The sequence below is a fragment of the Microtus oregoni genome, unplaced genomic scaffold (genome assembly GCF_018167655.1).
Source record: "Microtus oregoni isolate MIOR12 unplaced genomic scaffold, Mior012 000022F_ref0000154, whole genome shotgun sequence".
Taxonomy (NCBI): domain Eukaryota; kingdom Metazoa; phylum Chordata; class Mammalia; order Rodentia; family Cricetidae; genus Microtus; species Microtus oregoni.
This window is the reverse complement of record NW_024543081.1, coordinates 17,353,112-17,474,414: the sequence shown is the minus strand read 5'-3', so window position 1 is coordinate 17,474,414 and position 121,303 is coordinate 17,353,112. Positions and strand designations below refer to the sequence as shown.

Sequence of the window (121,303 nt, the reverse complement as noted above, 5' to 3'; positions counted from 1 at the left end):
TATAGAGAGAGACCCTGTCTCAGAAGAAGAAGAGGAAGAGGAAAAGAAAGAATAAAGTTTTCTTAATATATTATGATGTAGAGTTATGCTAAATAATATGAAACAGTCACAAAAGGGCAAGCAAATGACCCACCCCACTTGCATGAACTATCTAGAACAGACAAACATTTTGTGGGACAGGACTTCATGTAGCCTTTGATGCCCTCCAACTCACTGTGTGTAGCTGAAGATGTCCTTAAACGTCTTATCCTCCTGCCTCCACTTCCCAAACAATTTAGTATGCATGTGCCACCACGCCAAATTTTATAGAATGCTAGGGATTGAGCCCAGGGCTTTGTGTATGCTAGACAAGTGCTCAACCAATTAAACTACATCCCAGCCAAAAAGCAGGCAAAAAAAAATTGAGAAAGTAGATTAAATCTGTTACCTTGTTATGCTGAATAGATTTCTGTCAGCCTGACCCTGAACACAGCTAAAATCATCTGAAAGGAGGGGATGTCAATTAAGACAGTGCCCCCTTAAGATCAGGTTGTAGGCAAACCTATAAGGCATTTTCTTAATTAGTAATTGATGGCGGGAGGGCCCAGCCCATTGTGGGTGATGCCATCCTTGGACTGGTGGCCTTAAATTCTATTAGAAAGCCTGCTGAGGGCAGCAATAGGATATCCTGGAGGAACCCTAGTGAAGGCCTAGCATCAATATGGTAGTAGAAACCTGAGACCTCCAACCAAACCAATGACTTTTTGTTTGCTTGTTTGTTTGTTTGTCTGTTTGTTTGTTTTTTGAGACAGGGTTTCTCTGTGTCACAGCCCTGACTGTCCTAGAACTCAAATTCACAGAAATCTGCCTGCCTCTGACTCCTGAATGCTGGGATTAACAGTGTGTGCCTCCACCATCCAGCCCCCAATGACTCTTTGCAATGAACGCTTGCAAGTAAAGATAAATGGACAAAGGGGTTCACGGAATGACCCACTGTGTCCCACTGCAGCTTCCATGACAAGATTTTAAGTTTTTCCCTTTTTAAATTTTTTCTAATTTTATTTGGGCAGGGTGCAGAGGTGCAGGGAGGGTGCGAAGGCATGGGGAAATGAATGGGATTAAGATACATGATGTAAAAGACACATAAAATCATTGTTTTTTAAGTAGAGCCTGCTGAGCAAGCAGGTAAGCAGCACTTCTCCATGGTCTGTGCATCAGTTCCTGCACTATTTGAGTTCCTGTCCTGACTTCCTTTAATGATAGACTGTGATGTGGAAGTATAAACCAAATAAACCCTTTCCTCCCCAACTTGCTTTGGGTCATGGTGTTTTGTCACAGCAATAGGAACCCTAACTAGGATGAGTGGTGTGGTGGTTTGAATGAGAATTCCTCCATGGGCTCATTGATTTGAATAGTTGGTCCCTAGTTGGTAGAACTGTTAGGGAAGGATTCAGGGGTGTGATCTTGGAAGAGGTGTGCCACTAGGGCCAGCTTTGAAGTTTCAAAAGACTCAGGATTCCCAGTGTTCACTCAGCCTCATTGTAGATCAAGGTGTAAGCTCTTAGCTGTCCTTCGCAATCATGGATGCTACCCCTCCGAAACCATAAGCCAAATTAAATGTGTTCTATTATAAATCACCATTGAAGGGGTTCTAGCCAGTCCAAGCACGGCAAACATGGTTCTGGCAGGCCTTGCCCTTCTCCCACATTCCCACTGCCTTACTAAAAAGCATTAGATTACATTCCTAAAGCTAACCAACCACCAAGGACTTGTCCCTTATTTGGTCACTTCCTCCTCCGGAAACTGACTACCAAGGTCACACTTCTAATGAAGCACCTACTCACATATGCAAGGACATCAAAGTATTGAAGTCCAGAAATCAAAAGCCCCGTTTGTTTCACCTAATGAACATGCCCAATTAAAATTCAACACCTCATCCTAACACGAGGTTTTTACTTTTATAAACCACCATTTGCCTGTGAGCCACGCCTATCTCCTTTTTATCCAGGGGCAATCCTTTGCCCCCCCCCCAGGACAAATATCCCTTACCCCTCTCCTTTGTCCCTTCCCCTTCTCCCTTGCCCTCTGAACCCTGTATTTGTCTCTTATTCCCTGCCCTCTGTCCCTCTGGGGCAAATAAATCCCCTTTTGTTGTGCCCAGACCCTCTACCCCCAGAGAGGCCACCAGAATCCGAGGGTTGGATGCAAGAGCAAGGTTTATTCCAAAGTGTGATGCCAGACAGGCACAGAACTCATCCCGCACTCTCAACACAGTGAGGATGGGAGGACTCCCCTCTTAGGGTTGCAGGGACTTTTATAGGCAAAACTCAGAGGACAGCTGGTTTTAACCTAATTTGCATACTCAGACCTAATTGAGAACAGCAAGCAGTTACAAAAAGGAGTTACGAAGAGGCATGAACAAAAAAGAGTTACAAAAAAGCGCAAAATTAAAAAAGACTGATGTCATTATGCAAATGAAGTATGAATATGAGCATGACTTTGATTGGCTGGTTCCAGTCTGTCCTTGGGGCATGTAAATGAAGCATAATATGAACACATTTCTGAATGGCCAATTTCTGGCTATTCTTGTGGCAGCAATATCCCAGCTGCTATCAGTCTCTGCCAGATGGCCCTTGTCATGTACTCTCTGTTTTTCTCCTTGAAGTGTTTTTCATCTTAGCCTAAGTAATATGGTCAATTTAAGCCAAAGCAATAGGTCATTTTGACCTCTTTGTTTTTATTTCTCTCATTTTGTGCTGAGGAGTTGATCTTGGGGGTCCTGAACTGATACCTGTCCCTTTGGCCTTGACCATGGTGTTTTATCATACTAGAAAAGTAAGGCAAGTAGCATCTGTCTTTAATCCAGCGCTCTGGAGGCAGAGGCAGACAGACCTCTGTGAGGTCTGGGCCAGCATAGCCTATGTAGAGAATTCCAGGCTAATCAGGACTACAGAGTGAAAGGGTCTCATAAAAAGAAAGAAAAAGAAGAAAGAAAAAGATCAGACAGGCTACTGCTTTGGGGTCGGGAGAGGACAACGGATTTCTTAAAAGAATACAAAGTTTCTGTTCAGAAGGATAAAATGTTTTGGAGACACTGGTGATGGTTACACAACATTCTGAGATAATTTCCCAGAATTGTATCGATTTGGAAGCAGCTAAAACTGCAACTTTTCCCTTACATAATAGTTTGCTACAATTTAACAAAAAACCTTGGGCTTGGTGGCTCAAGACTAGGATTTCAGGACTCAGGAAGTGAAGACCAGAGAATCTTAGCTACAGAGGGAGAGAGAAAGAGAGAGAGACAGACAGACAAAGACAGGCAACCTTGGCAGTTACACTCAGACACAAGAAACAAAACAAAACAAAAAAACCCCACTCCCTCCCCCTCAAAAAATATCTTTGGAAAAGTGGAAGAGAAGACCCTTGCTCTGATAATGCAAAGGGAAGCGGTTTCTACACAGAAAGAATGTCAGCATAGAGAAAAGGCAGAAATGTCCAGCCAACTGGTTTGTTGTGAAACAGTTGGGGGGGGGGTTGTTTGTTCACTGAATTTTGAATTTTGTCTGCATAGGTGTTTGTCCTACATTTATGTATTTGCATCACATGCACGTGTGATGCTCAGTGAGGTCAGAGGAGTGTTGGGGCCTCTGGGAGTGAGTTGCAGGCAATTGCAGGCTGCCATGTGGGCGCTAGAAATTGAGCACTGGTCCTCTAGGAAAGCAGCTGGTGCTCTTAACCGCTGGCCATCTCTGCTGCCCAAGATAGTGGTTTTTAAAGGCCCCGGCTGTGAGAAACTCCTGCCGTTACATATTCAGAGGCTAATACTCCAGGCAGGTAAAATAGTCACACTCTTCTCATATAGCCTTCTTCCCAAATTCCCATCCTATGGGTTCAGGATGCAAAGCCTTTTTCTAATGAATATTCTGTAGCTCGAGATTTCTCCCTTTTCTAATTATAGGCTCGGCCACATAGCAGACTGCTTGCAACTGTCCAACTCTCAGAGTTCTGAGATAAGCGGGTACCTGTCACCAGTGGGGAGCAGAGGGGGCATCCTGCCCATCTGTGATGAGTCATAAGCTCACCTCATAGATTTCCTTGTTACCCGGCTACCACAGACCTGCACAATAATAGAGGAGATTTCTTCAGGCTGACTACAAGAATTTGGTTCTGCAGCAATAAAAACTGCAGGGAGTGGGAAATGTTCTAGTTAAACATAAACATTGTTGGAGGAGCTGGAGAGATGGCTCAGAGGTAAAGAACATTGACTGCTCTTCCAGAGGTCCTGAGTTCAATTCCCAGCAACCACATGGTGACTCACAACCATCTACTATGAAATCTAGTGCCCTTTTCTGGTGTTCAGGCAAAACACACAGACAGAATACCGTATATATAATAAATAATTAAAAAAACATAAACATTGTTTTCTCCAAAGCAATTAAATAAATGTTGGAAATCTCCACTCTGATCTCACTCCCCCATCTAAACCCCAGCCTTTCTAGAAAGCTGACCAAGCAGCAGCTCTTCCCCCAAAATTGCTCATGATGGGGCCAAAATTGCTCATTTATGTTCCCTAGAACTGCCAGGACCTAGAGCTGCCTATTCCCTAGAACTGTCTATTCCCTAAAACTGCCTATAACCTAGAACTGCCTATGACCTAGAGCTGCCAATTCCCTAGAACTGTTTATTCCCTAGACTGTTTATTCCCTAGAACTGCCATGTGATTTCTCCACCCTGCTCCCCTCCCCCACCCCCCGTGCTTTGCTCATTAAACCTGAACTTTTTATTCCGTCTGATCTGGCTTATTGTATCGGTGGAGAAACCCATTACCAGGGGTTCAAAATACTTAACAATATCTTCAACAAAATAACTAAAAATGTATAGAGGGCAAGCAAGATGACTCAGCGGGTACAGTGCTTACCGTCAAGCCTGATGACCTCAGTTCAGCCCCTAGAATTCGCCTGGTAGAAGGAGAAACTGATTCCATAAAGATGTCCTCTGGCTTCCAGGCACATGCCATAGCATGGGCATGCACTCTCACATGCAAATAAACGTTCCTATAAATATTCATATGCGTAAAATGGCCACAGTGCCAAAGATTCACACTACTCGTGCTTCTAATGAAGCATCTGCTCACATAGGCAAGGACACAACCATTGCCTGGGCCCCACTCATAGGAGCTCCCACGGCACCTCCAGGCAATGATAGGTACTTCGAGGACCTCTGTGATCCTGGTAGAGACAGCATGCAAGACTGAAAAGGCCTGAATTTCCCTATCAGAAGGACAAACAGAGGCTAGAGTGTCTAAACAGGAGGATTATGCACATGGAGGCTTCAGGAAGCAAGGTGGGAAGCCATGTCCAAACAGAACATCTCTATGGAGAGGCTGAGTCTATCAGAACCATCTTTCATCCTGTTTGCTTCTGAACCCAGGCCTGTCTCTGTACCTGCAAGACTTCCTCACTGCCACACTCTCGGCTGAACTTTAGAATGTTTCTGGTTCTTTCCAGTATATGCAGCCAGATGTACACAAGGGAGTGGCTTATGTGCCAGAACTGGTGACTATGGATTGGCCCTGCCCACACCTCAACAGTTAAGAGATGTAGGCCTTGGCAAAACTTAGATATGGGGGAGAAATACCCAAAATGTGTGAAATAGAATGTCCATTAGCAGTTAGTCTTGTTTTTGTTTGTTTTTCAAGACCTAGTTTCTCTGTGTGACAGCCCTAATTGTCCTGGAACTAGCTCTGTAGACCAGGCTGGACTCAAAGAGATCTGCCTGCCTCTGCTGGGATTAAAGGTGTGTGCCACCACCACCTGGCAAGCAGCCTTTTCTTCTTTAAGTTTTTTTTTTCCTGGACCTTTAGTTACAGGTGTTTATGAGTTGCCGTACGGGTGCTAGGAATCGAACATGGATCCTCTGCATGAGCAATAAGTGCTCTTAACCTCTGAGCTGGCTTTGCAGAGCTCTCTGGGCAGTCTTTTTAAATTTATTTTCTTTTTTTCTTTTAGGATTTTTTTGAGACAGGGTTTCTCTTGTGTAGCCCTGGCTATCCTGGAACTCACTTAGTAGACCAGGCCAGCCTCGAACTCATAGAGATCTGCCCGCCTCTGTCTCCCGAGGCCTAGCACTAGGATTAAAAGTAGTGGGCCACCATTGCTGGGTCTAAGAAGGCTACTCTTTATAAACCACCAACAGCCCAACTATAGAAGCACCTGCGATGGCTAATCTCGGTTGGCAACTTGACTGCCACGAGAATCAACTAAAACGCAAGCAGCTGGGCACTGTTGTCAGAGTCGGGGATCAGATCATTGAGCAGGTAGATTCACCCTAAGCTTAGGTGGCAGCCCGGATGAAAGGAAGCAGAAGAAAGAGATGGCCTTTTGCCTCCTCTCCCTCACTCTCCCTGGCAAGATCATCTATCCTGTTGCCGCAGCACCCTTCACTGATGCTAGAACGAATTTCTGTGAACTTCCAAAGTAGACTGACTGAGAGCAACAGCAGTCCAGCAATCTTCCAAGCCTTCGTGATCAGTTCTGTCCCTTTAGAGAATACTGACTGGTACAGCATCTGCTCTTGAACTTCAACCCGTGGAGTGTGAGGAATCCTTAAGTCCCTAGAACCCCTTTCGCTGACTGACACCTGTTTAATGGTGACCATCTGCCATATGTGTGAAGCCACAGCTTGCCTTCTGAGCACAGAACTGGGAAATAGAGATGAACCGCCTCTGCTGAGCCCTGCCCAAATTACTAACTCACAGAATTAGAGGCAAATTTTGGATGTGGTTGGTTGGTTGGTTGGTTGGTTGGTTGGTTGATTTTCAATTCCCAGCACCCACATAGCTGCTCATAATCCTCTGCAAATCCAGTCCCAGTGATCTGATGCCCTCTTCCAGCCTCCATGGGCACTGCATGGCAAAAACACCCATATGCATAAAAATAAAGGTCAAAAAATTAATTTAAAGGGCTGGAGAGATGGCTCAGTGGTTAAGAGCATTGCCTGCTCTTCCAAAGGTCCTGAGTTCAATTCCTGGCAACCACATGGTGGCTCATAACCATCTGTAATGAGGTCTGGTGCCCTCTTCTGGCCTGCAGACATACATTCAGACAGATTATTGTATACATAATAAATAAATAAATATTAAATTTAAAAAATTAATTTAAAAATGTTTTCAAATTGGCCAACCCTGTGCTCAGCAAGCTCACCACCACTGAGCGGCATCCCTGGGCCTAACAAGTTCAACCGTCACGACATTCCTATCAGGCACAGAGCTGGAGCCAATGCCTGAAGCCAGCACTTCAATTAGAATGCAGGCCAGGTCTAGCAGTAGGGGAGCACGCCTTTAGTCCCAGCACTCAGGAGTCAGAGGCAGGAGGATCTATGTGAGTCTGAGGCCAGCCTGATCTACAGAGAGTTCCAGGATAGCCAGGAGACAGAAAAACCCTGTCTTGAAAAACTAGGGCGCTGGGTGGGGAGATGGGGGAGAGAGGGTGTGTCTAATACCTCCTCCATGGACTCAGCCTGCATTCAGGTTGGGAAGTTTTCCATTCCACTTCCAGGGTGTGGTTCTTCCTCAGCTCCCCTTCCTGGCCAAGCATGCCTGGCTGCAGTGGAAAAGGTCCTATATACCTCCTGTAGAGAGGAGAGCCGGAAGTGACTGAAAGAAGCCTCTACTACTGCCAAGCTTCTTAGACCCACAGAGCCACTCCTGACCTCAGGTTTGCTTGTTTTGTTATGCATTCCCTCCTTTCAGATTAGGTAAAACTAGACCCAGGAAGGCTTCAGCCCCGTGTGTCTGAGACAATGACTTTCTCAGGAGCCCGGCAAGAGATGGCTGGCTCTACGCGTACCTGTGCTTTGCAGGCCCAGCCCATGATGTGGATTTTTGCAGTTGAAGTAATTCAGACAAGATGGCTTGTGCAGTATAGCAGGGCCACCTCTAGCAACTGCTGTGTCAAGTCACACCCTGGGCTTCCAGTCACCTTGGGTCCAAACAACCTATACACATTCTCCTTTTCTCTCAAAAAAACAAACAAAACAAACAAACAAACAAAAAACAAAAAAAAAAACTTCTTGCCAAGCTGGGCAGAGGTAGCTCAAGTCTTTTTTTAAATTTATTTATTATATGTACAGTATTCTGTCTGCATGTATATCTGCGGGCCAGAAGAGGGCACCAGATCTCATTACAGATGGTTGTGAGCCACCATGTCGTTGCTGGGAATAGAACTCAGGACCTTTGGAAGAACGGGCAGTGCGCTTAAACCACTTAACTGCTGAGCCATCTCTCCAGCCCTGGTAGCTCAAGTCTTTATCCCAGCATTCTGGAGGCAGAGGCAGGTGGATGTGAGTTCAAGGCCAGCCTGGTGTGCATAGTGAGTTTCAGAATAGCCAGGACTACACAGAGAAACCCAATCTCTAAAAACAAAAAGCAAACAAACAACAACAAAATAAACTTCTTACCAAACAGACACCTTTCCTCTTTGGAGAATTTGTGATTTAGGTTGAATTTGACACCCCTGACCATGTGACGGAGCATTCCACCCAGCTCCTGGGGAACATGTGGATGGTGTGAATTTGTCAGTGTTTTCTGAGGGCAGAGACAGGTGGTATAGCTCCCCAGTGTCACCCTTAGCTACCTGAAGAGTTCCCTTGGACTTTTAGGGACCTCAACTTAGCCCAAATGGGGATTTGTACTGTTGATGCATTAAAGAATTTCAGGACTAGCCAATATGTAGCAGAGTTGGGGTATAATAAACTTTTCTTTTCCTCTGAGACAGGGTTTCTCTGTGTAACAGCTCTAGCTGTCCAGGACCTCACTCTGTAAACCAGGCTGGTCTCAAACTCACAGAGATCCACCTGTCTCTGTCTCCCGAGTGCTGGGATTAAAGGCGTGCACCACCACCGCGTGGCATAAATATTTTTTTAAAAAAAATATTTTTTAATATAGGCTTAAGTACCAGAATTAACAGAAAGAGGGGTGCTCAAGGAGAGCATGCTTGTGAGGGTCTGAAGGAAGAATCAGTCAAAGACACACTGCAGCATGGGCGCGGGCCCTCAAGGGCTAGCTGTACTTGACTGTTTTACAATAATCATATTGGATTTCAGTGGGATTTGAAATTTTCTTCAAAAAGTTGCTAAGAAGCAGGGTGGTGGTGGTGCACGCCTTTAATCCCAGCACTTGGGAGGCAGAGGCAGGCGGATCTGTGAATTCAAGGCCAGCCTGGTCTACAGAGTAAATTCCAGGACAGTCAGGACAACAACAACAACAAAAAAAAAAAAAGTTGCTAAGAAACCTAAATAAGGTCATCAGGTGGTTCTTTGTGCCCACAGATCACTAAGCAAACCAGAAATGTTAAACACACAGGGGCCTCTTCTCAAAGGAGAAGGTTAAATACCTGTTTTCCCACCTAGAAGGCTGGGACTGGGTTTTGTTAATGACCTGGTGACCTTTTCGCTCTCTGAAGGGACAGACTTCACCCACCTTTTGCTGTAGAAGCAGACCTCGCTCAAATTCCTCAGAAAAGCTTTCCCAGACTCTTCCCTCCCTAGACCATTCGCCATCCTTAAGGAGAAGTCACACGTTCTCTACGGCCTCTGACCTCCATGCTATTGGCCAAGTTTAAGGTGTGGAGTCACACCTTAAACTTTATTGGGTATCTAGAATTGGACTGATTGCTGCCTGGAAATCTCTTCCCAAACTGTACCGTTTTGAGGATTTGTTTATTATGTATACAGAACACAGTATACATAATTCTGCCTGCCTGTCAGAAGAGGGCACATATCCAATTTTAGATGGTTGTGAGCCACCATGTGGTTGCTGGGAATTGAACTCAGAACCTCTGGAAGAGCAGCCAGTGCTCTTAACCTCTGAGCCATCTCTCCAGACTCCTGTACTGTGTTTTAAATATGCTGACAATGAACTCCCTGGCATTAGACTCCCCAAAGTCTTATCCAGGCTGACGAAATCAATCTGCATAGGGTTTTCATTCTCATTTCTTCTAGCGGTTAACTCTCCTTTTCTGATTCCTGCAGTGTGGCCCTCAACAACTAACACCGAAAGGATAGAGGCCCTGACCAAAGTCATACAGACACAGGCCTTACACCCGGCAGTGCTGCTGTAACATAAAGTATCTATGTATGAGAATGTTATCTCTAGGTCAGCAGCCTTTACCGCAAATGTTCATTGTGCTAGATCTTGCTTCTTAGCTGGTGAGAGGTTTCAGTCCAACTCCAGATAAGGGGGTCCTTTCCCTTCCCATGTCCCCATAATGTTCTGCCTCAGCTTCCACCTGCTGAGTCCCAGGCCTCATAGATTATCAGTTGCTGAAAAACAAGTCCTACTCCCAAAGCAGTGTCTGGCAGAAAGACCTAGGAGAAAGTCTGGGGTGGGGGGTGGAGACACAGGGCATTATGTCCTTTCAACCCATCCCGTTGGCACTGGGACCTGATCCTTGCAAAAGGAAGTAAGACGAGAAGGATGTGCCAGGAACGGGCACCTACAGATGGGCCCCGGGTTACATGAGGGAGCAAGAACCCCCTTCAACCTCACTGCCTGACTCGAGGAGGCAAGCAGCTGGACACTTTCCCTGCTTCCTTCCCTCAGCACCCTGGGTCCTTATGCAGTCTTTCTCAACCCATCTGAAGCGACACCCTTGCCGCGTCCTCTCTGCATTGGCCTATCCCACTGCTCCCATTGGCTCTGTCTGCTCAGCTTCCTTCAGTCACACAGTACTGCCTAGGGACCCAGCTAAGGGCAGGAGGAGAAGCCAAGGTGATGCCTCCCTTCCTCAGGGCCTCCAGGAGGCTAAACCAAGAGCCTGGGAACGAGGTAGAATCCCCTCCCCCACCTCCTCCCTCACATTCCTAGGTCCCCAGGTTGATGCGCCTTGACCATGCTCCTCACTCCCCACCCCAATGCTGACCACCAGACTAGTCCTGTGGACCTCTTGTCGTGTGTTCCACAACCTGCCCCTGCTCTGCGACCAGGGTCGTTGGTCCCTGAGGTCCACTGCTATTGGCCCAGTGCCCATCCTGACAGACTGCAGCTGTGGAATAAGCTTCCTTTTCTTTGCACAACCCCATATGGACTCGCCTCACCTAAATGACCCTCTCCTACTCTCCTTAGAGTCCTGATCCAAGGCTCCTAGGCCCCAGTCACACTTCAACCCCAAAGGCTTGCCTGGCTCTGAAATAAAAAATCCTAACCAGCTCTGGCCCAGGGAAGCCACGGTCAACCCGCATTACCTCCTCAACCTCATTACCTAATCAGAAGGAGGAAGTCTGTCAAGGAGTTGCAGCAATGTGTTTCAGACTCCTTGACCCTCAAGAGGAACTCGGGGCCCTCAGCCTGTTTGATCCTCCCTGTGGATAGCACCTACCTGGCTCCATGTTTCAGATAGTCCTGTCTCCCCAAACACTGATCTTCTAAAAAAAGTAAACCAGGGACCAGCAAGGTGGTTCAGTGAACAAAGGCCTCCATTCCCAAGCCTGAGGACGTGACTTTGATCCCCATGGCCGACTCTGGAAGGTTGTCCTCTAGTCTCAACAAACTCCCTGTAGTTCATGTGTGCAGGCATGCACATGCATGAACACAAAATGCATCAAGTGGGATACAATTTGTTGTTGTTGCTGCTGCTGTTATTGAGTCAGGGCTTCTTTGTAGCATTGGAGCTTGTCCTGGATCTCATTTTGTACACCAGGCTGGCCTCGAACTCACTGAGATCCACTGTCTCTGCCTTTTGAGTGCTAGGATTAAAGGTGAGTGCCACCATTGCACAGCTTTTAATACAATTTTTTTAAACTAAATATTAAAACAAAAGTAAAGCAACCAGGCAGTGGTGGCACATGCCTTTAATCCCAGCACTCAGAAGGCAGAGGTAAGTGGATCTCTGTGAGCTCGAGGCCAGGCTGGTCTACAGAGCAAGTTCTAGGACAGGCTCCAAAGCTACACAGAGAAATCATGTCAAAAAAAGAAAGAAAGAAAGAAAAAAAGAAAGAAAGAAAAGCACAGTTCATCACATCCTGCTGAAAATCCACAAGATAAAGACTGCTTTGCACTCAAAAAATTACTTCCAGCTGGGTGTGGTGGCTCACTTATTTAATCCTAGTACTCAGGCAATAGAGGCAGGAGGATCTAGTTTGAGGCCAACCTGATCTACATAGTGAGTCTAGGACAGCCAGGACTACACAAAAAGACCCTGTCTCAAAGAGCACAGAGACCACTTCCCACTGTCCCTGAGCTAGAGCTGGCCCTCCAAGAGAAGATGGAAATAGGGAGCAAGGCTGGGCAGGGCTCATGAGGGCTGGGGTTGCTTGGAAGAGGACCAGGGAGAGACTGAAGACCTGGCAGGTCAGATGAAGTCCCTTCCTGCAGTGGGCAGCCCTGGCCTGACACAAGTCCCACTGATACACTCAAATACATGCACTATGCAACTGTGTACCCATAAACACAAATGCATCTATACTTACAGATGTACACGTGTGCACATGCTCATATGGAAGCATGAACACATAAACTAACACATAAACCACATGAGCAAGTGAACATGTACATGCTCATATAACACACACAGATATAAGCGCATATACATACAACATACACAGACTGCTTGAGTTTGCTTCCTGTTGCTGAATAAAGCACTCCAACCAAGGGAAGGAAAGGGTTTCTTTTTTTATTGATATATATTAAGCTCTACTCTTTTCTCTGCCCCCCTTCCTGTGTCTCCCCTCCCCCTTCAATCCTCCCCCAAGGTCCCCATGCTCCCAATTTACTCGGGAGATCTTGACTTTTTATACTTTCTACTTCCCATGTAGATTAGATCTATGTAAGTCTCTCAACTGTCCGCATTGTTGTCTTAGTTCTCTGGGATTGTGGTTTGTAGGCTGGCTTTCTCTTTGCTTTATGTTTAAAACCACCTGTGAGTGAGTACATGTGATAATTGTCTTTCTGGGTCTGGGTTACCTCACTCAAAATAATCTTTTCTAGCTCCATCCATTTTCCTGCAAAATTCAGGCTGTTATTTTTTTCTGCTGTGTAGTACTCCATTGTGTAAATGTACCACATTTTTCTTATCTATTCCTCTATTGAGGGACATTTAGGTTGTTTCCAGATTCTGGCTATGACAAACAAAGCTGCTATGAACATAGTCGATCACATGTCCTTGTGGCACGATTGGACATCCTTTGGATATATACCCAAAAGCGGTATTATTGGGTCTTGAAGAAGGTTGTTTTCTAATTTTCTGAGAAATTTCCACACTAACACCCAAAGGGGTTGTACCAGCTAGCATTCCCACAAGCAGTACAGAAGTGTTCCCTTTTCCCCACAACCTCTCCAGCATAAGTTGTCATCAGTGTTTTTGATTTTGACCATTCTTACAGGTGTAAGATGGAATCTCAGAGTTGTTTGATTTGCATTTCTCTGATGACTAAGGATGTTGAACATTTTCTTAACTGTCTTTCAACCATTTTAGATTCCTCGGTTGAGAGTTCTCAGTTTAGGTCTGTACTCCTTTTTTTTTTTATTGGATTATGTGATCTTTTGGTGTCCAATTTCTTGAGTTCTCTGTATATTTTGGAGATCAGCCCTCTGTCTGATGTGGTGAGTGAAGATCTTTTCCCATTCTGTGGACTGTCGTTTTGTCTTGTTGTCATGTACTTTGCTTTACAGAAGCTTTTCACTTTCAGGAAGTCCCATATATTAATTGTTTCTCTCAGCGTCTGTGCTACTGAAATTATATTTAGCAAGTGGTTCCCTGTGCCAAGGTGTTCAAGTGTACTTCCCACTTTCTTTTCTATAAGGTTCAGTGTGGCTGGCTTCTTTGATCCATTTGGACTTGAGTTTTGTGCATGGTGATAGATATAGGTCTATTTTCATTTTTCTACATGTTGATATCCAGTTGTATCAGCACCACTTGTTAAATATGCTTTCTTTTTTCCATTTGATATTTTTGCTTCTTTTTCAAAGATCAGGTGTTCGAAAATGTGTGGATTTATATCCGGGTCTTCTTTCGGTTCCATTGGTCCTCCTGTCTGTTCTCTGCCAGTACCAGGCTGTTTTCAATACTGTAGTTCTGTAGTAGATTTTGAAGTCAGGGATTGTGATTGCGTAGGATTGTTTTGGCTAGCCTGAGTTTTTTGCTTTTCCATATGAAGTTTAGGACCGTTCTTTTGAGGTCTTTGGAGAATTTTGCTGGTATTTTGATGGGCAGGAAAGGCTTCTTTGGCTGCTATTTGACAGTTCATCTTGTGGGAAGTCAGCACAGGAACTCAAGAAGGAACCTGTAGCATATACCATGGAGGAACGCTGCTTGCTGGCTTGTTCCCTGGCTCACTCCCTGGCCCATATTCCCACAGCTTTCTTATACAGTCCAAGCACACCTATGGATGCCTAGGGATGATACCACCCACAGAGGGCTGGGCCTTCCCACATCAGTCATCACTGAATGAGAGGCAGGTGGATCTCAGTGAGTTCAGAGCCAGTCTGGTCTATAGAGTGAGTCAGGCCAGTGGGAGCTATATAATGAGACCCTATATCAAGAAAAAAAAAACATGTTATTATTGCTCATCTCCGCCCCTGCCAGATAAACCTCCAAAACCATTAGGAGTTACTCTCCTTTCCCCCATCCCTTAGACCTAACAGTCACTCACAGGTTTGCTCATTCTGTGGGTTTTATCCAAAATAACTTACACAATAATGTGTGGGGTTTTTGTGTGTTTGTTTGGCTTGGTTTTGGTCTGGTTTCATTTGAAAGGTATTCACTCCTCCCAGTTATACTGGCACCCAATGTGGAAAGGTGGGGGTGATGGAGTTTAGCCAGAAAACACTTCCTTGCCGAGTGTGTGCAAAGGGCCCATCTGGACGAGATACTCTACAGAATTACTACTTTTCTTATCTCTGTGTGAGTTAATGGACATTCAAGTTATTTAAGGGTTATCTGTTTGACACTTTAAAACGCTTCCCTGGGGACTGGAAAGATGATTCAGTGGTTAAGAGCACTTGCAGCTCTTTTAGGGCACTGGGGCTCAGTGCCCAGCACCCACATACGGTGCACGTGCATCCAGTCAGAGAAAACACACACATAAAATAAAAATGTTAAAATCTAAAGCAAAGATTTGAAAAGCTCCCATGAACATTGGTGTATACATATCTGTTCAACCTCTTGTTTGCTCTTCGGGCAAATGCTTCGACTACTGACAACCACAGCCAAAGACTGCAGCCTGTTGTGCCCAGATTGCGACCCCCAGAGAGAGACCACCAGAGAGGCCCAGACTGTAATAAGCAAGGTTTAATCAGCATAATACAAACATGTTTGGAAGTCATCTCCATCCCTGTTACAAGAAGGTAGAATGGAGTTGTATCTCCTCTGTGGCGTAAGCTTTTAAAGGCATAACTACAAAGAGAATCTTTGAAGATGCTTTGGCAGGGATACAAGGACTTTTGCTCCCTCCCATTCTGTTAAGTTAGCTTTTTCATTGTTCTTGAGTTAGACCATCTTTACCAGCCTGTACCAGGTGGCTAACTGGGCTGAGCTAAGTGACCTTGTGCTGAAATATCCTGGGTGGGAGAGGGTAAGGTCACTATCTTCCTGGGAAAGCATTCTGCTAGGAAATTTCTTCTTGCCCCTTTGAGAATAAGGGGTGAGGGTCTCACACAGCTTTCTTCACTAACGTCTTGGTTTTGATGTGCACCTAAGAGTCTAATCACTATGTCACCTGGTAACTAAGCATACACCTGTTTGAAAAACCTGCCAATGTATTCCAAACCAGCCCCGCTGCCCTTTGCACACCAAAGCCCCAGCTTAGTTTTACCGCGTGATCACTACTAGTTACTTAGGTGGAAAGCCAGCCCAGTGGCCTTGATGCTATCCATGCTTGATTTGCATTTACCTGATAAATACTGAAGCTCCGGGGCAATCTGTGCGGTTGCGGACCTCTATAGACCTGTTCAAATTTTTTACAAAGGCACAGATGTTTAACAAAGAAAAAGTGCTGCGTGGTTTTAGGTGCCAGGACCAGAAGAAACCAAAGCTCCCAGTTACTGAGAAAGGAGGCTTTTCCCGCACCCCGGGTGGGCTCCCGGGCTGAGGAGGAGGCTGGGCCAGACTGCTGTTCCGCAGTTCAAGGAGAGAGAGTACCTGCTGAGTTGGGGCTGTGGCTTCACAGTTTCACTTTTGCCTCTGGGCGCCTCTTAGCTGGAGTTCGCCTGGGTTCCCAAGCTGAGCGGGCCCGAGACCCCTCCCTGATCCCCAGCGCGTCCTCGCTGCCCTTGGTGGGACCAGACACTTCAGTGGAGGTGAAGATCTGAAGATCAGAGGTGAGCCACCCTGCTACTCACCTTCCTAGAGTTCGGCTGCCCCTTCTCTGCTTGGTCGGCTCTATGTCCTCGAAGTCTGTTTGTTGGGTCAGGGATGAAGCCCTTCCCAGAAGCCCCACAATACCAGGCAGCCTGAGCGCACCCTCCCCTCCAGGGCCTAGCCTCTATGAAAGCCACCCACCAGCCTGGTTTGGGCTTGAAGCTGGCAAAAACTCTCCAGGCTTCTGGAACTTATGCTGATCCCCTGGCCAACAAGACCGTCCCTGCACCCTAAAGTGCCTTCTTGGCTCACTCTCCACCATCAGCAGGCCCTGGGAACCCAGTTTTCTAGGGTACTACTGACCCTCCACACTGCACAGATTGTCTGTCTGTCCGGGCCTGTTTTGACCTCTGACCAGGAAGGTTCCTCCAGGACAGTTGGCTCATGAAGTTGTGCATAAAAGAGAGGAAGCCACTGAGCTCCGGAACACTGACTTTGCTCTGGACTCCTGTGCCCCAAGTATTCCAGAAGTGTAGGCTTGTGTTCTCTTGCCAGCCTTGGTCCTCAGTCAAGGAGGGCAACAAGGTGCCCTAGACATTAACAGGTAGCTGAGGGCTACACACAGGAATTGATAGTGTGGATACTACAGGGCCTGCTGTAGGCTGCCTCCTCTTCTCTCCCTTGCTCCTGGCTCCAGGGAGAGACAGACAAGTGGGCCACAAACTGAATGCTGTGTCTGTGTTGGTATAGTGGTGAGCCAGAACGACCCAGGACCAGTAAGGCAAGGCCACTTTGAAGGGATGGTGTTCCCAAGTGCTAGAGGCAGCTAAGTATGGACCCATCTCTCTGCCCTCAGGATCATGCCATCGGTCTTTGTGGAAGTGGTTAGGAGCGTGCTCAAAGAGGTGTACCACAGAGGAGAGCTCATCCCAGTGGACAGCCTTGGCAACTCTACCAGCTTCAGGCCCTACTGCCTCTTGACCAAGAAACTCTCAAGCTCGTGGTTCTGGAAATCCCGTTATAGATGTGTCAACCTGTCAATCAAGGACATCCTAGAACCCAATGCTCCAGAACCAGGTATCTCTCTCCCTGCCCCCTTCTTCACCATCCTGAGCTTCCAGGTTGAATAGAGGAGAGTGGGATAAACCCAGCCTACCCTCTTACTGGGATCTATAATTCTGCTCCTCTGGCCATGTTTGCAGAGGAGGGAGTCCTTTAAAGGACCCACTCCTGCAGAGGAAAGGCAAGGCAGAGGCTAATGTGATCTAACCTTGTAGCCGGTCTTCCTTCAGAACCAGAATGCTGTGATCACTTCAGGATCACTGTTGTCGTTGATGGGAACATCCAGGGCCGGATGGCACTGGCCGGCAAAGGATACGGAGAGCTTTCTGGTGCAGCTGCAGTGTCTAACAGTTGCAATGTCTCCATGAACGTGCAAATACGGCGTGTGGCTCAGAACACCTGGGAGGTCCTGCAGAATGAGAGGTGAGCCCCTTGAAGTACTGGGGGCTCTCTGACCTTGAGCACCACCAGGCTGTTCGGCCAGTCTGTTGGCTACTGGACATCAGGAGAGTTCTGTTCTGAAGCAGTATCTCTCAGCACTGAGCACAGGAAGTCCCAGATGGGAGCACTAGAAACAATGGCAGGTTGTGGAGGAGGTCACTTGAGCCAGTAAGCTTCAGTTGCCAGGACTGTACCCTGAGGATCATGATATCCTGGCAGGGCCCAAACCCTTGGAATCAGGCTGAGCTGCTATGGGAGAAAAGTGAACTTGGATTTATGAATTGGAAAGAACAGAGTCTCTCCACAGGCACATGGGTCCCCGGACCCCTGTTTGACTTTGTCATATTCCCACAACCTTCTAGACACTGTTGGGAACATCCTGGGAAAGTCTAGTATCCACAGACCCCTGGACTCCACAGCCTTTCCATCGCACCTGTCATCGGGGTGGTAGGAAGGATGCTAGTCTATGGTGGGCAAGCCCCAGCAATCTCTCTGTAGGTGCTTGCGGCAGCCTGAACACAGAATCCTGCAACAGCTTCGGAGCCGTGGAGACGATGTATTTGTGGTGACAGAGGTGCTGCAGACAAAGGAGGAGGTGCAGGTCACCCAGACCAACAGCAGAAAGGGCATAGGCCAGTTTGCAGTGCCTGGAGCTTTCTTGAAGGTGTGTGCTAGGCTTAGCCCTTTCCTGGCCTCACTTGAGCACATAGAAATGGCAGGAATCTAAGAACCAGGGAGCAGGATCCCATGCAGAAGCTGATCTAGGCTCTACTAAGACCATTCTAGAAGCAACCCATAGCCTCACTTGCCCAGTGAGCTACAACAGCTAAAGCCTGGAGTGGCCACCACCAGTGGCGATCTGTCACCAGCATTCGGCCACAGTCATTGATTTACTCTACATCCCTGAGCCTATGTCCATCCTTCAGGGTGAAGGCAGGGGCCAGCTAAGCCAGAGGAAGATGGTGACCATTCCTGCAGGCAGCGTCCTTGCATTCCGGGTCACCAAGTTGCTCATTGACCCGACATGGGGTGAGTGTTGAGGCTGGGCTCTAGAAACCAAACTGTTTATCAGAGAAGCAGGAAATCTGGGAGGCTTCAGCCAGCCAGGGGATGCTGTGTCATCCGGCTGCATGATCTCCCAGATAGGGTGGTCAAGCGTGCCAGGCACTGATATGTGGGTGATAGGGACAGTCCCCCTCAAGGTCCGAGGAGCCCTGTGGATGAGGAATTGGTGATGTGTTTGTTCTTTTGCTGCCAGACATCCTTCTCTTCCCTGATGAAAAGAAGAGGACCTTTGAGCTGCCCCCATCAAGTGAGGCCCCAGACGCGCTGGCCCCACATAACCCTTAGCTACGAGGTGTTCTGTGCTCAGTGCATGAGGTGCTTAGTCTCCTATGGAGATGACAGTCCCCCATTCTCCCCGACTAACATACACAATGGGTAATATGGCTGGACCTGTTTTGCCTTTCATCTGCCCTGGGCTGCAAATAGTAGGAAAAGGATAAAGTTGGGAGAGCCCAGGAAAAATCTCTGCCTTCTAGCATTTGTCAGTGATCACTGGGACCCAACATAAAAGAGTGCTTCCCCTTTCTCCCATCCTCATGCCTTACAGAGTATGACCAGAGGCAGCATTCCTTTAGCCTGCTTGCTATACTACAACCTAAGCTCTTGGAACTTAGGGCCCAAGAAGGTCAGTATCCACTTGTCGACCCTAAGGCTTCACAGGTTGCGAATCTGATCTCTGGAACTGACCCGCCTACCCAGTGGCCTGCAAGACAATATAAGATTCGGAGGGCACAGCGCTCTATCCCTCCAGATAGAATCCATGGGGAACAGGTGGCCAGAAAAGACTTCCAAGGCCTGCGTGCAGAGGTGAAGGCCGGATGCACACAACTGGGATACTTAGAAATGGAGTTAAGACAACAGCTGCTAATGGACATTGGGAGGATTTTACATGACCAGCCCAGCATGGAAGCCCTGGAGGCCTCAGTGAGTGACAGGGCTGGAGGTAGACAGGGCCTGCCCAAGCCTGCACAGCTTCACTTACCTCACCTGTGCCTCAGCTGGAACAGGCCCTGTGCAGTGGTGGACAGGTAGAACCTCTGGATGGCCCAGCAGGTAGCATCCTCGAGTGTCTGAAGCTTTCCTCTGAAAAACTGGTGTTGGAATTCACTGCCGCCATCTTCTACCTGTTAGGAGCACTGACTGGTGAGCAGTCAACTGGGGGACAGGAAGGTATGATGGGTGCCATATTGGGCATTCCAGAGCCCTCTCAGCAGCCCCCATCTGTCCCCAGTGCTGAGTGAAACCCAGCAACAGCTGCTGGCTAATGCTCTGGAGACAACGGTGCTGTCCAAGCAGCTGGAGTTGGTGAGAGGACATGGCATGGGGGATGCCATGGGGCCCTGGGGACATCCTGAAAGGTTGACAGGATCCAGTCCTGCATCCCAGGGGCTCAGGCTGCAGTTCCTCCATCTACAACCTCTTTCCTTCACCTGCCGATAGGTGGAGCATATCCTGGAATGGAGCTCCCCATGGCAGAAGCAGAACTCTGTGGCCCTACCCCCCAGACTCCTTGGGAACAGCTGGCATGAGGAGGCTCCCATCTGGATCTTGCTAGAAGAATGTGGCCTAACGCTGCAGGTGGACACCCCCCAGGTGCACTGGGAACCAACATCTCAGGGCCCCACCTGTGCGCTCTATGCCTCCCTGGCCCTATTGTCCAGTCTCAGCCTGGGACCTTAGTAGTCTGCATGCCTCCTTTCCCCCAGCACCTCATGTCCTGCCCTCCAGCCAGGGCAGAATTCAACCACAGGGCTACATTGCAAGGAGGCAGGACTAGGAGTTGAGAAAACTCAATAAATATACAAAGAAAAGAATAAGCGGCCTAGTTTGGTTTTTACTGTTGTCTTGTTGGTTTGCTTTGGTTTTTCAAGACAGGGTTTCTCTGTTACACTCTGGCTGTCCTGGAATTTTTTCTGTAGACCAGACTGGCCTCAAACTTACAGATCTGCCTGCCTCTGCCTCACAACTGCTGGGCTAAAAGACATGTGCCACCACTGCCCTAATGTGACTGAGTTATTGAGGGGTCCCTGATCATTGGCATGATGGGTAGGGGTGGTTGTACCCACACAGAAGCAAGATGCATGTGAGTGCCTTCCCCTCACTCCTGCCAACCTGTGAGGCTGAAGTGAGCCTGCCCTGTAGTGAGACAGACTTTTCCCAGGAAGACGTGGGTAAATGTCTACTTACCCAGCTAGAGAATCAACAACAGACCAAACAGGAATGCAATCAAATCCAACCTGGAGAACCAATTAATTTTATTGGGATCACTCACAGGAATAGAGGTAAGAGATTATTTACAGGAGGAAAACTCACTCTAAGACCTATGCAGTACCAAAAGGCTCCACCAGCATGGGTGACAGCTCATAAAAGCTGGAAAGCTAGAGCCCACTGCACAGCAAGGCAGGGAGGGACCTTTCTAGGTGGTTCCATTGGGGCGTTTTCCAGGCAGCTCAACTTCCTTTCTTCCAGAAGTTTCTGCTTCTGCTGGGCAACTGGGCTTGTCTGGGAGTGGCTGTTTACAGTCTTAATTGTTCCTATTCTCTTGGGAAAGGAGGGACCCAGTGAATCTGGCTTACTTCCTGTCTTAAGGAACTCCCTCTAGGATGGAAACTGCTACAGAGCCACTCTGTGTGACGTGTTCCATACCCCAACTTGCCCACACACACTTCCCTAGAGAAGATGCACAGAGCATTTTAGGAGAAAGTCTGTACTTGGGTCAGGATGACCCTCTGCTTCAGGGGACTTGGGGTACACTGTAAATGGAGGTTTCTCTCTTGCTTCTTAGTTCCTGAATAACCACTCAGAGACTTAGATTAATTATAAATGTTTAGACCATGGCTCAGGCTTATTCCTAGCTAGTTCTTACATTTAAATTAACTCTAGTAATTTATGTATTGCCACATGGCCATAGTGTTACCTTATGTTCTTTCTTTTTTTGTTGTTTTTATTTAGCTTTTTCTTATCTCTGCTCCCCTCCTTTTCTCTCCTCTCTACTTCTGTTCTCTTCCATGGTCCCCACGCTTTACTCAGAATATCTTGTCTTTTTCTACTTCCCATGTAGATTAGATCCATGTGTGTCTCTCTTAGGGTCCTCTTTGTTGTCCAGGTTCTTTGGGTTTTGGGAAGGGCCTGTTTGTCTGTCCCTGCCGCCTGGCTAGTTTAGCCCTGAAATAATCACACAGAAACTGTATTAATTAAATCACTGCTTGGCCCATTAACTCTAACTTCTTATTGGCTAACTCTTATATCTTAGTTTAACCCATTTCTAGCAATCTGTACATCACCACGAGTTTGTGGCCTACCAGAAAGTTTCAGCGCTTCTGTCTCTGTTGGTGGAGACTCCATGATGTCTCTCTGATGCCACCCTGATGCTATATATAGGATTGTGAATTGTAGGCTGGTTTTTCTTTGATTTATGTCTAAAAACCACTTATGAATGAGTACCTATGATATTTGTCTTTCTGGATCTGGGTTACCTCACTCAATATGATGTTTTCCAGATCCATACTTTTGACCTCAAATTTCAGGATGTCATTAATTTTTCCACTTTGTAGTACTTCATTGTGCAAATGTACTACATTCTCATTATCCATTCTTCAATCAAGGGACTTTTATGTTGTTTCCAGGTTCTGACTATGACAAACAACGCTGCTATGAACATAGATGAGGACATGTTTTTCTGGTATGATAGACCATCCTTTGGGTATGTACCCAAGAGTGGTATTGCTGGGTCTTGAGGTAGGTTTTTTCCTAATTTTCTGAGAAATCACCATGCTGATATCCAAAGGATACACACCAAAATCACTCATAAACTTTAATGCAAATGTACTCAATAAAATATTGACAAATGGAATCCAAGAACACATCAGAAAAATCATCCACCATGATCAAGTAGGTTTTAACTCAGAGATGCAGGGATGGTTCAACATATGAAAATCTGTCAATGTAATCTGTTGAAATAGGAGCGGCGGGGCTGCGTCCCCGGCACCCGGCCGCCCCCATGGCTAGCTTTACCCGAAATAATTACACGGAAACTGTATTCTTTTAAACACCGCTTGGCCCATTTCTATCTAGCCTCTTCTAGGCTAGCTCTTGCACCTGGATTAGCCCATTTCTAATAATCTGCTGTAGCCCACAAGCTGGCTTACCAGGAATGATCTTAACCTGCATCTGCCTGGAGTGGGCGAACCATGGCAACTCCTTCACTCAGCTTCTTTCTCCCAGCATTCTGTTCTGTTTACTCCTCCCACCTATGTTTTAACCTATCAGGGCCAAAGCAGTTTCTTTATTGCTTAACCAATGAAATCAACAGATTGATATATGACACTCCCACATCACTTCCCCTTTTTCTGTTTAAACAAAAAAAGGAAGGCTTTAACTTTAACATAGCAAAATTACATATAGCAAAACAGTTATCAAGCAATAATTACAGTTACAATATTTATATCTATTTTATCTTTTATCATAACTAAGGAAAACTATAACTATCTATTCATTCTTCAACTCCATCAAAGACTCCAGAAGGATATAATACTACCTAAGCAAACAAGAAATAAGAAAACTCTAGAAATGACAGAGACATCTCACTGCCTGGACAGTCACCCAAAGTTCTTTTGTACCGTTGGGGCATCCATCTTCAGCCTTCAGGCCCATAGTATCCAGCAGACATTTTCATCAAGCAGGAAATTCCAAAGACAGTTCAGTCACTTTCTGCTGTGTCCTGCAGAATGTCTCGCAGACTCTTTCATGAGTCAGGAACCCCGAAAGACCATCTCACCTTTAGGCAAGTTTAGCAGTCCTCTCTCTGCGGGTTCTTTGTGTCCAGTTTATGCAACAGTCCGGGCAAGAGTAGTTTCTTGCCCAAATGGCTATCAAACTCCGTAAGGATCCTCTTCGATGCCCATCTTCCTCTCGAAGTAGATTGGTGCCGCCAGGAGCAGATATGTCTCATTGTCATGAAAAGTCCTAAGTTATTAAAATATTTTAAATGCCATATTCTGCAGCCTTTGAGAGATATGAAGAATGCCTATCTGAAATATATCTCTATATATCTTGAAAATCTAAGTAACATGACTACAAACTTGACTATTATTTATGATTATCCATCAACAACCTATATTTCCCAATTATACATTACATTTTAAAAATGAACTACACAATCACAATACCTTAATCAATATCAGAAATACATATACATATAACAAAATTGACCTTAAAATCCATATCAATGCAAATTGTTTATACCTATATCATTTCCCCCTTTAAATGTAAAAGAACATTTATAAACAATATTTTGGGAACATGGGCGCAGCTTTTTCTCTCCAAACTGCTTCCTGCTGAATGGGGGCGCTGTTAATCAAATCGTTTAGGGTGTAACCTGTGTGCCAGGTTCATCTCAGTCGGCAGTTGAATGAAGTAATTTTTTGAGGGTGTTCACAGGAACTTTTCAGGAGGTCGTGGTCTATCATACTGTATCGGGATAGATGCAATCCACAGGGTCTGGTCCTCTGTGTAAACAAAAGAAGACCCTTTCCAAAGCATCATATCCTTAGACCCAAATTCTGAAGTCATACCCTCATGATATCCGTTTTGGTTCTACTTGGCAGCCCATATAATGAAATGTCTCTCTGTACTTAGCTCCTTCACAGTCAAAAATTTTAAAGAAAACACAATGTACATAATCCAGACTCTCTGTGAATTTTCCATTTTTATGTGGCTTATTTTTCTTTATTTCTTTTAATCTCTCAACTATCTGTACTCTGTCTCTTTAAAGACTTTACCTTTTTTTTAACAATTAACTTTATTCTCTATATTCTTTTTCTTCTCTCTCTCAAGCCTACGTACATTCATCCAACAGTGTGGTCTTTTATGTTTGAATCTGTTTTATTGTGAATCTGTAACATTTTTTTACTATCCAGGAGCATTTCTTAAAATGTTAAGCACTTTTTTTTTTTTTTTTTTTGGTTTTTCGAGACAGGGTTTCTCTGTGGTTTTGGAGCCTGTCCTGGAACTAGCTCTTGTAGACCAGGCTGGTCTCAAACTCACAGAGATCCACCTGCCTCTGCCTCCCGAGTGCTGGGATTAAAGGCGTGCGCCACCACCGTAAATTGCACCATGTAGGGGTAATACAGTAGTGCCTGTTTACTGCCAAATCTAAACCTTAACTGCTCTATTATTATGGTAATTATGGCAGTTCCTGCCTGAGGTCAGCACAGTTCAGCATGGAGCAGCTGCTCCTGCCTCAGATCCATTTGGTGCCCCTGAGCTGAGCACAGTTCCAGGCACACAGCAAATCCACATTGGAGCCACACTCAGCAGTTTAATTTTGAGACTGAGCATGCAGCACAGAAACTCTTTTTATCCAAGTTACAACCAAATCTGACACGCAGAGCACTGTGCAGTCTGAAAACATCTCTCTATATGTCGGCAGGAATCCGCCATGTTCTTCCGCCTGCCTAAGCCTGATTCTGCCTTCTGCCCAGGTGCAGGCAGGGAGCGCTGAGAGCCATCAGCACGGTCTCAGAGCACTCTCCTTCCGATCCCAAGCGGGAACAGAAACATCCAGTCCCATAAAATCCATTGAAATGCTTTAAAGCCAGAGTTCACGCTGGCAGCACAGCCCCAAGAAGCTGCACTTTAAAATGACGCAGCTTTTTTCTGCTGCTGTTGCCAAATCAGGAAATCTCTCTACAGCATGCCACCAACAAACAGCAAAAATCTGTGTTAAACTCGCTCTCCCTTATTTTTAAGCCTTCTCAGGTTTTTAAGTGGATTTAGCCCCACGTTGGGCGCCATCTGTTGAAATAGGAGCGGCGGGGCTGCGTCCCCGGCACTCGGCCGCCCCCATGGCTAGCTTTACCCGAAATAATTACATGGAAACTGTATTCTTTTAAGCACCGCTTGGCCCATTTTTATCTAGCCTCTTCTAAGCTAGCTCTCGCACCTGGATTAGCCCATTTCTAATAATCTGCTGTAGCCCACAAGCTGGCTTACCAGGAATGATCTTAACCTGCATCTGCCTGGAGTGGGCGAACCATGGCAACTCCTTCACTCAGCTTCTTTCTCCCAGCATTCTGTTCTGTTTACTCCTCCCACCTATGTTTTAACCTATCAGGGCCAAAGCAGTTTCTTTATTGCTTAACCAATGAAATCAACAGATTGATATATGACACTCCCACATCAGTAATCCACCATATATACAAACTGAAAAAAACACCCACATGATCATCTCAGTAGATGTGGAAAAAGCCTTTGAGAATATACATAATCCCTTGATGATAAAGGTCTTGGAGACAGCAGGGATACAAGGAACATACCTAAACATAATGAACGCAATATACAGCAAGCCAACAGCCATCATCAAACTAAATGGAGAGAAAGTCAAAGCAATCCCACTGAAATCAGGAACAAGACAAGGTTGTCCACTATATTGATATTTATTCAACAGAGTTCTTGAGGTCCTAGCTAAAGCAATAAGACGACAAAAGGAGATAAAGAAGATACAAATCAGAAAAGAAGTCAAACATTTACTATTTGCTGATGATATGATAGTTTATATAAGCGACTTCAAAAATTCTACCAAGGAACTTCTACCATTCATAAATATCTTCAGTAATGTAGCAGGATACAAGATTAACTCAAAAAAATCAATAGTCCTCCTGTACATACATGATAAATGGGCTGAGAAAGAAACCAGAGAAGCACCACCCTTTACAAAAGCCACAAATAATACAAGATATCCCAGAGTAACTCTTACCAAACAAGTGGAAGACCTGTATGACAAGAACTTTAAATCTTTGAAGAAAGAAATTGAAGAAGGTAACAGAAAGTGGAGGGATCTCCCATGCTCTTGGGTAGGTAGAATTAACATAGTAAAAAAGGCAATCTTACCAAAAGCAAACTACAGATTCAATGCAATGCCCATCAAAATCCCAACAAAATTCTTCACAGACATCAAAAGAACAATACTCAACTTCATATAGAAAAAAAAAACCGCCGGGCGGTGGTGGCGCATGCCTTTAATCCCAGCACTTGGGAGGCAGAGGCAGGCGGATCTCTGTGAGTTCGAGACCAGCCTGGTCTACAAGAGCTATTTCCAGGACAGGCTCCAAAACCACAGAGAAACCCTGTCTCGAAAAACCCAAAAAAATAAATAAATAAATAAAAATAAAGAAAGAAAAAAAGAAAAAAAAAACCAACTCAGAATAGCCAAAACAATCCTGTACAATAAAGCAACTTTTGGAGGCATCACAATCCCTGACTTCAAACTCTACTACTACAGAGCTACAGTAATGAAAACAGCCTGGTATTAGCATAAAAACGGACAGAAGGACCAATGGAACTGAATCGAAGGGCTGGATATCAATCCACACGTCAATGAATTCTTGATTTTTGACAAAAATTTAAAAAATCTGTAAAATGGAAAAAGAAAGCATATTCAACAAATGGTACTGACATAGCTAGATATCAACACGTAGAGGAATGAAAATAGACCCATATCTATCACCATGTACAAAAATCAAGACCAAATGAATAAAAGACCTCAACATGAAGCCAACCTCACTGAACTTCACAGAAGAAAAAGTGGGAAGTACACTTGAATGCATTGGCACAGGAGACTACTTCCTAAATATAACCCCAGTAGCACAGACACTGAGAGAAACGATTAATATACGGGAACTCCTGAAATTGAGAAGCTTCTGTAAAGCAAAGGACACGGTCAACAAGACAAAATACAGCCTAAAGAATGGGAAAAGATCTTCACCAACCCCATATCAGACAGAGGGTTGATCTCCAAAATATACAAAGAACTCAAGAAATCAATCATCAAAGGAACAAATAATTCAATTTTAAAAAACAAGATACTGACCTAAACAGAGAACTCTCAAAAGAGAATCTAATATTACTGAAAGACACTTAAGGAAATGCTCAACATCCTTAGTCATCAAAGAAATGCAAATTAAAACAACTCTGAGATTCCATCTTACACCCATAAGAATGGCTAAGTACTAAAACACTGATGACAACTTATGCTGGAGAGGATGTGTGGTAAAGGGAACACTCCTCCACTCCTGGTGGGAGTGCACACAGAAACATCTCCTTTGGATATCAGTGTGTTGATTTCTCAGAAAATCCTCAAGACCCAGTAATACTCCAATTGGGAACATATCCGAAAGATGCTCAATCGTACCACAAAAACATGTCCTCATCTATGTTCATAGCAGCATTGTTTGTCATAGTCAGAACCTGGAAACAACATAAAAGCCCCTCGACTGAAGAATAGATAATGAGAATGTAGTACATTTGCACAATGAAGTACGACAAAGTGGAAAAAATAATAACATCCTGAAATTTGAGGTCAAATGTATGGATCTGGAAAACATCATATTGAGTGAGGTAACCCAGACCCAGAAAGACAAATATCATATGTACTCACTCATAAGTGGCTTTTAGACATAAATCAAAGGAAAACAAGCCTAAAATTGACAATCCAATATATAGTACAGGGTGGCATCAGAGAGACGTCATGGAGTCACCACCACCAGAGACAGACTCGCTGAAACTTTGCTGGTAGGCCACAAACTCGTGGTGATGTACAGATTACTAGAAATGGGTTAAACTAAGATATGAGTTAGCCAATAAGAAGTTAGAGTTAATGGGCCAAGCAGTGATTTAATTAATACAGTTTCTGTGTGATTATTTCAGGGCTAAACTAGCCAGGCAGGTGCAACAAACAAACAGGCCCTTCCCAAAACCCAAAGAACCTGGACAACAAAGAGGACCCAAAGAGAGACATACATGGATCTAATCTACATGGGAAGTAGAAAAAGACAAGATCTTCTGAATAAAGCCTGAAGACCATGGAAGAGAACAGAAGTAGGGAGGAGAGGAGGAGGGGAGCAGAGAAAAAGAAAAAGCTAAATAAAAACAACAAAAAAAAGAAAGAAAATGATGTAACATTATGGCTACATGGCAATACATAAATTACTAGAGTTAATTTTTTTTTTTTTGGTTTTTCGAGACAGGGTTTCTCTGTGGCTTTGGAGCCTGTCCTGGAACTAGCTCTGTAGACCAGGCTAGTCTCGAACTCACAGAGATCCGCCTGCCTCTGCCTCCCGAGTGCTGGGATTAAAGGCGTGCGCCACCATTGCCCAGCTTTAGAGTTAATTTAAATCTAAGAACTAGCTAGGAATAAGCCTGAGCCATCGTCTAAACATTTATTATTAATCTAAGTCTCTGAGTGGTTATTCAGGAACTGAGAAGCAAGAGAGAATCCTCCATTTACAGTGTACCCCAAGTCCCCTGAAGCAGAGGGTCATCCTGACCCAAGTACAGACTTTCTCCTAAAATGTTCTGTGCATCTTCTCTAGGGAAGTGTGTGTGGGCATGCTGGGGTATGAACACGTCCACACATAGTGGCTGTGTAGCAGTTTCCATCCTTCGAGGAAGTTCCTTAAGAAAGGAAGTAAGCCAGATTCACTGGGTCCCTCCTTCCCCAAGAGAATAGGAACAATTAAGACTGCAAACAGCCACTCCCAGACAAGCCCAGTTGCCCAGCAGAAGCAGAGACCAAGGAAACTGCCTGGAAGAAAGGAAGTTGAGCTGCCTGGAAAACGCCCCAATGGAACCACCTAGAAAGGTCCCTCCCTGACCTGCTGAGCTGCCTGCTGGCTGTGCAGTGGGCTCTAGCTTTCTAGCTTTTATGAGCTGTCACCCATACTGGTGGAGCCTTTTGGTATTTCAGCTGTCTTGGAGTGAGTTCTCCTCCTGCAGATAATCTCTTACCAATATTCTTGTGAGTGATCCCAATAAAATTAATTGGTTTCACCAGGTTGGACTTTAATCGTATTCCTGTTTGGTCTGTTGTTGATTCTCTAACTGGATGAGTAGACATTTGCTCACGTCTTCCTGGGAAAAGTCTGTCTCACTACAGGGCAGGCTCACTTCAGCCTCACAGGTTGGCAGGAGTGAGGGGAAGGCACTCACATGCATCTTGCTTCTGTGTGGGCACAACCACCTCTACCCAACATACCAATGATCAGGGACCCCTCAATAACTCAGTCACATTCGGGCAGTGGTGGCACATGTCTTTTAGCCCAGCACTTGTGAGGCAGAGGCAGGCAGATCTGTGAGTTTGAGGCCAGCCTGGTCTACAGAAAAAAATTCCAGGATAGCCACAGTGTCACAGAGAAATCCTGTCTTGAAAAACCAAAGCAAGCCGGGCAGTGGTGGCACACGCCTTTAATCCCAGCACTAGGGAGTCAGAGGCAGGCAGATCTCTGGGAGTACGAGGCCAGCCTGGTCTACAAGAGCTAGTTCCGGGACACCCACCAAAGCTACAGAGAAACCCTGTCTCGGAAAAAAAAAAAAAAAAAAAAAAAAAAAAAACCAAAGCAAACCAACGAGACAACATGAAAAACCAAACTCAGCCGCTTATTCTTTACTTTGTATATTTATTGAGTTATCCCAACTTCTAGTCCTGCCTCCTTGCATTGTAGCCCTGTGGTTGAATTCTGCCCTGGGTTTAAGCAGGACATGAGAATGCTGCGGGAAGGGAGGCTTGCAGACTACTAAGGTCCCTGGCTAATACTCGACAATAGGGCCAGGGAGGCATAGAGCGCACAGGTGGGGCCCTGAGATGTTGGTTCCCAGTGCACCTGGGGGGTGTCCACCTGCAGCGTTAGGCCACATTCTTCTAGCAAGATCCAGATGGGAGCCTCCTCATGCCAGCTGTTCCCAAGGAGTCTGGGGGGTAGGGCCACAGAGTTCTGCTTCTGCCATGGGGAGCTCCATTCCAGGATATGCTCCACCTATCGGCAGGTGAAGGAAAGAGGTTGTAGATGGAGGAACTGCAGCCTGAGCCCCTGGGATGCAGGACTGGATCCTGTCAACCTTTCAGGATGTCCCCAGGGCCCCATGGCATCCCCCATGCCATGTCCTCTCACCAACTCCAGCTGCTTGGACAGCACCGTTGTCTCCAGAGCATTAGCCAGCAGCTGTTGCTGGGTTTCACTCAGCACTGGGGACAGATGGGGACCGCTGAGAGGGCTCTGGAATGCCCAATATGGCACCCATCATCCCTTCCTGTCCCCCAGTTGACTGCTCACCAGTCAGTGCTCCTAACAGGTAGAAGATTGGGGCAGCAAGTTCCAGAACCAGTTCTCCAGAGGAAAGCATCAGACACTCGAGGATGCTACCTGCTGGGCCATCCAGAGGTTCTACCTGTCCACCACGGCACAGGACCTGTCCCAGCTGAGGCACAGGTGAGGTAAGTGAGGCTGTGCAGGCTTGGGCAGACCCTGCCCACCTCCAACCCTGTCACTCACTGAGGCCTCCAGGGCTTCCATGCTGGGCTGGTCATGTAAAATCCTCCCAATGTCCATTAGCAGCTGTTGTCTTAACTCCATTTCTAAGTACCCCAGTTGTGTGCATCCAGCCTTCACCTCTGCATGCAGGCCTTGGAAATCTTTTCTGACCACCTGTTCCCCATGGATTCCATCTGGAGGGACAGAAGGCAGCACCATCCAATGCCTATGAGGTCTTGTGGAACATGGGTAGGAGGGTCATATCCAGGGAGCAAAGGCAGAACCCGTGGAGTCTCAGGGTAGACAAGTGGATACTGACCTTCAAGGAACTTGTGTTGCTCACCAATAGATCGTAGTGTGGCAAGCAGGCTAAAAGATTGCCGTCTCTGGTCATTCTCTGCAAAGCATGAGGATGGTAGAAGGGAGAAGGGCTGTGTGGTGTAGGGTCCCATTGACAAATGCTAAAAGGCAGAGATTTTTCCTGGACCCTCCCAATTCTATCCTTTCCCTACTGTTGAATGCCCAGAGCAGATGAAAGGCTAAACACGCCCAGCAACATTACCCATTGTGTATGTGAGTTGGGGGGAATTGGAGACTGTCCATCTCCATAGGAGACTGAGCACCTCATAGCTAACGGAAATGTGGGGCCAAAGCGTCTGGGGCCTCACTTGATGGGGGCAGCTCAAAGGTCCTCTTCTTTTCATCAGGGAAGAGAAGGATGTCTGGAAGCAGGAAAAAAACAAACACATCACCAACTCCCTCATCCACAGGCCTGGCATACTTGACCACCCTGTCTGGGAGATCATGCAGCTCGATGACACAGCATCCCCTGGCTGGCTGAAGCCTCCCAGATTTCCTGCCTCGCTGATACACAGTCTGGGTTCTGGAGACAGGCCTCAACACTCACCCCATGTCGGGTCAATGAGCAACTTGGTGACCCGGAATGCAAGGACGCTGCCTGCAGGAATGGTCACCATCTTCTTCCGGCTTAGCTGGCCCCCGCCTTCACCCTGAAGGATGGACATAGGCTCAGGGATGTAGAGTAAATCAATGACTGTGGCCGAATGCTGGTGACAGATCGCCACTGGTGGTGGCCACTCCAGGCTTTAACTGTTGTAGCTCACTGGGCAAGTGAGGCTATGGGTTGCTTCTAGAATGGTCTTAGAAGAGCCTAGACCAGCTTCTGCATGGGATCCTGCTCCCTGGTTCTTAGATTCCTGCCATTTCTATGTGCTCAAGTGAGGCCAGGAAAGGGCTAAACCTAGCACACACCTTCAAGAAAGCTCCAGGCACTGCAAACTTGCCTAAGCCCTTTCTGCTGTTGGTCTGGGTGACCTGCACCTCCTCCTCTGTCTGCAGCACCTCTGTCACCACAAATACATCGTCTCCACGGCTCCGAAGCTGTTGCAGGATTCTGTGTTCAGGCTGCCGCAGGCACCTACAGAGAGATTGCTGGGGCTTGCCCACCATAGATAGCATCCTTCCTACCACCCCGATGACAGGTGCGATGGAAAGGCTGTGGAGTCCAGGGGTCTGTGGATACTAGATTTTCCCAGGATGTTCCCACCAGTGTCTAGAAGGTTACGGGAGTATGACAAAGTCAAACGGGACAAGGGACCCATGTTCCTGTGGAGAGACTCTGTTCTTTCCAATTCATAAATCCAAGTTACTTTTCTTCCATAGCAGCTCAGCCTGATTCCAAGGGTTTGGGCCCTGCCTGGATATCATGATCCTCAGGGTACAGTCCTGGCAACTGAAGCTTACTGGCTCAAGTGACCTCCTTTTCAACGTCTTTGTTTATATTGCTCCCATCGTGGGACTTTCCTTGCTCAGTGCCAAGAGATACGGCTTCAGAACAGAACCTTCCTGATGCCCGGTACCCAACAGACTGGGCAAGAATATGCTGCTCAAGGTCAGAGAGCCCCCATTACTTCAAGGGGCTCACCTCTCATTCTGCAGGACCTCCCAGGTGTTCTGAGCCACACGCAGTATTCGCACGTTCATGGAGACATTGCAACTGTTAGATACTGCAGCTGCACCAGAAATCTCCCCGTGTCCTGTGTCTGTCAGTGTGACCTGGCCCTGGATGTTCCCATCAACGTTAACAGAGATCCCGAAGCAGTCACAGCATTCTGGTTCTGAAGGAAGACCGGCTACAAGGTTAGATCACACTAGCCTCTGTCTTGCCTCCTCTGCAGCAGTTGGTCCTCTCAGCCTGTGACGGTGGCAGTAGCAATGCAGGTCTTTCCCCTGTTGCTGTGGGGACCAAGGCCAAGCACACAACCCCAGCCTGAGGTGGTGGTTGTTGGAAGCCCACTGCAGTTTGCTGCCAAATCATAGACGGTGGCAAAGGAAGTGGGAACAAAACCACTGGTGGGTTGGCTGTCTTCTTCGGAGCAGGAATGGGTAACTAGCATGCTGATTTGGCCGGTGTTCTGCTAACTGGTATGAACCCCTTCTCTCTGTACCTAAATGTGGATCCAGGCTATCTTGTTCAGTATACAGATGAGTTCATTTTGCCAACTGGCGCTAACAAAACCCGAGGCAGACTTGAGCTAGCTTTCTTTAACACTGGAGGATGTTGCATGTCAGGGACTGCATTTGGGGCAATGAACGGTCATCAGCTAGGATTGAAGGAAACCCAGAGCATGTCCTGGTCCAGCCAAGAAATGTACAACTTTTGAATATGGTGACTAGGCAAGGGGCACTTTGGGCTAATACTCTAGGTGCCCTGGCTTTGCTCTGTGGTGCATTTGGTGTTATCATTGAGAAAATACGGGGTGCACAAGATGACCTCAACACAATAGCAGCCAGAACCATGATGGGAATGTTGTATACATGTACAGGAGGTCTTCCAGGAATGGCACCAAGTGGCCTTGCAGGAAAGACCAGTCTCTATGTGCTGTAGCACAACTGGGAGCACATGAAAGGCTCCCTGCTCCCACAACCTCTCTGAAGGCCACCTCAGGATGGGGGACATTTCACAGTCATCCAGACAGACTAATAAGGCAGTCTGGAGTAGCGTTCTCTCCTGTACTACAATTACTTGAAACAACTGGAGACTCTGGTTTGCTCTGACAAAGACCATGGATGGTTAGCCTGGATTGCACTGTGTGCCCTTAGTGAGTGGAAGCCAAACCCTTGGGTGGCTCACAGAGTTTGTGTTCTCTTCTGCTTTGGAGATGGTCTTACACCTGTTTCTCTCCTGCCCCCAAACTGGAAAGTCACATACTCTCCAAATACAGGCCGTACTTATTCTGAGTGCTTTTATCACAATGTTTGTCAGTTAAAAATCTAAAGCGAATGTTGCCCTGTATTCTAAATAAAGGATGAAAATAGAACCAAAGTCATAATTTTAGCATAAAACCAAGTATCTCTATGTAATCACACACAAAAAATAAATAAATAAATAAAAAGAACTCCATCCTCTGGAAACAGGGCCAGAAGAGCAGAATGATAGATCCCAGTAAGAAAGCAGGCTGAGCTTAGCCCTCTCCCTTCTAAGGCTCAGGATGGGGAAGAAGGGAGCAGGGAGAGAGATACCTGGTTCTGGAGCATTGGGTTCCAGGATGTCCTTGATTGACAGGTTGACACATCTATAATGGGATTTCCAGAACCACGAGCTTGAGAGTTTCTTGGTCAAGAGGCAGTAGGGCCTGAAGCTGGTAGAGTTGCCAAGGCTGTCCACTGGGATGAGCTCTCCTCTGTGGTACACCTCTTTGAGCACGCTCCTAACCACTTCCACAAAGACCGATGGCATGATCCTGAGGGCAGAGAGATGGGTCCATACTTAGCTGCCTCTAGCACTTGGGAACACCATCCCTTCAAAGTGGCCTTGCCTTACTGGTCCTGGGTCGTTCTGGCTCACCACTATACCAACACAGACACAGCATTCAGTTTGTGGCCCACTTGTCTGTCTCTCCCTGGAGCCAGGAGCAAGGGAGAGAAGAGGAGGCAGCCTACAGCAGGCCCTGTAGTATCCACACTATCAATTCCTGTGTGTAGCCCTCAGCTACCTGTTAATGTCTAGGGCACCTTGTTGCCCTCCTTGACTGAGGACCAAGGCTGTGGCGAGAGAACACAAGCCTACACTTCTGGAATACTTGGGGCACAGGAGCCCACAGCAAATCAGTGTTCCGGAGCTCAGTGGCTTCCTCTCTTTTATGCACAACTTCATGAGCCAACTGTCCTGGAGGAACCTTCCTGGTCAGAGGTCAAAACAGGCCCAGATAGACAGACAACCTGTGCAGTGTGGAGGGTCAGTAGTACTCTAGAAAACAGAGTTTCCGGGGCCTGCTGATGGTGGAGAGGGAGCCAAGAAGGCACTTTAGGGGGCAGGGAGGGTCTTGTTGGCCAGGGGATCAGCATGAGTCCCAGAAGCCTGGAGAGTTTTTGCCAGCTTCAAGCCCAAACCAGGCTGGTGGGTGGCTTTCATAGAGGCTAGGCCCTGGAGGGGAGGGTGCGCTCAGGCTGCCTGGTATTGTGGGGCTTCTGGGAAGGGCTTCATCCCTGACCCAACAAACAGACTTCGAGGACATAGAGCCGACCAAGCAGAGAAGGGGCAGCCGAACTCTAGGAAGGTGAGTAGCAGGGTGGCTCACCTCTGATCTTCAGATCTTCACCTCCACTGAAGTGTCTGGTCCCACCAAGGGCAGCGAGGACGCGCTGGGGATCAGGGAGGGGTCTCGGGCCCGCTCAGCTTGGGAACCCAGGCGAACTCCAGCTAAGAGGCGCCCAGAGGCAAAAGTGAAACTGTGAAGCCACAGCCCCAACTCAGCAGGAACTCTCCCTCCCTGAACTGCGGAACAGCAGTCTGGCCCAGCCTCCTCCTCAGCCCGGGAGCCCACCCGGGGTGCGGGAAAAGCCTTCATTCTCAGTAACTGGGAGCTTTGGTTTCATCTGGTCCTGGCAACTAAAACCGTCCAACACTTTTTCTTTGTTAAATGTCTGTGTCTTCGTAAAAGATCCGAACAGATGTAGAGGAACGCAACAGCACAGATCGCCCGGGTCGCTCTTCATTAGTTATCAGGGAAATGCAAATCAAGCCTAGCTAGCATCGAGGCCACTGGGCTGGCTTTCGTCCTAAGTAACTAGTAGTAAGAATGTAGTAAAACCAAGCTGGGGCTCTGGCAGGCAGAGGGTGCAAACGGCAGCGGGGCTGGTTTAAAATACATTGGCAGGTTTTTCAAACAGGTGTATGCTTAGTTACAGGTGACCTAGCGATTAGACTTTTAGGTGCACATCAAAACTAAGACGTTAGTGAAGAGGGCTGCAGTCTTTAGCTGTGGTTGTCAGTAGCTGAAGCATTTGCTTGAAGAGCAAACAAGAGATTGAACAGATATGTATACACCAATGTTCATGGGAGCTTTTCAAATCTTTGCTTTAGATTTTAACATTTTTATTTTATGTGTGTGTTTTGTCTGACTGTATGCATGTGCACGATATGTGGGTGCTGGGAACTGAGCCCCAGTGCCCTACAAGAGCAGCAAGTGCTCTTAACCACTGAATCATCTTTCCAGTCCCCAGGGAAGCGTTTTAAAGGGTCAAACAGTTAACCCTTAAATAATCTGACTGTCCAGCAACTCACACAGAGATAAGAAAAGTAGTAATTCTGTAAAGTGTCTTCTCCAGTTGGGCCCTGCACACACTCGGCAAGGAAGTGGTTTCTGGCTAAATTCCATCACCCCACCTTCCCACATTGGGTGCCATGGTAACTGGGAGGAGTGAATACCTTTCAAATGAAACCAGACCAAAACCAAGCCAAACAAACACACAAAAACCCCCGTACATTATTGTGCGAGTTATTTTGTAGGAAACCCACAGAATGAGCAAACCTGTGAGTGATTGTTAGATCTAAGGGATGGGGGAAAGGAGAGTAACTCCTAATGGTTTTGGAGGTTTATCTGGCAGGGGTGGAGATGAACAATAATAACATGCTTTTTTTTTCTTGATATAGGGTCTCATTATATAGTTCCCACTGGCCTGAAACTCACTCTATAGACCAGACTGGCTCTGAACTCACTGAGATCCACCTGCCTCTCCTTCAATGATGACTGATCTGGGAAGGCCCAGCCTCCTGTGGGTGGTTTCACTCCTAGGCATCCATAGGTGTGCTTGAGCTGTATAAGAAAACTGTGGGAGTCTGGACTAGGGAGTGAGAGAGGGAAAAAGCCAGCAAGCAGCGTTCCTCCATGGTATTTGCTACAGGTTCCTTCCTGAGTTCCTGTGCTGACTTCCCACAAGATGAACTGTCAAATAGCAGCCAAAGAAAGCCTTTCCTGCCCATCAAAATACCAGCAAAATTATTCAAAGACCTCAAAAGAACGATTCTAAACTTAATATGGAAAAGCGAAAAACTCAGGCTAGCCAAAACAATCCTGTGCAATAAATGAATTTCTGGAGGCATCACAATCCCTGACTTCAAAATCTTCTACAGAGCTACAGTACTGAAAACAGCCTGGTACTGGCATAAAAACAGACAGGAGGACCAATGGAACCGAAAGAAGACCCGGATATAAATCCACACATTTCCAAACACCTGATCTTTGAAAAAGAAGCAAAAAATATCAAATAGAAATAAAAAATATATTTAACAAGTGGTGCTGGTACAACTGGATATCAACATGTAGAAAAATGAAAATAGACCCATATCTATCACCATGCACAAAACTCAAGTCCAAATGGATCAAAGAAGCCAGCCACACTGAACCTTATAGAAAAGAAAGTGGGAAGTACACTTGAACGCATTAGCACAGGGAACCACTTGCTAAATATAATTCCAGTAGCACAGACGCTGAGAGAAACAATTAATATATGGGACTTCCTGAAACTGAAAAGCTTCTGTAAAGCAAAGTACATGACAACAAGAACAAACGACAGTCCACAGAATGGGAAAAGATCTTCACTCACCACATCAGACAGAGGGCTGATCTCCAAAATATACAGAGAACTCAAGAAATTGGACACCAAAAGATCACATAATCCAATAAAATGGAGTACAGACCTAAACTGAGAACTCTCAACCGAGGAATCTAAAATGGTTGAAAGACAGTTAAGAAAATGTTCAACATCCTTAGTCATCAGAGAAATGCAAATCAAAACAACTCTGAGATTCCATCTTACACCTGTAAGAATGGTCAAAATCAAAAACACTGATGACAACTTATGCTGGAGAGGTTGTGGGGAAAAGGGAACACTTCTGCACTGCTAGTGGGAATGCAACCCCTTTGGATGTCAGTGTGGCGATTTCTCAGAAAATTAGAAAAAACCCTCCTCAAGACCCAATAATAACACTTTTGGATATATAGCCAAAGGATGCCCAATCGTGCCACAAGGACATGTGTTCAACTATGTTCATAGTAGCATTGTTTGTCATAGCTGGAATCTGGAAACAACCTAAATGCCCCTTGATCGAGGGATAAGAAAAATGTGGTATACTTACACAATGGAGTACTACACAGCAGAAAAAAATAATGACATCTTGAATTTTGCAGGAAAATGGATGGAGCTAGAAAAGATTATTTTGAGTGAGGTAACATAGACCCAGAAATACAATTATCACATGTACTCACTCAAAGGTGGTTTTTAAACATAAAGCAAAGAAAGCCAGCCTACAAACACAATCCCAAGAACTTAAGACAACAATGCTGACAGTTGAGAGACTTACATAGATCTAATCTACATGGGAAGTAGAAAGTATAAAAAGTCAAGATCTCCTGAGTAAATTGGGAGCATGGGGACCTTGGGGGAGGGTTGAAGAGGAAGGGGAGACACAGGAAGAGGAGCAGAGAAAGGAGTAGAGCTCAATATATATCAATAAAAATAAGAAACCCTTTCCTTCCCTTGAAGTGCTTTATTCAGCAACAGGAAGCAAACTCAAGCAGTCTGTGTATGTTGTATGTATATGCGCTTATATCTGTGTGTGTTATATGAGCATGTACATGTTCACTTGCTCATGTGGTTTATGTGTTAGTTTATGTGTTCATGTTTCCATATGAGCATGTGCACACGTGTACATCTGTAAGTATAGATGCATTTGTGTTTATGGTACACAGTTGCACAGCACATGTGTTTGAATGTATCAGTGGGACTTGTGTCAGGCCAGGGCTGCCCACTGCAGGAAGGGACTTCATCTGACCTGCCAGGTCTTCAGTCTCTCCCTGGTCCTCTTCCAAGCAACCCCAGCCCTCATGAGCCCTGCCCAGCCTTGCTCCCTATTTCCATCTTCTCCAGGAGGGCCAGCTCTAGCTCAGGGACAGTGAGAAGCAGTCTCTGTTTGTTTGTGCTCTTTGAGACAGGGTCTTTTTGTGTAGTCCTGGCTGTCCTAGAAATCACTATGTAGCTATGTAGATCAGGTTGGCCTCAAACTAGATCCTCCTGCCTCTATTGCCTGAGTACTGGGATTAAATAAGTGAGCCACCACAGCCAGCTGGAGGTGATCTTTTGAGTGCAAAGCAGTCTTTATTTTGTGGGTTTTCAGCAGGATGTGGTGAACTTTGGTTTCTTTTTATTTTTTACCCCTAAGACTTGATTTCTCTGTGTAGCTTTGGAGCATCTCCTGGAACATACTCTGTACACAAGGCTGGCCTCAAACACAGAGAGACCTGACTGCCTCTGCCTTCTGAGTGCTGGGATTAAAGGTATGTGCCACCACCACCTGGCTGGACTATTATGAAGAAGAAAGGAACCAGTAGGAGGGTGCAGAATGGAAGTGGAGCTGGAGAACAACTGGAAACAATGTGTAATGATACACATGCATGAAGATGACATGATGAAACCCATGACCCTGTGTGCTAACCTGAGAAATTACAAAGTTTTCAAAGGAGAACGGTGGTCTAGAGAGAGGTTGAACCTCTTTACCATATGTTCACGCTAATGGGAGAGGCTTTTCTGCAACATGGACCTCAGATATTTGAGGTTACTCTGTTTCTCTATAATCAATATTTATTTTGCTCTTGGTTTTCTTGATGGTTGTGGTGGTTTGAATAGACTGGTCTCATAGGCTCATATATTTAAAGCTTAGTTGACAGGCAGTGACACTGTTTGAAAGGATTAAAAGGATTAGGAGGTGTGGCCTTGCTGGACTAGGTTTGGCTTCATTAGAGGAAGTATGTCAGTGGGGGGTGGGCTTTGAGGTTTCAAAAGTCCAAGCCAGACCCAGTGTCCTCCTACCCTCTCTCTGCCTGTGGACCAAGATTGAGCTCTTAGCTACTTCTCCAGCAGCATGCCTGCCTATCTGCGGCCATACTCCATGCCATGATAATGGGCTGAGTTTCTGAAACTATAAGCAACACTCAGTTAAATGCTTGATGTCATAAGCATTGTTGTGGCCATAGTGTCTCCTCCCAGTAACAGAACAGTGCTCACGACCGCGGTGCAATGCTCCGGACACAGTGGGATATTCAGTCCCTTCTGGTGAGTAAATCTGAAAGCTGCATGTCTGGAAATGCCAGGAGGAAGGGGCGCTCTTGCTTTTTCCACTTCTCAGCAAGCTAAGGCTATGTAGATGCTGTGGCCTCCACCAAGTACAACACACTTCTCCAGGCTGTACATGTTTCCAGGGGTGACCGTAACACCTTGGCAACATCACGTAGGAACATCTCTCCCTAGAGAGAGCATTGATTGGCTATGGAACCTTGTGAGGAATGGACTCCTGCGTGCCATGAGATCTGCTGAATTCCCAGGATCTGCCTGTCTGCAGGTCACATTTGTATGCCTGTGGCACTGTTGCAAAGCATGGCTCTGCTACTTTACCCCTGTGCTGCTGTGGGATGGTCTTTCTGCACGCTTTGAATGTGTCTTTCTCATTGGTTGATAAATAAAAGCTGCTTTGGCTACAGCAGGACTGGATAGAGCCAGGCCAGAAATTCAAGAAGAGATACAGGAGAAGAAGGGAGGAATCTGGGAAACAGACATCAACCGTTGAGGAAGCAAGACATGTAGAAAATGAGGTAATGCGAGTACAGGCTCCAAAAACTACAGAGAAACCCTGTCTTATAAAAGAAAGAAAAACAGCAGGAAGGAAGGAAGGAAGGAAGGAAGAAAGAAAGAAAGAAAAACTTTGTGAGTCTCACTCTGAGATTCATGGATGCAGGATTGCCATTTTGGACTGAGGTGGAGGATCAGGCCTGAGCCAGAGACCTCTGTGGGACCAAGCACGAGACAGGGACCACAAAAGCAAGCCTAAGCAGCGGAATACAAGAGATGTAAGAGAGAATCTCAAGCGCTGAAGATACAATAGAGGAAATAGACTCATTGGTCAAAGAAAACATTAAATCTAACAAAAGCTTGACACAAAAAAATCCAGGAAATCTGGGACACTATGAAAAGATGAAACCTAAGAATAATAGGGATAGAAGAAGGAGAAGTCCAACTTAAAGGCACAGAAAATATATTCAACAAAATCATAGGAGAAAACTTTCCCAATGTAAAGAAAGATATGCACATGAAGATATATGAAGCTCACAGAACACCAAATAGACTGGATCAAATAAAAAGTCCCCTTGCCACATAATAAACAAAACACTAAACATACTGGATAAAGAATATTAAGAGCTGCAAAAGAAAAAAGACAAGTAACATATAAAGGCAGACCTATCAGAATTACACCCGACTTCTCAATGGAAACAATGAAAGCCAGAAGGTCCTGGTCAAGCGCTATGCAGACATTAAGAGACCACGGATGCCAGCCCAGACTACTATACCCAGCAAAACTTTCAATCACCATAGACGAACAAAACAAGATATTCCATGAAAGAACCAGATTTAGCCAATACCTAACCACAAACCCAACCCAACACAAAGTACTAGAAGTAAAAACTCCAACCCAAGGAAGTTGGCTACATCCACAAAAACACAGACAACAGATGATCCCACAGCAGAAAATCCCCTAAATGGGAAAAACACACATAATAACATCACCAACAACGAAAACTAAAATAACAGGAGCTAGCAATCACTGGTCATTAATACCCCTTAATATAAATGATCTCAACTCACTTATAAAAAGACACAGGCTAACAGACTGGATATGAAAACAGAATCCATCTTTCTACTGCATGCAAGAAATACTCCTCAACCTCAAAGACAGATACCGCCTCAGAGTAAAGGGTTGAAAAATATTTTCCAGTCAAATGGACCTAAGAAACAAGTGGATGGGCTGGGCGATGGTGGCGCACGCCTTTAATCCCAGCACTCGGGAGGCAGAGGCAGGCGGATCTCTGTGAGTTCGAGACCAGCCTGGTCTACAGAGCTAGTTCCAGGACAGGCTCCAAAAAGCCACAGAGAAACCCTGTCTCGAAAAAAAAAACAAAAAAACCAAGAAACAAGTGGATGTATTCGGGGTCCCTCTGTAGACCCTGCCAAAGTATTGAACCAACGGCCTGAGACTGGCCCTGGCTGATCCTGGAGACAATCAGATATAGCAGGGAGTCGAGTCAAGCAGGAACTCATTTATTCCCTTATAACATGCAACTTTTAACGCAAACCCTCACGAATCCCAGAAGAAGAGGAAGAGAAATTAACCAATCACGTCAGAAGTCACCTCTCAGGCTGGAGAGATGGCTCAGAGGTTAAGAGCATTGCCTGCTCTTCCAAAGGTCCTGAGTTCAATTCCCAGCAACCACATGGTGGCTCACAACCATCTGTAATGGGGTCTGGTGCCCTCTTCTGGCCTGCAGGCATACACACAGACAGAATATTGTATACACACTAAATAAATAAATAAATAAATAAATATTTAAAAAGAAAAGAAGTCACCTCTCCATGAGCCTCAGCTCTTTTAGCCCCTAATGGGGATCACAAGGGCATCAGGGACTTTATGTCATCTTACCCCATCGCTAACTCGAATCATCTTCTTGTGGTTAAGTCAGATCTCCTTCCTCTTTCTCCCCTTCAGTTCCATCTTGGCTGGGAGCAGTCTTCAGGGGCTTTGCCATGTCACCTCTTTTGAATTTTGCACCTTTTTCTAACTATCAAGCTTTTGGCATAGCTCTTATGCCCTTGGCGAGCCAACTGCGCCTTTTTCTAACGGTCACTTCTTTGGCGTGAACTTGGCCACTCCAGCCTCCACTATGCTCATGCTGGATTCAGCCCACAGCTGTAGCTATCCTGATATCTAACAAAATAGATTTCAAACGAAAATCAATCAAAAGAGACAAAGAAGGACATTTCATATTAGTCACAGGAAAAATCCATCAAGAGGAAATCTCAATACTGAACATCTATGCCCCAAATACAAGGGCACCCTCAAATGTAGAAGAAACATTCCTAAAGCTTAAATCACATTTAACCCCACACACTAGTAGTGGGAGACTTCAACACTCCACTCTCACCACTGGACAGGTCTGTCAGACAGAAAATTAATAGAGAAATAAGGGAACTAACAGATGTTATGACTCAAATGGACTTCACAGACATCTATAGAACATTCCATCCAAACAGAATAGAATATACCTTCTTCTCAGCACCTCAAGAAACCTTCTCAAAAACTGACCACATACTCGGTAACAAAACAAACCTCAACAGACACACAAAAAAATTTGGAATAATCCCATTTATCTTTTTTTATTTTATTGATATTTATTAAGCTCTACATTTTTCTCTGCTCTCCTCCCTACCTCTCCCCTCCTCCCTTCAATTCTTCCCCAAGGTCCCCATGCTCCCAATTTACTCAGGAGATTGTGTCTTTTTCTACTTTCTGCTTCCCATGTAGAATAGTTCTATGTAAGTTTCTCTTAGTATCCACATTGTTGTCTAAGTTCTCTGGAATTGTGGTTTGTAGGCTGGCTTTCTTTGCTTTATGTGTAAAAACCACCTATGAGTGAGTACATGTGATAGTTGTTTTTCTGGGTCTGGATTACCTCACTCAAAATAAGAAGCTCCATCCATTTTCCTACAAAATTCAAGCTGTCGTTATTTTTTTCTGTTGTGTAGTACTCCATTGTGTAAATGTACCACATTTTTCCTATCCATTCTTCGATTGAGGGGCATTTAGGTTGTTTCCAGATTCTGGTTATGACAAACAAAGCTGCTATGAACATACTTGAGCACATGTTCTTGTGGTACAATTGAGCATCCTTTGGATATATACCCAAAAGTGGTGTTACTGGGTCTTGAGGAAGGTTGTTTCCTAATTTTCTGAGAAATCATCCCACTGACATCCAAAGGGGTTGTACCAGTTTGCATTCCCAACAGCAATGCAGAAGTGTTTCCTTTTCCCCACAACCTCTCCAGCATAAGTTGTCATCAGTGTTTTTGGTCTTGGCCATTCTTACAGGTGTTAGATGGAATCTCAGAGTTGTTTTGATTTGCATTTCTCTGATGACTAAGGATGTTGAACATTTCCATAAGTGTCTTTCAGCCATTTTAGATTTCTCTGTTGAGAGTTCTCTGTTTAGGTCTGTACTCCAATTTTTTTTTATTGGATAATGTGATCTTTTGGTATCCAATTTCTTAAGTTTTTTGTATATTTTGGAGATCAGCCCTCTGTCTGTAGTGGGGTTAGTGAAGATCTATTCTCATTCTGTAGGCTGTCGTTTTGCCTTGTTGACTGTGACCTTTGCTTTACAGAAGCTTTTTAGTTTCAGGAGGTCCCATTTATTAATTGTTTCTCTCAGTGTCTGTGCTGCTGGTAACCCCATGTATCTTCTCAGATCACCATGGCTTATAATTAGAATTCAACAGCAACACTAACTCCAGGAAGTCCACAAAAACATGGAAATTAAACAAGGCTCACCTGAATCATCAATGGGTCAAGGAAGAAATAAAGGGAGAAATTAAAGACTTCCTAAAATGCAGTGAAGATGACCACACAACATACCCAAATTTATGGGACACAATGAGAGCAGTGTTAAGAGGAAAGTTCGTAGCACTAAATGCCCATATAAAGAATCTGGAGGCCGGGCGGTGGTAGCGCACGCCTTTAATCCCAGCACTTGGGAGGCAGAGGCAGGTGGATCTCTGTGAGTTCGAGACCAGCCTGGTCTACAAGAGCTAGTTCCAGGACAGGCTCCAAAACCACAGAGAAACCCTGTCTCGAAAAACCAAAAAAAAAAAAAAAAAAAGAATCTGGAAAAATCCCACACTAGTAAGCTAACAGAACATTTGAAAACTCTAGAACAAAAAGAAGTAACACCCAGGAGGACTAGATGTCAGGGAATAATCAAATTAGGAGCTGAAATCAACAAAATAGAAACAAAGAAGACAATACAAAGAATCAATGAGACAAAGAGTTGGTTCTTCGAGAAAATCAACAAAATAGATAAACTTTAATCCAAACTAACCAAAAGTCAGAGAGAGAATTTCAACTTAACAAAATCAGAAAAAGAAAATAGGGACATAACAACAGACATGGAGAAAATCCAGAGGATCATTGGGTCATATTTTGAAAACCTCTATTCCAAAAAATTGGAAAACTTAAAGGAAAAGGACAATATTTTGGATAAATATCACTTACCAAAACCAAATCAAGACCAGATAAACAAATTAAATAGATCTATAACTTCTGAAGAAATAGAAACCAGTCGTCAAAAGTCTCCCAACCAAAAAAGGCCAGGACCAGATGGTTTCAGTGCAGAATTCTACATGATTTTCAAAGAACTAATGGCAATACTCCTCAAATTTTTCCACGCAATAGAAACAGAAGGAACATTGCCAAACTATTTTTATGAGGCTATAATTACCTTGATACCAAAACCACATAAAGACATTACTAAGAAAGAGAATTACACACCAATCTCACTCATAAACTTTGATGCAAAAGAACTCAATAAAATGCTGACAAACCAAATCCAAGAACACATCAGAAAAGTCATCCACCATGATCAAGTAGGTTTCATCCCAGAGATGCAGGGATGCTTCAACATACGAAAACATGTCAACATTATCCGCCATATAAACAAACTGAAAAAAAAAAAACCCAAATGATCATCTCATTAGATGCCGAAAAGCCTTCAGGAAAATAAAACATCCCTTGATGTTAAAGGTCTTGCAGAGAGCAGGGATACAAGGAACACACCTAAACATAATTAAGGCAACACACAGAAAGCCAATAAGCAACATCAAACTAAATGAAGAGAAAGTCAAAGCAATCCCACTGATATCAGGAACAAGACAAGGTTGTTTATTCTATTCATATTTATTCAATATAGTTCTTGAGGTCATAGCTAAAGCAATAAGACAACAAAAGGAGATCAAGATGATACAAATCAGAAAAGAAGTCAAACTCTTACTATTTGCTGATGATATGATAGTTTATATAAGCGACTCCAAAAATTCTACCAAGGAACTTCTACCATTCATAAATATCTTCAGTATTGTAGCAGGATACAAGATTAACTCAAAAAAATCAGTAGCCCCCTGTACATACATGATAAATGGGCGAGAAAGAAATCAGAGAAACATCATCCTTCACAATAGCCACAAATGATACAAAATATCTCGGAGTAACTTCCACCAAACAAGTGGAAGACCTGTATGACAAGAACTTTAAATCTTTGAAGAAAGAAATTGAAGAAGATTCCAGAACGTGGAAATATCTCCCATGCTCTTAGGTAGGCAGAATTAACATAGTAAAAATGGCAATCTTACCAAAAGCAAACTACAGATTCAATGCAATGCCCATCAAAATCCCAACAAAATTCTTCACAGACCTCAAAAGAACAATACTCAACTTCATATGGAAAAATAAAAAAAACTCAGAATAGCCAAAAATCAATAAATTGTACAAATAAAGCAGCTTCTGGGGGCAACACAATCCCTGACTTCAAAATCTACTACTACAGAGCTACAGTACTAAAAAGAGCCTGGTATTGCATAAAAACAGACAGAAGGACCAATGAAACTTAATTGAAGACCTGGATATCAATCCAGGACAGACTCCAAAGCTACAGAGAAACACTGTCTCGAAAAACCAAATAATAATAATAATAAATCCTCACTTCTGCTTTCGATTCTCCCAGTGGTTCTCAACCTTTGGGTCACAGGTCATCTAAGAAAACACTGATACTTACACTGTGATTCATAACAGTAGCAAAATGACAGATGGGAAGTAGCAACATGAGGAACTGTATTGAAGGGCTGCAGTGTTAGGACGGTTGAGAACCACTGTCCTATCCTGTTTCACACCTCCTTCAGATCCCCTTCCTCCCTTCTCATGGTCTCCTTTCTAGCTGTCTCCCACTACCGGTACTCACAAACTCACACACCACACACACACACACACACTCATGTGACACACACACACTCATGCGACACACACACATGCTGGAGAGATCGCTCAGTGCTTAAGAGTACTTCTTTTGGGCGATGGTGGGGCACCCCTTTAATCCCAGCACTCGGGAGGCAGAAGCAGACAGATCTCTCTGAGTTCAAGACCAGCCTGGTCTACTGGTCTACAAGAGCTAGTTCCAGGACAAGCCCCAAAACTACAGAGAAACCCTGTCTCAAAAAACCAAAAAAAAAAAAAGTACTTCTTTTAAGAGTATCCATGTTTGATTCCCAGCACCCATATTGTAGCTTAGAACTATTTTCAACTCCAGTTCCAGGGAACTGACATCCTCCTCTGACTTCTACCAGCATCATTCATGCATAAACATGCATGTAAATAAAACATTCATATACTGGTTGGGCGGTGGTGGTGCACTCAGGAGGCAGAGGCCGGTGGATCTTTTTGAATTCGAGGCCAGCCTGGTCTACAGAGTGAGTTCCAAGATAGCCAGACATACACAGGGAAACCCTGTCTCCAAAAAAAAAACCAAAAAATGAAACAAACAAACAAAAATTTAAAAAAACCCACACTCATACATAGAAAAGAAAAAGAAAAAGCTTGTGACTCACTTCTTTAATCCTAGAATTTAGGAGGCAGACAGGCAGATCTCTGTGAGTTTGAGGCCAGCCTTGTATTGAGTTACAAGTCAACAGGGGCGACATCATATGACTTTGTCTCTAAACAGACATTATTCTGCTTATGAGAGAAATATCTATTGGTCTTTTGAGTCTGGCTTATCTGGCTTATCTCACTTAACATAATGCTTTCCAATTGCATCTTTCCAGCAAGTGCCATGAGTTCATTGTTCTGTATGGCCGAATAAAATTCCATTGTGTATATCTGCCCCCCCATCTATCTATCTCTCCCTCTTTTAATTCATTCTTTCTTTCTTTTGTTGCTATTGCTTTGTTTGTTTTTTGCTTTTTGAGATAGGGTTTCAGCTCTGGCTGTCCTGGAACTAGCTCTGTAAACCAGGCTAGCCTTGAATACAGAGATCTGCTTGCCTCTGCCTCCCAAGAGCTGAAATGATAGTCATACACCACCACCTCCCGGCCATATTTTCTTTATTCATCTGTTGATGGGCATCCAGGTAGAGTCCACTCCCTGGCCATTGAACAGTGCAGTGGTAAACATGTACGTGCAAGTATGTCTGTATGATCTATAGTATTTCAGTATTTACTTGAGTGATTTAGTGGAATTGTACAGTAGTTTTGTTTCAGTATTTTTTAATAATTTAGTTTTATTTAATGTGCATTGGTGTTTTGCCCACATATGTGTCTGTATGAGGCTGTCAGATCCCCTGGAACTGGAGTTACAGACAGTTGTGAGCTGGCGTGGATGCTGAGAACGGAACTGGGTCCTCTGGAAGAGCAGTCAGCAATCTGAAGCACTGAGCCGTCTCTCTGGGACATCATTTGCTTCTTGGATGATTGTCATTCTGACTGGGAAAAGAAAGACTCTCAAAGAAGTTTTAATTTGTCTTTCTCTGCTACCTAAGAACGCCGAACACTTTGTTGTTGTTGTTGTTGTTTGGTTTTTGTTTTTCCAGACAGGGTTTCTCTGTGTAACAGTTCTAGCTATCCTGGAACTCCCTTTGTAGACCAGACTGGCCTCAAACTTACAGAGGTCTGCCTGCTTCTGCCTCTTGAATGCTGTGATTAAAGGCGTGTGCCACCACTGCCCAGCTTGTTGAACACTTTTTTTTTTTTTTTTGGTTTTTCAAGACAGGGTTTTTCTATAGCTTTGGAGCCTGTCTTGGAGCTAGCTCTTATAGCCCAGGCTAGGCTCGAACTCACAGAGATCAGCCTGCCTCTGTCTCCCGAGAGCTGGGATTAAAGGCGTGCACCACCACCGCTCGGCTATGTTGAACATTTCTTTAAAGCACTTATTTGCCATTTGTATTATTTTGTTTGAGAACTATCTGGTTAATTATATTTTATTTATGTGTATGCCATGTGTGCACTTGCCAAAAGGGGGTGTTGGACCTCCTGTAGTTAGAGTTAGAGACAATCATGAGCTCCCTGATATGGGTGCTGGGAGCTGAATTCTAATCCTCTGGAAGAGCATATGAAGAGCTCTTAATCTCTGAGCCATCTCTCCAGCCTCAGGAGCTCATTTATTGACTAGATGATTTGATATTTTGTATCTTAAAGTTTGCAGTTCTTTCTATGTGCTGGCTATTAATCTGTTGTTGGATGTGTCCTTGGCAAGTAAGTTTCCCATTGTGTAGACTGTCTTTTCTCTCTCCTGATTGTTTCTTTTTTGCTGTCTTGGATTTGTCTCCTGTACTGTGGGAGAACTGTTCAGAACATCTTTGTCTGTGCCTGCATCTTGAAATGTCTCCATCTCAGGCTTTCAAAGATTCAGGCCTTACAATGTGATTTTTGAGCCAATTATAATTGTTTCTTTTTTAGAATGAGAGTCATTTTCCTTCTTTTTCTTTGCTTGTTTTGTTTTTCAAAACAGTTTCTCTGTGTAGCCCTGGCTGTCCTGAAACTCACTCTGTAGACTGGGCTGGCTTTAAACTCACAGAGATTCACCCGCCTCTGCCTCCCGAGTGCTGGAATTAAAGATGTGCACCACCATGCAAGGCTTAATTTTCTTCTTTAACGTGGAGAAGTCAAGGTTGTTCAGAATCATTTGTTAAAGGGGCTGTCTTTTTTCCCCAATATATGTTTTTGAAAGTTGTATCAAAATTTAGGTGTCTGGCCGGGCGGTGGTGGCGCACGCCTTTAATCCCAGCACTTGGGAGGCAGAGGCAGGCGGATCTCTGTGAGTTCGAGACCAGCCTGGTCTACAAGAGCTAGTTCCAGGACAGGCTCCAAAACCACAGAGAAACCCTGTCTCGAAAAAAAAAAAATTTAGGTGTCTGTAACTGTGTGTTTACTGCTGGGCCCTCCATTCTACTCCATTGGTCTATGAGTCTGTTTGTTTCAGAGACTCTGTAGGAAAATTTAGGATCCAGTCCTGCGATACCTCCAGTGCTGCTAAGGATTCCTCCAGCTATTTGGGCTCTTTTGTGCTTCCATATGAACTCTGGAATTACTGTTTTTAGGAGAATGTCACAGCATATTGCTGGGGACTGTGTTGAATCTATAGATTAGATTGCTTTTGGTATTGTAGTCATTTCCACCATGTTAATTCTGCCCACCAATGAGCATGGGAGATCTTTCCAGCTTCTAGAGTCTTCTTCACCAAGATATTTTTTGGTTTTGGAGCTAAAGGAAATGGGATTTTTCACTGATTTTTGTCTGTTTTATTTTATTTATGTATTTGAGATTGGATTTTTTATTTTAAAATTCCATGAGGGGGCTGGAGAGATGGCTGGGGGCTGAAGAGATGGCTTTGGGGACTAGAGAAATGGTTCAGAGGTTAAGAGCACTGGCTGTTCTTCCAGAGGTCCTGAGTTCAATTTCCAGTAACCGCATGGTGGCTCACAACCATCTGTAATGAGGTCTGGTGTCCTCTTCTGGCCTGCAGGCATACATGCAGACAGATCCTATAAACAAATAAATCTTCTTTAAAAATTACATATGCTGGGTGGTGCTAGCACAAGCCTTTAATTCCAGCACTTGGGAGGCAGAGACAGGTGGATCTCTGTGAGTTCAAGGCCAGCCTAGTCTACAAAGCAAGTTCCAGGACAGCTAGGACAGTTACACTGAGAAACCCTGTCTTGAAAAATTTAAAAAAAAATACATACACTATTTATATATATATTTATTTATTTATTGTAACTGCATCCCAAAGATTCTGATAACTTGCACTTTTATTTTCACTTAGTTTTAGAAACGTTCCAATTTCTTCCCTGATTTGACCCACTGGCCACTTAAAGGTGCTATTCAGTCTCCATGTATTTGTGCAGTTTCTGTAGTTTTTCCTATTACTAATTGTTAATTAATTTCACTATACTCTGTAAGATACAAGAGGCTATTTGATCCTTTTGTGTCTGGAAGTTTCCCTGGTGCACCGAGGCAAGTGTATGCTCTGTTTCTGTTGGGTGGACTAGTCTGTCATTCTGGGAAACATTTGTGCAGTCCATTTGCTCTGTGCTAGAGCCCAACACTGAGGCTTCCTTGATAATCACTGTGCGAGGTTTCTTATCAGTTTGTGAGGTTTCTTTGATTATCAGTTTGGATGCCCTTTCTAGAGATTCGAGTGGGATGATGGAACCACCTACTATTAAGAAATATATCTGGCCCTATCTGACCTGATATGCCCACTAGTGTTTGTCCTATGGAACCCAACATTTGTTTCATTCATATTTACAATATCTTCTTGACGGCTGTTTCCCCTTACTAATATCCAGTAGCCTTTCATGTAATTTTGTTTGGAAGCTTCTGTTATGGGATTAGCCACACCAGCTTGTGCTCAGGTTCATTTGATGGTTTGCCTCCCCAACTTGACTATCATCCTTGGGCATCTTGAACAATATGTGTGCTTCTTAAAGAAAATACATGGCCGGAGCTAGTTCTTTAGTCCAATTGGCTAGTCGCTTTCCTTACTGGTAATCTTTACCTGTGTACATTTAAGGTTGCTTTTGAGACATGTGTGCCAACCCCTCTAATTTGATCCTTTGTGATCAAAATTATTGTTTTGTGATCGGCTGGATTGTTGTTCTTTTCTTCCCTATTGATATCAGGGTATTGCTGCCTTGCTGGACTGGATTGGTGGGGTCCTTTGTTCTACCGTGAAATGCATTCTCCCTTGTGCTCTTGTAATCGGGGCTTGCTCTCTTCCTTCTCCGTGTATAGTGTTCCCTTAAGTGTGGGGGTAGCTCTGTTTTTAACTCCAGATCCTCAAGATGGCTGCATTCAGAGTCAGTAGCACAACAAAAGATTTCATCCAGCAGCAGACCATCCGCCAGGGAAATCAGTTCTGTCACCAAACACCGCAAGCAGATTGGAGGCTCCCAAGCACGGTGGCCTTGTCCTAGTGGTTGGCCTGCCACGCTTTTATCTGCTTTATGTTTAGGAAGTAGTTTCTTAGTACCCTCCTCCCCCAGCCAGGACCCCAGCAGCTGCCACCATGTCACTCCCTTTGCGGGTTTCCGAAGCTTTTTCTCTATTTCTGCCAATCTTTTTTTTTTTTCTCTCCTTATTCTGACTCTTCTTCATCAGCTCTCAGAGGCAGTTCCCATCTGCCATTGTCTTAATTAGGGTTTCTATTGATAAGATAAAACACCATGACCAAAGCAACTTGGGGAGGACAGGGTTTATTTAGATCACACTTCCAGGTGACAGTCTTTAGTCAGGGCTGGCAGCAACTCAAACAGGGCAGGAAGCTGGAGGCAGGAGCTGATGCAGAGACCATGGAGGGGTGCTGCTTACTGACTCATTCATCACAGCTTGCCTAGTCTGCTTTCTCATAGAACCCAGGACCACACGCACAGGGATGGCCCCACCCACAATGGGCTGGGCCCTTCCCCATCAATTGCTAACTAAGAAAATGCCCTTCAGCTGGATCTGATGGAGGCATTTTCTCAATTGAAGTTCCCTCCTTTCAAATGACTCTAGCTTATATCAAGTTGACATAAAACTAGGCAGAATAGCCATCTTACCCAGAAGTCCTTGAAAAACTCCTGGAAGGCAAGCCCGGGTGAATAAATAGTACGGAAGCAACCCAGACCCTAGAAAGCCTTGCACGACTGCAAGGCTTCCGGCACCCTTAGGTCCTGGAGGGCAGAGCATAGGTAGATCTTGCCAACCACACCAAAGCCCAGGTGGGAGACCCAGTGAGATCACCAGTGAAAGGATCCACAGGAGAGCATCTGAAACAGGAGATCGACTGGGCCTGCAATGAGGCCCCTGTGGAAAGGGAGGGCACCAAAACAAAGAATAGTGTTGTACACCTTTAACCCCAGCACTAGAAAAGGCAGCGGCAGGTGGATCTCTATGAGTTTGAGGCTAGCCTGGTCTACCTAGCAAGTTCCAGGCCAGCCAGGGCAACACAGAGAAACCTTATCTCAAAAACAACAAAATAAAACAAGAAAAGAAAGGGAGGGAGAGCATAGGTCAGACTCTAGCCCCTCGCTGCCAGACTTGCAGTGGGAGGGTTTTCTGCAGGAGAAGTTGGTAGTCCTGGGGCTGGAACTATAGCATCCAAAGTGCCCTTTACCGCTGAGTCAGCTCCCCGGCCCCTGCTTCATACTGCCTTGCTCACCTCGAGCCAAGCTGGATCCTGTGCAGGGTCCAGCGCTTCCCGCCACTTTCTAAGAAAGTTGGCCAACCCCTGCCAGCCACTCATGTTTATTCTGAACACTTTCCATGTAGATGCTAAGTAAAGAGGGTCCCAAAGGGACTCCAGGGTGGGGAAAGAGCTCCCCGCTCATTATCACCCTGTGCATATCCTGTGTTTGTGAGGAGGCCTTCCTGCAGCCTGAGGACATTCAAGGGTAGGCATTCTAAGAGGAGGAAGCTGCCTATGCCAAGCGCCTGGAGGGGTGAGGTCACAACTATGGCTGGCTCTTCCTGTCTATCCAGCTATGCCTTCCCACCCATTTGAGTCCTGTACAGGAGGACATTGGGTAATGACATACCCATTCACAGTCTGGTGGGTGCAGAGTGCCTGCTTGCCATGTTTCAACCCACGGGTGCAATCCCAGCTTGGGCTCTCCAGCACAAAGGGATGTTAGAAATACCTTCTAGAGAACACCATTGTCCAGGTGGGTAGGAAATGGATTGGTTATCCAAAGGAGTAGGGACAGCAGGTATGGACAAGAGAACAGGTCAATGCCCCTGGACAACATAACCTCAAGGACATAAGGGACATAAGCCAGGTCAGTTGTAAGGAATAGAGAGTGGAAGAAGAGACAGACGTGACAGGCTAGAGCCATGACAGGCACGATTAGGCATACTGAACCCTAGGAAGGGGGCAGGACAGTCTATGGTGGCGTCAACTTCAGTGCCTCCATCATACCCTTTCTTGGGAAGCAGATGCTATCCAGGACAGGTGCCAAGTCCAAGTTAGAGCAGAGGGCACACTCCAGGGAACTGACAGAACTGGCCTGGCAGAGAATAAATAGATGGACCAAGACTACAGAGGGGACTTGAGATGGAACGTGCCATCGGCGACACAGTTGTCTCACAGTGGGCCTATAGAAAGTAGTTACAGGGCAGTGAGCACCAGTGTCCAGCACCAGGCCCAGGGTGACGCTTGAATAGATTTCTGCGGATCTGCTGGAGCAGGGATTGGTGACAACATGGATAGTGTGTGACCGTGCATCTGGATACCAGGCCCGGTTCACCGAGGTTCAGGGCAGTTCCACTGGCTTGCACGGCTCCGGCGTAGGAATGGACTATCGTCATAGAGTGGATGGGGCCTTGCCGGGTATGAGTGCTGGCGGATGAAGCGGAAGAGGCTGGGGCGATGTGGTCGGACCTGCGCCCGAGCAAGCAACGCCACCTGCTGGGCAGACACGTGCGCTGCCGCAGAAACCGCAGACTCCGGGTCGCCCTGCAGCTGTCCTAGGTCTGTATAAAGGGGCGCTTAGGATGCCTGCGAGAGGAGCCTGGGGCCGGCCCGCACCCATTTTATCTTGTCCGCTCCTCTCCAGCACCCTCCATCTCTCCAGCACTCTCCCCCATGGCACATCCGGTCCTCACCCTGGAACAGAGAGTCCAACAGGTCCTGACTGACTCCGCTGGGACTAGCGTGATAGACGAGGAAGCCTGTACCAAAGTAAACCAGTGAGGTCTGGCCCAACCCTAGAAGAGGCTGGCTCAGCTCTGGGAGCCCTAGCAACGTGGGTAAGACCGCCTCACCTATGAGCACAGTGGCGGCCCGGCGCAAGGGGTCCTGTGGGCTACGCAGGTAACCCTGGGTCTGACTCAGGAAGTGCTTGACATGGCTTGGATATCGCTGAACCTAGGAACACAAATGCTCATGACAGCACAGAAGGATCAGTCCTTCCTGGGAAAGAGGCTGGAGCAGGCACATGAACAAAAGCTACGGAATGACAGGCCTCAGGAGCCCGGTGGTCATGTTTAGCTCAGGTGGAGATTGTTTTGAGGGGGAGTGGCCTATAGAATCCTGAGAGAGCAGAAGCAGACCGTACCCTCTCCCCATCATGGTGCTTCCTCTACTAACCAGGCGGTGGCAGACACGGCTTAGAGCCTCAGGGCTGTCATAGTGAGCCACAGTGACCATCTCCTCTAGCAGGCCCCATCGAAGCGCCTGGTCACAGCGAGCTAACGTCCACTCTGAGCTCTAGAATGGAGGAAACAAGCAGGGTTAGCGGTCCAGAAGATGGAAAGTGGCGGAAGAAAAGGAACTGTGGCCAGAAAAGGGTGGCAAAGTCCAGGGTGAGGCGCTTAGTATAGCAGCCCACGGGAAAAAAGACAAGGACCTCAAGGACTTTTAGGTCCAGGGCTTTATTTCTTTAAAACCTTCAGAGAGGCCACAGATTGGAGCGGAAGTCCTGGATGAGACAGAACACTGACCTCAGCAGCATCCTGGCTGGAGTCATGTAGGCGCAGCAACAGCGGTACCAGACTCTGCAGCACCAATTTCCTCAGGGGTCCCCGAAGCCCCAACCGGAGCCCTCTCTGACCCCGCCGCACCAGCGTTCCAAGGAGTCCCACTGCCGAAGCACGGACGGAATCTCGAGCCTTCATGGGGAAATACAGTCAGAACTCAAGACAGAAAGCGTGGGAGAGCAGGTTAGTGCAGAGTAAGGAGGGGCCAGGGGCCGGATCAGAGGGCTTCAGATTAAACTTCGATCTGATGGCAGGACCACAGGCAACTGGGTGGGCACCCTAGGGGGAGCCTGTGGTTGGGACTGCGCAACTATAGACAGTTCCAAGCGGGACACGGTAGGACCACAGGGCAGGATTTTGCTCACGTCGTCCAGTAGCGGCGGGAGGCGTGGTCGCAGCTCAGAGCTGAGGAGCCTCACGGGTGCTCCTGGCTGCAGCAGCAGTCTCCGCAGCGCGCCCAGTGCAGCACCCACGAGCCGCGCGTCGCCTTCGCCCAGCGCTCTAAGGAGTACCGGCAGCAGCGTGTTCACGTGCCTTATCTGTAAAGACAGGACTTGTGGCAGGACCCTTCCAGACACAGCCTAGGACCCGCCTGGCCCGGCACTACCAAAATGGCACCTTCCCACGATTCATTGCAAGGTGGCCAAGACCAAGTAGGCCTAGCCAGCGCACGGTGGGCTCTGGGTCGCACTGCCAAGTTCGAAGCCGCTCCAGGATGACATCCTCCCGTAAGAGCCGTGCAGTGGGCCGGCTCTGCAACAGCTAGGCAAGAGGCATAGAGTCAGTGCATCTGTGCGTCTGGGCAGGCAGTCACCCCTCACTACACTCCAGGGAAGCAGGCTCACCCCAGTAAAGAAGGCCATAGCTGTGAGGCGATGTGGTTCGTTGGTGCTTCGGAGCCGAGGAAGCAAGTCTGCAAAAAGGCCTCGGAGATGGTGATCAGCATGCGCCACCATGGCACTGGAGAAGGGTAAAAGGGAGCTCTTCCTTCGCTTGGAAGGGCTCATCCCCACCACCTCATCTATGCCACCACCGCACCTTGCCAGCCGGGAGCCTCCTCCTGTTGTGTTGTCCTGGGGTGTCTCCTCACCTGGCCAGCAGCAGGACACCCTCCAGGTGCGTGTGGGCTCCTACCAGTCTCCTCCAGCCTCCTGCTTGCTCCATACACGTGACCACCATTCGGCCACCATCCCCTGTGAGCAGGGCCTTCAAGGCCTCCACTGTGCAGCTGGAGGTGGGAACAGTAGAGCGGTGGGCAGTGAGGGCAAGAAGGGCCTGTCCCATCCCCCACTCACCCAAGTGTACCTTCTCACCTGGCGTGGCTGTGAGGTGGCCCTCGGTGAGAAGCCTCCCAAACTTTAGGGCTCTCAGGGGAATGAACACCTTGAGCCAGCTCGTGCAGCTGTGTGACCAGTGCTAACAGCAGGTGAGGGTAAAAGCCTCGAGTGGCTCCCACGCAGCCAGAGACTGCCAACATCTCCCCAAGAGCGCGTGTGGCCTGCAGATCGAGTGAGCCCACCCTTGGAACTCTGCCAAATGTGAATGTGTGCAGGGCATCCCCCACAAGTGTGACTTGAGTCCCACCATCACAAAGTGACTCTTTGGTTGCTTGTGGCTGGGCCACGCCCCCTATGGCATCTCCTGGAGCCACTTACTGCCAGTGCCCCAGGCTCAGGACCCGCCGCGCCCTTCAGTGCCCACAGCAGTTGCACCAGCACCTGCCCGTTTACACGCTGGTTCCGACTCAGGCTTCGCCACAGCTCAGCGGCTGCCCTGGGGGTGAAGGGCCTCGGAGTGAGGAGGAGCTGTGTGGAATTCTCGGGGAAGCCTACCACTCGGACTCTAGGAAAAACCTCCAGAAATAAACCATCTTCCCACTGGCCCACATCCCAGAAAAAACGAATGCAGACTACAACAGAACCAGTCCCAGAGGCCAGTAGCCAGCCATCTGGACCACACTGAGCCCTGTTAGGTCAGGGACAGGGAAACAGACCTGCCGACTACTCCTATTTTAATTATTGTAGAGAATAAATCTAAGATAACTTCTGGGGTAAATGACACAAAGAATCAGAGATTTCCAGGAGCTCAAGCCATCCTGATTTCTTATCCCACCCACATCTGCAGGAAAAAGCAGGAAGGGGGGGTGCGCGCGCGCGTTAAGCTAAACCCGGGTATGGGTTAGGGCGGCAGCAACGATCAAGGGAGGGGATTCTGAGGCCCTGCTCCCTTACAGCCCAGTGCTTCAGGGGCCAGATTCTACGATCAAGCAATCAAGCGGGAAGGGGGAAGGAAGCCGCGTGGGGCCGCACTGCTGGGAGGGCGGGGCAGGTTACCGGTCTGGGGGTAGTGAACTGGGTAGCAGAGCACAAACCACATCCTGCGCATGCTCCAGAGCCAGTGCGCTCAACACCCGGAGGGCTGCCCGCCGGGGTCTCCCCTCTGCCAGGCTAGGTACCTGTGCCAGCAGCCCACGCACCAGACTGTGGACCTGGGTAAAAGGGACCAAATGTCAGTGGTCAGGGTCCCTTTAACCCAAAAGGAAACTCTTGCCTGCACGGCACCACTTAGTCAGAGCAGCCTTTAGGGGGAGTGTGCTTGAGGCTGCATTCTCCTCCTACCCAGAAGGGAGGCTTGTAGGATTCTCTAGGTTGATTCTCTAGGGGATGCTAACCTGGTCCTCCAGTCGTTGTCCCTGGGCTTCCAGGGCTGAGGACAGAGTGAGCGCAGTTGCCTGGGTCCCGGCATAACCAGCTTCCTCCAAACAGGCAGCTGTATACAAGGCAAGGTCTGCCAAGGCTCCTTCCTCCCAGGAATACTGGGAGGCCTAGGGAAGGGGGTATGGAACATGGAGTTTATGAAGTCCCCAAGCCTAGCTCAGCTTTCTTCCTTAGCCCTCCAGTCTCCTCATCCTTCAGATGGCTACACACCCTCTTCCTCTATGGTCTTTCCATCCTGCTTCTACCCTCAGTAATTTCCCCAGCTCCAGTACCACTTGTCTTTCCAGTGCCTAAGCGAACGGCAGCCAAACCTTGCATCACCCAGTACTCACCTGGTAGGGTCTCTCAGGGCCTGGCTCCTGGACATCCTGTGGGGAACAGTTCTCACTGCCCGCTGTATGGGGTTGCACTTCATTCCCAGGCTGGGCCTCAGAGGCAGGGGTGAGTGTTTGAATGTAGGTCTCAGTCTCGGGTACCACCTCCAGGGGCTCAGCCTGAGGGCCTGTAGAAGAAGGTCCCACAGGCTGCCCCTGGTTAGCCCGGATTCCTTCAGCTAGAGCTGTCAGAGTTAGGGACCCCACAGGGCCATCTCGGCCCCGGCCCCACACACCCCCAGCCATGGTGTTCCTACCAGCAGCACCTGCTACCACTCTTCCCGTGAAGTTGTGCCTAGATCTGACCTAGAATCAGGCCCCGGGCGGGCCCACAGGCGGGCCTACAGACAGGCGTGGTAGCGTGGGCATAGACGTGCATGCGTGTCTGAGCAAGTGCCAGTGGTTGGCTGGGGAAATCACAGAGGTATTCTAGCATGGGCTTGTGAGGGGTTTCTGCTCAGGCTGCAGGAGTTACGTGGAATGGCAAAAAGACTGGCTCTGCCCACCAGTGCCCATGTAGATGTGGACTGTAGAGAGGAGGAAGGTCTTTAGCCAACTCCCTGCCCCTCTTATCTGGGGGAGGGCTCCGGAGCAGTTTGAGATCATTCTGAGGAGGCTCTAGCAGGGTCAGGGGCCGATCTAGGCCCCTGTATTGTCACACAGCCAGACATCTGGGAATGGGTGTGGTCGGATACTGTCATCATCTCTGAACTTAAGGTACTTGGGGTGTGGAGCAAATGGGGTGAGGGCAGGCAAAGCCTCCTAAGGATGTTTGCAAGGGCCCACTGTTGTTGGTGTGGGCCATTCTGTATCCTTGCCAGTTCTGAGGTGGTACGTCTTACGCTCTGTATGTCCTCCACTCCTCGGCTGAGACTGTTTCCCCATGGCTGCTAAGGCAGTGTGTATGTATACTGTGGGCCTAGGTGGATCCCTTTCCAAGTTCATGCTCCCAGAGCTGACCCAACCTCTGTCCTAAATCCCCACTATCCACCCAAGCACACTGTAGGCACTGCCCAGAACTAAGCCAGGGGAGCTGGATGAACTGGTCTGACAATCTGCTTGGAGAGGCGGAAACGCGTGTGGAAGTATTCCATGGAATGGGCATTCACCCTCTTCAGAACCATGTACCTCAGGCTACCCAAGCCCCATCTCTGCTTCCTGCCAAGCCATGGATCTCCAGTGGAGATATGAGTAGGAACGGCTCCCATAGGCTCACACATTTGCACGCTTAGTGACCAGGGAGTGGCACATTTGAAAGAATTAGGATTAGTGGGTGTGACCTTGTTAGAGGAAGTGCATCCTTGGGGGTGGCCTTTGACATTTCAACAGCCCGTGCCAAGCCCAGTGTCTCTTTCTATATACAACTCTCAGCTACTTCTCCAGCACCACACTCCTCAGCGTGATGACAATGGATTGACCTCTGAAACTGTAAGCAATCCCCCAGTGAAGTGCTTTCTTATACAAGAGCTGTCAGTGTTCATGGTGTCTCTTCACAGAAACAGGACGGTGACTAAGACACCCCTCCGAGGCAGTTCCTCCAGCCTTGCCTCGCTTGCTGTGCCCGAGTACGCCAGCCAGCTCTCAGAGAGTCAGCTCCTCAGCACCTCAGCTTTTTCCATCTTCTCCTCCTTCCTTGGTTATTGGGTCAAAAGCTGACACCCCCAAAGCCAGGGCCTGATTGACATATCATAGGTGATCATGCAGGGCTGGTGTGGGAAGTTTGAGATGGGGGGATATACGGATGGGGGACATTGCCCTTAGTAGATGTGGGAGCCTAAGGCTATGCGACTCTGACACCTCATCTCAACCTTCTAGTAGGTGAGGGCCTTCACAGAAACATCCTCAAAACAGAGGTAAACATAAACCTTCTGCATCGTAGGGTCCTGCTGTCCACTCAGACCTGGTCTCCACAGTCCAGCCCCATGGCTGCCTTCCCACATGCTGGGTGGACCTGTGCCTCCTCATATGCCTGACTCCCTGCCCAGTTAGCTCTGATCCCGAGCCAGCATCTCTCCCTTCCCTTTTCCCTCCCCTGCAGCTGTGTGAGCCACTTCCATCTCCGGATGAGTCTAGAACCTTCACCCAGCAGTTCCTGAGCCACCTCAACACAATTCCAGCCCAGCTCTGGAAGGCTCTAGAAGTCAAGAGAGTAGCAGACATTCGTGAACTAATGACACACGACAAGTTGTGGGGACAGCGAGTCATGTTATTTCTGGCCGTTCGCCACCCCTGTGGTTTTTACAAGGGACCTCCAGCACCAAGACTGTCCACTAGAGCCTGAAGCTTCTCTGACAGTGCAACCTGCAGAGAGAAATAGAGGGATCTGAGCCACTGGGGCTGGGGGTGGGGCAGGGAGCACACGGGACACAGGGAGGCCACCTATAGGCCTACCGGATACACTCGGGGGCTCTGCAGCTGCTTATGAGCTGGGTTGAGGAGGCTCAGGGACTGCTGGGCGAAGGTTCTGGACTCGTCCAGAGATGGAAGCGGCTCACACAGCTGCAGGGGAGGGGAAAGGGAAGGTTAGAGATGCTGGCTCGGGATCAGAGCTCAGCTGAAGTGAAGGCGCAGATGAGGGGCAGTCACCTGTCCCTGCTGCAGGCAGAGTCGCAGCAGTGGTTCCACCTGGGCTGGCTTTACAGTACAGGGCTCCTGAGCCCCTCGGGGCCAAACCCTGAGTTCCTGCCCAGCCTTGGGTGGGGGCTCTTCTGCCAACTGCAGTAGGTCCATTAGGAAAAACCCTGAGCAAAAGCAAGAAAAATGTCAAATAGGAGCTGGAGACTTGAAAAGGGGCAAAAGGGAAGTAGAGGAAGTCACCATCAGAGTCTAGGAGGCGGAAGGCAGCCTTGCTCCCTGGCAGTGTTTGCTTCTCGCGGTCCTCTGTCAGCTTCATTCGAGGTTGGCCTCCCACAGACACCAGCTGCAATGGCAGGGTGTTCAGATAGCTGGACCCCTGTCCCCTGCCATCCATGTTCTTCCAGACTTGCCCTACCTGGGGCCAAACACTCTCTTTACCTTGTAGACACAGCCCATAGAAGGCTGTTTGGGACAGGTGACCACACTGGTGCCAATGCCAATGACGTTCACCTCACTGCCCTGTGGGGAGAGGAGGTGACAGTGGGCCCAGCTGCCACCTGCAGAGTGCCAGAGCCCTCTAGACTACCCTCCACCTGTCCCTCTTCCACTCTACCTTTTGGGCCAGCCGTGCTAGCTCCTTCTCATCAATGTTGTTGCTGACTGCAATGGGAACGGATTCCAGCCAGGGCACCTGGAACCTGTACGTGATGGGTTCACAGGCAGCACCCCCTTAGGTGCTCCTGATTCACCCTGGCCTCTTTCCTTGATCCCTCCCTCCCCATCAGCCATGCCTATATTCACCCTTTTCTTAGGAACCCCTGGTGGTCCTACCCTACTCCTCCCTCCCAGAGCTTTTCCAGTTGCCCCCGAAATAGGACCATGGTCTTGGTATAGGAGAGACAATCCCTCTTGTCCAAATCCCATCTCCTTGGGACTCCCACAAGGAGTTTCTAGGAGGCACACGGCACCCCTCATGGGGAACTCACTCGGCACCAACAGTTCGAAAGATCCCACGGATCTCCTGAGCCTGCTGAAGCAGATCACCGCTGTCGAGCCTCACGCCCACTGCCCTGTAACCCAGCTCCCCCAATGCCAGGGCTACTGCCAGGAAGTTGGGAAGACCACTCCTGCATGTAAAAAAACAGGATCAGGAGCTCAGTCGCTTTACCGAGGTCAACCTGAGAGAATGCTCATACCTCACCTGCGCACACTGTAGGAATCTAGCAGGCCCTGGAAAGCCCGGGGAAAAGCCAGAGCATAGGCCACAAATGCTGCCCGTTCCCCTGGATGCGGCTCCTGCACCTCCAGTCCCAGGTAGGTGCACACACGCTTCAGCCACAAATTTACACTGGCGGCCAGGTCCACTGTGGGGCCCTCACTAGAAGCTGGAGCCAACATCTGCAGAAAGAGATTAGATAAAAGATGGTTCTAGAGTACAGTGTAAAACCTGGGAGTGGCTAATATATCGTGACCTGAGGACAAAGGTGATGCGATGTAATGCCAGCTTTCTAGTACAGCCTTATGCCAATCCACCAGCGTATACAGCAGGGGCCAGCCCACCCTAGCCGGAGTAAGAATTGGTTTGGAGATCTTGTCTTCTAGAGTAAGCTGGCTTGAGAAAGGTACTGACTGATTGGGCCCAGCATGGATACACACTGTACACACTGAGACAGAGGTAGGAGGATCAAGATTTCAAGACCAATCTGGGCTGCACGGAACCCTGACACAACATAAAACAGTACTAACCGGGTCAGGGGGCACCTCACTACCCGAAAATGAAGTGACAAAGGAATGGGCCAGGGTCCCTGCCACCGGCACACCTCTCAGTTGTCCAGCAATTGTGTTGCTGCTGCTGTTGAATCCTGGGTAAAAAGGCAGGCGGGCTTAGGGGACTCAAGGAATGTTGATACCTTCCCTTCCCCAACCTACGCCTTTTCCCGGCCTCACCGCCAAGGTAGCTGTAAATGGAGGCTGTGAAACCCCCATCTGGACCCTGAGCTCGCCGCAAGCCCATCTCTAGCAGTCTCTTATCAGGCCCTGCAATTAGGCGAAGTCGAGCAGCATTGGTGGCTACGAGGCTGTGGAGAGTGACAGGCCAGGAGAGCCCAGGTGAGAGTTGCAGAGTCACCTCAGTGTACCGACTTAGCCCCGCCAAGCTTCCGACTGCCTGCACCTCTCAGGAACTCCGCTTACCTAGCGTAACTAACCAGACACAGCAGGGGAGTCTCCAGCAGCTGTACCAGAAGGAGGGGCCCGGACACCTGCAGCAGTGGCACCTGCGGGACGAGTGATTAGTTCCAGAGCAGGACCTCCTGGATCACCCCCCACCTTTTATCTACCCACCCAGATCACAGGACACTTACACCAGGAAAGGCGAGAGAACCCTCTGGCAGGGCTCGCACCGTCACCCCAGAGCAGTCAAGATTCCGAAGATGCTCAAAGAATGCAGGGTCAGTGTCTGGGGGTAGCACTGAAGCCAGGAATTGCACGTCTGGGGGAAGAGAGAATACATGTGATCTGGGGGAGGACTTGGCCAGGCAAGTGCAGGTCCCCTCAGACAGAGGTCAGGGGCACAGGAGCGGGATTCTCTCCCAGCCGGAGGAGCACCAGTGCGGGTTGCGGAGCTACCTGCGTCCCGCAGACGGAAGGCACGCAGGAAACACAGACAGTCCCGCAGACCGGCGGCCAGGGCAAAGGAGCCTCCAAACGGACAGTGGCGGAAGAAGAGCTCGAACTCTGCTGCCTCGCATGCCCGGCCTGCACGCCAATAGCCCAGCGCCATGGTGGCCTGGTAGAGGTCGGTGAGCAGTGGCCGCACCACATCGCGCCCCTCGCAGTCCTTCTCCATCGCAATTCAGTACTGTAAATGCAGCGTGACAAGCCAGGCTAATGGCGCCCTACTCCGCCCCCCAGGGCACTCATCCAGGGAACTAACCGACCCAGAGGCGGGCCTTTCCCGGCAGCAGTGGGCGGGGCAAGCCACCTAAACACTGCTAGTGCAGGGACTCTAACCAGCAAGGTAGGCGACCCGCCTACCTCTACCCCAGCCTCCTAGACTCTGCTGTTTGCCCTTGAGAATGGTTCTTTCAGGATAGTGGACTTAACTAGCAGGGACAAAGGCAAAACAGCAACGCCAAACTTAACAGGGTTGGAGTACTTGATAAGATTGTACTTTAGCCTAGCCTTTTGCCCCAGAGCAGGGCTGGGCAAATAGGCTTACCTACAGAACTGCGAGCATCTCCCTGGAAAACCAGTAGCCCCTCGAGGTCAGAGCTACCTTTCAGGTGTGTTGGGAACCCAAGTACCAGTCAGGGGCATGTTTGTTCCACCCAGCTACCAGGCTCATAGTGAGTCAAAGTCCTAAGATAGTTTATGTTCAGAGTGGTAGCGAATGTCTTTAATCCCAGCCCTGGGGAAGCAGACACGAGGCAATCTAACAATTCCCAGGTCAGCCAAGCTATATAGCAAAACTTATTCTCAAAAAGAAAGAAAGGAAAAAAGTGTGGGTGCTTCTGTACTACAGGCAGACTTAAAGCTCAGAGGCCAGAAGAGGGCACCAGATTGCCTGGAGCTGAAGTTCATTACACCTGGTTGTGAGCTGGGAATTGAAACCCCATCCTTCCTCAGGTTACAGCTTTTGTTGGACCCAAGATCCCAGGCTCCACTGGAAAGCTTTTGAGGGGGAGGGAACACATTGCTTCCTCGTGGCTAAGGATCATGAACAGCACTGGCAGGGACCAGCCACACTTGGCACCTCTCACCAGATGTCCACACTATTTCATCCAAAACCCAAGCACTGACCACAGTGGAATGGGCAGGGAAAATTCCACACAGTACATCTGGCTGTCCATATTCTAACCGTCCCAGAACATGAAAGATATGGCCCCTTATTGGGGGCTGCAGAATCCTGGCCCCTTGACTTTCTTTGCCTGCTGGAGTGAAACAACTTGTTTTCCTGTGTCTGCAGCTGCTCTGAGCATGAGACCCTCATGAGTTCCTGAAGGCAGAGGAGTGAATTCTGGTGGGTTTTACAGCTGGAAATCCCAGGGGCTGGGGCATGGTTATATGTTAAGGATCCCTATATAAGCTTCCCTGGAGCACAATAAAGTTGGAATTCTTGTTTCAAGGATGACCCTTGTCCCTGTGTCTCTGTCTGTGTGTGTATGTGTTTAAATCTCCAGCCTAGTTCCCGGCTCCCATACCGTCCCATAGTGCAGGCGCTACAACCCCCCTCCAGTTAACTGCACTGCCCCTCCAGAGGTAAGGAGGGAGGAGTGATGTTAGATCAGGCCTAGGTTGACTCCACACAGTCACAACAGCAGGGACAAGAGGCACAGGGTGGACAAATGTGGGCCCAATGGATTTTGTTTCTGGCTCAAACAGCTTGAAGAGGCAAAAGGTGGGCTGGGCTGGGCTGGGCAAGAATGGCTAGAGCCTGGCACATTTGGCACACTGATATTGCACATCAAGTAACACCACAGAGCCAGTGTGCGGGGTCTCAGTCTTTAATCTCAGCAGGTCCTCACACACATGAATCACACACTCTCCGATTTTCAGATCTTGTTGAAAGCTGCGATGTCGACACTCTGCACCTGTGGACGGAGACAAAGACTGTTGCTGCGGACTGCCTAGAGGCCTACCTGCTCAGGCTCCACAGTGGGGTTTGACTGGGACCTGATCCTATGGAGCCAATGTCCCAGAACCACTTGGTCTTCCCACCCTGCACTCATGCCCACTCACATGCTCCTCAAACTTGGTGATCTCCTCTTCTAGCAAGTCGGTGCCCACTTTGTCATCTTCCACCACACACTGGATCTGCAACTTCCGGATTCCATAGCCAACAGGCACGAGCTTGGAGCCCCCCCAGACCAACCCGTCCAACTGGACGGAACGCACACAAGCCTCCAGCTGGGCCATGTCTGTCTCATCATCCCACTGTGAGAACGGGGAGGGGGAGGGCTGAGTGAGCATCTCAGAAACCTCTAGAATACCACAGGGAATGCCCATAATGCCCCCCCACTGCCACCACCAAACTATACAAGATAGTTTTGCTTAAAAACAGTCCCCAAATTACATGTGCCCCACTCCACATTTCTGTTCTTATGTTAAGGTCTTTAAACTTCCATCAAGACCTAGGAGGCTGTGATCAGGCCACACAACATGCCAGCCTCCAGCTCCAGTTATAAGGTTCTGTTTCTGGTCCTCCCAGAGGCCCACCACCACTCACAGGTTTGACATCCAAGAGGATGGAGGATTTGGCCACCAGTGAGGGCTTCTTGGCTTTCTTCTCTGCGTACTGCCGAAGCCTCTCCTCCCGTAGTCGGGCCGCCTCCTTGTCTTCTTCCTCCTCATCACTGCCGAACAGGTCAATGTCATTGTCCTCATCGTCCTCTGCTGGTGTGGCGGCCTTCTTGGTTGGGGGCTCCACTTGACGCATAGGAGACACATGCTGCCACAGAGGAAGGGAGGAAGGCGAGACTCATTTAGCCCTCTGGAAGACGAAGCCAGCCTGCCCTGAGGTTCAATCTTGCCTGGGTTAGTGGGCAGGTGGAGGCAGAAGCCAGGAGCACAACTCCAAGGTTCCTTCCCAAGTCAGCAAGGGTACTCACCTGGGTCTGGGGGGCTGTGGCTCTGTGAGTAGGTAAACTCTTCTCCAGAGTGCTCAGCCGGGCCTCCAACTTGGAAACGGCCTGCTGCAAATCTTGCACCACTGTGGGCACAAGGGAGACACCAGTCAGATAGCAGAGGCTGGAACTGGAGCCCCACCTGTCAGGCCCAAGCCCTCACCGCCTCGAAGGTTCTGGTTCTCCACTTCCAGACTGGCAATCCGTACAATGAGCTCACTATGATCTCCAGCAGGTCCACTGGAGGCCCCAGGGCCCGAGCTCTGCAAGGGAGGGGAACACTGGTCTTAGTATTTTAGCCTGCTTCTAGATTCCCTTACAGGCACTCAGAAGCAGAGCCCAGACCAAGCTGAAGGTCTGGCAAAGGCTGTTTTACAGGATCCCCTACAGTAATTGGTCAAGGAACTGCTGGAGAAGCGACACAGGAAGGCCTAGGGAGATAAGGGACCACAAAACAGACTTTCTGCTTAGGGAGAGCAGGGAAGACCTGTGGTCTTCAGGGAATGGCTGTACAGCCCACTGTGACTCTCAGCCAAGCAGAGGATAGGACAAGGGAGCCAAACAGAGAAAGTAGCAGGACTTACAGTCCCAGGGGTGGCTTGGCCCAGGGCCTCAGGGGGTTTGGGCAGCATCACCTTGAGCTAGAAATAGGAGGGGAAAGCAATTGAGAGGCCAGACAGAAGGAGCATGGAGGTGGTGCCGGCACCTGTGATCATGCTCCTGAGGTGGCCCCAGCAGGGCACAGGGCAGGCTCCCCGTGCAGGAAACCCATGTGTCTAGCTTCATGCTCTCATGTTAGTTCCATTCACAGTGGGAGTTACTGGCTGCGAAGAAATAGTTGCATGCAAGTCCTAGCCCAAACGGATCTGAGCAGGCCCTAGTAGGACGTCCTCTTAGGGAGGGTGGTGAGCATTCTTAGTATCTGCTAGGCAGAATCTGCTCCACACGAGAGCAACAGACACACAGGTCTTGCCAAACACATGGCATAGCAGCAGTTGGGCTAACAAATGTGACTTTCTTTCTTTTTAAAAACTTGCATGTGGCAGCAGAGCCCTATGGTCGGATTCTTGGCACAGCTAGCATGGAAGGGAAGATTCCTTCAGTCACCTGTAAGCAAGGCCAGGCAGTTCCGAAGACTAGAACATGTGACTGTATGCTAGGCTGGGATGCCGGGACTGTTTCCACAACACCTGAGGGCTCTCCCACACCAGACAGCAGGCCTGGTACCAAGGAAAGGACCTGGCAAGGGGCAGCCCAGAGCCAGGGCAGTAAATGGCTGCTGAGAACGACTCAGTTTTCTGGGCTGAAGCTCAATGTGTCGGACCAAGCACAAAATCCCCCTCCCTAACTCCATGTTCACCGAGACTGAGCTTCACTGGGTGTGCATGGGATCGTGAGTTTGGTTGAGGATGACAGGATGTGAACTAACAGGAGTCAGGCAGGACCAGGAAGAGCTCAGGGGTGTGCAACCTTCTGAAAGGCTGTGCACTGCTGACCATCTGGTAGACTAGTGCCCTAGGAATGGCTGTACTTGAATCTCCACGTTAGTTTACACAGCAAAGCAGATTTAACAGATGGAACTATGGGCCTGGATCAGTGGTTCTCAACCTCTGGGTCGTGACCCTTTCATAGGCGTCACCTAAGACCGTCAGAAAACAGATATTTAAGTTATGAAGTAGCAATTAGACAATTTTACAGCCAAGGGCACCACAGCACAAGGAGCTGTGGTAAAGGGCTGCAGCATTAGGAGGGCTGAGAACCACTGCTCTATGCATGGCAGCGGGGACGAGAGAAATAGAGGCAGGGATGACCAGACAGAGGGGATTTTCTCCAGACTTCTGAAGGACCCCATGGACACCTTGGTTCTGCTCCACAAGATGCCTCTAAAGCTGCTGTAGAGATGGCAGTGGGCACAGGCCTGAAGGCACAGTAGGGAGGTTAGGCCCTCTGTATCCAGGACTTCTAAGCGAGAAAACTTCATCTGCAGCTGGAGGTTTGAGGTTATTTTTGTTTTGTTTTTCAAAGACCTTGTTCTACAGTGCAGATCTCAAAGTTGTGGTGATCCTCCTGCCTCAGCTTTCCCAAGTGCTGTCACTGTACATCTAGCCAGGAAGACCCATTCCAGCCAAGATTTGGGTTTTTTTTTGGGGGGGGGGGGGGAGAGTGAGACAGGGTTTCTCTGGAATCTGTCCTGGAACTCACTCTGTAAACCAGGCTGGCCTCAGTTTCTTTTCTCCCATAAGTAGTAAAAGGAAAGCAGAGCAGAAAAAAAGCTAGGGCCAGATGGCTGGGGAAATTTTTTGCCCCTCTAGAGAGCAAAGGAAAACAAATATACTGTCAAGAGAGCAAAATGCTGAGGGCAGCAGTGGCTGCCTTGGGAAGAGTGGAAGTGTAAGGACCTGAAAGGTCAGAGGCCAGCACGTGACTTGTGAATTCCCACAGCCATATGCTAAGATATGTGATGGGATCAAAACTACCAAGAGGAGGGCTGGAGAGATGGCTCAGTGGTTAAGAGCACTGGCTGCTCTTCCAGAGGTCCTGAGTTCAATTCCCAGCAACCACATAGTGGCTCACAACCATTTGTAATGAGATCTGGTGCCCTCTTCTGGCCTGCAGATGTACATGCAGGCAGAACACTGTATACATAATAATAATAATAAAAAAAAAATACCAAGAGGAACACCTGCAAAGTTCTTGAAAATTTACTAGCAATACCACCACTAATTTAGACCAAATAGGGGATCAGGGCGAAATATTAAAAACAAAAACATTTTTTAAAGGCTGAAGATCTCTACCTTCCACAGGTAGAAAGGCTGTTTAAATTTCAGCTTCAACAGTGCTGTTGTGAGCACTGTATCCCAGGGCCACATGAGCCACAAAGGACAACTCAGGAAGCCTGGCAGGAGTCTGAGATTGTTTGGGACCAGTGGCCCTTTCTACATTTCCCTGTTTCGAATGGGAATGCCTGTTGACTACAAATCTGTTGCTTTACACAGCATGCTTTCAAAAATGGCAAACAAGATTCAGGGCTTAAAGACAAAACAAGAATCTGAGCTACCTGTGTAGGTTCACAAGTCTCCTGTGACGATGGGGTGCAGGAGGGCCACAGAGAGAGTGGAGGCTGACAGGACAAGAAACCAAAGAACAAACATTGCCCCAAGGAGGGGGGCAAGTAGGAAAGGACGCTCAGAACATCAGAAGGAACCCAACTCCATTGCCTCTGGCCCTATTTCAACCTCCAGCCTTCAGAGCCATCTGATGACAAATTCACATTGTCTTAAGAAGTATGGCTGTGGTAACCCACTAAAGAGCCATCAGAAAACCTGTTCCAGGACATAAGCCCATACAGAGATAGCCTGAGGGCCTGACTTCTCTGGAGTGAGAAAACAGGGCAAGTCTGCCTGCCATCAAAAGGGTACACCTTTCTCAGCTGGTCCAGTATGCTAGAGCTAGATGGGGTACACCCAGCCTTGGTCTGAGACCCCAGGAGCCATGCAGAGTGCCCCCTTCCAGGCGTTAGTTCAAGATGATGCTGACTAGCATACCTCACTAAATAATTATCCCCTTTCCAGGAAGGGCCCCACCAAATCAGGAGGAACAAGAGTAGTCTAATGGATCGGGATGTGTGCTTCTTCAGCAAGGGAGCAAGCAGGAAGGAAGAGTCTTGCAAGGCATGTACCTACAATTCACACCCTACAAAAATGACACCCCTTAAGCCCAGGCAGCCCATGGCAGGCACCACAGGAATAGCTACAGTAACTCCAGTATGCACGAGAGAGAGACATGGAAAAGTCTAGAGAGCAAGACCATTTTCCATGGCAGTGTGGTTACGGAGGCCTCAGCACTCACACACTACAAGAGCACAGCACCTCACCCTGTGCCCTAACTTGCTCCAAGGCCAAAATAGTCAGCAGTGCCGAAGGGCTGAAAAAAACCACATCTCAGACATGCTGTTTGGCCGAGCACGAGCCCATGGGTACATGGGTCGCAGGTACTCACTCCGGCCAGGGATTTCTGGATGTTCTCTCTGGCTCTTGCAATGTCACGGAGGATCACGCTGGCACCATTCTCCTGCAGACAGTGCAGAAAGAACTAGTCTTTTTTGCTTTGGTTTAAAAAAAAATTTTTTTTTTTAACACACACACACAAACCCCACACACAAAAACAAAATCCCTAAGAACCCTCACTCAAAAAGCAAGAATGCATTACAAGGAGATGAATGCATTACACAGAATGAAAGCTCCCAGGACAGTGAAAAGCAGAAAGTGATTGAGGCCAGGACCATAAAGTCTGCAGGCAGCTGTACAGCTGAGGCCTGGCCACACACCACCCCAGACACCTGTCTGCTTGCTGGCCCCAGCTGCCTGGGAGCAGCAAGAATGAGTCCCATGTTAGGATCAGAGGCCAAGGGCAGAAGCACCCCAGGGTTCAGCCAGGCCCTTCTGAAGATCCCTTCAACAGGGCCCCTTGGTCCTAACAAGTGTCTCTGGCCCACCCGGTTCTGCCAGCCCTAAGCACAGTGCTCACCTGGCGGGAGCCAGCAGCCACAGGCCCATTCATCTGCTCATAGAATTTCCTCTCCGCATCGTCATATTTGAACTTGTCAAACCAGATCTTCTCGTGCACTAGAAAGTTTGTGGCCATTTTTCTGCTGAGATGGGAAAAAGTGGCCAGGTAAGTGGCTAGAAAAAGTTGCAGTCAACCTCTGGCTTCCCCTTCCCCACAGGCACCAGGTCTATCCTGCCTGAGTACCTTGGACCAGGCAGAGTTAACAAACAGGAGTGCCGTGAAGGCTTTGGCATGCTGGGCTAGCTCACAGTCCTGCTTGGCTCACAAAATACCTCTCTGTGGCTAAGACCAGTGTTCAACACCAAGCCCTGTCCACAGACAGTCAACAGTCCTCCCATCCTCCAAGTGGGTTTCCCCTACCAGGACCTGGATGAGGAGTATCCCTAGGCCAGTCCTCCAGACCACCAGGCACGCAGGCCCTGACTTCTAACCACACAATCCAACCATAGCCCAAACCAGCAGCAAGACCACAAAAGCAACCGTAAGATCAGCAGCCAGCCGCCTACCCACCGTTCAGCCAAATGGGTTTGTAACAATGAGACAAGTTCACTGTCACCTAAAGCATGCAACATGTTTGTCTTTTTCAGTATGTAAGTACTCTTAGTACATGAGTTTTGATTAAGAGGGAAAAAACCGTCAAGAGTACAATGAAAGCCCTGTTCTAGACCAGGGTCTGGCTCACTAAGCCTATGCAAGTCATGTCCCACCATGGAGGTCCTAAACCTGGAGCAGTATGGGAGCTAGGGGCTGCAAAGTTTCCACAGAGCCCACCGTTCACTAGCCCATCCTTCCTACCAGCTATGACAGACCAACCAATCTCCCTGCCAATTTTCTGTGTAGCAAGCATCATGCCATCATTAAACAAGTGCCTTCTAACAAGAATAGAGCCCTGACACAGGGGCAGGTAGGTGGCAGACCACTGGGCTCCATTCCCATTCTCCCCTTGCTTGTGTCTCTTCCATGTCTATCCATCAGACCTATCTGCCTAGGGGCCACCTCCAATGGTCACACATTACGACCCCAAAGCCTTTCCTGGCCTTCAGATTCCACTGTTAGGACTCCATCCACTTGTACTGGAGAAAGACCCCTTGGGGGCTCTGGGCTAAAGGCAGGTTTCTCTCCTCACTGGAGGTAAAAGACAAGCACCCTTCAGTCTGTCCATCACGTGCAGCTCTCAGGTTTAAGGCCCACCTGGCCTCCAAGAGCACACACTATAGCCTGGGCTGTGGGTGTCAACACCTGTCAGGTGCCAGAGACCCAGCTACAAGGTTTCCCACCCACCCTGCCAACAATCTGTCTTCTGGGCTCCGTGATAGGGGGCTTTGCCTCATGTAGACCCCTTCCCCAACCAACACCAGCAAGTCAGAACTCTGTAACCCTCAAGGGCAGAGCACTATAGGTGCCCACCCCACCCTACATTCAAGCTGGTCAGGTCCACAGGGGGCACGAGGGACACCAGCCTAGAGACAGCTGTCCCTAGTATGCTCATAGCCCAGGTCAGTCCCAACACCTGCAGCCATATTTCTCCTACTTGGGTTTCAGGCTGGACATGGATGGGCCAGAACGGGGCGTGGGTCGGTGAGCCAGGGAGGCAGCTTCTAGGCGCCAGGCTATGCGCAAGGCCTCAGCAGCATGGTGGCGGCACTCAGCACTGTCGTAGGTAGGCTTGCTGAGCCAGGGGGCCTCTGCGTCCTTGTGTAGGAAGTACCAGTAGGGCAGAGAGGAGGGGGCCTCCCCATCAGCCCGTTTCGACCCAGCTCGCTTGTTTCCTACTGCATTGCGACTCCGACGGTCTCTGCGGCCCCTCCGGGCACCCTCTGCCTGACTGGCTCGCTCTTGCAGGCGTACTTTCCCTGGTGGGTGGCCATCAAATAGGGCCTCATAGAAGCCCCTTTCAGCTGCATCATACCGGGGCTTCTCTAGCCACACCTCCCGCACCAGTGCTTGCAGGCTGCCCAGAGGCGGCTGGCCATTAGCTGGTGGGCAAGGCTGGCAGGCCAGAGCCAGGTCCGGAGAAGCAGCCTGCTGGCCTGTGTCAGGAGTCCCCTGCCTGCGGCTCCCCTCTACCGCCAGCAGCAAGGCCTGAGACCACTCCACAAAAGCCCGCTCAGCCTGATCAAAGCAAGACTTGTTGACCCAGATCCCCCAGATCACGTGGTGGCAGGCCACATGGCTTCCATGCGTACAGGGGGCTCTAGGGACCAGAGCAGGTGGCTGGGCTGCCTGAGCGGCCACATCTGCCAGCCTCTGGCGGTAGGAGCTTTCTGCCTGGTCGAAGAGGGGCTTGTCCAGCCATACGTGGTCAGCTGAGAGGCCCACGAGGGCCAGGTCTGACTGGCCAAGCCAACTCTTGGGGGAGCGCTTCCTCTTTTTCTGTAGGGGCTTCTTGCACTCGTGGCTCTTCCTAGGATCACTCCTGCTGTCGGTGGAGGGGGCCTCTGCCTCGTCGGGGTCCTCTGTGTCCTCCTGGCTGGGCCCGTTCACAGCTGGCACCTTGGCCAGGAGCTGCTGGACCGAGGCGGCGGCTCGCGTGGCCTCATGCTCATGGAAGCGCCGTTCTGCATCCTCATACTTGTGCTTGTCCTCCCAGACGGTCTCCAGCGCACAAGAGGCCTTCCCACTCCTCATCTTCGGGCGCAGCGTTAAAAAGCAAGCACAAGAAGGGCAGTTGCAACACGGCAGAGGCACCTGCCTCCCTGACCCTCCGCAGTCTGGTAGGTAAGGGTGGGCAGGGAGGCCTGGGCAAATGAGAGGGCAAGCCACCGAAAGGGGCTTGACCAGATGACATGCAAGGGCACAGACGTCAAATCCATACCAGGAGCATTGGTAAATACAAAATAGCATACATATATAGGCATACACCCACGTCTTATTGCATTTGTTGCCTTTGCTAACCCATAAGCCCACAGCTTGAGAAAAGGATCTAAACAACACCTCCAAACTCGGCAGAACCTTTTCTCAAGGGGTCCCCAGATAGGGTGCCAAACAAAACAAACAGCTGTACTCATTTACAGTAGGCTTTAATAAAAACAATCAGTAGGCTCTCTCTTTTTTTAAGTGTAAACACATCCCATGAGATGTATAGTAAATTACTCATGGCTTACAGAAATCAAGCTTAAGACTGGCTGTGCTTTTGTATATGCTGAGCCTGACACCTAGTGGTGGCTGATGTTTCCAGTTCACTGACAGGGACTTGTCAAGGTGGATGGAGCCCAGCAAGTAGCCCATCACTGAAAGACACCTAAACCTACCCTGGCCACACAATAACCCTGTCCAGACTCATGGGCCTTTCCGGAGCAGGGGCAAGAATCTTGGGAAAGGGAGAGTGTCTCTGTGAGCCTGACTGACCTCACAGGGATGGGTCAGGGATTGACTGCCCACCAACAGGGATCCTTAATCATCTGAACCAAAGGGTCATCATGGGGCCTTCAGAGTCTCAGGATACCATATCCCACTGGCTACTGTAATCAGTAGACAGGACTCTTGTCTCAGGGGCCTCAGCAGGGTTTGGTTCTGAAGCGCACGAAGCACACAGCAACAGCCATAGGGAGGACTTGCCTCCACTACTCCTGAAGCTGAATGTGGCACTATGGAAAAGACAGGCTCCAGGCTCTACCAGCCAGCCCAGAAGGCCACAGGTAAATAAATACTCCTAGTGCTGCTTTGCCCTAGAAGGGTAGCCATTCTAAGACTTTGTAGTCTGGACTCAACTAACAAAATTCGCGGACTGGGGTACAGATGCCGCTAACATGCTGCTGTGGGTCCGTATGACACCCTGATTGTCTGGCAGGCTCTCGAGCAGTGGAAGGGAACCCTTCGGCTGGACAGCAAACCTTCCTATCATCGGCTAGGTCCTTTTCCTAACACACCCGACAAAACACTTGACTGGAAGAGTGTTAAGCTATCCAAATCTCACCCATGCTCAGAACCTCAGAAGAATCAAATTGTCACGTTCTGGAGCCTACCTCTAAGTCAGAGCTATCGTTCTTTAATACAGTCCACCCAAGCTCTCTCCACTGTGAGGAGCCAGGACCAGGAGCCACAGGGACCCAGTGCAGAGAGGTCTCTAGACCACCCCCTCACTTACCAAGGCCAAGTGGCAGGGGCAGGGGCAGGGACTGAGCAGGATCCCAGGAGGCACAGCATTGTGACATCACCCACTGTCACTACGGGGGCAGTGCATGCCATCACAGCAGGACCTGACTGACTCCTGGTTTCCAGTCCCCCAGGCTGCGCTGCTCTGCTCTCAGGGAACGCTACAGGTCTAGGTGGACCCTCCATTCCCTTCAGCAACACCCACTAAACTGGCTCTCTACCAAACTTAAGACTTGGTTGGAACCCTCCTGAAGGCAACAGATGTAGCTACTTCCAAGGGACAGGGCCACTAAGACTGAATACTTCCTTAGGCCACCACTTCTCCATAGGGCAGAGGGCTGTATGCTGACTTGCTTGGTGCCAGGGCCACATGGGTACCTACTTGCTACTAGAACAGGTAATCACACCACTGCCCTGTCCTAGAAAGCTCAACTCTGCCTAGGTGTGCCTCCCTCGGGCAAGGTAATGGCTGGGGGTTCCTTGGCTCAGGTGAAGGGAGGAGACACAGGGCACTTCGCAGGTGTACTTACTTTTGCTTTGGCCTCCTAGGACAGCATGAAGGAAAAGCAGCAAGGTTAGAGCAGTGGGAAAGGCCACCCATGCCAGTCAGCAGCTTGGGCAGCCTGGGTGGCCTTTTAGAAGCTGCTTGTCAAGGTGGCATGGCAACAGAGTTGATAAAATGAGACACACCATCTAATCCCAGGTGGCTACCTGGTCCTCATAATTGAGAGGTAGCACTTTCCCCTTAGCCCCTGATATGTAGCTCTTGGATTCCTAATAACTAGGAGACAAGCAAAAAACCACCATGGAAGCTACCTGCTCCCACCCTGTCCTTTCCTGTGTCTACAGCCTGCAATAAGGCAAGCTAGCACCTACAGATGCTCCCTTAGCTGGGGAAGAAGGCTCCCCTTCACCGGCAAGGACACTCCCCCACTGCTCTATCTCCAAGGGACCAAGTGGTCCAGACAGCTCTAAACTGTGGGCTCAGCTGCCACCAAGGCCCAGTGACGATGCTGATACTGGGTCTCTTATCTCTGAGTTGGGGAGATAGAGACCAAACAGGGATGCCAACCCAAGACAGCACAAGTAGCAAAGGCTCCCAAAGGACATGGTCTTCCCCATCCTACTTTACCCACAGGCACACAACAGGCTCGAGGACTTTAACCAGTCTGCACCCACACTGGGCATACCTGAACTCCACTGCTTCCCTGGAGGACACACACATGCAAACCCACAGCTATCCAGGAAAAACAGCCTGGGAACATGCAGCCGTGAATTTCTCAAACCCCCACAGGTTCAAGTCTGTCAATACCCGTGTCCCTACAACAGGGTTGGCCTTTCTTTCTCCTGAGGTTTTATCTAGGCAATAGCAGAAACATGCTAAAGAGACAGTAATGCCGGAAAGCCAACTTCCGGAGAAGCAGGCTCAGACATGCCAAAGGACCTGGACAAACACCCTTGCCCTGGCTCCTGGATATAGGCTGGAGTCCAGAAAGCAAGACTGGTCACCAGAGGTAAGTTAAGACCCTTTGTGTGTGGGAGACGAGAATCTCTGAGCTCTGGAGGGTCCTGGATACAGGCACCTCATGTGGTAAGACAAGACCTTATAGGTCCTAAGTACCAGGACTCAGACCTAGCCCCACTCACAAGGAACTTGCCAAAAGAGCTAACTGGCCAGCTGTAGCCTCCGAGGGCCAGCCTACATCTGCTCTCCAAAGAAGGACACAAGTGTTTAGGGCTCTCATAGCTTCTACTAATTTGGACTAATCAGGGCTCCTGCCAGGGACACTTCTGGCTAGGGGACTGGACCCCGAGGAAGATGAGAACAGGTATGTCACAGCTGTGCCCCACAGCAAACATCTGAAGGGTTCCACGTGCTGGTAAGAACAGAGAAAATTTCCCTCCGGGCTGGCTTTCTGAGCCCTAAGCCCCACACTTTCTGTCCTCTGGACGTTCTGAAACGGCATGTCACCCCATCAGTCAGATCACTGATGGGCTTCCAATACTCACTGTCCTCGTGAGCACGGTGGGTAGGGAATGTCTGCCAGCAAGTCCAACTCACACCCCTGCACCCCAGTAGCAACACCCCCTTGCTCAGCTAGCCTGAGTCTGTGAACCAGGGCTGCCTATCAGAACTGCTTGAGGCTGGTGTCGCAAGGGGCAACCGGTAGCACTTGGAATGTGGAGGACTCGAAGCAAAGGCTCTCTCTTTAGTCACAACCAGACACGCAGTGGGGGAGCCACACTGCCGTTTATCTAGGCACAGGGGTGATAATGCCCTGGATCTTTTCTCCCATGAGAATTCTACATTCCCAAGTTCCCACCCTGCTTCTCTGCTCTGGGATGTCCCAATCCTTTCCAGAAACACTGGCCTGTGCTGTTTGCCTATCTTGAGCCCCAAAGGCTAGTGCTCAGCCTAAACCCAGGCAGCCTCAAATGCCATGTTTTGTTGGTTCTATTTCTGTTCCAACCTGAGGTACCCTGACCTGACACACAGGTCCTGGGGCTTGTCAGACAGCTCTTGCTCTCTTAGCTCTTCCTTTACACTTGATAACACCTGTGCCAAACCTCATACTTAGGGAATGATCGTGTGACATCTTAGACCCAGAAAGGAAAATAAAGGCTCTGACTGGTGTAACCACCCCAATGTGCTGAGTTAAGTGATATGTGGAGCTGGAGACCAAGGCATGTTCCAGTACCTGGAAATGTCTCCAATCTGCAACAAGTACACACCACTGCCTACAGCCCCCCAAGGGCCACTCTTTCTGACCGTCAAACCCTCTCATGCACCTCTGCCTCGTTTGCAGTAAGCCCTGGAGCCTCAGCTATCCAAAAGCTGAGCCTGGAGAACTAGCCCTGTACCAGCTTCCCCCTGAAAGGACAGAAAACCATGCAGCGCGCATCTCAGGTTAAGAAAGTCTAAGCGGCTCCCTCTGCCAACGCTGCCGATGTTTATGGAGTTCTGCAGTCAAAGTGGAGGCTCATGCTGAACTAGCACCAGAGCCTGGGAGGGGACTCCTCATCCCTTTGAGGACTTCTTCCTCTTGACTCTGCTGCCCCATGGGATTGGCTCAAGGGGCACCGGGTGGTCCTGTTGCATCCATCTTTTGCTTCATCCATGAGGATCCGCCTGAAGTGAGACTGAGTTATCATCCCTGAGTGATAGGGCCAATTCAGAAGCATCCCCCCCCCGAGGGGGGGGCATCTCAACATTAGTTTCACCAAGTTCTTTTGCTGCGAGGTAGCCTTTCACTCTAGAAAACCATGATGCTGGGAGAGAGAGAGCGCTCATGTATTAGAAAAAGAACAGCCGGTGCCCTTCAACGACCCTTTCCCGAGAAAACTGCCCAGATCATCTTGTTCAAATCAGTAAGTGGCCCCGTTACGTTTGAGCCGACCGGCATCACATGCCTTTTCTCTACCCCTGTGTTCGTGTGCCTCCTAAGTTCCACAAGGCTGCACCCGAATCAAGTTCCCTCTACGCCTTAGAGCTCGGTATGCCCTCGGTGCTTAACCGCAAGGTCCTAGGAGGCAACAGCTGGGGCAGACGAACGCGGGCCCGGTAAGGGTGTCAGTCATGGCCGTGGCAGGCCGCCGCGCGGCCAGCCTGAAGCAGCGCTCAGGAAGCTGGCAACCATGTGGCCACCGGCCCGGCCCCACACAGGACCAGACACCCGCCCGTAGCCCTCACTGATCCATTGGAGCCAACCCGAACGGCCCGGGGCCGGGGCACTCCAGCCTCCGCCGCACGTGCGCTCCTTGAGGCGGGGCCCGCGGTACTCACACGCCAGCCAAGGACGCAGCAACCAAAACCTGGAACTGCAAGCTCAGGACTGCAAAGGAAAGGGAGGGCGACCGCGCAGCTCCCGGAAAACGCAGTGGCACAGACCACAGAGGCCCGGCGGGGGACACAACCCTGAGCACGCGCTGCCTCGCCCGCAGAGCATGCACCACAATACATGCAGGAACTATTTTGGCAGAAACAACGGGACAACTACCTCGGGCGCCGCGCTTCACTCGAGGAGTTATTATAAACAGCAGAGAACCGGACGTCCCAACACTCAGCACCCCTCCAAGGCATGAAGAGTGGGGCCGGCCGGACTAGGGCGGGACGAAACGGATTTGGTGTGCGCACGCGCTGCTGACGCGTCCAGACCGTGCGCAGGCGCCACGAGGCGGAGGGGGCGGGACTAGAGCGCCTGTCCCGACAGGGCCGGCGAGACAAAAGGGAGGGACCCGGGCAGCCCCGCCCCCGAGCCCCGCCCCGAGCGGCCCGCGCGGGGTGTCAGGCTGGCTAGCCCGGTGGTCCCTGGCGCTGACGCCATGTACCCCATGAGCCCGCCGGCCGGCCCGGCCCTGCACCCGGTCCCTCATCGTGCTCGTCTTCCTCCGCCCCGGAGCCTTGCTGAGTCGCCGCGATCACCGGCTCCCGGCCAGGGTCCCGTGGAGCGCCCGCCGCCCACCGCGCCCGAGCCGCGGCCCCGCGTGGCCGTAAAAATGACTTTCCGCAAGGCCTACTCCATCAAAGACAAGCTGCAAGCCATCGAGCGCGTCAAGGGCGGTGAGCGGCAGGCCAGCGTGTGCCGCGACTTTGGCGTACCGGGCGGCACGCTGCGCGGCTGGCTCAAGGACGAGCCCAAGCTGCGCTGGTTTCTGGATCAGCTTGGTGGAGAGGTGGGCACGCAGCGCAAGAAGATGCGTCTGGCCAACGAGGAGGAGATCGACCGCGCCGTCTATTCGTGGTTCCTCACCTTGCGCCAGCACGGCGTGCCGCTGTCCGGTCCGGTCATCCAAGCGCAGGCTGAGGCCTTTGCTCGCCAGATCTACGGCCCCGAGTGTACCTTCAAGGCTAGCCACGGCTGGTTCTGGCGCTGGCAGAAGCGCCACGGCATCTCCAGCCAGCGCATCTATGGCGAGACCGAGATCCCGGCCACAGGCCCTGCACCTGTCAAGGAGGAGCCTGCACAGCCACCCGGCGCAGTTTTACCTGACAGAGCGCTGGCCACTCTACCCCACTCCGAGGGCGGCTATGGTGACGAACAGATCTACAACGCCAACGTTACTGGTCTGTACTGGAGGTTACTTCCGGAACAGACCTCAACTTCAGGCGTTCGGGACTCCAGCGGGCCTAGTGGGTGCAGCCGGCGCTGGCCCGGCGACCGAGTGACAGTTCTGTTGGCCGCCAACCTAACGGGCAGCCACAAGTTGAAGCCACTAGTTATCGGACAACTACCAGACCCACCCAGCTTGCGTCACCACAACCAGGACAAGTTCCCGGCCTCCTACCGCTACAGCCCGGATGCCTGGCTCAGTCGTCCTCTTCTTCAGGGCTGGTTCTTTGAGGAATTCGTCCCTGGCGTCAAGCGCTACCTGCGCCGAAGCTGTCTGCAACAGAAGGCAGTGTTGCTAGTGGCCCATCCACCCTGTCCAAGCTGGGCCACTAGGGTGCCGGCCCTGGAAGAGAGTGAGGAGACTCCTAGGCAGTGCCAGCCTGAGCTCCTTGGTTCCCCAGAGCAGCTGCAGACACCTGATGGTGCAGTTCGTGTGCTTTTCTTGTCCAAGGGCAACAGTCGAGCGCACATCCCTGCGCCGCTGGAGCATGGTGTGGTGGCAGCCTTCAAACATTTGTACAAACGAGAGCTGCTGAGGCTTGCTGTGTCTTGTGCCAGTGGCTCCCCACTAGACTTCATGAGAAGCTTCATGCTCAAGGACATGCTATACCTGGCTGGCCTCTCATGGGACCTGGTCCAGGCAGGCAGCATAGAGCGCTGCTGGCTGCTGGGTCTTAGGGCAGCCTTTGAGCCCGGGCAGCAGCCAGCCCACCAGGTAGAGGAGGCTGCCGAACGCAGCAGGGTGCTCAGTGACCTCACACATCTAGCAGCTCTGGCTTACAAGCGCCTGGCACCTGAAGAGGTGGCAGAGTGGCTGCACCTGGATGATGATGGAGGGCTCCCTGAGGGCTGCAGAGAGGAGGTGGTTCCTGCAGCCCCTCCATCCCCAGCCAGCCTGCCCTCTAGCATGGGGGCTGGAGAGGAGGAGGAGGAGGCTACTGAGCAAGGAGGAATGTTGGTACCTACTGCTGGGGAAGCTGTTTGGGGTCTAGAGACAGCTCTGAGGTGGCTGGAGAGCCAGGATCCTAGAGAAGTGGGGCCAGTGAGGCTAGTGCAGCTACGTTCCCTCATTACCATGGCACGGAGGCTTGGAGGCATTGGGCCCTCATCCGCAGCTTCTCATGGTGGTGTGTGACCTCTGGGGCCCACTGGCCTTTTTCCTGCTGCACTGGGAGAGAGGGGGCATGCACAGTCTGCCGTCTTCCAACTTTTCTCCCTGGTATAGTCTACTGTAGAGGTCCAGGGGTGCACGCCCAACACAGCGTGGAGGAGTTCCATTGGTAAAGGATGCTCTGTCCTGTAATCCACAGCATCTTGGGGAAATAGTTTAAAGGAGCAGATGCTCTTTGCTGAGTAGGCACATGTGGGCCCATAAGCACAACACCTACTGGAGATCAGTTGACTGTACCTCCGTTCTGGCCCCTATGGGGCTCACCCCTACCCCTGCCCCCACGTGCACTGGATGAGGCTGCTGCTTCTGTTTCACCGGCCTCCCCGGTGCTGCCTGGCCTCGTCTCAGTGGGAAAGCACTTGGTTTTGTTTTAAAAACAAGCAAAAACACATTAAACCTGTTTTAAAAGATGCTCTTCATAGGGAACCATGAGTGCCGGAAGAGTGAGGTGGTCTCTGGGCTCTCTTACCCTTGCTCCGATAACTGAAGGCCCTTGTAGTGCTGGATCAGAGTTCAGGCTAGGCCCCAGTTCCTTGACCTGGGGTGGTGTACTCACAGAGAGTGGGATGCAGGGAAATGGAAGCCCAGTACTTGGTGAGGTTTTGGATGCAGCAAAGTATAGTTGATTCTGTTCTGCTTGGATTTTTAGTTCTTCAGAATACTCCATTCTGATTAGATCTTCCACTCCTGATGTTGGCAAGTGTTTGGATTTGGACCCAGGTGGCTTGACCAATGGCAGGACAAACTGCCAACCACTTTGTCTAGCTCTAGGGCTGTCTGATCTACCTGGAAACGGGTGACAGCCTTTGCAACCATCTGAGAACATGACAGTGCCTTTGAGTCAACCTCTGTACACCCATGGGCTCTTCCTGCACCAGACCCGACCCTAGACTCATCCACCTCCTGGCATTGCCAAGAGTGTGGCTGGGGAACTATTGCTGGATGGCCCAGGTTAGAGAAAAGACTCTAAGAATATCCAGATTTTGAATCACTCTGGTGCTGTGTCCAACTGCAGATTCAGATTGCTCCAGGTGGTCTAGAGCTGAGGCACCTGTGTCTTAGGGAGGGCCAATATTGCCTTTGCAGAAATACTGTCCTGAGCCCCTGTCCTAGTACTGGCCCCTTATCTTCACCTCTTCCCTCATAGTCTGAGCCTTGAAAACACGATGTGGGGAAGGGCAAAGGATGCAAGAGCTTGGCAATGGATGGAGCCGTGGATGAGGTATCCAAAAGTGATCTGCATGTAAGTCCAAGAATACAGCTCCTTGGAACCACACTACACCCCAGTCAAAAATCTACGTAAATATTAAGAGTTGAGGGAACACATGGAACAAGAGAACGGAGGCTCAGGTAGCAATCTCTATCTGTACACATTGGAGCCCATCTGGTCTCCTATGTACCTGGCCTCAAGCCTAAAGACCTAGAGGACTTTGGGCAGTCGTGGCTGGTAGAGGGTCTCCAACATTAGCAACTTGGATGGGGTTTCAGAAGTCTAATGTTATACCATCAGCTTCCATATCACCCAGGTACCCAGGCTAGGAGCTGCCTTCAGGCTTTGACAGACCTGCTTCCAAGTCTGTGGAGAGGTAGACCTGCCTGGGCTTGGATTTACAGCCAGCCTGGGTAGCGTCAGCAGCTGCTCCAGCCTAGGCTACCTGTACTGTTCTATCGGAGAGCTTTCCATCGGCTTCTATCTTTGTCCTTTCTATTGTGTTTCCTCCTTTGGCCTGGGCCCAGATAAACTGGGGTTGGCAGGGACTAGGACTCAGGAGTGAGACCTCTCACCAGCCCCTCTAGCTGTCTGAGGACCCAAGATCCTGGAGGTTGCTATGGTCCCATATCGCTGCCCTATAAACAAGCAGGTGTGGGCTGACTGGGTCAGAGAGCTCCTGTCAGGCTTGTGTCTGTACGCTATCATTAACTGAGACACCCAGGAGAAAGTACAAAGATGTCATCTCAGGCTGGGGATGCTAGGGTGCTTGCTAGGGTGCCTGAGGTGAGGCCCTGGGTTTAAACAGCAGCACTATTTTTTAAAAAATGCAAATTTTTAGACTGGAATATGCTGCTGTTCTTTACATGCTATGGACAGAGGTTCTGGTGGCTGGGTCCTAGTTGTGGAGGAGGCTGCTTTACCCAGGTACCCGTTTGTCCCAGCAGGAAGTCCTATATCTCTGGGGCTTGCAGTACTGCATATCTGTTACACAGGGGCCTTCGCCACACAGGCAGTTGTGTTGGTTTTTAGTGTCTGATGGGGCTCCCTAGGGGTTCATGGGCCCCTTAGGAGAGCCTTATACTCAGTGTGCCCATCTGTGCGTCACTGTTGCTCCCTGTGGGCACCGAGTTGCAGTAACTAGTAAGGAGGGTGAAAAGGCAGTTTCTTCAGCAGCCATTGCCCTCTGCTATGTACCAGGAATCATGCAGGAATCCTGGGCCTCTTGCCCCAGAGTTCTGCCTGTTCCCCACAAAATGTAGCGATCCTTTGGCCTGGGAAGTATAGGCAGCCTTTTCTGCTTAGTGATCCTGCCTTAGATTCATACACAGATTGTTTGGAGAAGGCACCCAGCACAGAAAGATGGGTGAGCGTGGGTTCTTTTGGAGTCACCACCACTGCTTTGGGGGTTGAGGACTTGCAGTGGTCACAGGCAGCCTTGTCCCCAAGGTCCATGTCCTTGGAAAGTGAAAACGACCGAGCTGTAGGTGAAACAAATGGTAGGAGGGGAGGGGAGCACCTCAAGCTCAAGGCTGGTCCTCTGAGGACTGAGCCCTTTACACACCTAGTTAGGACGGCCTATGGGAAGCCCAGCTGGAACCCGGTGCAGTCTGGTGTCTTCTAAATGTGCCCACAAGAGCATCTTGACCCCATCAGCTGCCCTCAGTAGGATCTTGGGCTTGTGGGTTTCATATTTTATTGTAGGGCCCTTTCTCTGACACTCAACCTTGCTCAAAGCTAAGGTCACCTGGCCAGTTGGTCCTATGTCACTTGGTGAGCCGGTCTGATGGCACTTGTGTAATAAAGGTGAAACAGGTCAACTTCATCAGCCACCCTGGTTTAGTCTTATTTTTGTGACTGGATCTAATGCTTGGATTTGGAACACTCCATAGTGTGGGGGAGGAGGAGGAGGGCACAAAAGGGACAATATTGATTACAAAGAATACCATGAGCATCTACTAGTTCTTATCTCAGAAAGCTGTGGCTGGATGAGCAGCGTACAGTAGGAAGAGGCCTTGATGACAGTGTCACAGCCGTATGGCCCCAAAGCTGCCTGTCACCTCTGGACATGACTAGGCAATAAAGGGGTATGTTCCACTTCCCAGCCCTCATCCCAGAGAGAAACATCTGTTGGTTCACCGTCAGTGATTCTCTTGGCAGGTGGGCTGCCTTAAACCAGACCTTGGGACTCCATCCTACCAGGACTTGGCATAGCTTAGAAGCCAGGGAAGTTGATTGTCTGTGTCTACACAACACAAGCAAGTGACCCTGCAGCTGGGATGGGACCCTCTGCTGTCTGTATCGCTTGTCTTCTCGTTATCAGTGGTCAGCTCACATAGCACTTTGTATAAATACAGCAGCTGGGCTGTTTTTCCGTAAATTCTGACAATGCCAGAATCCAGTCAGGTAGCCCTGGGCTGAGAGGAGCCACCCCCTGGAAATGGGATGAGAGGGGTACATCAAAGGCAAGGGGCTGAGAGGAGGAAGGGCTGCAGTGTTGGAGTAGTGGGACTGGGGAAAGACAGCCTCTTCCTATGAATACCATTAGGCCTGCTTTATAGATAGGTTTCTGGTGTCACCCAGCTAGCAGATGGCCACTGTGGGAGCTGCCCCAAGCCACACTGATGGATGCTTCCACCAAATCTCAGGAGGCTGCTGGGTAAACGTGAGGGAGTTGGCATCTTAGGGTCAGAGTGACCAGGAGAGTTTTGGTGGAGAGGGTACCTGTGGTGGGGGCCAGAGCCATATCAGGTACCCCTGTGCAGTAGCCTCAGAGCCCTGGTCCTCCATCCCACAGCCTCACTTTCCCCTAAGTGCTGGTTTTCCTGACCTGCTGGTTTAGGAATGGATTTACTGAAGAGTCACATGCTACCAGGGTAGTCCCTGTAGTTGTAGTACCAGACTAAGCTCTGCCTGCCCTAGAGCCAGCTTAGGTCCAGCTGGAAGCAGGGCTCTCGTCTTCCAAAGCTAGCTAGGACCCATCTTTGAAACCTCAAACAGCTTTCCCACTTGACTGGTGCAACCCGAATACAGGATAAGCTGGACAGTATAGTTCTGCAGCATGAGACCCCTTGGAGGAGCTCCTCCTCGACTACGGAAGGGCATGCCATCTGCCAAATGCTCAGAGAAGGGGAATTCTTCAGCTTCTACTGGGGACACTTTCCTCCTCTGGGCCAAGAATCTGGCTTCAAGGAGAGGGAGAGAGCTTGGGCAAGTGTCATCTATTCCTGTGACATCCCCACCCCTATCCTCCACTAGTCTGACCTCTGGCTTTTGGCTTTTGAGCAGTCCACGGAAATGCATAGAAGGGACAGGGCTCTAGACCAGCCGCAGCAGCTCTTGTTGCTAGCAGCTCTGTCATAGATTCCAATACCCATCCCACCCCCCCCCATAATAAAAGCTTTCAGGCGCCTGAGAACCAACATTACCTATTAAGTCTCTTTAGAAGTAGGATTCTTGCTGTTCTGGGAGGGGGTGGCAGCGAGGCAGCCTGCAGAGATGGACACTTTTTCCAAGGTAGAGGAAGTGGAAATATCCATTTATGTGGTGGATAGAGAACCGTTGTCCTTAGAGGTGGGGACCAGGGGAAGATAGAGGGAACCTGAGCAAGCAAGGAGGCTGGTACCCAGTGTTGAAGATACTCTCCCTGAGGAAATAGATTTATCCCCTTCTTATAGAGTACCAAGGACAACCCAAAGCACAATCAAAGTTCAACTTGGGGCACCAATGAGTTTATTGGACTTAGAGAGCATGGATGGGGTGCTGTTTATAGGAGTGTGCGTGACCAAACAACCACACCACCAAAACACCTCCTGCCAGCACGGATGAGGATGATCCCATATCTGTAAAGATGGAAACCTTCCACAGGTTGCATAATCTACCCCCTGAGACCATGAGGCCATGTACAATTAGGACACAATTACAACTGGCTGAGAGGTGCAGGAGAGAGGAGCTGGAATCACAGTTGGGGTCGAATGACCCTCCGCACCTCCTGCTTCCTTGACTGAATGTCACAGGCAACAGACCTGATCTTGAGGGTCTTTAACAAGTAGTCACAGCTTCTCTGATGAAGATGATGGCCGTGGGGCTGTTCTCGCCACTCAGAGGCCGAAGCTGGGCCAGGAATCTGTAGTCTCACCTGGAGCCTGGTTTACTTCTTGCTGAGCTCCTTAGCTCGACAGGTAGCTGCTTCCACCGCGCTCATGGCAGCTGCTCGCAGGCCGCCCTTCTCTAGGGCATGAAGCCCATGGATGGTGGTTCCAGCTGGTGTGAGCACATCCGTCCGAAGCTGGGCTGGATGCTTCCCTTCCTGCTGCAGCATCTTGGCTGTCCCCTGGGGAGAAGAGTTACGGGAGAGTTGTGGGGGGCAGCTACACGTTTCCCCCGCCTGTCTGAACTTTGCAGGTGTGTCTGCCTGTTTGCTGGAGACAGCACACATTCCTGAGCACAACCTTCCCAGCGTTCTCCCGAGGAACCCTTCACTCACCAGCAGGGTCTGGGCAGCAATGCGGTGGGCTAGGCCACTGGGCATGCCCATCTTGATGGCACCTTCAGCTAGGGCCTCCGAGAATGTGCACACCTGTAGCAATAGCATTGGGAGTGGGAAGGGGGAATGTCAAGGTGGACATTCTGCTGGGCACAGCTCCCGGCTAGAGAATACTCTGAACGCAGTTCTCAACCTGTGGGTCACGACCCCTTTGGGAATTGAACATCCCTCTTCATAGGGGTCACCTAAGACCATCAGAAAACACAGATATTGCTGGGTAGTGGTGATGCAGACCTTTAATCCCAGCACTCAGGAGGCAGAGGCAGGAGATCTCTGTGAGTTCGAGGCCAGCCTGGTCTACAAGAGCTAGTTCCAGGATAGGCTCTAAAACTACACAGAGAAACCCTGTCTCAAAAAAACCTAAAAAAAAAGCCAATATGGGCCAGGTGGTGGTGGTGCACGCCTTTAATCTCAGCACTTGGGAGGCAGAGGCAGGCGGATCTCTGGGAGTTCGAGGCCAGCCTGGTCTACAAGAGATAGTTCCAGGACAGGCTCCAAAGCTACACAGAGAAACCCTGTCTCAAAAAAACAAAACAATATGGTTGGGATCACCACAACAACTGTACTAAAGGGTCGTAGCATTAGGAAGGTTGAGAACCACTGGCTCAGAACCATGAGAAAGAAGGCCCTGAATGTGGTCACAGATACCTGAAGCTCTAAGGCCTAAACCCAGAGTTTGATAAAGTGGCCAGCCTTGATGGTCCAACAAAGCACGATGTTCTGAGACAGCAGAGCTCACTGGTGGCTCATGGACCACTTGAGGCCCCAAGGCTTGACTCTGAGACCTTGAGAGCAGGGCCTTTGAGGGTAGGGGGAAGACATACTCACAAAGGCCACACCACTGCCACTGAGGCCGGTATGGATATCTACGTAGGACTCAGGAACCTCTATGCACTGCCCGCAGGCCTCCAGCAAGTTCTGTAGGAGCTTAGCGTCGTCATTCCTGGCATGGTGGCCCCGGGCCATCACCATTGCCCCCTCCTGGACTAGGCAAGGTAGATTGGGAGAGACTCGCAACACTCGTGTTTTCGGGGGCAGCAGCTGGACAAAAGAGAGCTTAGTGTCAGGTATCCTGAGACCGGGCTTGCTAGGCAAACACCTCAGCTAAATGCAGTCTCTAGACCCCACTTCCCAGGCACAGTGGCAGAACACGGCCCCAGCCACCTAATCCTGGTGGGCCAACTAACGACTTCTAGAGGTTGTCTCGGATGCTATCTGCCTCCCACACATGGCCGGCAGAGTCTATTTCATACTCAGACTACTCACCTCCTCCAGCGAGCTCAGAGGGATCCCAGCAGCCACAGAGACCACGATGTGCTCACTGGTAACGATGGAGGCCACCTCTGCCAGAACATCTGGCAGAACCTGAGGCTTGGTGGCAAAGATGATAAGTGAACAGCTCTGCAGCACTTCCTGGTTGGAGTGAGTGGTCTGGCAACCTAGAGCCTGCACAGACACCAGCGCCAGGAATGAGGCTGTGTAAGGAGGGATCCTACCCACCCGTGTGCTTTCAATCATCCTACATCCCATGGTTCCCTCAGGCCTATGTCGTTACAAATGTCTGTACCAGTCATACTCTCAAATGCCTAAGAAAAACCTAATGGCCCTGAGCCTCACAGAGTCCAAGAGTTACCTTCTGGAACCTTCCCTCCTAAAATTTATTTTTATTTTATTGGTGTTTTGCCTGTATGCCTGTTTATGGGAGGGTGCTGGATCCTGGAGTTACAGACAATTGTGAGCTGCCATGTAGGTGATGGGAGTTAAACCCAGGTCCCCTGGAAGAGCAATCAGTGCTCTTAACCACTAAGCCATCTCTGCAGCCCTGGAACCTTCCCTCTTCATTAGTGTCCACAACTACCCCACACAGGAACACAATCTGCTCTAGTCTTCCAGAAGGTTTTCCTGGCCTTTGACCTCTCCTTCTCCAGGACAAATCAAGCCATCTCAAACCTTCAGCCATACCTGGCCCTGAAAATGCTTCAGAAGGACAAGCCCCTAAGTCCCACTCACCCTGAAGTGGCAGAGGTTCTTGTCTGTTGGTGCACTGGCCAGCACTTGCTTCGCTTCCACTTTGCCTGGATAGAAAGCCAAAAGCTGGTGAGGGCTGGGAAGATAGGAAAGAGCTTGCCTAGGCCATTGTTAGCCTAAGGCTCCATAGGATCACAACAGGGATGCTCGTCTGTCTTTGCTGCTGAGCAATCAAGTGAATTGTATTTGAATGCCATTGCCAACACTGCTGTTGGATACTGGGGCCAGGAACCTGCCTGATCCTGACCAGGCACAGAGCCCATGGGTCCCTGATTTCAGGGAAGGGGCAGCTGACTGGTGCACTTAGGTCTGTTGGTCAAATGCAAAATCTCTGCAGGAACACCAGGCCTGGAGCAGCAGCCTGCATAAGGACATAGCTGGTAAAGGGTCTGGAGAGACAGCTCAGCAGTTGAGAATACTTGCGGCTCTTGAAGATGACCTGGGATAGGTTCCCAGGACCCACATGGTGATGACAATCATCCATAACTCCACCTCCAGTGAAGCCACTGCCCTCCTCTGGCCTCCACAGGCACCAAGCACACACACACACACACACACACACACACACAGTGCACAAAACACACATATAAAATAATCTTTAAAAAAAAATTAGCTTATCTGATAAAGACCTGACAGGGGAGAAGCTCCCTTGCAACAGGGCAAGTGTGCTGGGATGTTTTGGGGAGACTAAATGCCTGTTTGGTGGAAATCATGTTTTTGGAGGGTGTAGAAGTAGGAAGACTGGGCCAGGTGGAAGCGTACCCCACAACCTGAACACAGAGGCTGCTAATCATGTCAGTGACAGGATAGCACCAAGAGGCAGGTGAACTGCCAGGTTTTACATGTAAACACCGTGAGACTTGTAGAAGCCACTCTCTAATGATCATGCCGCTCTGGACTTTGAAGTACAACCGAAAGCAGGGAGCCAAAGGTCACCAACTTCCTCTACCTGCAATCTGTACGCAAAGTCTTCTAAACACCGTACAGTAGTCAGGCCAGTACTGACAGCCCCTGCTATGCACCAGCAGTCCTCGGCCACGAAGAGTTTGCCTCCCTTCTCAACCCACCCTCCAGCAGGCTGCAGACACCTGGCACAGGTGGAGACACTGTGACCTTGACATTCAAGGTATTGTTGGCTCTAGAGAAGACACACCAGGGACGGCAGACACTCTCCAGTACACAGAGCCAATCCTCTTCCTCCCACACAGCTGCCCACCTCTGAAAGTGGAGTTGATGCGTGAACAGAAAACAGAGTAAGAGACAGGAGGAGGAGGCCAGGAAGTTGGACACTTAACTTGGCATTAAGCCAGTCCAATCTAAGACAAAATTGGTTCGCGCCACATATGGAACTATAAAATCACAGTCACGTTAAGGAAATAAATCAAAAGTGAGCCCACTAGTGGTGGCTCAAGCCTTTAATCTCGGGAAGCAGAGGCAGATCTCTTGAGTTTAAGGTCAGCCTGGTCTACCAAGGAAATCCAGGACAGCAAGGGCGACACAGAGAAACCCTCTCGAAAAACAAGGGGGGGGGGGGGGGAGAAAGAAATAAACAAGCAAAACTCCGACAAAGAAGTCACGAATGAAGTTAATGGCAATTTTCTTTAATTCAATACATTTAAAGGAATAGCATCCAACAATACCATCAGTGTTAAATAAAATAAGCTGGGCTATTTTTTTCTCCGCACCACGCCTGGCTCGCCGACCCACCCACCCTCCTGGGGAAAGGGCTGCCGGCTCACTCAGGGACCCTGGAGACCTTGATGGAAGGCTACCGTAGGGTTCTCATCCAGAAACAGGGCGAGTTCACCCCACTGGCCCTTGGGTGAACCATGTGTGCCCCTCCCGCCGAGGCTTAAGGGCTCTTCCCACAGTAAAGCCCCCCAACTAGGCCTCGCCTCCCCACCTGCTCGTATGAGGCCTTTAGCAATGGCCTCCGCCATGCGGCCTGCGCCCACGAAGCCCACGCGCAGAGATTCAGACCCTGCAGCCGCCATCGTGCTCCTGCTGGCCGTCTCAGGTCCCTACGGCAGCGAGCCCCGCCCACTAGAGGCGCTTTGATGGACAGAAGCGACTGGGCGGGTTCCGGGAGGCAAGGGGGATGGAGAGGGGCGAGTTCGGGGCGGGGCGGGGCGGGGAGAGGAGGAGCGGGGCGCTGACGCCTGCGTTTTGTTGCTTGAGGTGGGATTTCTCAAGCCTGGGTGAAGCAGCAGGCGACTTTGCTGAGGGAAAAGGGAGAAGAAGGTGGTAGAGCTAGTCCTAACCAGAATGTCTGACTCGACCTGGAATATCCGAAGCTGGAGTCTCCCTAAAAGCCGTACAGAGAGATTTGGAGGGAAAGCTCCAACCACCCTAGGATGGGACTGGGAGTGTACGGTGGTACTTAACGGCGGCTCTTGCCTACTTTGTGCGCCTTGGGTACTATCCTCGGTGCCAGTTCTGGTGCTCCAGATTAAAGAAAGCACTAACTAATCAGTCAACCAGCATACAGTCTTTTTCTTGGGGGGGGGGGGGGCAGGAGTGGGGGACAGGGATGGTGTTTCCGAGACCAGGTTTCTCTGGGTAACATTCCTGGCACTGTCCTGGAACTCACTCTGCAGACCAGGCTGGTCTCCAACTCAGAGATCCACCTGCCTCTGCCTCCTGAGTGCTGGGACTAAAGGCATGCGTCTTCACTGCGCAGCTGTTTTTAAAAAGTTTTGTTTGCTTTAGTGTTTCACCGGGATAATTACCTGTATTTAATTCCACATACAATTCTTAAAGATTATAGTCATTTAGGTGAAGTGAAAGAGCAAAGAAAGGGCAGGTAAAACAAGCGTATGCACAAAAGGGGAACAAAGGCACAAGACTTTGACCAGATGATCAAGGTCCCAACTCAAACTACTACACTTTATTACTGAAGTAACTTCGAGTCAAAAGTATACACAGACTTCCTACAAACTGGGTAAAGGTAGTTGCTTTGCTGCTGACTTTTGGTTTGGGTGCTTTTTTGAGGCAGGGTTTCTCTGTGTGGCCCTGGCTGTCTTGGAATTCTCTCTGTAGACCAGGCTGGCCTTGAACTCAGATCTATCTGCCTTTGCCTCCCCAAGGACTGGAATTAAGCGCATACACCACCACTGCCCAAGTTTTTGTTGTTATTGTTTTTAGTGTATTAAAATTAGGCAAAATAGAACACAGTACTTAGGAGTCCACCACCAAATTTACAAGGGCAATGCTGTCCTTGGACTGTGAGGTCCCACAGTTAAAGTTTGTGTGTCCCCTGCCTGCCACAGCTGGAATGTGATGGACAGTCCTTTCTTCTTGCGTGGCATGAGGTGAAGAGCTGTGTTCCCTGATCTTTCCCACGAGTCTGCCTGATGGTGGATGGAAACCTGGAAAGCCAGGAGCTAAAGACTAAAGCAAAACAAAACTTCCCCTTGGTACAAGTTGTCTTAGTAACAGTAGAAAGCAGATTGACACAGGGAGCTTAGAATCCTTACTATATACAGGGACAAAAATCTACAGGAACGTACATGGAGAGGTGGGGGATAAGGGACATTTATAGGAACAAGATCGTAAAGAATTTTCATATTCTGGGCTGCAACCAACAGCACCTGGTTGAGACTTGGCCTGCTGGAAATGCATGCTGCCTAGTCAGTGTGCTCAAGGTATTCTGATTCTTAGGACAGAGTATGTGCTCCTTGACATGATGCAGTTAGCACAGACTGGTGGGCATTAGACAGGTGTGTCCCGCAGGTTCTGATCAGCTTAGCTCTTTCTGGGGGCTGGAGGGGTACATACTTAATGCCCTGGTCCGCCCGCAACCCCGTGGACTCTCATCAGAGGAATAAGTTTAAAAGAAATTTGAAGATGGGGGGGCAAAGGAGACTAGGAAGGCATGAGTCAGAGGGACACTGGGCAGGACAACATCGGAGAGGCCAGCAGTTGCTGCTTTAGAGGGTGAAAGACCAGGCAGGCTGTGGACTGTCCTGCTGGAAGACAAAAGGCCTCAGATGCAGGCTGAGCATCAAGGGTTAGTGAATGCAGAAAACAACTGGGTATCTTTAGCATTTCTGGGACGTGAGAGGCAGAATGTATAGGAAGGGTGGCCTAGGATGAGGAAATCTGAGCAAGCAATGAGACCGCAGCAGGCAGACTGATCACCTGAGGAAAAGGCAGTGGGGTAGAATGGATGTGGTTTCTGAGGGGAGGGACGTGGAGCTGTGAGTTGTCTACACTGGCTGCATCTGGAATTGACTAGAACAAAAGCTCCCCGGCAAGCCTACGCAGGGTTTTCTTAAGATTATCTGAAGCAGGAAGACCAGCCCTAAATCAAGGCAGTGCCTTCTGGTGGCAACCCAGATAACAGGACGTGGAAGGAATCTTTTTTGTCTGTGTGTTAATACCAAGTCCATCTAGGATCCCAATGTACACAGTACACAGAAGACCGGCAACTCTCCGGGAGGCCTCCAGGCCAGGCTGGCGCTGCTGAGGCATCCATCCTGCCTCACTGAACAATCACTGGATTCTTGGCCTCTCCAGTATTAGTCATTGCTGGGCTACCCAGAGCACATCCTGTAGCCCAGTCTATAAATCACTGTATATGCATGTATAACAGTTCTGACTTGTCCAGCAGCCCATTGTCAGCTTCAGCTATGTGGCTGGTGGTCATAACGTACTACACAGGTGCCCATCATTACTCCTGCCTTCCTGGAGCTGACTCTTGAATCTGGGGAATAAATGCTCACCTCTGCTCTCCCCAGTCTTCAGGGGCAGTGGTAGCTCCATTTCAAGACTGAGAGGAGTTGAGGGGCCTGTAGCTTCCAGTCCCAGTCATCACGGACAAGGAAAAACCCTAACAGTCTTAGCCAAGTGGAATCTAGGATGGGAGCCTAGAAATGACCCAGAGCTGTTCCAAGACAGGCTCCAAACCTACAGAGAAACCCTGTCTCGAAAAACAAAAACAAACACAAAACGAAAAATAAAAGCGGGCTGGAGAGATGGCTCAGAGGTTAAGGGCACTGGCCACACTTAACAAAGGTCCTGAGTTCAATTCCCAGCAACCACAGGTGAAGTGGCTCACAATCATCTGTAATGAGATCTGGTGCCCTCTTCTGGCCTGCAGGGACATATGCAGGCAGACCACTGTATACTTAAATAAATTTAAGAAAATAAAAATAAAAGCTACAAAAAGCAATCCCAAAATGACTTGCCTCTACCTGTAGCACCCTTAGAGCCTCCTGTGCTGCCCTAATTGGCTTGGATTTGACCATCTTGACATTGAACATAGGAAAGTCCATGATATCACCACTCAAGTGGCTACAGCTGACTAACAAGCCCAGGCCCGGGGTCCTTGTGAAGTGTAAATCATCCATCACCAATCTCCCTGCAGGTCCATCCTTGTGTCCCCTGATGGCCCAAATCTGTCCAAATTGAGATCCACCAACCAAGGTCCTCAAGTCTGAAGCAGAGAGGTCTGTGTGACCACAAGTGGAAGGGCTAAGCATAAGACCCAGACTGTTGGGGGCTGGAGAGATGGCTCAGTGGTTAAGAGCACTAACTGTTCTTCCAGAGGACCGGGGTTCAATTCCCAGCACCCACATGACAGCTCACAATTGTCTGAAGATGCAGTTGCAAGGGATCTGACACCTTCATACCAATGCACATAAGATAAAAAGTTAAATAAACCTTTAAGAAAAAAAAAGATCCAGACTGTTAGGAAGGTACCCTGCCCTATACCTGAGCCCGCTGACATCTGACCTACACTGCCTGCTACCTGACACCTACATCTGCACCCTCTGGTCCTTCACATGGGGACTCTTGCCTTGGACCTAGTAGCTCATAGGAGCAAAGTAGCACACGGGAACAGTGGGCCCCAGGACTGGACAAGCTAGGAAGGCTCTGTTGTGAGGAGGGGAAGGCTGGACACAGCTTCTGAGCCCAGGCTTAGGAAAATCCATTTTATTGGTTTCTAGACAAGGGACAGCAGGACCAGCATGGATGCAGAGGTTGGGGCGGAAGCAGACAAGCAAAGTGTTGGTCTAGCCTTTCCCCGAGGATGGATAAACACAGACCCTACCGGACAGCTGCATGGAGCCGCCTGGCAGAGGCCAGCACGTGGCTTAGGCTGCTGGATGCTAGCCTCAGTTCTCGGCAAGATCTGAGGTGACCACTGACTGGGCATTGCCAGCTGAGCACCTGCTTGTCCCGTGCTTCACTTCCGGGCCTGCTCATAGTTGTCGGTGAACCAGGCACAGGTCTCCTTTACAGCTGCAGAGGCAGACAGATGAGAGGCGGTGACACCACCCACTCTCCCCACCCTCCCCAGAGGTAGGAGGCTCCACCCACACACCCTAAACTACAGTGCCCAGCTTTGCAGTGGATATGGCCTCTGAGGAGGGCTTGGTAACCAAGCCTGCAGCCTCACATGGAGGCTCACACGGAGGCGGAGCCCACTGCAGGGAACAGGGAGGAAGTCCAGAGCGGGCTGGCAAGCACAGCTTGGGGTGGATAAGGGTTCTGGGAAGGACAGCTCACCTTGCTTGAAAGGTGTGAAACGGAAGTCAGGCAAGTAGGACCGAAGCTTGCCATTGCTGGCTGTCTTCTTATACTGTCCATCTGACTTTGTTGAATCAAACTGGACACCTCCGTCAAGGCCATAGCAGAAGAAACTACCTATTTGCCCTACCCGGAACCTGTCTTTTCCTGGAACAGGTCCAGGACATAGCAGATCCCCTTCTATTGCCAGGGTGAGCACCACCAGAAACAAAATGGTGCTGTTTTGGCCATGATAAGGGGAAGCCACAGTACCCCCCAGTACCCCCCCAGGCCCCACCGTCAGCCCATCCCTGGAGTCAAAGGATACAGTGACTTCCCCACAGAAGTCCATTGCCTCCACTACAGCCTCGGCCGCCTCCTTGATGGACACTTCATCTTCCTCGCCCACTGTGGGGAACCACAGGCCAGCAGTCAGTCAGGCCTCCCTGTCCAGACCCTTAGGAGCATGTCTGCTCCCACTCGTCAGGGTAGACACGGGTCCTGCCCTGCTGCAGAGTGCCCACCTGAGAGGATGATGGGCTCCACCTCACTGTACTCCCGCAGGACCCAGATGAAGAGCCGGGCCAGGTCCTGGAGGTCAGAGACTTAGGTCAAACCCACAAGTGAGTACCAAATGCCCCTAGTGGGGAGGCTGCACTGCTGTTTCTGCTCCTTTGGGGGCACAGCCAACGGTCACCCTGGATGAAGGCCCCTCACCCAGGCTATACTCTCTCCTACTGAACCCAAGTTGCACCCCTGGGGACTTGGCATTTTTCAAGGACTGTTTCCTAGGCCATCACTTCCCACACAGCCTTCTGGGATGACCATGCTGCCCCTATACATACCAGAGAGTAGATGAACTGCCTCCGTGGCTTCCCCGTCCCCCACACAGTCAAGGCTGAACCATTACCTACAGATGGGGCAGGGGTCAGAGCTCTGCATCCAGAGCCAACACCCCGCCCACCCCACAGCTGAGCCCAGGGCCCCTTCAGGCAGGTAACCTGCGCCGGGCGTGTGCTGGACAGCTTCACTCACTCTTGGCCAGGTGCACCTTATGGATGAGGCCAGGCAGCACATGGCCATCTTCGATGTTGAAGTTGTCATGAGGCCCGAAGACATTGGTGGGGATGACAGCGGTAAAGGTACAGCCATGCTGCTGGAAGTAGGCCCTACAAAAACACAGTGTCTCCTGACCTCATGTCCCCAGCTCCTTCTGCAACTGTATAAATGAGGCAGCGACGACGACGCCTCACTAATCCAGGGGTCCATCCTCCCCTCTCCAGGGAGGCCTGGGCAAGACCAAGAAGTAGCACCTGTTCTGCACGTCAATCATCCTCTTGGCGTATGAATACCCAAAATTGCTGCTGTGTGGTGGACCGTTGTGGATCTACAAGGAGCAGGAGATACACTGAGAACCCCCACCTGGCTCCGCCCACACCCTCAGGTCCCGCCTCAGGAGGCCCTGCCCCTCACCATTGTCTCATCAATAGGATAGGTGGTCTTGTCAGGGAAGATACAGGTGGACAGGCAGGAGACCACCTTGCGAGTGCCCACCTCGAAGGCTGAATGCAGGACATTGTCATTGATGTGCACATTCTTCCTCTGCAGTGGGTAGCACAGGTGGGTTAGATATTGTGGGTTATTAATTTAAGATGTGTTACATTCATTTATGCTGTGGAATATTTGTTTAATGATGCAAAGACGTGTTGCATTCTTTTATATTGCATATTTATTTATTTATTTAATTTATACAATATTCTGTCTGTGTGTATGCCTGAAGACCAAAAGAGGGCACCAGACCTCATTATAGATGGTTGTGAGCCACCATGTGGTTGCTAGGAATTGAACTCAGGACCTTTGGAAGAACAGGCAATGCTCTTAACCTCTGAGCCATCTCTCCAGCTCCACATTGCATTTTTTTTAACTCTGTAAAGCTGTGTTACTTTGCCTGCCTAAACCACCTGACTGATCTAATAAAGAGCTGAATGGCCAATAACTAGGCAGGAGAGGGATGGGCAAGACTGCCAGGCAGAGAGAATAGAAGGAGAAAAAGAGAAGAGGAAAAAAGCAAGAAAAGGAGGAGAGGACACAAGGGGCCAATCACAGAGTAAAAAGGAAAGAAACATATACAGAATAAAGAAACATAAAAAACCCAGAGGCAAAATATAGTTAAAGAGAAACACAATAATTTAAGTTAGAAAAGCTGGCTAGAAACAAGCCCAGCTAAGTTGGGCATTCATAAGTAAGACTAAGTCTCCGTGTATTTATTTAGGAGCTGGGTGGCGGGCCCCCAAAGAGTTAAAAAACCAACTACAGTTAGGCTGTCCATGAACGACTCAAGCTCCTTCCTGTTCCTCTAGGGAGAGACATGGGATCATAGCCTAGCTCAGATATGAGCACTATCTGTGCCTATTTATCTGAAGAGCTTCTGTGTGGTAAGATTTTGTTTGTGCTGTGAGACCAGGCAGTGATGGCTCACACCTTTAATCCCAGTGCTTGGGAATCACACGCCTGTCTTGGGTTCTCTTTCAGATTGGATCAATCTCCTGTAGCCTTGAATTTGCAGAGCTCTGCAGTCTGATCTTCAAGCAAGCTTTAGTTGTTAAAGCACAAACAAACATCACCACACTTCTGGAACAAGGCTAAGCCTCCCAAACTGACCTTATAAAAGCTGCCATTCTCTAGGGACACGGGAAGATCCTGCCCTCTGCCTGGGTGTGGATGCCAGAATGGCATTTCCAGGGCTACTGAGTGCTGGGCAGTTGGTAGAGATGGGGAAAACTGTACGTGGGGTTCCCACTACAAAGAAGTAGCCCCCAATCCCAACTACAGAGGAGTCATGCCCAGCTCTACGTCTTAGTGTCTTGCCTTGCCTCTCTCCAGTTCTCTTCCCTAAACTGTTATGAGGCATACTGGTCTAAGAACATGAAAGAGGTAGTGACCAAGCAGTTTGCTGAAAACACTGGGATGGGCAAGAAGAACTTTGGGTGACTGAGTCCTTGAGCAAATCTGGTGGGAACCTTTCCATACTGCAGTGTGTAGTCAGGCCAGCCAGGACAAAGTCACTGCCCAGAGGCAGGTGGACCAACTCTTGGGAGCCCAGTTCGCAGAAGCAGAGATCTTATATTTTGCCCTTCTTCTTAAAGCACATGCTAGAGACATTCCAGCATCCAGAAGTGGCTGGTAGATTCAGGGAGCTGAATGACCCAAGCCTGGAAGTTGAAGGATCTGGCAGCTGAGCAGGCTCAGTAAGCAGGAACCTGCCTCCAGTTACACAGTGTGGAATGCTGGCCCTTTCAGCTTCTCATGCCTGCAGGTCAGCCCTTGGCCAAATGACCCCAGGGCTGTGCAAAACCAGTCCTCAAGGACTTCTTGGGACTCTGTGGAAGTTCCAAGGGCCTAAGCTCTGGGCTCCCAAGACTTATTGTCCCCAGCATCCCAACTTACCCAGAAATCCAAGTTGTATTTGATATTCCGGAAAAGGCCGCCTACCATTGCAGCAAGATGGATGACATGGGTGGGCTGTACCTTCTGGAATAGGGCTCGGGTTTGTGCTGCATCCCTGAGGGAAGCCAGGATGTTAGGGGGCCTGATGAGGCCCAGGGAAATCAGGAATTGGGAACTTGGGCAGTGGGTGGAGAAACTGGATGGGTCTAAGGCTAGAAGGGCAGCCAAAGAGACAAGTAGCCAAGTTCAGGACTGTAGCCAGCATTGGGTGTGGGCACCCGGAACTATAGGAGGATGTTTGCTTAGCATAACCAGCAATCGTAGCCAGATCAGTCACCTGGCAGGGAGGGCACAGACTCAAGGCTCCTGCTAGGCTCAGGGAGCCTGGAGAGGGGACCAGGAGGAGGGGCTGGGTCTGACTACGGCTCCAACTCACGTCAGATCTGCATCTTTGGAGGAGACAAACACCCATTCCTCGCCAGGTAAGCCGGCCCCATCTGCAACCACCTTCTGGATGGCTTTGCCCACCAGTCCAGAGCCCCCTGTCACGAGGATCCTCATGGATCCCTGGGGCTCACCCATTGTGGCTGCACCTGGAGGGCCAAACGTGAGAGCTAAGGAGGATACAGGATGTGCTGCTCTCCCCACCCCATTCTCATGAGCCAATGGACAACAGGCACAGAGTCAAACTCCCAAGGAGGAGCAACCATGGCCTGCCTGGCACACCCTGCTCCGTTCCCCTAAGAAGTCCTTTGCCCTGGGCACCACAGGTTCCTTGCTGGCTGCTATCCAAACCAAAGTAGCTTGGTTCCAACCATGACTCTACTAGGCAGAGGAAAGATACATCCCAATCCTACGACTGAAAGACTAGGGCTGGCAGTTCCGAGCAAAGATCGTAGCGGTTACTTGTAGCCTACACTCTCCGACACAGACAGACAAGCGGCAGTACCCGTGCTTGGAGCCTCGTACCCACTAGTGCTGAGCTGATAGCCTATGGCCTAGGAAAGCCTAGTTCTTCTGGGGCATTGGAAGGCCTCGGGACGCTGAAAATATGCTCCTTCAGGATGGCTCTGGCCCAGTCGCATGGCTCTACCACCATCCAGATGAACAAGGGCCCAGCCCCTACACCCAGTGGTCCACTACCTCGCAGGCAACCCAGCCCAAGCCCCCTAAGACCTCCTATGCCAGACGCACTCTTACAGCCTCAACCAAGCAGCCTGTGGGGTCCCTGGCTTGCAGCGCTGCGTCCACCCAGGAGTCTCTCACCTGCTCCAGGTTCCACCAGTCTTAGAGCTGCTTCCGGTGCACAGTTCTCCAGCTACCCGCGGTCCAGGTGGAGGGGGCGAGGCCCTCCCGGGGAATTCTGGGAAATGAAGTCTTGGTTAAGCACCGGAGCGGCGCGGGTAATTCTGGGAAATGTTCTCTGGGCCTCAGCCTTCTGGGAAACCGAGTTCTGTGGGCGGGGCGTGGGCGCTCTGCTTAAGCCGCCAGAACTGCAAAGCTGAAGACCAAACACACTCTGGTGGTTGTACGGATACCAGTCTCGTAACGCAAAAGTGGTCTGGCCAGGAATATCTTTTTTTTTTTTTTTCGAGACAGGGTTTCTCTGTGTTTCTGGAATAGGGCTCGGGTTTGTGCTGCATCCCTGAGGGAAGCCAGGATGTTAGGGGGCCTGATGAGGCCCAGGGAAATCAGGAATTGGGAACTTGGGCAGTGGGTGGAGAAACTGGATGGGTCTAAGGCTAGAAGGGCAGCCAAAGAGACAAGTAGCCAAGTTCAGGACTGTAGCCAGCATTGGGTGTGGGCACCCGGAACTATAGGAGGATGTTTGCTTAGCATAACCAGCAATCGTAGCCAGATCAGTCACCTGGCAGGGAGGGCACAGACTCAAGGAGGGCTCCTGCTAGGCTCAGGGAGCCTGGAGAGGGGACCAGGAGGAGGGGCTGTGTCTGAATACGGCTCCAACTCAATACGGCCTTAAGTGACCTGGAACTTGCTCTGCAGACCAGGCTAGCATCGAACTCACTGAGATGCCCCTGTCTATACTGGGATCAAAGACTTGCGCCACCACTGCCTGGCCTCTAGGTGGTCAGTTGTGAGTTTCAGCCAAGAATTCACAGAGGACTTGGGTTCTCTTACCTAGAGTATTTTAAAGCAGTGAATAAAATCCCTTCTGCCGCAGGACTGTGGTAGCGCACGCTTTAATCCCAGCACTCAGGAGGCAGAGGCAGGCGGATCTCTGAGAGTTCCAGGCCAGCCTGGTCTACAGAACAAATTCCAGGATAGCCAGGGCTACTACATAGAGGGATCCTGTCTGGGAAAATCAGAATCAAACAAACAAAAACTCCTACAACCCCGGCACGGGCCCCTTTGGCTCATAGTTTAAATTTTCAATATGAAACATAATTTAAGATGTTGTCGAGGCTGTTACACAGAGAAACCCTGTCTCAAAAAATCTCATACACATCTATCTATCTATCTATCTATCTATCTATCTATCTATCTATCTATGTCTATATGTAGGGTATGTATATGTACTACATATATGTATATGTATGTGTATATTTACACAAAATGTATGTATAAATATGTATTGGTCATGAGGATTTCAGTAGGACAACAGATGCTTTAAATTTAGCTAATTATATCAACTGGGCTGGTAGTATTGATTTAAAAATACAGACACAGGCTGAGGATACGGCTCAACAGACACGGGCAGACGATATGGCTCGACAGGCAGGTGCATTTGCCAACCCTCCAAGCCCAAATAAATTGTGGAAGAACTGGCACACTTCGTTTTTTTCCACAATATCAGAATTTATTGGACAGTAATAAATTCAAACGGCATAGTGATTTCACTGGGAGCGACATGCCAAGTAGTCCTGCTTCCCTTGATATCGAGCTGAAGCAAACACAAGTTGCTGTATTCCAATCTTTACTATGATTATTAGCTTTGAGGCTACAGATTATACTTTACACAGTGAATCTATCGATCTGCGTGTAGCCTACAGGATGTCTCCAGTGGGTTAAAGAGGTTGCAGCAGAGTTCAAGGAGTTCCAGCGTGGCCAGAGAGATGGAAGCAACTCCAACAGGAATGGCAAGAGGGTAGGAGTCAGGTCAGTCACCGCTCTGTGAAATTCCCTTCAACTGTGGGAACCAGTGAGTTCACTGGGGTTACATCACTAAAGAGCCCACCCCAGCATGATGAAGACTTGGGAAAGCTGAAATCCTGGCGCTCTCTGCATGATTTGCAGTTAGCTGGGCAGGTCTCCCCTCCTCAGCTGTCCTTGTTGCTTATATAATTTATGAATCTGGTTTTAGGGATTTCTTGAGACCTGTGAGTTGTCTGCTTCCCAAGTTTTAAGGAGCCTCTCTCTGGAGTGAAATGCTTCAACATTTCTTATTTACTGATTGATGATTTAATAGGCAGATACGATGTATTTTCATTTAATTCACATTCATCAGTTTCTTTACCCCCCCCCATTCCCTCTGAGCCCCTTCGTCTGAATGAGGCCCCTCCTAATTTTATGTCTTTTTAAATGACTCACTGAATATAGCTAGGGTTGTTTAGCATGAGCACGGGTGTAGGGTCATTTATTGGAGCATGGGCAACTTCCCACACTGACAGACTTGGAACCCATCTTTTTTGATTTCATTTCAAAGGGATGACGTTTGGGTCTTTCAAAGACCTTGCTGTGTGGAAAAAGATCCCTGGAGAGTAGAAGGCCTTACTTAAATTTTCTAGGAATTTAGGGCAGTTTTAGCTGGGGTTATGCTGAGTCTGCTGGAGCCTCCGGAGTGCTCCTCTGAGCCTAACTGGCAAGATGTATTGGGAGTTTCAGCGCTGGTTATCTCTAGAGAAGAGGTCTAGTCCTAGACCCTGTCTAAACTGTCCTTGGGCACAAGCTTAGCACTGTTACCATATTGTTTAATAATGATAAAGCTTTACTGTAATCACTTCCCCTCTTCTTAGAGACAGGATGTCACTATGTAGTTTTGGCTAACCCGGAATTAGCTATGTACACCAGGCTGTCCTTGAACTCACAGAGATCCACCCAAGGCAAGTACCCAGCTACTAACTGTTGTTGGTATTTTTTTTAACTCTTACTCTGGGGGGTGGGGAGGGCACCAAAGAGTAATCATACAGAGACTTACTCTTTCTTATGAATGTCTAGTCTTAACTTGGCTTATTTCTAGCCATCTTTTCTTATGTTATCCCATATATCTTTTGCCTCTGGGCTTTTACCTTTTTATATACCTTTTACTTCTTACTCCATGACTTGCTGTGTAGTTGGATGGCAGGCCCCGGGTTAGAGTCCTCCTCTCCTCCCTTTCTTGGTCCTCCTTTTTTTTTTTTTCTTGCTTTTTCAAGACAGGGTTTCTCTATGTAGCCCTGGTTGTCCTGGAACTCACTTTTTAGACCAGGCTGGCCTGGAACTCACAGTGATCCGCTTGCCTCTGCCTCCCAAGTGCTGAGATTAAAGGCTTATGCCAACACTGCCTGGCAGGGTCCTTCTTTCTACTCTTCTTCTCTTTCTATTTATTCTCTGCATTCCAGCCCCACCTCTCCTTTCTACTGCCTTGTTATTGGTCATTCATCTCATTATTAGAACAATCAGGTGGGTTTTTTTAAATTGTTTATTTTATTGGTGATTTAGCCTGTATGTATATCTGTGTGAGGGTGCTGGATCCTAGAGTTACAGACAGTGGTGAGCTGCCATATGGGTTCTGGGAATTGAGCCTGGGTCCTCCAGAAGAGAAGTCGGTGCTCTTAACCATCTCTCCAGCCCCTAATCAGGTGTTTTAGACAGACAAAGTAACACAGCTTCACAGAGTTAAAAAAAATACAACATAGAAGAATGCAACACATCTTTGCATCATTAAACAAATATTCCACAGCATAATCAAATGTAACACGTCTTCAACTAATATTTCACAACTAATCATCCCTTCTAATGTTTATCTCTCTGGACTGGCGTGGAGGCACAGGAATAATTGAGACACAGTTCACACAGAAATATCGGAAGGGAGTCTCAGGGTTCATTTAAATCCTGAAGATCACCCGTGTTTATTTTCAAAACAGCTTTTATATCCACAGGTAAATTGAGGGGGAAGTTCATTAGCATTTCCGGGGTAGCGGGGCTAAATGTCCGCAACTCTGGCTGCTCTGTCACTTAGCTTAGATTAAAACCTCTTCCCATAATTACAAGAAAGGGAGCAGAACAACGTTAGCATATCCTGACCCTGGCGACAGTCTGTCTGTAAATGCTAGGTGACCACCTCAGGTGCGACCTATGGCTTGAGACCCTGGCTCAATGTGTGGCTGCCATACAATGTAAAAAATATTGACCTGTGTAATATTGACCCACACTGATGAACACTGACAGCCATTTTCAACTTGACCAGACAGGGAGACTTTACTTAGCAGTCAAACATAAGGTCCATGACTGGTGCAGTTTTTGTTTGCGCCACGGACTGTAGTATAATCGGCACATGCACAAAATCCTTTGTTTGAGTTAAAGACTTCTGTAATTGATTCAAACATCCTTTTGTATGAGCAGGCTACCTGTTTGTTTTCCAAGACAGCTGAGTGAAAACTCCCCTGTGCTCTAACCAGAAGCCCAATTAAAGGCTTCTCTCCAGTGGTCTTTCTTTTGTCTACTTTTGTTTTTAATCATGAGTAGAGCAGGTTTATCTGGTCATAGGAAGAGCTGTGGAGCAGGGAAATGGTAGCGAGGACAGTGGTGGTGGTGACAGTGGGATCTAGACTGTCCCAAAGAGCAGCCATTAGCAGGGAGCAGAGGCTGGGACAGACTGGAGGTGGGAAATGGCCTTGGTTGCCAGAGTTGTAGGGAGCTGACAAGCTTTGAAAGGACCAAAGCTCCCAGGCTCGTCAGGACGGAAACACTGGCCTCTGTAGGAGTTAAGGATCTGGGAGCCTGAGACTCAGGTGGTGTAATATTAACAGTTGCTGCCCAATGCCACCACACACTTCTACTAGATGTTGAGGATTACCGCGGCTGCTGCTGAATGCCAGGGTCACTGGTGGTTACCGTGTAGAGCAGTAAGGCATTAATCTAAGTGCCAACAACATTTAACCTCTGGCTTATAAATTCCACTTCGGGCTTGGAGCTACAGGTAAGTGGTTCTGCCTGTGCGACCCCTAGGCCTTGGGTACTCAAAGGTCAATACTTGAAGAACTTGTTTTTGCCTCAACACATCATTTCTATCCAGGTGGGACCAAAGGACTCCAGAAAGTTGACTGGAACAGAGTTTCATTGGCGGTATCCTTGGCCACTGGCACACGGCGGGGCTGACATCTCCAGTGAAGGAGCCAACACAGACCTTCTGTAGACTTGTGCAATTTTTAGAACAGTATGTGTGCTGAATAGTCTTATGTCAACTTGACACAAGCTAAAGTCATCTGAGAGGAGGGAACCTCAATAAAGAAAACACCTCCCTAAGACTGGGCTGTATGCAAGCCTGTGGGGCATGTGACTAATGGGGGGTGTCCCAGGCCCACGCCACTGTGGTTCTGTAAGAAAGCAGGCTGAGGAAGCCATGATGAGAAAGCCAGTAAGCAGCCCCCCTCCATGGCCCCTGATCAGCCAGATTCTCCTACCTCCAGGCTCTAGCCCGTCTGAGCTCCTGTTCTGACTTCTGTCAAGGGTGGACTATGATGGAGTCATAGTTCTCCCCAACTTGCATCTTGGTCATCGTGTTTCATCACAGCAATAGAAACTCTTAACTAAAACAATATGTTAGAAGCGAAACCTAGGACTAGAGAGACGATACAGAGGTTAAGAGCACTGGTTGCTCTTCCAGAGGTCCTGAGTTCAATTCCCAGCAACCACATAGTAGCTCACACCATGTATAATGAGATCTGGTGCCCTCTTCTGGCCTGCAGGCATACATGAAGGTGGAATACTGTATACATAATTAATAAACAACTAAATCTTAAAAAAAAAAAAGAGTAAAACCTAATGGTTAATTTCCAAAGGTTCCTCAAGCCAGTTTAGGTCTATATAAAAATGAACAGAAAACACTAGCCCCCTGCTATACCTGCTAATTTAGCTATCCCCCATAACTGCACCAAACTCTGCTAAGCTTCCCCTCCCCCTCAAAAAAAACCCTAGAAGTTTAGGGTAGAAAGCTGCAGCCAAGCTTGGTTGTAAGGTCATGAGTCTGACCTTCTATAGGAGGATATCAAATAAACAGGATATAAAATGTAGAGATAAACTGGGCGTGGTGATGCATGTCTTTAAGCCCGGCACTTGGGAGGCAAAGGCAGGCGAATGTTTGAGAGTTTGAGGCCAGTGTGGTCTATAGAGCAAGTTCCAAGACAATCAGGGTTACTCAGAGAGAGAGACAGAGAGAGAGCTGCTTGATTGGAGCCTCGTCCAGCTCATCCGGAAAGCCCCATTTCTCCGGCTCGCTCACAGATTCTCCAAACAAATGAAAGGCGCCAATGGCTGTGGCAGACACAACATCACCCCTTGCCTATAATCTATAAAATGTTCCAGTTTTAGTCTGGGGATTCAACTTCTTTGGCCTTGATCTCTGGGAGCAGAGAACCTGCCCGGGAGTTGCTTTGCTCAATATAACTGTGTTTTTTCAATTAGGCTAGACCTGGCTTACTGCGTCAGCAGAGAAACTTATTATGGGTGTGTGTGTGTGTGTGACATAGAACCTATTAAAACCCACACAGTTTTTTGTTAATACATATGACTATTAAGATTGTACCCTCCATGGGGCTGGAGAGAACACTCATTGCTTGTTTGAGATATTTACAAATTACAAATTACACTTTGTGAAGATGTATTTGCTGTGATTGGTGTAATAAAAAGCTGAACGGCTAATAGCTAAGCAGGAAGTATAGGAAAGATTTCCAGGGAGAGAAAAGAAGAGGAGGAGGAATGGAGGCGCACAGGATACTAGGAGACATGGAGAGGAAACAGGAGGTGCAAGATGGAAGAGAGGTAACCCATGTGAAAGACTGTAGATTACTATAAACGGGTTAGTTTGTTAACAGCTAGTTAGGAACAAGCCTGATCTATACGCTGAGCTTTCATAATTAATAAGAAGTCTCTGTGTCATTATTTGGGAACTATCTAGCGGGACAGAAAGTTAATTGTTACAGTTGCTCTTCCAAAGAATCCTTGGCACGGTTTCCACACCCACATGGCAGCTATATCTAACTCCAGTTCCAGGGGATCTGGTGCCCTCTTCCGGACTCCATGAGCACCAAGCACGCACAAGGTGCACATACACACACACAGGCAAAACACTAACATGCACAATAAAAATAAAATTCTCTGCCTCAATCAGCTTGCATTCTAGGCTCACGCTTAACTTTGCAAGATCGTAAAATAAACTGCCTTAATTTCACTACTCTGAGTCTCCAGTGGCTTATTACAAAGTTAAGATCATGTTCTCAGGCACAGCGGCTCAAAGCTGTCTTTCGACCACGCGTGTGCACACACACACACACACACACACACATACAATAATAATAATAAAGGTGTTTAAAAACCCAAAACCAAAAGCTCCAAACAGAACCAACACCACCAGAACGAACCAACAAGAAACCGTCAGTAAAATTTCTCTACAAGGACTGCCTTTCCCAGCTCTTCCAGGGATATCTGGCGACATCTACTGCTGGGCATCGTCGCTAACCCCATACCCACGTGGGCAAACAAGGCCTCTCACCGCTGCGTCTGCGCACTGGGTCCTCTGGCTGGACGCAGTGGTCTGGGCCGGAAGTCTGGCACGGAGAAGGCTCGGGTCCCCACTTTCATCCTAGAGCGGCTACGGATGTCCTCCGGGCGGGGCGTCGGGTTGCTTCCGGCCGGGGTGTGCAGAGGCGGTGTGGGCTTTGTGGTCGCCCGGGGCTGCGCAGCCGGGTGCGGCTCGGCAAGCTTCGGTGCCGTCCTCTCGCCGCCGGGCTCCGGGTGAGTGGGGCGTCGTAGTTGGCGCGGGCGGGCGGGCTAGTGGCCAGCGGGGTTCAGCAATTCGGTTTGGTGTTCCGGGCCTGGCTGCACTTCATTTTTGCAGGTGTCCGCAGCTCCTTGCTTCGTTCCGGCCGAGCCCTGCGGTTTTTCCTCCCCGACCTGGGTGTGATAGATGCTTGGGCTGGTCGCCCTACGACATCGAGGTCCTTAGGGGTTGCACACTCATCCTTGGCGCCCAGAGCTCAGGCCTCTGTTTGGCCGCTTGCAGGCTGCTCAGATGCAGCTGAGTGCAGGTGCACGCATCTACTGTTCTGCTTGGACCTTGCCCTCCTGCCTTTCGTCAGACCTCTCGGTCTCTCCTGGAGGAGATGCAGTGCAGGCACCCCAGTGCTTCGGGGGTTGCAGATAATGTGCGTGTTGGGCAGAATCAGCTTCTTAAGACCTGAAGGAGGATTCCCAGGTGGGGGTCATGTGTCAGCCAAGCTGTCACAGTCAGTGATGACATAACAGAGTCAACGCCTGTGATATCTCTGTGATGATGCTCGGAACATTTAACCCTCCTTGCATCCTGCCCCACTGTGGTCCAGTAGTCCCCAGGGCCTGAGTAGTACGCTAAAGGTTTCCTGTGGGTTTTAGCAGGAGTATGGCTCTAAATTCCAGCAGTTTCCTGCAGGAGCCGGTACTCACAGTCACCCGGTGCACTCAAGACATCCTTCCCCTGAGACCCATCCCAATGAAAGAGAGAAATAATTGTCTTTTGCTCGCGGAGAAATCAGTGCGCCACCCTCCATCCCCCACTCCACGCGGGGTTTCGTTGTTGTTTTAGGTTTTAGAGACAGAGTTTCTCTGTGTAGCTCTAGCTGTCTTGGAACTTGCTCTGTAAACCAGGCTGGTTCCACCTGCCTCTGCCTCCCGAGTGCTGGGATTAAAGGAGCGAGCCACCATGCCCAATTTACACACCGACTTTTAAGGCCATGTCTCACTTCCTTTTTAGCAGACTGCAGACCTTTCGTGGATGCAGCATTGTATCTGTTTCAATACTTCGTGGGAGGTACAGAGAAACTTCACAGGCCGGTATATTTGGCTCTGGACACTGCTGGTTCTTTGAGGGTGGAATCCTAGTCCTGGAATAATTGGGGGGGGGTGATAGAAAGCAGAGCTGGGAAAAACTCATGATCTGATCTGATCTTGGAAGGGATGTCAGAGAAGCAGCAGGCTTGAAGTAATTCAGAGAGCCCTCCTAACTGCTTCTTTGGCTTGTGGAAGGAAGATGGCTGCTGTTAGGCCCCTGGGCTTGTTGGAAAAGAAACTTGTTTGTGTCAGTGGGAGACCCTGTGTGCAGGTACTAGGGGCAGAGATTGGACGAGGAGCCCTAAGGGGGCAGCCAGCCACTAGCTCTATTCTTTTCGACCTCCAGTAAGCTGCCTCTGGTAAACTTATAGATGATTCTGAGAACAGAATACAAACCTGCTTTGCCCACGTGGCACCCAGCTGCCTGTGCAACGGCAGAGGCTTCTAAGGAGGTGGGTGTTGAGGCCCACTTGCCTGGCTATTCCCAAGGCTATGCCAATTTTCGTACTCTTATTTTATTTTATGTGTATGGGTGTTTAGTCTGCACATATCCCTGTCCGTCACATTTGTGCCTCTTATTTTATTTTATGTGTATGGGTGTTTAGTCTGCACATATCCCTGTCCGTCACATTTGTGCCTGGTGCCCTCAAAAGCCAGAAGAGGGCATTGGATCCCCTAGAACTGGAGTTACAGAGTTGTGAACTGCTGTGTGGGTTCCGGGAATTAAACCCAAGACCTCTGAAAGAATAGAGGAAGAGACCTGGTCAGTCGTCCTCATCAACTTAGACCCTGAAACCCAATATAAACAGGTTCAACAGAACCACCATATACGGGCTGCCCACGCAGCTTCAGCATTGCCAGAGCCTAAATTTCATTTTTCCCCCCTCTGGAAGAGTAACGAATGCTCTTAACCGCCAGGCTATCTCCCAAGCCCCCAATTTGCTGATTTTTTTAATTTATTTATTATGTATACAATATTCTGTCTGTGTGTATGTCTGCAGTCCAGAAGAGGGCACCAGACCTCATTCCAGATGGTTGTGAGCCACCATGTGGTTGCTGGGAATTGAACTCAGGACCTTTGGAAGAGCAGGCAATGCTCTTAACCACTGAGCCATCCCTCCAGCCCCCCCAATTTGCTGATTTTGAGATGAACATTTCTTCAAGCAGATACGTTTTATTCAAGAGATTTCCCTTAAAGCAAGAACTTATAAAAGTCATAAAGAGGCAACATGGTTTTAAGCTATTCTTGTAAACAGAAACAGATGTAGGCTTGTTTCCAGGTAGCATCGTCATTGTAAGTATGATATCCAGGGCTGAGGAGTAGCTCATTGGTAGGACACTTACTTGCCCAGCATGCGTAATACCCTGAGTTCTACATAATGCATAATATCCTTAGTGCTACATACAATAGTAAAAGTCTAAAACCAGAAACCACATGTCCATTTTACCCTTTTTTCAAACATTAAGTTTCAACATGCAAATTTCTTTTTTTTTTTAATTTTTTTTATTTTTGTTAAATATATTTATTTATTAAGGATTTCTGCCTCGTCCCCGCAACTGCTTGCAAATTTCTTCATAGTACTAACCTCGTCCATTTCTAAGCAAAACACCCGGTAAGAGCAACATGTATTTACAAAGAATCAAGTCTCTCACAGCACGAAGTGGACTCTGAGTGACAGACCTGAACCCGAGCCTTCGCTCAGCTCCTGACTAGGCTAGTGATCTTGGCTAATCCACGTTCTCTTCTCGTCTCTTCTCCCTGTCGCTTGTTGACACACGTGAGATGACACTGGTCCTTTCTGAGCACCATGGCTGGGCTGCCTCAGACTTCCTTATGCTGGCTGCCGGTTAGACTCCTGTGCAGCAGGCTGGAAGCACTGCCTTGCTGTAGCTTTGGGGGTTCTGAAGCTTAAAGCTTGCATGGCCACCCCACAACCCACACGCCCAGACAGCTCGCTCTTTGAAGGAGCGGTGGGAAAGATCTGGCTCAAATGCCTAGTAAGTGACCCAAGGAGAAGAATGCTGGGGGGAGGGGGAGTTAGGAGAGCCTTGAAGGTTTTTACACAGGAAGTCACCATTCCATTTATACTTTTAAAGAGTCATCCTGCTGGCTCTTCAGAAAACAGTGGAGACAGGTTAGACAGTTGTCCCCCTTGCGTGTTAAGAAATAATAGTAGAGAATAGCATTGGAGTTTTGAGATGAGCAGAATGCAATATAATGGTCTGGCCTATAGGTCTGCTGGTGGATTGGATGTGGGGCATTCATAAAAGTAAAGGGAACTAAGGATATGCACAGTTCTGGCCGAACCAGTGCAAGCTGATGGAGAAGGGGCAGATTTAGCAGAAGCCGGAAGGTTGACACCTGAGGTTTGAAAACCTGAGAAGGCATCAGGTTGAGAACTAGTCATGTCGAAGCTGGAAAAGAGCCCAGCTGCAGGAAGAAAACTGTTTCCAGCCAGAGATACCATCTCTCTGCTAAGGTAGGTCAGTGATGGAGGAGGTCTTGCCTGGATTGTGGCAAGGCTCCATTGTCATCACCAGACACTGGGAGAAGGTAGTTAGTGAATGAGAAAGCTGGTAGAGGCTGCCCCAGGGGCACTGTGACAAGATAACTTCCTGAGTAAGAAGTCATTGAGTGTCTGGTGCGGGCAGAAGCGGAGCTGAGTAAGTGGCCGAAGTTTGTGACACCGTAAACTATTGTGATAACCTGACCCCGGCGTATTTAAGAAAGAAAGGAAATACAAAAATAAACTCAGTGACCTGTGAGTGTCATTATAAAGGAGAGGTGGGGTGGTAGCTGGAGAGGAAATAAAGGCCAGGAAGTTAGGTTGGTATTCTTGTTCTGTGAAACAGGATATATGTTCCCCCCCGGAGTAGCAGAGACTAGATGTGTGTGCCGTTTAGTTTTTTAAATGAGATTTTGATAATCTACCTAGAAGATGTCATGGCTCTCTTGTTCCCTACTATATCAGTCCAGGAATTCTGTCCCCAGTTAAGTGGATGGAAGAGCTAGCATTGCTGTATGCTGATTGGAATGGCAGGCTAGACGGCAAGAGAAGCTTCTGTGTAAGCGGGAGGGAATGATGGCTGGGTGAGATGGATGGGAGGAGGTCTAGAGCAAGGGGAGGTGAACCATCTCTCAGGTCAAGTTTAGCTTGATTCCGAGAAGAGGGAGGTAAACACAGGCCGGCGGTGGAAGTGGGCGTTCTTGTCTCACTGCCCTTGCTTTCTTACTGAAGCAAGGGCTAAGGGATAGAAAAAATGCTAGACATTTTAAATATTTATTTTATGTGTATGAATGTTTTACCTGTATATGTATATATACCATATGTGGTCCTGATGCCCACATAGGTCAGAAAACAGCATCAGATCCCCTGGAGGTGAAGTTACAGACAGTTGTGAGCTGCCGTTGTTGTGTATGCTGGGAACTGAACCTGGGTCCTCTATAAGAACAGCAAGTACTCTTAACTGCAGAACCATCTCTACAACCCCACTGTCGGCCTTTTGAAAAGAAGAAAAGGATGACCGGGCAGTGGTACACACCTTTAATCCTGGCACTCGGAAGCAGGTGGATCTCTGTGAGTTCGAGGCCAGCCTGGTCTACAAGAGCTAGTTCCAGGACAGACAGAGCTACAAAGTGAGACCCTGGCTTGAAAAACCAAAAAATAAAAGATAAAAATAAAAAAGAAGAAGAAGGAAAAGAAAAAAGAAGGAGGAGAAAAAGAGAGTTGGGTGAGCGTAGTCATGGCTGGCAGCCCTCAGGGTGTCAGGGCTGTAGATATAAGAGCACTTGGTCAGCAAGAGTTCAGACAGATCCAAAACAGGCTGAAGGTGGCCGGAGCTGGGTCTCACACAGGTGACAGGAAGAAAAGGGCAGCTGAGTTCCACGAAGAGGATTTATACCTTTTCTCACTGCAGCTACTTGAGTCTCTTCCTTAAAATGTTGTGCATTGCCAGTACCTTTAATCTCGGCACTGGGGAGGCAGAAGCAGGTGGATCTATGCGAGTCTGAGGCAAGCTTGGTTCATGTAGGGGGATCTAGGCCAGCCAGTACCACATAGTGAGACCCTGCCTTTAAAAAAAATGTGTTAATGTTTGGGTGCCATCTGCTCACAGCTCCTGTCCTTTAAATCATCTCTGCTACTTACTGTACCTGATACATTGTGACAGTGAGGTAAGTCTGTTCTCCAGATAAAAGATAAAAAGTGTGTACATCTTCAGTACAGATGTAGGGTTTTTGTTGATGTTGTTATTTCTGTTTTTTATTTTTTATCTGAAATGGGCCAACTCTTGGAGACAGAGCCCAATGATTTTTAGGGCTAAGTATATAAACTGTTGAGAATTGTGCCAGTGAGGCCTCTGGAGCCATTCCAGTCATCAGGGGAGTCCATTGAGGGGACTGGATTATAAGGCTACCAAAAGGGTGAGAGATTGAGAGCCCAGCTGGGTTCTGGGCTTCAGTCACTGCAGGCCAGAAATGCCGCATTGCTGCTAGCACTGAGGCCCTGTGTATTACACATACACAGCGAGTGCAGTGCTGTGGACCATGGCTGCTCACTGGGTGCGGACAAGACAGATGAGGCTGGAGGGTAGGAGGAGTGATGGATGTTATTTGCCTGATCTTTAGAATTACATGTCTTGATTTTTTTTGTTGTTTGCTTTTCAAGACAGGGTTTCTCAGTAGCTTTGGAGCCTGTTCTGGAACTCACTATGTAGCCCAGGCTGGCCTCAAACTCACAGAGATCTGCCTGCCTCTGCCTCCCGAGTGCTGGGATAAAGGCGTGCACCACCACCGCCCGGCTACATGTCTTGATTTTTAAGTAGAGCCCCAGCTATATCCCTGTCTCTCTGTCTCCCACCCAGGACAGGTAGAGGGGTGCTGTTTAACTGGCACAGGCCTGTTTGTCCTGGGGTTGGATATATGAGAGGTGGGGCCCCAAGAAGCCTTCCCATGTGTACAATGGGTTGGAGCAAGGTGAGAGTTGGAAACAGTGAAGGGCCCGAAGTGTGGGCAGAGGAAAGGCTTCCTCTCTCACTAGCATGGGAGTTTAATTTTAGAGCTTCTGCCTGCTCAGCAGCTTTTTGTTAACGAAGGGAAAGACATCTTCTTCTCTCATTTCAGATTCTACTGTAGGAGCTGGGGGCAAGAAGGTGCTCCTGAAGCCTGAACTTCTGGGGATGAAAAGTCACAGAATATGATGTCTGACAAACTTACAGTGCTGGAGCCTTCCGCCTCAGAGCCCAGGGAGTTTCATGAAGACAGGTTAGCGCCGCTGTTGGGGAATCCAGAAAGACAGAGCCTCGAGAGTCCCCCCTCTCAGGAGGGGGGCTTCAAACAGATAACAGTGACCCACTGGAAAATCCAAACAGGAGAGACAGCCCAGCTATGCAGTAAGTCAGGAAGAAACCCTGTTCTCAACTCAAACCTTCTGATCCTTCAGAGAGAGCTCATAGAAGGGGAGACCCGTTCTTGTGGTGTTGGTGGCAGAAGCTTCCCATTCAATTCAAATGTAGTTCCACATCCGATTTCTCACGCGGGGGAGAAGCCTTATCAGTGTGATCGCTGTGGGAAAGGCTTCAGTCAAAACTCCCTCCTCACCGAACACCAGAGAGTCCACGCTGGGGACAGGCTCTCTGTGTGCAACGTGTGTGGGAAAGACCTCATTCACTACGCTGACCTAGTTGAGCACCAGCGTGCACACAGCGGCGAGAAGCCGTTCAAGTGTGCACAGTGTGGGAAAGCGTTTTGTCACAGTTCAGACCTGCTTCGACACCAGAGAGTCCACACCAGAGAGAGGCCTTTTGAGTGCAAAGAGTGTGGGAAAGGCTTCAGTCAGAGCTCCTTACTCATTCGCCATCAGAGAATTCACACGGGAGAGAGACCCTACGAGTGTAACGAGTGTGGGAAATCTTTCATTCGGAGCTCGAGCCTTATTCGGCACTACCAGATCCACACAGAGGTGAAACAGTATGAATGCAGAGACTGTGGGAAAGCCTTCCGGCACCGTTCGGACCTCATTGAACACCAGAGAATTCACACTGGAGAGAGACCCTTTGAGTGTCACGAGTGTGGGAAGGCCTTTATTCGCAGCTCAAAGCTCATCCAACATCAGAGAATCCATACCGGAGAACGGCCTTACGTGTGCAATGAGTGTGGGAAGCGCTTCAGTCAGACGTCCAACTTCACTCAGCACCAGAGGATCCACACCGGGGAAAAACTCTACGAGTGTAACGAATGTGGCAAAGCCTTCTTTCTGAGCTCGTACCTCATACGACACCAGAAAATCCACACCGGCGAGCGGGTGTACGAGTGCAAAGAGTGTGGGAAGGCTTTCCTGCAGAAGGCCCACCTCACTGAGCATCAGAAGATCCACACCGGAGACAGACCCTTTGAGTGCAAAGACTGCGGGAAAGCCTTCATCCAGAGCTCCAAGCTGTTGCTGCATCAGATCGTCCACACTGGGGAGAAGCCCTACGTGTGCAGTTACTGTGGGAAAGGCTTTATACAGAGGTCCAACTTCCTTCAGCACCAGAAGACGCACACCAAGGAGAAGCTCCACCAGTACGGTCAGCATGGAACGGATCTCACCCCACCCCCAGACCTTGTCCACCATGAGGATCTTTCCCTGAGCGAGACCGCCCTTCATTTGGGAGAGGCGTCTACAGATCAGGGGTGTCATGCAGGTCACTTATGAGACAGTCGCTCTTGGAGTCAGTAAGTGGTGCTTGGAAACGGGCATACTTAGTATGTGGCTTGTCACATTTCCCAAGTCACAGATAGCCTACTTGTGGTTAGGTCTGTCGTCTGTCACCAGGTCAGGAAAGCTGAGGTGAAAGACCCTCAGAGTGGGGGGACTCTCACTCAAGTCTTGGGATAACACAACCCCCCAGGAACTCACGAGAGACCGTCCTTGCTGCAATCACATGAGGTTTATTGACAGGACAGGAACCAGTGCACTGGGGCTGAAAATCATTTCCCACGTAGGGGTAGAGTTCGACCCCGAGTAGCTGGGAGAAGGGGTATTTAAGGGAAGAAACCATAACCCAATAACCCAAAGGAGGTAGGGAGGGCATCATTGGAAAATTCCGAAAATACCAGTGATAATCACAAGGGGGTAACTCCCTGTTTCTCAAGATTATTCTCAAGATTATAATCTAACTTCAAAGTTAGCTAGTTCCTGGACCAGAGTCACTGAACCGGCTAACCTAGATTTTGGTTCTCCTCTCCCTGCTAGATTTTTTTTTTTTTTGGCTCTACTTTTTCTGCTAGAGGGGTCTGAATTTATCCGGGTCTTTCAGGGGGACTGGACAGCTGGCTTTGAGCTGAACACTGAGGGAGAGCCTCTAGAGCATTTTCTAGATTTTCGTTAAAGTTACACACTGTCGAGTTAAATCTTTTCAGAGATATGGCTACTTCTCTGAAAGGTTGGAGAAAGGGGTTTTCTCATGCAAAACTGCCAGTTGGTTCTTCCCTATTGTCTGGGACTAAACTCCACGCCACAGGGCCACCACAGGGCCAAGTCCCTGGCCTTTGCTTTCTCAACTGTTTGACTCCTGGTAAAGCTTTTGACTTGTTCCTCCGTCCACATCCTCCAGGCCGCTCCCATTCCTGTCCTCATGGGTCTTCCCCTGTCTCCCAAGTCGCTCCTGATTATTCTGCAAGGCCTCTCTCAGGCACCATGCCCCAGAATGCTTCCTTAGAACCGAGCTGGCTTTGTGGCTTGTGCTTCTGTTGCTCAGTGCTTCCCTCTGCTACTGTACCACAATTTTGAATTCTTTTTCATTGTGCTCTGTTCCCTGAGGACAATGATCATATATCATTGATTCCCATGTCCCTAGTGTCTAGCACATGACAATAAACGAAGCAAAAACCCAAGTCTGCGTAATTGGCTTATCCTTTATCTGTCTACTGTCTCGAGACAGGTTCTCACCATGTGGCCCAGACTGGCCTCAGACTCCTCGCCACCCCCAATCTCCTCAGTGTTGGGGTGACAGGTGTGTGCTACAACACCTGCTACCATTCTGTATTGCTGTTTTTAAGTTTGGGGATGTTCTTTCTGTCATCAGCGTGGTCTGTTTTACTAGGAAGTACTGTCTCCCCAAGTCCTGTTGATACTTGCTCTTTAGAGTTGCTGGCTATCTCCTGTCTGTGGTTCTTACCCACCAGGTGTGGCATGGCCCTCATTCAGAGCTGCCCATTGTACTTTGAGGGCAATGCCCTCATGTTTACATCAGTCTTTTTCTATTTTAGCAGCTCCAGGCTCGACTGTCTCTTTCTAACGTCACTTGTTTGGAAATGTTTGAAATTAAGATATTTGAGGAATAGTTTTAGATTCTTGAAAGATGAGAGTAAGAAGGTGCCATGCACCCTATGGGGAGTGTGCTGGTGGAGCCAGACGTATCACAGAACAGTGTGCGAAGTGGGAACCAGTCCTCGCGAGAGCTCTGGACCAGGGGCTAAGAGTGGCACTGTAGATCTAGGAAGGCTCCGGAGCAGACTTGATTTTATTTTATTTTTGGTTTTTTGAGACAGGGTTTCTCTGTAGCTTTGGAGCCTGTCCTGGAACTAGCTCTTGTAGACCAGGCTGGCCTCGAACTCAGAGATCTGCCTGCCTCTGCCTCACCACTGCCCGGCACAGACTTAATGTTTTACCTGTCCAGAGAAGTCAGTGGACATCTGCCAGCCTAGGAGCAGAGATTTTGGACGGTGTCTGCACAGACGGGCAGAGCACAGGATGCCCTGCAGCTCAGGGTTTGTACACGGTGGATTTCAGCCAGCAAATGTGCCGTTTCTGCCTCTATTCCTTGATAAGACCATCAGTCACAACAATTAGTTTGAGACAATATGAAGATAATTTTTGTCCTAGAGGGGAAATTCTGAGTTTTTAACAAATTCCAGTAACCCCAGGCACTTCAAGTGGACAGATAATTTAAAAAGGACACGATATTCATTTTTTAGAAAACTCACCATCACGTGACATAGCTAGTAGAGTTTCAACCAGTACAGTATAGTATCGACTTCCTACTGTTCAGGAAGTTCCTCTGCAATACCACAGTCAAGAAAAGTAATATTTCTTTTACTTCAAAAAAGTTCCCTTTTACTCTTCTCAGAGTCAATCCAACCCCTACTCTGGTAGCCATTTCCTGTGAGTATAGAATTGCATTGCTTGTCCTAGGACCACCCACACGTGGATTGAGATAGGTGCCCTTGTGTCTGACTTTGGTCACTTGGGCATGTGGCCAAAGTGTCTTTAGACTCTGTCATGGAGCTTTGCATTTGGAATTCTTTTTGCCAAGTAGGGTCCCATTGGACAGCTAGGCCAGCATGTGCTCACTGGTCCATTTGCTTATGGAAATTGGGTTTCCAGTGTGGACTCTTAAGAATAAACCACGGTGAACATTTGCGTAAAAGCATTCATTTTCACATGTATATTCAGGCAACTACAACTTTTATAAGTACCTCAGTCTTAGGTGACTGGAACAAAATAATGTCAACTGTGTAGCTTATAGACAGTAGGAATGCATTTTGCAAAGTATTGGAGTCTGAGGGACCCAACGGCTAGTGAGGCATTCGTGGGTGGGTGCCTGCTCCTTGCAGCCTAGGACAGCAGAAGGGTGTTAGAGAGATTTCTCTAGCCTCTTCTAAGGGCAGAAGTCCCAATCATGAAGTCCCGGTCACTTACAATCCCGTCACTTCCCAAAGCCCCACCTTTTGATGGCATCGCTTTAGGGATTCGGATTTCAGCGCAGGATGCATATGTTCAGTCTGTGGGAATAAGTACTTTTCTAGCTCTATAAGAAACTGCTGACAGCTCTCAATGCTGTACTGCCCTGTGTTCCTGCCAGTATGTGAGTGCTCCTACTGTTCCCTGTTCTTGCCAACACTTAGTATGCTCAGCCCATTCCGGATTCTATTTTGTTGGTATTTTGATTTGTTTCGTGTTTTGCAATGGTACTACTCTGTAGCTCAGCTGGCCGGGGTTGATGTTCCTGTGCCAGCCTTGCAGGTGTCGGGTGTATTGTAGGTGTGGGCTACCATTCCCAACTTGTATAGCTTTAGTTTTACTGTTTGTTTTTTTGACAGTCTCACTGTGTGACCCTGACCGGCATGGACTTGACAGTGTAGCCTAGATTGGACTCGAACCCACTGAGTTTCACCTGCCTCTGCCTTCTGAACGCTGGAATTAAAGTTGGGTGACGCCATGCCTGATCTTTGTATAGGGTTTTTGCAAAGCAGCTTTCTAAGGTGCTGGAGAGATTCTCAGTGGTTAGAGCACTGGCTCCTCTTCCAGAGGACCCAGGTTTGATTACCAGCACCTACTTGGTAGCTCACAACTGCCTATAACTTGATATCCAGGGGACCCAATGCCATCTTCTGGCCTCCATGGACACCAGAAATGCATGTGGTACCCACATACATGTAGGCAAAACACCCATACACATAGTGAATAAAAATGAAAACAACTTTCTCGAACTGGGCCGGAGGCCTCCCACCTATAATCTGAATGGCTTGGAGAAAGTCAGTCTTAGGGCAGGGGAAGTCAGTCTGGGGTGGGGGGTTGGGGAGTTACATCCCTCCCCCATTCTTACTGTCTCTCTGCTACCTGGCTGCCGTGAAGTAAGTGCCTGCTATCAGTGATGATGGTTTTGCCTCCCCATAGACCCGCAGCAGTGAAGCAAACTCCGAGGACTAAATAAACCCTTCAAAACTGAGCACACACAAATCCTCATGTCAACTTCAGATATGTTGCCACAGCATGAAAAACTAACATATTTCAAGAATCCCTATTCATTCCCACACGAGTGTGTGCCTGTTAAAGCTGAGCTCAGAAGCCGGGCGGTGGTGGCACAAGCCTTTGATCTCAGCACTCAGGAGGCAACGACAGGCGGATCTCTGTGAGTTTGAGGCCAGCCTTGTCTACAGAGTGAGTTCCAGGACGGCCAGGACTACGCTGAGAAACCCTGTCTCCAAAACAAAAACAAAAAAAATGAGCTCAGATGGTTCAGATTAACTGCACTGCCTGCTCTGCCAGAAGACCTGGGGTCCGTTTCCCAGCACCCATATAATGGCTCACAGTCATTTGTAACTCCAGTTCTGACAGCCTTTTCTGGCTCCTTGGGCATAAGCCACACACATGGTACACAGTCGTACATGCAGGGAAAACACCCATACATATTAAATAAAATTTAAAAACCTTTTTTTTTTTTTTTTTTGGTCGTGGTTTCTCTGTGTATCCCCTGCTGTCCTGGAAGTAGCTCTGTACAGCCCAAGTGCTGGGATTAAAGGTGTACACCACTACCACCTGGCTAAAAGCCATCTCTTTGGGGGAAATAACATTTACCCTGAATGGAGTTTCAATGTAATTACGCTTTCTTGTGCACTAAAGATTGTATTACGCCAGGAAACCTCCCC

At 49.0% G+C, this 121,303-nt stretch overlaps 8 protein-coding genes and 1 pseudogene across 27 annotated transcripts; 3 read left to right on the top strand and 6 right to left on the bottom strand.

Moving 5' to 3' along the window:
* The first annotated feature begins 15,931 nt into the window (after nucleotides 1-15,931).
* Nucleotides 15,932-20,653, top strand: LOC121461372 (gasdermin-D-like). 2 transcript variants are annotated; one of them, XM_041672428.1, is made up of 11 exons: nucleotides 15,933-16,291; nucleotides 17,128-17,348; nucleotides 17,564-17,756; nucleotides 18,273-18,438; nucleotides 18,701-18,803; nucleotides 19,033-19,086; nucleotides 19,387-19,464; nucleotides 19,591-19,763; nucleotides 19,838-19,982; nucleotides 20,071-20,144; nucleotides 20,280-20,653. In XM_041672428.1, the coding sequence occupies exons 2-11, from the start codon at nucleotides 17,132-17,134 to the stop codon at nucleotides 20,517-20,519; spliced, it is 1,443 nt and encodes a 480-aa protein (XP_041528362.1). In that variant the 5' UTR covers nucleotides 15,933-16,291; nucleotides 17,128-17,131; the 3' UTR covers nucleotides 20,520-20,653. The 2 variants fall into 2 exon arrangements, with proteins under 2 accessions (XP_041528361.1, XP_041528362.1); XM_041672427.1 differs by having other exon boundaries at nucleotides 15,932-16,291; nucleotides 19,387-19,763.
* Nucleotides 20,654-30,273: 9,620 nt separating this feature from the next.
* Nucleotides 30,274-35,901, bottom strand: LOC121461349 (gasdermin-D-like). The gene is made up of 11 exons (XM_041672387.1): nucleotides 35,746-35,901; nucleotides 34,688-34,908; nucleotides 33,090-33,282; nucleotides 32,417-32,582; nucleotides 32,052-32,154; nucleotides 31,813-31,866; nucleotides 31,464-31,541; nucleotides 31,166-31,338; nucleotides 30,947-31,091; nucleotides 30,785-30,858; nucleotides 30,274-30,649 (listed from the first exon to the last, which is right to left on the bottom strand). The coding sequence occupies exons 2-11, from the start codon at nucleotides 34,902-34,904 to the stop codon at nucleotides 30,410-30,412; spliced, it is 1,443 nt and encodes a 480-aa protein (XP_041528321.1). The 5' UTR covers nucleotides 34,905-34,908; nucleotides 35,746-35,901; the 3' UTR covers nucleotides 30,274-30,409.
* On the top strand, nucleotides 33,380-34,100 carry LOC121461427 (annotated as a pseudogene).
* An 18,749-nt stretch (nucleotides 35,902-54,650) lies between the features above and the next one.
* Nucleotides 54,651-59,222, bottom strand: Mroh6 (maestro heat like repeat family member 6). The gene is made up of 14 exons (XM_041672560.1): nucleotides 58,935-59,222; nucleotides 58,557-58,709; nucleotides 58,219-58,373; nucleotides 57,541-57,658; nucleotides 57,199-57,383; nucleotides 56,976-57,113; nucleotides 56,731-56,845; nucleotides 56,504-56,647; nucleotides 56,251-56,424; nucleotides 55,850-56,017; nucleotides 55,497-55,616; nucleotides 55,172-55,274; nucleotides 55,013-55,078; nucleotides 54,651-54,880 (listed from the first exon to the last, which is right to left on the bottom strand). Exons 1-14 carry the CDS (start codon nucleotides 59,220-59,222, stop codon nucleotides 54,651-54,653), a joined length of 2,157 nt encoding a protein of 718 aa, XP_041528494.1.
* Nucleotides 59,223-61,164: 1,942 nt separating this feature from the next.
* On the bottom strand, nucleotides 61,165-64,489 carry Naprt (nicotinate phosphoribosyltransferase). The gene is made up of 13 exons (XM_041672418.1): nucleotides 64,182-64,489; nucleotides 63,917-64,044; nucleotides 63,747-63,829; nucleotides 63,501-63,631; nucleotides 63,300-63,415; nucleotides 62,755-62,951; nucleotides 62,540-62,680; nucleotides 62,167-62,251; nucleotides 61,992-62,072; nucleotides 61,794-61,896; nucleotides 61,563-61,717; nucleotides 61,368-61,475; nucleotides 61,165-61,277 (listed from the first exon to the last, which is right to left on the bottom strand). The coding sequence occupies exons 1-13, from the start codon at nucleotides 64,399-64,401 to the stop codon at nucleotides 61,215-61,217; spliced, it is 1,611 nt and encodes a 536-aa protein (XP_041528352.1). The 5' UTR covers nucleotides 64,402-64,489; the 3' UTR covers nucleotides 61,165-61,214.
* A 1,553-nt stretch (nucleotides 64,490-66,042) lies between these two features.
* Nucleotides 66,043-80,969, bottom strand: Eef1d (eukaryotic translation elongation factor 1 delta). 13 transcript variants are annotated; one of them, XM_041671860.1, is made up of 11 exons: nucleotides 80,593-80,792; nucleotides 76,372-76,386; nucleotides 73,278-74,374; nucleotides 71,705-71,828; nucleotides 71,177-71,248; nucleotides 67,762-67,818; nucleotides 67,341-67,440; nucleotides 67,163-67,263; nucleotides 66,781-67,002; nucleotides 66,294-66,488; nucleotides 66,043-66,145 (listed from the first exon to the last, which is right to left on the bottom strand). In XM_041671860.1, exons 1-11 carry the CDS (start codon nucleotides 80,629-80,631, stop codon nucleotides 66,107-66,109), a joined length of 2,061 nt encoding a protein of 686 aa, XP_041527794.1. In that variant the 5' UTR covers nucleotides 80,632-80,792; the 3' UTR covers nucleotides 66,043-66,106. The 13 variants fall into 13 exon arrangements, with proteins under 13 accessions (XP_041527794.1, XP_041527797.1, XP_041527793.1 ...); XM_041671863.1 differs by lacking the exon at nucleotides 80,593-80,792 and adding an exon at nucleotides 79,626-79,705; XM_041671859.1 differs by lacking the exon at nucleotides 80,593-80,792 and adding an exon at nucleotides 78,541-79,549 and having other exon boundaries at nucleotides 71,705-71,825.
* A 6,067-nt stretch (nucleotides 80,970-87,036) lies between these two features.
* Pycr3 (pyrroline-5-carboxylate reductase 3) lies at nucleotides 87,037-91,964 on the bottom strand. Its single transcript, XM_041672354.1, has 6 exons — nucleotides 91,811-91,964; nucleotides 89,890-89,954; nucleotides 89,146-89,325; nucleotides 88,708-88,920; nucleotides 87,820-87,912; nucleotides 87,037-87,666 (listed from the first exon to the last, which is right to left on the bottom strand). Exons 1-6 carry the CDS (start codon nucleotides 91,899-91,901, stop codon nucleotides 87,484-87,486), a joined length of 825 nt encoding a protein of 274 aa, XP_041528288.1. The 5' UTR covers nucleotides 91,902-91,964; the 3' UTR covers nucleotides 87,037-87,483.
* A 3,865-nt stretch (nucleotides 91,965-95,829) lies between these two features.
* Nucleotides 95,830-101,225, bottom strand: Gfus (GDP-L-fucose synthase). 2 transcript variants are annotated; one of them, XM_041672173.1, is made up of 11 exons: nucleotides 101,134-101,225; nucleotides 100,304-100,460; nucleotides 99,868-99,982; nucleotides 97,894-98,022; nucleotides 97,734-97,807; nucleotides 97,456-97,589; nucleotides 97,266-97,330; nucleotides 96,945-97,011; nucleotides 96,749-96,828; nucleotides 96,421-96,520; nucleotides 95,830-96,153 (listed from the first exon to the last, which is right to left on the bottom strand). In XM_041672173.1, the coding sequence occupies exons 2-11, from the start codon at nucleotides 100,447-100,449 to the stop codon at nucleotides 96,098-96,100; spliced, it is 966 nt and encodes a 321-aa protein (XP_041528107.1). In that variant the 5' UTR covers nucleotides 100,450-100,460; nucleotides 101,134-101,225; the 3' UTR covers nucleotides 95,830-96,097. The 2 variants fall into 2 exon arrangements, with proteins under 2 accessions (XP_041528107.1, XP_041528108.1); XM_041672174.1 differs by lacking the exon at nucleotides 101,134-101,225 and adding an exon at nucleotides 101,068-101,125.
* A 22-nt stretch (nucleotides 101,226-101,247) lies between these two features.
* On the top strand, nucleotides 101,248-117,806 carry Znf623 (zinc finger protein 623). Of its 6 annotated transcripts, XM_041672169.1 has the most exons (5): nucleotides 108,633-108,819; nucleotides 109,817-109,893; nucleotides 111,426-113,468; nucleotides 114,007-114,064; nucleotides 115,013-117,806. In XM_041672169.1, exon 5 carries the CDS (start codon nucleotides 115,086-115,088, stop codon nucleotides 116,583-116,585), a length of 1,500 nt encoding a protein of 499 aa, XP_041528103.1. In that variant the 5' UTR covers nucleotides 108,633-108,819; nucleotides 109,817-109,893; nucleotides 111,426-113,468; nucleotides 114,007-114,064; nucleotides 115,013-115,085; the 3' UTR covers nucleotides 116,586-117,806. The 6 variants fall into 6 exon arrangements, with proteins under 6 accessions (XP_041528106.1, XP_041528103.1, XP_041528102.1 ...); XM_041672171.1 differs by lacking the exons at nucleotides 108,633-108,819; nucleotides 109,817-109,893 and having other exon boundaries at nucleotides 111,426-111,503; nucleotides 112,125-113,468; XM_041672172.1 differs by lacking the exons at nucleotides 108,633-108,819; nucleotides 109,817-109,893; nucleotides 111,426-113,468 and adding an exon at nucleotides 101,248-101,270.
* The last annotated feature ends 3,497 nt before the right edge of the window (nucleotides 117,807-121,303 follow it).

What these genes read in the sequence shown, in the direction of transcription:
- LOC121461372 (XM_041672427.1), top strand. Translation starts at nt 17,132, where the DNA reads ATGCCATCGGTCTTTGTGGAAGTGGTTAGGAGCGTGCTCAAAGAGGTG. An exon ending in GCTCATTGACCCGACATGGG is followed by an intron (nt 18,804 to 19,032) that starts GTGAGTGTTGAG and finishes TTTTGCTGCCAG; the next exon opens with ACATCCTTCTCTTCCCTGAT. An exon ending in CTTTGAGCTGCCCCCATCAA is followed by an intron (nt 19,087 to 19,386) that starts GTGAGGCCCCAG and finishes CATGCCTTACAG; the next exon opens with AGTATGACCAGAGGCAGCAT.
- LOC121461349 (XM_041672387.1), bottom strand. Translation starts at nt 34,904, where the DNA reads ATGCCATCGGTCTTTGTGGAAGTGGTTAGGAGCGTGCTCAAAGAGGTG. An exon ending in CTTTGAGCTGCCCCCATCAA is followed by an intron (nt 31,542 to 31,812) that starts GTGAGGCCCCAG and finishes CATGCTTTGCAG; the next exon opens with AGAATGACCAGAGACGGCAA. An exon ending in TGTCCAAGCAGCTGGAGTTG is followed by an intron (nt 30,650 to 30,784) that starts GTGAGAGGACAT and finishes ACCTGCCGATAG; the next exon opens with GTGGAGCATATCCTGGAATG.
- Mroh6 (XM_041672560.1), bottom strand. Translation starts at nt 59,222, where the DNA reads ATGGCTGGGGGTGTGTGGGGCCGGGGCCGAGATGGCCCTGTGGGGTCC. An exon ending in GGTGTCCTGCTGCTGGCCAG is followed by an intron (nt 56,846 to 56,975) that starts GTGAGGAGACAC and finishes ACCCTTCTCCAG; the next exon opens with TGCCATGGTGGCGCATGCTG. An exon ending in GCCGTGTCTGCCACCGCCTG is followed by an intron (nt 55,275 to 55,496) that starts GTTAGTAGAGGA and finishes TTGTGTTCCTAG; the next exon opens with GTTCAGCGATATCCAAGCCA.
- Naprt (XM_041672418.1), bottom strand. Translation starts at nt 64,401, where the DNA reads ATGGAGAAGGACTGCGAGGGGCGCGATGTGGTGCGGCCACTGCTCACC. An exon ending in CTATGGGCTGTGTCTACAAG is followed by an intron (nt 61,897 to 61,991) that starts GTAAAGAGAGTG and finishes CTGCCATTGCAG; the next exon opens with CTGGTGTCTGTGGGAGGCCA. An exon ending in AGAGCCCCCGAGTGTATCCG is followed by an intron (nt 61,278 to 61,367) that starts GTAGGCCTATAG and finishes TTCTCTCTGCAG; the next exon opens with GTTGCACTGTCAGAGAAGCT.
- Eef1d (XM_041671858.1), bottom strand. Translation starts at nt 78,627, where the DNA reads ATGAGAGGGTTTGACGGTCAGAAAGAGTGGCCCTTGGGGGGCTGTAGG. An exon ending in TGGCTGCTGGCTCCCGCCAG is followed by an intron (nt 71,249 to 71,704) that starts GTGAGCACTGTG and finishes CACTGTCTGCAG; the next exon opens with GAGAATGGTGCCAGCGTGAT. An exon ending in TCCAGAAATCCCTGGCCGGA is followed by an intron (nt 67,819 to 71,176) that starts GTGAGTACCTGC and finishes TCCTATTTCTAG; the next exon opens with CTCAAGGTGATGCTGCCCAA.
- Pycr3 (XM_041672354.1), bottom strand. Translation starts at nt 91,901, where the DNA reads ATGGCGGCTGCAGGGTCTGAATCTCTGCGCGTGGGCTTCGTGGGCGCA. An exon ending in TAAAGGCCTCATACGAGCAG is followed by an intron (nt 89,955 to 91,810) that starts GTGGGGAGGCGA and finishes CTTTCTATCCAG; the next exon opens with GCAAAGTGGAAGCGAAGCAA. An exon ending in CTCTGAGCTCGCTGGAGGAG is followed by an intron (nt 88,921 to 89,145) that starts GTGAGTAGTCTG and finishes TCTTTTGTCCAG; the next exon opens with CTGCTGCCCCCGAAAACACG.
- Gfus (XM_041672173.1), bottom strand. Translation starts at nt 100,449, where the DNA reads ATGGGTGAGCCCCAGGGATCCATGAGGATCCTCGTGACAGGGGGCTCT. An exon ending in ATGATTGACGTGCAGAACAG is followed by an intron (nt 97,590 to 97,733) that starts GTGCTACTTCTT and finishes GTGTTTTTGTAG; the next exon opens with GGCCTACTTCCAGCAGCATG. An exon ending in ACTTCTGTGGGGAAGTCACT is followed by an intron (nt 96,521 to 96,748) that starts GTATCCTTTGAC and finishes GGAGGTGTCCAG; the next exon opens with TTTGATTCAACAAAGTCAGA.
- Znf623 (XM_041672172.1), top strand. Translation starts at nt 115,086, where the DNA reads ATGATGTCTGACAAACTTACAGTGCTGGAGCCTTCCGCCTCAGAGCCC.